General features: G+C 36.9%; 1 protein-coding gene across 20 annotated transcripts; it reads left to right on the forward strand.

Moving 5' to 3' along the window:
- Positions 1 to 4,539: 4,539 nt before the first annotated feature.
- On the forward strand, positions 4,540 to 102,387 carry Pcm1 (pericentriolar material 1). Of its 20 annotated transcripts, none has more exons than XM_090354025.1 (42): positions 4,540 to 4,555; positions 6,619 to 6,688; positions 13,597 to 13,714; positions 15,633 to 15,878; positions 18,378 to 18,647; positions 19,491 to 19,661; positions 19,846 to 19,962; positions 27,184 to 27,361; positions 27,522 to 27,611; positions 31,443 to 31,552; positions 33,902 to 34,118; positions 38,147 to 38,348; positions 39,554 to 39,727; positions 40,387 to 40,544; positions 40,661 to 40,896; positions 45,577 to 45,728; positions 45,857 to 45,986; positions 48,197 to 48,337; positions 49,249 to 49,439; positions 50,769 to 50,963; positions 52,640 to 52,859; positions 53,366 to 53,511; positions 54,682 to 54,872; positions 57,237 to 57,408; positions 61,349 to 61,707; positions 67,766 to 67,930; positions 70,637 to 70,693; positions 74,155 to 74,327; positions 74,680 to 74,811; positions 77,808 to 77,928; positions 79,070 to 79,228; positions 80,104 to 80,243; positions 82,980 to 83,114; positions 86,837 to 87,034; positions 88,109 to 88,171; positions 88,659 to 88,794; positions 89,462 to 89,622; positions 94,510 to 94,582; positions 95,334 to 95,593; positions 98,635 to 98,727; positions 98,816 to 98,930; positions 102,053 to 102,387. In XM_090354025.1, the coding sequence occupies exons 3-42, from the start codon at positions 13,619 to 13,621 to the stop codon at positions 102,076 to 102,078; spliced, it is 6,369 nt and encodes a 2,122-aa protein (XP_090210151.1). In that variant the 5' UTR covers positions 4,540 to 4,555; positions 6,619 to 6,688; positions 13,597 to 13,618; the 3' UTR covers positions 102,079 to 102,387. The 20 variants fall into 20 exon arrangements, with proteins under 20 accessions (XP_090210151.1, XP_090210149.1, XP_090210154.1 ...); XM_090354023.1 differs by lacking the exon at positions 4,540 to 4,555 and adding an exon at positions 4,701 to 4,936; XM_090354028.1 differs by lacking the exon at positions 4,540 to 4,555 and adding an exon at positions 4,701 to 4,936 and having other exon boundaries at positions 95,337 to 95,593.
- The last annotated feature ends 12,672 nt before the right edge of the window (positions 102,388 to 115,059 follow it).

Consider the following 115,059-nt stretch of genomic DNA (forward strand, 5'->3'; position numbering starts at 1 on the left):
TCAGGAAACATGTAATATCCATAGGCATTTGACACATCCTGGAAAATATTAGTTCCACCTTCCTTAAAACCTGTCTGCTCCCAGATATTGGTTAAAGTAAAATAAAATGTCTATGTATTTTCTTATTTTTCAGAAGTTTCTCACCTGTCTGGATTTGTTTTTTCCTCAGATAATTTAACCAAGCCAATCTCAGTTCCCTAAAAGGAATTAAAAAAAAAACGTTTCTCTCATATTTTTTGAGTGAAGAATTGCAAAAAGTTTGGAGCAATTAATATATTCACTTTATTTTCTGTATACCCTCTTCTCCAGAAGCCTGCAGGCCCATGAAAGTAAGCTCTGATCCTCCTTGGCACTGTTAGCCACTTTCCAGACACTAGTTTTGTTTTATGTTTAAATTGTCATTGATTTTTATGTATCTCTGTGTTGACATTTAACGAATGCTAGAACATTTTCTTGCATCAGTCTGGCTCCTGGCAAGCCCCATAGCAAAGTAAAATACTCAAAGGCCTTCAGCACAGACAATGGCTACATAGACCCTTCATGGTTTTTGTTGTTATTTGTTTTGTCAGTCCTGGGGCTTGAACTCAGGGATTGGCCTCTGTCCCTGAATTTCTTTTGCTGAACGTAAGTACTCTACTACTTGAACCACAGTACTACTTCCAGCCTTTCCTCTTTATGTGGTACTGAGGACTCAAACCCAGAGCTTCATGCATATTAGGCAAACACTCTACCAGTAAGCCACATTCCCAGCCTCAAGGATTTTCAGTTTTAAGAACTGTCACCCTAATGTTACTGGAATCAAGGAGGCTCCAAGGAGGTCTTCCAAATGGAAGAAGACTCCATCTACTCCTTGGTTACTGAATTAGTGATGTCACAAAAAAGAATTTTAGGAAATATACTCATTACTTAACATAAGATAATGACTCCTCTGTACAACACCTTAATAACAATGAAATTATATTTAAAAAGAACATTAGGGGGCCGGGAGTTTGGCCTACTGGTAGAGTGCTTGCCTAGCATGCACGAAGACCCGGGTTCGATTCCTTGGTACCACATACTTAGAAAAAGCCAGAAGTGGTGCTGAAGCTCAAGTGGTAGAGTTCTAGCCTTGAGAAAAATCCAAAGACAATGCTCAGGCCCTGAGCTTAAGCCTAGGATTGGCAAAAAACAAAAAGCAAAAAACAAAAGAACATTTGTGCATATGGAGGTAGTGAGCAAGAAAATGGATTAGTTAACTGCAAAGCAAAGGAATAACAGGACACAGCATAGACATGGGTGATAAAATTTGCAATGCATGCTCTACATGCATGCAATGATATTTATGGTGAAAAAAATGGGGTTGGATTTTGGTTCATATTTACCCTAGGACAAGTACTCCCCTTGGTCCTGAAATCCTAGTATAATTTTATCAGTCTTGCTATTATAGTGCTCTACCTATTGGACCTAGAGATATCAAGATTTATCCATTCATTAAATTTGGGCTATTATGACATAGATGTTTATGCATCCCTTTAAACAAAGGACGGGTTCTGCCAGATGCTTCTCTTTAAGACAGCTGTCCAGTGTCCAGGAATGAGTCTTAGTGGTTAAGTGCTTGCCTAGCCTGCATGAACCCTTAGGATCAATTCCTCAGTACCACATACACAGAAAAAGCTAAAGAAAAAAAAAAAAGCTAAAGAGATATAGAGGCCTAGCCTTGAGAGAGCTAGCTCAAGGACATGTTTCCAGGCCCCGAGTTCAAATCCTAGGACTGGCAAGAAAGACAGTTGTCTATCTTTAAGATAAATATTCTCCTTTAAAAATACATTTGTGGGGCTGGGATGTAGCTCAGTGGCAAAGTGCTTGCCTAGCAAGTGCAACGTCCTGGGTTCAATCTCCAGTGCCAAAAAAAAAAAAAAAAAAAAAAAAAAAAAGAAAGAAAGAAAGAAAAGAAAAGACAAAAAAATACATTTGTGCTCAGAAGTGTCTTTTTCCCAACTCGTGACAAGTACTTCATTCACCTCCCTCTGCCAGGATAAGTGACTTCAACATATTCTTGCTTAGTTCCCAGAGCACAGTAATTATTCAGGCAAGATCAAAGGGACAGAACTTTTTCCTTTTAACTCTATATTTTTTCCTTTCTGCTAAATATTTTAGCTTATTGAGTGCACCTTAAGCTTAAAGCAAAGAAAGTATTTTTGTGTGCTAATAATTAATCTATCAATTAATAGAATGTTATCTCTAGATTCCCGGCTGCTGTTTCCATACTTTACATTCCTTGATCTATCCTGCCTCCGTAAAATTCCTTATAAGGTCATTTATTGCTCTTGCTATGGTGCCTTTCTTATTGTCATAGATTCCATCCTATCTCTGGCTATACCAGCAAAGGTGAGGGAGAAAGACTGGCACCTTCATCACTGGCGTTCTATTATCTCTGCCAGGGTTTTACCACGTGCACATTGCCCACTCTTCATGCAAATGCTGTCTGATTATTCCCAGGACGATATCTCACAATTAGCACCCAGTTTAGCCCTAAAAAAGAATCACAGTGGAACAAAACCATATTGAACAGAAACCATAGCTCAAGGGTGATGGATTCTATACACATTTCCCCAAAACAATGACCAGATTTTATGGATCCATTGCAAAAAAAAAAAATTCACTGAACTTACAGTTAGTTAAGTAGGACAATTAGCTAATTATCTTCTGGCCTGGAAAAATAGAGTACATTTTCCATATAATATGTATCTTGTGAGAAGAGTATTTATAATTGTCTGGGAAAGCAGGTTATTCTGCAGTGGAAAGTGCTACCACCCTCTTCAGAGATGAATATTCTTTATTGCCAATTTGCTCTTGCAGCAAACAAGAGAATTTCATGTCTAATTTCTTATTACTAAGTGAATTATTCTTAAAATATCTAAGTATCTTAAGTCCTATACTCATCTTTACCAAGTATCAGTGTAAAAAATATATATATATGCTAGTGCCTGGCAAAGATTTTTCCTTTAAGTTCTATCACCATCTACAGGCTAAAACTAGGTATTACATAATTTTAAAAATATCTAGTATCAAGAAAAATGGACTCTGCAAGATGTTGGTAACATAAAGTACAAAAGATAGGGTTTTTACTATTAGCTATGCTCATAATCCATATGTAGACAAAGAACATACAAAATAGAGTTAAAAGCTAAAGAATGAAATACAATATACTGTTGTATTACCTGAACACTATCTTGATAAATACAAAGAAACATACATATCTCAGAAACTTAATTCATTAATCAAAATTCAAGTACCTTTATTTTATTCATTATGGTACTACCTAATGCTATACCAGTTAAAACTTGTGCTCTTTGTTGATTTTTTCTTCTGACCTGTAACTAAACATTGCCATTAATTTTAAAATAACCATTTCAGCTACAGTAGGACATTCTAAACTACAATAAACAGGAAATTGGTTAGTGGCTCTGTGTCATGAGCATCTACAGCACTTGTGTGTGTGTGTGTGTGTGTGTGTGTGTTGTCACACACACCGAGGCTTGAACTCAGGGTCTGGGTGTCAACTCTTAGCCTTTTCAGTCCAAGGCCCTTTTGCTTACAATACAGAATTTACATCACATCCTATTTCAATAAACATGAGCTCTTCAAAGCAGAGGCTATCTTTTTCTTAGCTTTGTAACTTACCAATATTAGAAATATTCTATAAAGTATAATGAATGTATAATATCAATGAGCATTATAACACCAAACCTGAATGCAATACGAAATTGCTGCACAAGGTTTATGTATTCAAACGATGTTCTGAGCTACAGCTGTTCTACTTTGTTTTAAAGTTTCTGTTGATGATTGAGGGGAGCTATTTGATGTTGTTGGAACCCAGAAGTCCACTCTCCAATTCGTAGCCTTATTTTGAATTAAAACAAATTCTTATCCCACAATGATAAGCTGCCTAAACATGGTGTACAACTGCACACAACGGAAACCGACAGGTGCTTGGCAGACTGTAGGCCTTGTCACTTGAATCCTCCATGGTTTATAAAAAGCGATGACCTCAGTTTGCTAACCTTTAGAAGACTACGTAAAAGGGGAAATCAGAGACTACAAGTTGTGAGGAGAAAATTTCCTCGAGATCAAGTTCTGATTAAAATCATGTGTTTCTCGTAAGGAAAAAATTGGGACATCAGATCCAAGGTGGCACTAATTAGTAGCAATACTTATAAATTCATACTAGCTATACATGTGTGGATTTATCTCCTGCGTTAACTTCAGAAGGCCCAACTAGATTGCACAGGCCCTTTTGTTTCCTTCCAAGAGTGGCAGGAACGTGGGTGCGGAGGGACTAAAAATGCTGTGTGACCCTTCCCCATTCCTTCCGGCACCTTCCGGAGTTGGCTCCCCCAGGGACCCAGAGGGTCAACCCACTTCCGCTCAGGCCTAGAGTGGCCCGGGGCGCGCAGCACTGTGGGATTTGTAGTCCCGGCCTTCTGCACGAGATGGTGGGGGGGGGTGGGTGAGAGCGTCGACTAAATCGGGTGGAGCGGGCATTCTGGGATACAGTCTCGGGTTGTTGGATGAAGTAAGTCGGCTCCCTCAGACAGCCGCGGGTCACGTGATTGCAGCCTAGCGCGCAATGCGGCTCGAGCCGCCGGGACGGGTTCTCTGCCGCGCGCAGGCCGTTGTCAAGGAAACGGCGCACGTCCCGCCGCGCGTTGCCCCCCTCTGCGGTTCCCCCTCCCCTCTTCTCCCACCACGATGAGGTCCTAAGATGGCGCTGGCTGCGGCGGTTGGCGCCGAGCAGCCGAGGTAGGGAAGGCGGCCATTGGGCTCCAGGCCGTCAGCAGGGAAGTTGTGGGCCTCCCTGCTGCGCCGTCTGAGGAAGAACTGCCGCCGGTGGCGGGTTCTGGGGGCCTGCCCACCACTGCTTGGGCCTCGGCCGGGGGAGCTGCTTCGTTTACAGGTAAAGCCTGCGCGTCGCCGGTCCCTGGCAACCGAGGACAGCGCGTCCTGGGCGGATGGGCGGCCAGACGACAGGCCCGGGACGCGCGATCCCCACCGGGCTTGGCCGGGGCCCACGCCCCCTCCGAGGCTCCTGGGTCTTCGTGCTGCCAGCCTTTGGCCCCCAGGGCTGACCGGGCCGACGGACGCCATCTCCGGGGCGAGCACCCGGGCCGCGTCGGCGACTGCGGAAGCCCCCCGTGGCCTCCCCGCCTCCCGAGGGGAGGGCGGGGAAGACGCCCCGCCATTGCCCCTGCCGCGCGGTGGAAGCCGAGCCCCCCCTGCTGTGAGGTGGGGCCCACGGTCGAGTTCCTAAAGACATAGGCCTGGGCGGCCGGTGGCCCCGTGACCGCGCTCCGTCCCACCCCACCCTCCACATTCCACTCCGCTCCACACCGGGTGCCGGAGGCCGGGGCGGAGGGGAGGCCGGGCCGCGCGCCGTGCTGAGGGCGCCGGCCTCTGCCGCCTCCCCGGCCCGGCGGTGGGCGTTCCTGGCGGGGTGTGTGCCTCGGAAAGACTTAACTTCAGAGGTCTCCCCACGCCCCCTCCCGCCATCCGCTCTCCGGGCCTCACTGCACGTCCCGTCCGATCGCACCGAGCCCCCAGAAGCCGACGGGGATTTGCTGCTTATTTTGCAAGCCCTGGTGCTGGGGATTTTGCGGGAGATGGTCTTGCGCCTTAGGCCCTGCCGGGACGCTAAGTAGAGCGAACTTTTCATTCCCGGGTCCACCCTTCTGGAGCTCGCCTTATCCACATACATACCTATGTGCGTGCAATATATGTTCATATACATATATATTTAATATACGTACATACATACACACATACTTATGTACGCATGGATTCGTATGTGCATCTCCATGTGTATGCATATGTACAGGTGTGTGTACATGTATGTGTGTACATATATCTGTATATATCGATATACATACAGTTATATGTACACACATTTTTATCCATCCATCCAATCCGTCCATCTGTTCATCTGTCTGTCCTGTCTGGTTTTGAAGTACGTGTAGTTATGAGTAGTTATGAGCTACCGGTAGCAGACCGTGTTTTGGCGCTGAAAGAAGCGGGCTTTCTGGCCGCCCCTACCACCTCCACCCCTTAACCGTCGATCAGACTCCGCCTTCTGGTCTTCTCTGGTTACCCCAGTGGGTGTTGTAGAGCGTCGGTTGCACCTGCTCCGTTTCTTTCTTTCCCTATCACCTTCCTGGTGAGAGCTACTGGATGCCATTAATATAGACTTTTTAAACTAAAGGTACACTTTTTAAACGTGTCAAGATTATTTTATTAAGAGGCAACTAGCATTTAAATAGGCACCTTTTTTTTTTAAAAAAATGAGTTTTTGAATAGTTTGTGTGACAGGAAGTTAAAAAGACTTGATCAGTTTCGAGAATAAATTTGCCCACAGTCTTTAATGATAATGATAATTAGATGCTAAATGATTATTTTAGTGTTTGGTGGGATCTTAGAAGAGTTGGTTTCCAAAATAAGGTAATTTGAACTGAAAATGTTGATACATTTTTTTTTCTTTTATTGACATCCTAACATTTCAAGCCACAAATGTGGTTTGTTGTTCTATAATTCCTAATGTAAAAATTTGCCCGAGTTGTTTATTGTTGTGTTTTATTTTTTAATAAGCAGACAACAGCTTTGAAGAGTGGACAGGAAAGGTGCTGTTTCTGAGCTACAAAAACTAGCATCTGAAGAGGTAATTTGATGTGGTTATATATTCCTTTGCATTATACTTGAAGAACTGTAATATTTTATGGTGGACAACACTTATTCAAAAATAAGTATATGATGGAGTGTTCACTTAGTAAAGTTTCTGGGTTTGCTGCTGCCTTTTCTCTGCTGCTCTGCTTTTCAGCATGCCATTTGTGTCTCACTGAAAGAGCCAATGCTATTGCTAGTAGTTACTAGAATGGTGTATGTGGTATCTTTTGAAATTTGTCTTCAGAGTTTTTTCAGTGTGGTGTGTGAATTTGTCATGTGATAATTGTTCATATAACCTATCATTCTAAATCCATTTAATCTCAAGTTATCTCCTTACAATTCTGTTAGTTAACTTTACCTTTTATTTATAAACTTACTTGATTTTTAAGTTATGCCTATTTCCTTCCTTCCTTCCTTCCTTCCTTCCTTCCTTCCTTCCTTCCTTCCTTCTTTCTTTCTCCAGTATCAGGCTTGCGCTCAGGGCCTGAGCACCGTCCTTGTGCTTTCTCAAAGCTAGAGCTCCACTTGAGCCACAGCACCACTTCCTGCTTTTTCTGTGTATATGGTACTGAGGAATTGAACCTGGGTCATCGTGCATGCTAGGCAAGCACTCTACCATAGGCCAAACTCCCGACCCCTTGACATTCTTTTAATTGTCTAAAATTACTGTGAACATTAAGATTTGTGCATTGCCAAGGGTTAAGTTATTAAGTCAGTACTGAAGAATTTTAACTCACTGAGACAAAGTAATTGGTATGGGCAATTTACAAAGTGAATGGCTAAAGAATAGGAATTAAAAGTTTTGTTTAAAACTGTTTTAGAGGTGGGCACACGGTGGCTCATGCCTGTAATCCTTTCTACTCAGGAGGTTGAGATCTGAGGATCACATTCAAAGCCAGCTCGGGCAATACAAAGCCAAAACTGAGAGATTCTTATCTCCAATAAATTTCTAGAAAATGGGAAGTAGGGCTGTGGCTCAAGGGTAGGGCAGTAGCCTTGAGCTGAAGAGCTCAGGGACAGCTCCTAGGCCCAGAGTTCAAGCCCCATGACCTTCCCCCCTTAAAAAAAAAAAAAGTGTTTTAGAAATTTTCAATCTTTTTTCTAAAGAAAAAAATTCTGGAGTATATCCCTATAGTACAGGCATTTGGGAACATAAGGCCAGCATGGGCTACCAAGCAAGTTTGGCTACCTGGCAAGATTCTGTTTCAACAAGAACAAATGGGGAGGGAGAACACGTGAGGAAGGAAAAAGAGAAGGAAGGAGAAAAAAAGTTTAAATTCCATTTTCAAAACTCAATATATTCTTGTTTTGTATTTTATTTTATTTATTTTTTATTGTAATTAGTAAAAGGGTTACATGATATTTGCCAGATGGAAGGTGCATTAATTCACATACATTGATACCCTTTCACATGTCTTGGTACCCATTACCCTCCCCCTCTTGTTTTGTATTTTAAAAAACAACACAGAAACTGGTAGCATTGCTAAATGGTAGAGCAGCAGCTGTAATTGAAAAAGTGATTTAAAAATACTCAAGTGAAAGCTTGAAGTCTTGAGTTACAAGCCCTAGCACCAACCAGAAAAAGAAAGACAAAACAAAAATGACAAAAAAAATGCTAATGGTTCAAGTCTGTGATCCTTGCTACACAGGAAGCTGAAGTCTGAGGATTAAATTGCAAAGTCAGCTTGGGCAGAAAAGTCAGAGAGACTCTCAAATTAACCAGTAAAATGATGAACTAGGTATGTGGCTTAAGTGATAGAATGCCATCTCTGAGAGGGGAAAAGCCAAGAGTTGCCTTTACTTTAAAAACTAGTGTTAATACCTCCCCCTTCCTCTCAAAACAGCAACAACAAAAACCCCCAGATTTATAAACTTTTATGCAGAATGACTGAAATGAAACTATAATGGAAAATACAAATGGTAGTTCCCAATTCTAGTGCATTTTGTTTATGATTTTCTGGAAAACTAAAAATAAGAAAAATAAGGTGGCATTGTCCAGAAAGAAATGTATTCTACTTGACTTATGTAACTGTAACTCTAGAGCTTGAGTGGTGTTGGGATCAAACACAGGACCTCAGTTATATTAGGCTAGACGTTTACAACCTTTACAAGTGAGCTATATCCCAGCCCTGAATACTTTCGTTTGTTTCTTTGTTTTTTGCCAGTCCTGGGCTTGAGCTCAGGGCCTGAGCACTGTCCTTGGATTTTCTTAAGGTTAGAGCTCTACCACTTGAGTCTGAGCACCACTTCCAGATATTTTTCTTTGTACGTGGTACCAAGGAATCGAACCTAGGTCTTGCATTCCAGGCAACACTTTACCACTAGGCCAAACTACAGGCCCCTTAAGGAAATTCTTTTTATAGCCACTGCAAATAGCTTAAAATTGCTATACTTATATTTTCATTTTGTATTTCTAGAGTTAATGTAATGAACTGCTGTTAGTGGCTCATAGGTAATCAAGAGTATGAGATGAGGATCACAATTTGAAGCCAGCCCCAGCAAAAAAATCTTCTAAGACTCCAATCTCCAATTAAACACCAAAAAACTGAAAATTGAGCTCTAGTTCAAAGAGTAGAGCACTAGCTTTGAGTGAAAAAGCTCAGAGACAACTCCCAGGGCATGAGTTCATGCCCCAGGACTGACAGTAAAAAAATAAAAATAAAGGATAAGGAAGCCTGTTGAAAATAGCTAATGAAAATCATAGCGTATGTTTGAATATCGTAGAGTGTACATAAGAATGTTTAAAGTGCAAAATATGTATTTTGTCCCTTTTCAGTTACCCTTTACTGTCATGTACCACACCAATTCTCTTATTAGCTCCAACTTAATTTCATTGTCTCTGCTTTTATCCAAGTCCGCAGAGCTATCCTTAGTCATTCTGTACTCTATATTATCTCAGTGTCATATCAACCTTTTTTATTTGTCCATGATGGGGCTTGAACTCAGGGCCTGGGTGCTGTCACTGAACTCTTTTTGCTCAAAGCCAGGACTCTGCCACTGTGAGTCACCGTGCCTTTTCTGGTTTTTGAATTGTTAATTGGAAATAAAGAGTCTCACAGGGACATTTCTGCACAGGCTAGCTTTGACCCTCAATCCTCAGATCTCACCCTTGTGAATAGTTAGGATTACAGGTGTGAGCCACCGTTGCTCAGGGCATCTCAGCCTTTTAAAAAGAATTTTTGTTAGTAAGATTGAGTGTACCCTAAGTACTTCTGACCCAACATTTCTAAAACTGAATTCATCATCTTCTTCTTTCAGTGACTGAACTTGTCCTTTTAAAAGTACTTTGATCGAGAAGTAATGCACCCACTACCAGACAAATGTAACTGTAACTGCTCTATACATTGTCCCAGTAATAAAATACAATAAAAAAATAAAAATAAAAACTTTGAGTGTACCATATACCCAGTTGTTCAAGGTAGAAACTTTTAGGACTCATCTTTTCACTCGTTCATCTCCTAAATTATAATAGCCACAAAGAGCTATCATCTCTGTCCCAAATGTTTTACTTAAATTGATTAATTGATTTTTTTCTGTGTATACATTCTTAATCTTTGCATTATTGGAAGTCCTTCTGTACATCTAAATACTAGTTATTAGTTATATACAATTAGACAGATATTATATTCATTCATTAGTTATATACAATTTACAGAGATACTATATTCATTCATTAGTTATATACAATTTACAGAGATACTACATTCATTCATTAGTTATATACAATTTACAGAGATACTACATTCATTCATTACTAGGACTTGAACTCAGCCTGGTGTATATTTGGTTTCTTGCTCACAGGTATGGCACTCTACCTCTTGACCACATCTATAGCCTAGCTTTTTAATGATTATTTTTAGAGCTGAAGTCTTAAGGACTTTTCTTCTGGGTTGAAACTTTGATCCTCTGATTCTTTGCCTACTTGGTAGCTAGGATTACAGGCATGAGCCCAGTGTGGGAACCTACATTTTTTTCCCTGAAAACTTTATTTTGCTAGCCTCAGTTATACAAGAGGGTTTCATTTTAACATCCATTTATGTGTACAGTTCATCTTGATCAGTCACATCCTTTTGTTGTCTCCTTCCTCCTCTTTCTCAAAACGGTCTCAACTTTCCTTGTTCCATTTTCAGGTTTGTATATAAAGAGTTTAGGCTATTTTTAACTCTCTTTTCCTCTCTCCCACTAGTCTGCTGTCCTCCTCCTAGTACTTGTACTCCAGACAAGACATGTTTGAACTTCTTAATGTTTATTTTTGTTAATATACAGGTTAATTGTAAAAGGAATCTTCATCATGATGCTGAGATCCAATGTTTTTGGATTGTGTGTGTGTGTGTGTGTGTGTGTGTGTGTGCATGTGCACTAAATTTATTAAGATGTTTTTAAATGTATTAAGATGTATTTAAATGTTCTATTTACTTTTTTTTTTTTTTTTTTTTTGCCAGTCCTGGGCTTGAGCTCCACCACTTGAGCCTCAGCACCACTTCTGGCTTTTTTTTTCCTATGTGTGTGGTACCGAGGACTCTACCAGTAGGCCAAACTCCCAGCCCCTGTTCATTTATTTACTTATTTATTTACTTTTATTTTTTATTTTTTTCCCTATTTACTTTTAACCTTATTTTGGTGTTGGGCAAGTCAACTTTTCTCTATTTGAAGAGAATTAATTTATGAACATCATGAATAAACTAGGGCATTTATTTTCAGGCACTGGTGGCTCATGCCTATAATCCTAGCTACTCAGGGGGCTGTGATCTGAGGATCACGGTTCAAAGCCAGCCCAAGCACTAAAGTCTGTGAGACTTTATCTTCAATTAAACAACAGAAAACTGTAAGTGGAGGTATTGCTCAAGTGGTAGAGTGCTAGCTTTGAGCTGAAGAGCTCAGGGACAGTGCCCAGGCCCAGAGTTCAAGCCTCACAATTGACCAAAAAAAAAATAAACTAGGGCATTTATTGTTTACTAATTAACTCATATGTTACAAATGTTGTGAATATAACTATGTGATGTAATCTATACAGAATTGGGATGCTCTTGTACTATGAAACAAACAGCTATTAAAGTTATTTTTCTGTGGTTGATAAATGAGTTGAATCTCAATTGAGCATGTGGTTGTAATTCTAGCTACTGGGAAGGCAGCAATAGGGAAAATTGTGGTTTGAGGCAAGCCTGTACAGTTTTGTGAGACCCTGTTTCATTAGGTTAAAAGGGCCACATTGTTTATGCTTTTCATCCCAGCTTTGGCTTTGTAGAATGTGTCTGGTAGTGCTCCCTCTTACCCTGCTATTTCATGAAGAAGTTAGGGGAGCACTATTAGTGTTTGTTCCGTTTGTGCCATTACTGGGGCAGATTGAACTCAGGGTGTGGGTGCTGTCCCTTAGATTTTTTTTTTTTTGCTCAAAGCTGGCACTCTAATACTTGACCCGTTATTACACTTGGCTCTACTTGGAGATGTGAGGCTCATACTTACCCTGTTGGGCTGGCTTCAAACTGATCTTTTCTTTTGGTTAATTAGACTTAAAGGTTTGTCAGTCTTATTTGTAAATTTTTTTCTGTAAAGTATTTTTAACCTCATTTATAAAATATTTTTTAACTATTGCAGTCTTAGATTTTATTGGATTTATTTTATTGGAGTGGATTGGGGGGAGTTGCCAGTCCTGGGTCTTGAATATCAAAACCCGGCGCTGTCCCTGATCTATTTTGGTCAAGGCTCACTACCACTTGAGGCACAGCTCTGCTTCTTTCTTTTAGGTGGTTAATGGGAGATAAGAGACTTAAGAACTTTTCCTGCAGGACTGGCTTCAACCCACTGTCCTCAGATCTCAGCCTTCTAGGATTTACAGGCAAGAGCCACCAGCACCTGGCTCACTTTACCCATCTTAATGTTTTTTGTTTTTTGATCACTTTACTTACTATTCTGATGGTAGTCTTTTTTTTTTTTCTTTTTGCCAGTCCTGGGACTTGAACTCAGGTGGACTTCGGCATTGTCCTTGAGCTTTCTCAAGGCTAGTCCACTACCACTTGAGCCACAGCACCATTTCTTTCTTTTTCTGTAAATGTGCTACCGAGGAATCAAACCTAGGGTTTTGTGCATGCTAGGCCATGCTCCTGGCCTGATGGTATTTTTTTTTTTTTTTAAGCCAAACTCTTTTGTTTGGTGTAGAACAATTCTAACCTTTTCAGATTTAGATTGTTGGCACAAAAGAAATGTTCATTATCTTGAGGTATCACTTTTTTTCTAAAGTTTACAATCAAAGACACTTTGTTTTCTAAGAGAAATTTTTGGTCTATTAGTAATGTTGTTTTCCTACCTCATTACCTTTTAGGTTTGCATTATGTTAACTTAAATAACATAATCTTTTTTTAGTGGGTCATGGGGCTTGAACTTGGCCTGGGTGCTGTCCTTGAGCTCTTCAGCTCAAGGATATCACCCTACCCTTGAGACAAGCCCCACTTCCCATTTTCTAATGGTTAATTGGAGATAAGAGTCTCAGGTTCTTTTGTGCTCTGGGTGGCTTTGAACCTTGATCCTCAGATATCAGCCTCCTGAGTAGCTAGGATTACAGGTGTGAGCCACCGTGCCTGGCAGTAACATAATCTTAACAGTATATAGACTTGTATACATTGTGGATAGAGATTTTCTTTTCAGTTATTCTAGCTATATAATATATCTTTAGCAAGTAAACCAATTGTGATGTGTTCTTGACAATAGCTCTTTTTATTTCTTAAAATTAGTGTTTCATAAAGTTTTTTTTTTATGTATTAAACTAAGTTTGGATTCTGTGAACATAGCTCAGCAGAGGATGTTTGCCTAGCATGTGTAGGGCCTTGCATTAATCATCAGTGTCTACATAAGTAAATAAATCATTTTTTAAATCAGGAAAAAAGTTAAGTCTTTATCATTTTTCAGATAATTATTTTTGAGAGCCAGTATGGCCACAGGAGGAGGTCCTTTTGAAGAAAGTATGAATGATCAAGATTTACCCAGCTGGAGCAGTGAGTGTGTTGATGATCGACTTAACAACATGGTATGCTATCTTACTGTAGATGGTGTGTTGTTGACCAGTAATGTTAAAATGCACCTTTAATCAAGTTTAACTCACTGAAACAATGTAAATATTACTGGAACTATATTAAAAATTCTGGAGTATTTATTACTAATTACTATTATTTGGTTATAGATAATTAGATCAACTTGAATTTGCTTAGGTGAAAAAGAATGTAAGGTTTTTTTATGGAGTCTGTTGTAAAGGAAGGAAGAAGAAAGTTGTCAGAATTATTTTTTCATTATTGTGTTTCTATTACCCTTGTGTTTCCTTCACTTTTGTCTTCACAAACCATCTTCTAGTTCATGTGGTATACTCTGGCTGTGTTCTAAATTAGAATACAGATTTAGAATGTGTTTAGGATGTATTCTAAATTCTAAAAATTTTAGTTATAGTTAAAATTATCTACTGATTTGCCTTTTAATTCCAAGTTGAAAATTTTAAATATGGTTATCCCAATTTAGATATGTATTTTCCAGACATCTATGGCCTACAAAGGATGGGGTAAGCAGTATTAAAAGTTAGTAGAAACATGACTTGGGATAAAATGACAGTAAAAAGTCAGGTATTATTATAGGAAAGATAATCATAATGATTTTTTTTTTTTGGTCATGGGGCTTGAACTCTGGCCTGGGCACTGTCACTGAGCTGTTCAGCTCAAGGCTACTGCCCTACCCCTGGGCCTGGGTGCTGTCCCTGAGCTCTTCAGCTCAGGCCTACTGCCCTACCCTTGAATCACAGCCCCACTTCCTGTTTTCTAGTGATTAATTTGGAGATAAGAGTTTCTGGGCTTTGTATTGCCTGGACTGGCTTTGAACTGTAGTGTGCAGATCTCAGCCTCCTGAGTAGCTAAGGTTATAGGCATGAGCCCAGTATGGTTTTTATTTTAGCACTAACTAAATGTCTTCCAATGTGAATATGTTAGAACTTAATCTAAAGCCAGCCCTAGACAGAAACTCAGTCTTACCTGATGATTAGAGCAGTATCCTGTCTAATTCCTCTATAATCGGTGAAGTAGCAATAAAAATATTACAATATGTCTAAATTGATCATTGGTTGCAATTTTGGGATTTATTTTGGCCAATGACCTATAATAAGTATTTTTTTTTTTGGCTAGTCCTGTGCTTAAACTCAGGGCCTGAGCATTGTCCTTGGGGTTTCTCAAGACCTAGTGTTCAACCACTTGAGCCATAGCATCATTTCCAGCTTTTTCTATGTACGTGGTACTGAGGAGTCAAGCCTGGGTCATTGTGCATGCTAGGCACGCACTCTACCACGAAGCCACACTCTATCCCAGTAATTAGGTTTTTGAAGGATAAAGTGAGATACAGTAATAACATGAGATAAACCTTAAGGGGAAGAAAAGAAAAAAAAATAGCTTCACAGTACATTAAAAACAGCAGTCACAAATCTGATTTTGGTGCCTAGTTTATTGTATATATATGGTTATTTGTGTACTTGAAAATGGGAAGGCAAGGGAAAAACAAGATGAGTGGGAGGGGTGAAAACATGGAAAGAAGTAACAGTGTTACTTCATCCCAACAATAAAATAAAATTAAAAAAAAAAAAGAATCTGGAGGAGGAAAAAGAAGCATACTATAATAAAATATTGTACTGTCAAAATATATCCATAATGCACTCAGTAATTGATTTATATAATTTTAACCCTTCTGTACATTATGTTTACAATTAATTTCTTAAAAATAAAAAAAGGATAAAGTTAGAATGGACACGAGAGGAAAATAAGTTGGTAGAAATAAATGTCTTGGGGAAAGAATGTCTATATCAAAAAGTGTAATTCAATTTTAAGGCTTATCAAATTTTTTTAAGTGTACAAAATTTTTTTCCTGATTTGATAGAGGCCAGATTAACTTTTGCTTTTGCCTTTCCTTTTTTAAAGGATTGGGGTTGCCAACAGAAGAAGGCAAATAGATCATCAGAAAAGAATAAGAAAAAGTTTGGTGTAGAAAGTGATAAAAGGGTAACTAATGATATTTCTCCGGAGTCATCACCAGGAGTTGGAAGGCGAAGAACAAAGACTCCACATACGTTTCCACACAGTAGATATATGACTCAGATGTCTGTCCCAGAGCAGGCAGAATTAGAGAAACTTAAACAGCGGATAAATTTCAGTGATTTAGATCAGGTTTGTGAATTATTTTCTTTCTTTTTTTTTGGCCAGTCATGGGGTTTGAATTCAGGGACTGGGCACTGTTCCTGAGCTTCTTTTGTGTAAGGGTAGTACTACCACTTGAACCACAGCACCACTTCCAGCTTTTTCTGTTTATATGGCACTGAGTAATCAAACCCAGGCCTTCATGCATGCTAGGCAAACACTAAGCCACATTCCTAGCCCTGGTTTGTGAATTATTTTAAAAATAAAGTTATGACTGTGGGGAAATACTTGAAATGGGTTATTTTGTTTTAAGAATATGAGAATGAGTCTGTAATCCTAGCTACTTAGGAAGCTGAAATCTGAGGATCATGGTTCAAAGCCAGCCTTGGTAGAAAAGTTGGTGAGACTCTTATTTCCAGTTAACCACCAGAAAAACAGCAGTGGCACTGTGGCTCAAAGTGATAGAATGCTAGTCTTGAATGAAAGAGCTCAGGTTCAGTATCCAGGCCCTGAGTTCAAGGCCTACTACCGAGAAAAAGAAAAGGTGGAGGTGGGGAAATGTCAGTGGAGGAGAAAAAAATCAATGGGAAGAGTAGAGAAAAAAGGTTCAAGGGATTTTATATACATATGTATACCCCAACTGCATACCACACAATTAAACTCACCAAACACTGTTTGAAACGGGAGAGAGGAAGAAAAGAAAATACAGAAGTGAATTTGTTTTAAGAGTATTGTGTGTATAATTCTCTTATACTGCAAATGTATGTTAACTTTAAAAGTAAAAGAATAAAAGACAAAAATTAAATGACATCTTGTACAAACTATTCAGAGCTAATTTTTTTTTTTTTTTTTTTGCCAGAGTAGGGGCTTGAACTCAGGTCCTGGGCACTGTCAGACACTTTTTGTTCAAGGCTAGCGCTCTACCACTTGAGCCACAGCACCACATCTGACTTTTGTGTATATGTGGTACCAAGGAATCGAACCCTGGGCTTTGTGCATGCTAGGCGAGCATTCTACCACTAGGCTATGCTCCTGGCCCCAGAGCTAATTTTTAAATGAGCTCTGAATATAAACTTTATTAAGTATCATCAGTTTTGGTAAAAAACCTTGCTTTTGAATTTGATTTTTAAATGTTTCCTGTAAAAGTGAATCTTGGGGTTTTCTTTCCTTCCCTTCTCCTTTATCAAGCAGTGTTTGGTGGGTTTAATCTATATTTGTGTGTGGTGTGTAGTCTAGGTATACATATGTATATAACATCCTTTGAACCTTTTTACACTTCAGTGTTTCCTTTCTCTTCTCCTTTTCCCATTTCGGGGGCTCAGTTAGTAGAGCACTAGCCAGTGAGCAAAACCATCAGTCCCAGTTTGAATCAGACCAAAAGATAAAAAGCCCGTCTTACGGAAAGTGGTTACTAGGAAAGGATGTGGGAGAAATGACAAAGTCAGGACAAAAAGGACACTAAATCATGGTCAGAATGGTGTAATTTTCAAGAGGTTGTTAAGCATCGTGATTTTACAAGATGTGTTGAAACAGAGTATGGAAGTGCTAAAGCAAAGAAACGATCAATGTTTGAGGGAATGCAATCATTCATTACCCTAATTTGATCATTAGGCTTTCTGCATGTGTATTTAATTATATTGTGACCCATAAAGAAGTACAAACATGTTTTAGTAAAAGGAAATTTTAATACATGTGGAAAGAGTTTTAATCAGTGATCGTACTGTGTCTTGAAGAGTCGTTTGTAGTGTACAACTTTCTGGATTTGGTATTGCTAATTAACAAATTAGTTTATTATAAAAGTAAATATTGCATGCTATTAACTGAATAAAATTAAGCTTACTATAAATATTGGTAAGTGTAGTATATGTTGGATTATCTAAATTTAGAATAAAACATTTGTATTTATAACCACTGAAAGCAAATAGAAGTAATAGTGAACTCTTGGTCAGTAATTTACTGATGCATCTCTAGTTTGCAGAAGCAAATAGGTTCCCAAACATGGTAGATTTAAGTCTGATGATGTAAATGACTATTCTAATTATGGAATACTTTACTAGTTTATAAAACTGATAGTTTTATTCCCTAAATTTATAGGGCTTGTGATTGATGCCAGGGCCTTAAACTTGCTAAGCAAACTATCTATGAGCCTTATCCCCATCCTTAAAGTACCTTTTCAAATAGTGCTTCATATAGTAGACAACTCTGTGTTCATGAGCATATTAGCATTAATTTCTTGAGCTTAGAGCCTGTGAGAATTCTGTAAGCAAATAACAGCAGTATCAGTTGCAGATTTGATTAGTCTTAGTATGTAACTTGTTCATAGTCATCAAATGAATTGTTTTAGCAAAATGTAGTGATTAAAGAATGCTGATTGTTTTCATTCTTTTAGTAAAACACTTCTATAAATCTGAAGCTCTGAAATATTTTTGAATATACCTCAGTATATCTGATAGTGCAACTAAGAACATTGAGTTTTTTCACATTTGTTAAAAGATTAATGTTAGATTTGCTTTTTTTGTGTGTGTGTAGAGAAGCATTGGAAGTGATTCTCAAGGTAGAGCAACAGCTGCCAACAACAAACGTCAGCTTAGTGAAAACCGAAAGCCCTTCAACTTTTTACCTATGCAGATTAATACTAACAAGAGCAAAGATACTACTGCAGGTCTTCAAAAAAGAGATATGGTTGGATCAGCTCAATGTAAAAAGTTGTTTGCATCTGCTCTAAGTAATGACCTTTTACAAAATTGTCATGTATCAGAAGAAGATGGGAGAGGTGAGCCTGCAATGGAAAGCAGTCAGGTAATGTGTTTTTTTGTTGTTGTTGTTGTTGTTTTTTTTTGCTTATTTTTACAAATTTCAAATGTTAAAGCTTTAAAATGTATGTTTTTACTTACCAAATACTGCATTGTTAATTTCTAGTGAAAAGTTTTTGGTAGTACTGGAGTTTGATTGCAGGGCTTCAAATTTATTTGAGGTGCCTGTTCACTTGGTGCTTTTTAGGCTCCCAGCTCTGCCTTTTAAGATTGTTATAAGTTAAAAAAATTTAAGTAATTGTACAAGGGAGCTTCTATTAGATATTTTTGTATATTAGAAACATTTTTTTCTTGGGGCCGGGAGTTTGGCCTAGGGGTAGAATGCTTGCCTAGCATGCACGAAGACCTGGGTTCGATTCCTAGGTTAACATACATAGAAAAAGCCAGAAGTGATGCTGTGCCTCAAGTGGCAGAGTGCTACCCTTTTGGAAAAAGCCCAAGGACAGTGCTCAGGCCCTGAGTTCAAGCCCCAGGATTGGCACAAAAACAAAGAAAACATTTTTTCATATTTTTTATTAGCATCAATTGTACAAGTGGGTTTCATTTGACATATCCATTTATGTATACATAGTGTAGTGTAATTAGATTAGATTCACCACTTCCATCACTTTCTCTCAGCTCCACAGTCTTTCCAAATAAATTTCAGTAAGTTTTATTGTTCCATTTTCACATAAATAATAATTACTAAATTAATTTTTAAGTTGGTGGTGATTGAAATTTTTAGTGTTGTTCTGTTCTGGTTAAAGTTTGTTTTGCTTGTGCATCTTGTATATATACATTTATATGATGAAGCTACTTGTTTTTATTCTTTTTAACACTTGCCTTATAGATTGTAAGTAGGCTTGTTCAAATTCGTGACTATATTACTAAGGCTAGTTCTATGCGAGAAGACCTTGTGGAAAAAAATGAAAGATCTGCTAATGTTGAGCGCCTTACTCATCTAATAAATCACCTTAAAGAACAAGAAAAGTCATACATGAAATTTCTCCAAAAAATCCTTGTAAGTTTTGGACCTTTTAAGTAATATATCAAGTTATGTTTAAAATATATCAGTATATATACATTAATGATATTCTGATGCTACTCCCGAGGAATTAATATATTTTAAAAGCTTGTGACATCCATTATAACATTTTATTGCCCTTTTTAATAGTTGTATGATTTGTACCACTAAAATATTTCAGGCTAGAGAAAATGAGGAGGAGGATGTTCGGACTATAGACTCAGCTGTGGGATCTGGTTCTGTAGCTGAGAGCACATCGCTAAACATAGATGTGCAGTCTGAGGCTTCAGATACCACGGTAAGCGGCATTTTGGTAACTAAAGCACTGGAAATGAAGTTTTAAACGTTCCTCCATTTTTCAAGATGATATCTTAATAGACATTCTTTAATAAAAAATGTATTCTGGGGAAGAAACCCTCAAGTTGTTAATGCTGTATACATTTCTTAAACATGGAGGTTTAAAACTTTAATATACTAGAATTAAAAATACAGTGATTGCATTGAATATTTAGTCATTTCAGAACTTTTATCTTTTAGAAACTTTGTCTAGTTTCATTTAGCACAATTGTCCTAATTTTAAAAAACATTAGGAAAGGTAAAATTTATTGTGGCTATAAGGGCTGTTAGTAATCAGTAATAATACTAATGACTACTAAACATGTAGTCAACTCGAGAGCTCCATGTTCATTTGCCACAGAGGACAAATTTTATTATATTACAATTTTTCCTTTTTTAGATTGTAATAACAAATATCAAAAAGTTGAAATAATGACAAGTAAATAGGTCTGGGATAGCATTTTTACATTGTTATTTTCTTTTTTTTTTTTTTTTTGCCAGTCCTGGGCTTGAGCCCAGGGCCTGAGCACTGTCCTTGGACTTTCTCAAGGCTAGAGCTCTACCACTTGAGCCTCAGCACCACTTCCAGCTTTTTTTCTATGTATGTGGTACCAAGGAATCGAACCTGGGTCTTCATGCATGCTAGGCAAGCACTTTAACCACTAGGCCAAACTCCCGGCCCCATTGTTATTTTCTTTAAGAAAAATAAGAAATGTGTAATTTCTGACTGACATGAAATTTATAAAAGTACGTCCTTTGGCAAAAGTAATTTTTAAAGCTTTTAGTGGAGGTTTGTAGATTAGACTTTGTTAATACATGTTAGTGTTTCAAAAATTACTGTTTTTAATCATTTATTTTAACAGATATGCCTATAATCATGCCTTAGTAAGCTTTAGATGACTTTTCTTTTGAAAGGATAACCATATATATCTCTTCATTGTTGAGGTATGTTCCAAAATGCTACTCAGCATTAGGAAACTGAGGGTTTGTTTCCTTTATTATTGACCTGAATAGTTTCTTATCTGTCTCTTTTGTCTTCGCTGCCCTTTCTAATTTAAGTAGGAAATTTCAAAATTTTTTTTTACCTTATTATACCAGGAAACACTCAGAAGGGATTAATCAAAACAGTTGTTGAAAATGGGATTCTGCTGTAGAGACATAGGTTCTGTTTACAGTGGTATTGGGAATACTTTTTTTTTTTTTAACCTATTAGTAAAATTGGAAAGGGCAGTGTGGGTAAAGGAATTTGTTGGGAAGGTGTAGGAAATGATATAATGGAATTGTAATTTATCTGTAAGTCTAAAGTATATACCATGATGAGAATTACTTTCATAGTAACAAAATAGTGTTGTTATGAAAATTTATTAATATGTATCAGAATTAATGTTTAAAGTATGTTTTAGCAGTTTTATATATCTTAGAAGTTGTTGATTTAATTACAATAAGCAAAAGATTGGTATAATAAAACATAGTCTTACTAAATTTATTACCACTTGGGAATGGGGTAGAAAGATGGGCCAAGAATTTTTTGTATTTACAAGGCTGGCTTAGTGTTAAGCAGGATGTGGCCTAGTGGTATCGTACTTGCCTAGCACAAAGCCCTGGGTTTTATTCCTTGGTGCCATATACATAAAAAAGCCGAAGTGCTGTGGCTCAAGTGGCAGAGCACTAGATAGCCTTGAGCAAAAAGTGTCTAAGGATGATGCCCAGGCCCTGAGTTCAGGACTGGAAAAAAAATAAAAAGAAAAGAAATACATGTAATACATATATATTAGCATATATAATATATAATATATGTTAATATATGTGTGTGTGTATATATATGTATGTACATGTATATAATTTATATATAATACAAGAGACATCTTATAGCCATGCATTGAGGACAAACTAGGGAATTCAGCTTCACAAGAACAGGTTTCAGACGTTGAAGTTACTACAAGTCCAAAATTGAAAAGTTACAGACCTCCTCAGAATGACAGGGGATTAAAACCGAATAGGAATATAACCAAAAAAGTGGATTTCTCTTAAAGGTATACTTCACAATATTAATTTTGGAAGTGTCTAAATGAGTACCTCTTTTTTTCATATTCTTTATTGCTTTTCTATTTTAGCTATTAGCCTTAAGTATAACTTAGTAGTATTAACCTCATTAATCACACTAATTTATATTAATAAATTGCTGTCTCTTCATATTTCTATTTCTTTCTGCTGTTATATTTACCTTTCCATAGATTATTATATATGGTATCTGATTTTAATTAATAAAGAATTTTAAATGTAAATACCATTTTTACTATTAAAACCTCAAAATATACATCACACTCGAACTTATTAGTTATTTTGGCCTTTTATATCAGATGCTTGTGCTTGCTCATTACTTTGATACTTGAATTTTTGCCTTCCTGTGTCATCCATGAAACAAAAGGAAAGCAGAATAAACTATTAGCTTTCCTTTATAAAAGAAATGCTGGTCCAGGAGCTTAGCCTAGTGGTATAGTGCTTGCATAGCATGCATGAAGCCATGGGCTCAATTCCTCGGTACCACATACTTAGAAAAAGCTGGCTGTAACCTTGAGCAAAAAAGTGTCCAAGGACAGTGTCCAGGCCCAGAGTTCAATCCCCAGGACCTGCCAAAAAAAAAAAAAAAAAAAAAAGAAAAAGAAAGAAATGCTTTTGTTTTTTAAGTAGTTGTACAAAAGAGTTGCCATGTAACAAAGCAGTTTATGAATGTATGTCTTCATCAGTGTTACCTTTTCAATATTCTCACCCATATATCTTTCAACCCACCTTATTTTTTTTTATTTGTGTCTGTGTTACTGTTGGAACTCATTTCCATTGTTTAGAGAAATACTTATTATACTTTTTTTTTTTTTTTGTCCTGGGGCTTGAATTTAGGGCCTGAGTACCGTCCTTGAGCTTTCTCAAGGCTAGAGCTCTGCCATTTGAGCTACAGCACCACTTCTGGCTTTTTCTATGTATGTGATACCGAGGAATCAAACTCTGGTCTTCCTGCATTCTGTAGGCAAGCACTTTACCAACTAGGCCAAACTCCTAACCCCTATATTTTCTTTTTATGACAAATATTTACCTCTAGATATTTTGACTGTTGTTTGCTTTGTTTTGTCTTTCTGGACAAGAATTTGAAGACAAGGTTTAATAATCTGCTGCATACATATTTAATTAAACGTTAAGTGAAAGTTTTCCTAGTAAAGTAACTTGATTATTTTTAAAGCTAGTGACATTTGAAAGGAAGAAAATTCTAGGTTACTAATGATATCCTTTAGAATTTTTTTGTCCTCTTTTAAATTTTGTTTCTAGTTAACAGCTTGTATATCGTAGTTTCTACCACTTTTCTTCCTCCCTCCTTAAAGAGTTAAATTTTTGCTTTTTTGCTTTTAAGTTTTTTTGGAGAAGTATTATTATTTTTTTCCCTATTGGTCATCGGGCTTGAACTCTGGGCCTGGGTGCTGTCCCTGAGCTCTTCAGCTCAAGGTTACCACCCTACCCCTTGAGCCACAGTGGTTTTCTAGTGGTTAATTGGAGATAAGAGTTTCATGTTCTTTAGTGCCTGGGCTGGCTTTGAACCACAGATCTGTGGCTGGATCCACAGATCTCAGCCTCCTGAGTTGCTAGGATTACAGGCGTGAGCCACTGCACCTGACAAGAAGAATTGTTACTAATGAGTATTATTCTTTCTTGAACTTTTTGGAGTTTATTACATTCTGACTTATTGTACTTTTGAGTTTTAAGATTATCCTGGTTTATAGTTTTAGGACTCAGTTCATAAAATGATTTTCTCAGGAAAAAATGTTTTTCAACAACTTGATTTTATTTTGTCTGCCATAACGGGTCTGCCATTCTCATGAAATGATTGATATCTAGCTTTACCTACAAAGATACATTCTATCTTAGTGACTTTTTTTTTTTTGCCAGTCCTGGGGCTTGAACTCAGAGCCTGGGCACTGTCCTTGGGCCTTCTCAAGGCTAATGCACTTACCACTTGAGCCACAGCACCACTTCCAGTTTTTTTCTGTGTGTGTAGTACTGAGGAATCAAACCAGAGTTCCATGCATGGTAGGCATGAACTCTTTTTCAAGGCTAGCTCTAGCATTTGAGCCATAGCATCACTTTCGTTTTTTTCTGTGTATGTCGTACTGAGGAATCAAACCAGGGCTTCATGCATGGTAGGCATGCACTCTACCTCTAGGCCACATTCCTGGCCCCTTAGTGAATATTTTATGGACAAACATTATATGATTTTACCAAAGAGAAAAAAATAATTTTACCAAAGAGGCCTTAGAGAAATACCATAGTTGTATTATTTTTGGTATTATTTATTTATTTTTTGCCAGTCCTGGGGCATGAACTTAGTGCCTGAGCACTGTCCTTGGGTTTTTTCCTGAGTCTAGTACCACTTGAGCCACAGCACCACTTCTGGCTTTTTTTCTATGTATGTGGTATCGAGGAATCGAACCTGGGTCTTCGTTCATGCTAGGCAAGTACTCTACCGCTTGACCAAACTCCTGGCCCTTTTCGTATTATTTTAATCTTTTCTATTTTTTACCTTTTTTTTTTTTTTTTTTTTTTGCCAGTCCTGGGCTTGGGCTCAGGGCCTGAGCACTGTCCCTAGATTTTCTCAAGGCTAGGGCTCTACCACATGAGCCACAGCACCACTAGGCCAAACTCCCGGCCCTAATCTTTTCTATTTTATGTGAGTTAATTGTGCTTCTTCAGAGATTATATGTTGCATTTCGTATTTGGAACCTAAGCACTTAATTTTGAGGCAGACAGTATGATGATAAGAACGCTAGAGATTTAGAATCCTGACTTTGTCTAATTAGGACACTGGCTAAAATAAAACTTTATTTTCTGTGGGCTTTCAGTTTCTACATGAAAAGAAAATTGGAATATATATATTGTCAGAAGCTGTAAACATAAATTTGTATCTGAAAAATTACTAGAGAAGCTCCATTTTAGAGGAGGAAATGAAGACATTTCCTGAGATTTTAGTTTTATATATGTACAGCTTAGGATTTCATGCCTGAGTATGTTTGAAGGATATTTGTAGTCTAGACTTTCCAATCACTGTCTTTTTGTTATATTCCTATACTTTTTTTTTTTTGAACTTTCAATGTGGGATGTGTTTGTGCATACATGCATGCCTATGCATGGGGGGGGCTGTACATTCTTGTTTCTTTTTTAAATTTAAGGCTGGCACTCTACCATGTAAACCATACTTGCACTTCCAGCTCTTTTACTAGTTAATTGGAGAGTAGCATCTTGGGACTTTTCTTCCCAGGCTGGCTTTGATTTTGGATCTTCAGATCTCAGCCTTGTAGCAGTTAGGATTACAGGTGGGAAGCACTGGTGCTTGACTCTAATTACTGTCATTTTTAGTTGTTTCATTTTCCCTTTCTATTGGGTCACAGTCTACCTTCTCCTTAGCTCAGCTTTTCCAGATAGATCAGGCTAGAATGTTTATATGGATGTAGAAATAACAATAAAACTTCCACTAAACTTCCTATTTCATCCTAACTTTTTCTCTAAATATCTGTGATGTGTTTTTTGTTGCTGTTGTCTTACTAATTTTTTTTCTTTAATTCCAAATCAGAATGTAAAATGTTGTCATGGTTACTTTACCTTATTCACAGTATGGGTGAGTTCTTGGGGAACTTGGGAAATTAAGAGGCTTTACTTTTCCATAGTAAAGGATGTCCCCCAGAAAGAAACTTCTTTAGATCCATCTGTTTTCTCCATAATATCTAGAAATCAAATGTTCATAGGGAATGCAAATATGTACACTTTTACTTTCAAGTGAAATTATTGAACTTTTTATACCCAAATTAATTTTAGGGGAAAATCATTTAACTCAACTCCAAATAGTTGTTAACAATGCAAAACTTAAAATTGACAAGAAAGAGAAAGTTTTATGTAAACAGGTAAAAATTATAGGATGTTTAAATTTTTAATGGTAGTGATGAAAAATGCCATTATGGTAAATATTTCATGGATAATTGGGCTTAGAATTTATTGAATTCATGTTGTATTTAAATTACTATTTTTGTTTGGCCTTTTTTCTTCTTGAACTTCATTTTAAATAAATTAAAAATAATTATTCAGAATACAATCTTTTTGTTTGATTTTTTTTGTTGTTATTGTTGAACTCATGGCCCTCTTGCATACTATGGAAGTACTATATCTTTGAGGATCCCCTTAACTCTGCCCACTTATTGGTAATTTCTTATAGTGGTGTTTTATGCCTGTGTAGTGTTACTTTTATACAGAATGATAGTAGCATCCTAGGGGAATTTGGAAGTACTTCTGTGTCCTTACAGATAGTTGAGTAAGCACAATTTAAGAAAAGCAGTGACATATAATTCAAAATGTAAAATTTTCTACTTATATACCTAGTAATGGGAGGCAAACAAAAAGCCTTTTTATGTAAACTTATCAAACAAAATGCATGTCTAAAATTCATTTCCTTTGTTAGATGTTAGTGGGTTTGTTTATATTCTGAGATTCTTTTTTGTAATTTTCCTTTGTTTATATTCTGAGATTCCTTTTTGTAGTTTTCCTCATTTTGAAAGTTTTCTTAGTCGATTTTTTTTTTTTTTTTTTTTTTGGGTGGGCTTGAACTCACCCTGGGCGCTGTCCCTGAGCTCTTCAGCTCAAGGCTATCACCTTACCCTTGAGCCAAGCACCACTTCCTGTTTTCTAATTAGTAGAGATAAGAGTCACAGGTCCTTTTGTGCCCAGGTTAGCTTTGAACCTTGATCCTCAGATCTCAGCCTCTTGAGTAGCTAGGATTACAGGTATGAGCTTCCATGCCAACTTTAATTGATCTTTTTTTTAAAGCATAGCTCAGTATAATTTACTTCTATTGTTCTATGGGACATGAATCTCATTCTTTTGTATGTGCTGTAGATAGCTTTTTTTGCTTTGATTTTCAGTCTTCTGAGATTCTTTTTATCTTCATAATAAGTCATTGCTTATGATCTTTTACTGTGAAATTACCAAACTAACGTGGTAGGTTGTCTTTGTCATTATTCTATACTTTTTTTTGTCTACTAAAACTGTATCTCCAGTTTTATATATAATAATACATATATGTGTATACCTCGCTATTGGCAAGTAAAATAGGATTTTGATAGATATAAATATTATTGGTTTTATTTTCCAGGCTAGAGATCCCCAACAGGAGCCTATTGAAGAGATAGAAAATTTGAAGAAACAACATGATTTATTAAAAAGAATGTTACAACAACAAGAACAACTTCGAGCTCTGCAGGGGCGACAAGCTGCTCTTCTAGCTCTGCAACATAAAGCAGAGCAAGCTATAGCGGTGATGGATGATTCTGGTATGTTACAGCCTTAGGATATTGTTTTTATACGAAGGCTCCATAAATAATAATACTGCAGATTTGAATGCTGTTATTATATAATCAGATCATGATTGTTTGCTAGTTTAGAAAACTATGTGAGGCTTACTCTGTCCTGTGCTTTTCTCTGGTTATGCAGAAAAAGTTGCAGGGACATCTGCTGGCCTTCATACTGTACCGTGCAGACAGACAGCTCGCTCTCCTTTTCTTCAGAGAGTACCCTTGAGAGGTAAAAAGGAGGCTGTAGTTCTGATTTTGTACCTTGTAATGATAGGGTTCTTGATGCTTTTTTTTCCTTCCTTCTCTTACCTCTTCCTTCCCTCCATCCACTCCTCCCTCCCTCCCTCACTTCTTTTCTTCCCTTCCCTCCCTCCCTCCTCCCCCACTCTCTCTTTCTTTCTATATTTAGCTAGTATTATCATTTTTTGTTTCCTTCCAAAGAAACTTTTAAGGAAGTTTGGTTTGATGGTATACACATGTAACCCTAGGATTCAGGAGCCTTAGGCTTAAGGAAGAGAATTGAGAATTAGAAGCATCTTGGGATACGTGACAGGTTCCTGTCTCCAAAAGGAGCATAGAGAACTTTTAGTGATTTAGTTTAGTCATAGAGTAGTACTTTTGTAAGGCTTTGGGTTCATTCCAAGCACCAAGAAAAGTAAAAATTAAAAAACAAAAGAAAAACGTCTTTAAGTGAGGAAATGATTAAATGTGTAGAGCATCTATTAATATTTATTTGTATCCAATTTTTATACTAATGATTTTGACCTGTAATTGTATTTCATTTTATTTTCCTGAAACTCAGAAATGTTCATCCCTTCTTTTTTAAGGCCGTGTATCATTTATGTGAAAATTACGTTGAATTCTTTAGTATTGAGTCTAATTATAATTTGTCTTACTGCCTCCAAATTTTAAGTGTTTTAATTTTTCATTAATTTAAAATAAGATTTTTATTAAAACTCAGAGCTAAGAATTCTTTTTTTTCCCCTTAGTCCTGGTTCTTAAACTCAGAACCTGGGCACTGTCCTTGAGCTTTCTCCATTTGAGCCACAGCACTACTTCCAGCTTTTTCTGTGTATGTGGTACCAAGAAATCCAACCCAGGTCTTCGTGCAAGCTAGGCAAGCACTCTACCACTAGGCCACACTCCCAGCCCCTTTTTAATTGACATACTTTTTGTCCGTTTATGGAGCACAAAGTGAGAGCAGTTTAAGACCCATTCTTCCTAAAGCTAAGCTATGTTTTTAACAGTCTATCATCATTTTTTTTTCTTTTTGGGAATACTGGGGATTAAACAAGGACCTCATGCTTGATCTTTACTCCTGGTTCCTCTGTCATTGTATTCTAATAGTGATTTATCTTCTATGAGCATTATTATTATTAGCCAGGGTTTAGGTTCTCAGTGAATGTGATTATTTAATTTATCCTGGTGTGTTTGTTGGGTATTTAACCTGGCATACTGGCTCAACTGTTTTTTTCACTATTGTGATTTACTTAATTTTATCTTTTCATTTTATGAGTTTCAGTTAACTTTGTTTTAAATTGAATGTGGTGAAACATTCTTATAACTCTATGACTATACATAGAAAAAAGCTACAGATTTCCCCTGTATTTGGATATTTGAAATTTGATAGGGAAGGGGGGAAAACCAAGACGGGTGGGGGGGTGTGGGGGGGGAGGGAAACGGGTACCAAGACATGTGAAAGGGTATCAATGTATGTGAATTAATGCACCTTCTATCTGGCAAATATCATGTAACCCTTTTACTAATTACAATAAAAAAAATAAATAAAAAAAATTACAAAGTCCAAAATGTTACCGTCTTTTAAATTTCTATTTAGGAAAACTTAAGGGTTTTTTGTTTTTTTGGTGCCAGACCTGGCTTGTGCACTATTTCTGAGCTGTTTTATTCAAGGCTTAGTGTACTACCATTTGAGCTATAGCTCCACTTCTTGGTGATAAAAGAGTCTTGGAGATAAGAGTCTTAAGGACTTTCCTTCCTGGGCTGGCTTTAAACCATGGTCCTCAGATTTCAGCCTCTCGAGGAGCTAGGATTACAGGTGTGAGCCACTGGTGCCTGTGTAGAGTCACAGTCTCATTTAGCTTTTTCTCATACAGTTGGAGCTCTACCATGGGAGCCATGCCTCCATTCTGGCATTTTGGTGGTTAATTGGATATAATGTCTCTTGGTCTTTTCTGCCTGGGCTAGCTTTGAATCTTAGGATCTTTCAGATATGAGCCTCTTGAGTAGATATTATCATACACTAGGGAACAAGACTAGATTGAACAGGAAATTGAATTTGCATTTATTTAGTATTTATTTACTTACTTATTTGCTTATTTTGGGGTTTGAACTCAGCTGCTGTCCTTGAACCTCTCCTGTGCTCAGAGCTAGTACTCTACTACTTGAGCCACAGTGCCACTTCCAGTCTTTTCTGGGTAATTTATTGGAGATAATAATCTTACAGACTTTCCTGCCAGGGCTGGCCTTTGAATACAATTTTCAGATCTCATCCTCCTGAGAAGCTAGAATTACAGGTGTCAGTCACCAGCACCCAGCTTTATATACAATTTTTAAACAATTTTTGCTTAGTAATGTTATAACAGGTGTGCTGTTGTGTTTGTGAAATTGTCAAGATAAATACTAGAATCATAATGAAAAGCCAGATTTGAGGTATTTAATCTTCTGAGAAACTATGATGAGTTACTTAGACTATAATTTATCTTTTCTATAAAGTGTTTATACCATATACATGGATTTCAGTTAGCCCTGGAGTTCTAACTTTACAGCTGACAATAATGTTATATTTTTTTAAGATTGAAGCTATATTATAGCCAGTATCTCCCTTTGAGCGGGAAGGTTTAGAGTTGTATAAGCATGAAGTAGTTGAATAGTATAATAGTAACTATTAGAATTGTCTTCAGAAAATTGCTTTTCTGGAAGAAGACAAAGTCCAGGGACTTTTATTATGAGTTACTTCACAACCTACTACAATGAAGTATCTATTTTACTATAGGCTTTTATGACTAGTACAATTTGGCTGGCTTTTTGAAACGCTTTATGGAACACAGACAATGTTGATACTTAGCAATGGTTACATGTTACATATTTGTCAGTGGTTGCTTTTGTACTATTAATCAGATTAGAAGTTAAGAAAAAGCCTGCATTTCTTAGAAAATGTAATCAGTGTGCTATTTTTAACTTTTAAAAAGATTACCTACCAGCCCAATGTAACAAAGCATTAATTTTTCTTGTTGTTCAGGGGCGGTCAGTTCTGGGGCTTGAACTCAGAGCCTGGGCAGTGTCCTTGGACACTTTTTGCCTAAGGCTAGCCTTCTGCCATTTGAGCCACAGTGCCACTTCTGGCCTTTTCTGTGTATGTGGCACCGAGAAATCACACCCAGGGCCTTGTGCCTGCTAGGCAAGCATTCTACTACTAGCCTACACTCCTGACTCCTTAAACATTAATTTTATTGGAATAGATGGCGATTGAAACTTGTCAAACCATTTGTACCTGTTCAGGCAGCACAGCACACATTATTCCCACTACTTAAAAAAATCTGATAGCCCTGCTATACCACCCTTTGTGGTTGAGTCACTGCTGTATATTGAAGTGTAATATACCATACCTTCTTTTATGTTGAAACAGAAACAACTACTCTGACAGAGTTTGCACCTATCTTTTCATTTTCTTTGGTTAGATAAAAACTTTTATCAAGGGCTGGGAATTTGGCCTAGTGGTAGAGTGCTTGCCTAGAATGCACGAAGACCCGGGTTCTATTCCTTGATACCACATACTTAGAAAAAGCCGGAAGTGGTGCTGAGGCTCAAGTGGTAGAGCTCTAGCCTTGAGAAAAATCCAAGGACAGTGCTCAGGCCCTGAGCTTAAGCCCAGGACTGGCAAAAAAAACAAAAAAACAAACTTCCAATAAAATGATTTATTGACAAGAGCATTAGCTAATTGGTAACTATTAGTTTGCTTTTTATTTTTTCTCAAAATTTATATTCATGTCCCAAACATTGTCTTACATTAATCCATGGTTCTTAATTTTCTTTTCTTCAGTTGCTACAGAAACTTCAGGTAGCTTATCTGGAGTCAGCATCACATCTGAACTAAATGAAGAATTGAATGATTTAATTCAGCATTTTCATAACCAGCTTCGTGATTCTCAGGTAACTTAATTTAGTTTGATAAGAGTTTATAATTGCATCAGTTTACGACAATGATTCTCCAACTTTAGTAAGTAATAAATATTACCTGACATAATTGTTAAAAAATTAATTTGTGGGATCTTTTTACTTTCAAAATTACGCTTATAGGATTTGAGTGGCCTACAACCCTTCCTGGTATTCCATTGCTGTTTTTTATAGGTACTATATTTTGAAATACTCATTTTGTTTGTTCCTAGAACTCATTCTTCTCTGGAAGACTGGATGGTCATAAGTGTTGAGACTTGACTTAGGTTTGTCTTCCTCCTTGCAGTTTAATTATTTTTTTATTTATTTTTATTTACAGTTCCAAGAAAGTACCTTTTTTTTCTTGCCACGGTCTCATTGTGTAACCCCAGGCAGACCTTGAACTGTAGATAGTCCTGCCTTAGTCTCCAGAGTGTTGGAGTTCTAGTGATTATAGGCATATGCCATAACATATAAAAGTTAACTTTAATTTGAGAGTTAATAAGCATTAATTTGATGAACTTTGAAAATAATACAAATGCTGGGCTGGGAGTTTGGCCTAGTGGTAGTGTGCTTGCCTAGTATGCATGAAGTTCTGGGTTCAATTCCTTGCCACCACATACACAGAAAGAGCCAGAAGTGTGCTGTGGTTCAAGGGGTAGAGTGCTAGCCTTAAGCTGAAGAGCTCAGGGACAGCACCCAGGCCTAGAGTCCAAACCCCACTACTAACCACCCCCTCCCCCCACAAAAAAAATGCAAGTGCAGATTTTAAAATGGGAGATTTTATTTTTTTCTTTATCTTTATTTTTATTATTTTTTTGCCAGTCCTGAGCCTTGAACACAGAGCCTGAGCACTGTCATTGGGCTTGCTCAAGGCTAGAGCTCTACCACTTGAGTCATAGCACCACTTCCAGCTTTTTTTTTTCTATGTATGTGGTACTGAGGAATTGAACCCCGGTCTTCGTGCATGCTAGGCAGACACTGTACCACTAGGCCAAACTCCCAGCCCCCATTTTATTTTATTTTTTATTTTTTGTCAGTCCTGGGCTTAAGCTCAGGGCCTGAGCACTGTCCTTGGACTTTCTCAAGGCTAGAGCTCTACCACTTGAGCCTCAGCACCACTTCCGGCTTTTTTCTATGTATGTGGTACCAAGGAATCGAATCTGGATCTTCGTGCATGCTAGGCAAGCACTTTAACCACTAGGCCAAACTCCCGGCCCCCCGATTTTATTTATTTATTTTTTTCCGATTTTATTTTTAAAAAGGTAAATTAATACATCTTCACTGAAAAACAAATATGATTGAAGATGTGTTATTTTCTTTCTTTTTGCTAACCAACTGAAATTAATCATTTCAGATAGTTTTTTGGCAGTATTTAATAAATTTTTATTTACTGACTCCTGTTATAGCATAGGCTAAATAAACTATGTTACAAGGAGAGGAACAACATTATCACGACTTTGTATTAATAGCAAAACAAATGTACATGAACAGTAAAATGAATTAATTGAATTAATTCACAGGGTAAAAGCCTATATAGCTATTCCAGTAGTTAGTTAATGAGTGAAACATTTAAAAAAGAAGATATTGCTTACTTTATTAATCAGTACACCTATAGATGTCTAAATAAAAGTATATGTGAAAAAGGTATATAACCTAATTTCAGTGCATTCTTGAAACCATTCATTCTATAAAAAACAATTCTTTTTTGACATTACTTGGGATTACTTTAGTACTTGGGAATACTAAAAGGCTACAAGTGTACAATTTGGTTTATTACCCTAGTCTTTCAATTTTTAGTTTGTTTTTCAGAGATAGTATTTTGTGATTTTACCCAGGCTAGCCTCTCAAGTAGCTGGGGTTACAAACATACATACCCTACAACTTCAGGTTTTGCCTTGGCTGGCCTTGAACCAGAATCTTCAAAATATGCTATTTCTGGAAATCTCTCTCTTTTTTTTTTTTTTTTTTGTGACCCTGGGTGTTGAACTCAGGGCCTCCAATCTTCCATTAGTTTTCTAAAAAAGAACACAGAAGAGGAAGTTTGATAGGTTAAGAAACTTTAGAGTGATTCTATATAACTTGTCATTGTTATTACTTAATTTGGGTCCAGACTGTACTATGTCCAGTGAATCCAAGATCAGTATACCTTTGTGCATATAAAGCCTTATATAGGATAATGACACAGCAGTGATAGTAACTTAATTTGGGAATAGGAATGGCATCTGCTTATACAACAGTGTGACCTGGGTAACACATCTCTCTTTCAAATAGTATTTAAACTGGAAATATAACTTTTAATTCATTTTGTGTTAACCTTTCTCTCTCTTGTTTTCTTTTTTTAAGCCTCCGTCTGTCCCAGATAATAGAAGACAAGCAGAAAGTCTTTCATTAACTAGAGAGGTTTCCCAGAGCCGAAATCCATCTAGTTCAGAACACTCACCTGATGAGAAAGTTCAGCTTTTTAGCAAAATGAGAGTCCTACAGGAGAAGAAACAAAAAATGGACAAATTGCTGGGAGAACTTCATACCCTTCGAGATCAGCATCTGAACAATTCAACATGTAAGTAAATCTGGTTCATTAGTATTACATAAGCGATTTCTTATGTTATTTGACCCACAATAGAGTTTAATAAGTACTTGATGAGTGACTGTAGTTCCTCAGAGAATTTACAATTTTTAGAAAGGTGACTTGAATGTAGAGAGTAATTTACATAATATGCTGGTATAAGATATGGCATATGATCTGATAAGTGTTCAGAAAAGGGAAAAATAAAGTTGGATTTGAAAAGTTGGTACGAGTTGGATAAGTGAAAGGTAAAAGAAAATATACTTATGTGGCAGTGGACATAATACTTTCTTTTTTGTGTCAGCTTTGGGATCTCAGCTGGGGGTTGGGTGCTGTCCCTGAAATTTTTTTCTCAGTGCTTGCACTTTACCACTTGAGCCACAGCTCTACTTCTGGCTTCTTGGTGGTTATTTGGAGATAAGAGTTTTACCCTAACTTTCTGGCTGGGTTGGCTTCAAACCATGATTGTCACATCTCTGTTTTCTGAGTAACTACAATTATAGATATGAGCCACCAGCATCCCAGCTTAATACTGCATTTTTAAAATATTAAAATTTTTTAGCCAAAGCTGGGCACCAGTGGCTCAGGCCTATAATCCTAGCTACTCAGGAGGCTTAGATCTGAGGATCCTGGTTCAAAGCCAGCCCAGACACAAAAGTCTGTGAGACTCTTATCTCCAATTAGCCACCAGAAAACTGGAAGTGGCACCGTGGCTCAAGTGGCAGAGCTCTAGCCTTGAGCTGAAGAGCTTAGGGGTAGTGCTCAGGCCCAGAGTTCAAGTGCCACAATGGATCCAAAAAGAAAAAAAAATCAGCCAGGTTTTTGGCTTCTGTACCTTTTGTCTTATATGTAAACTTACCTGATTTGGGGATGGGAAAGGGTAGCACAGAAATGGTGGACTGAAGGGTGACTAATTCAGTAATGATATTCATTAGACACTATGAGGAATATGAGCTATACAACTTGTGGGGGAGGGTCAGGAGGGAAAAATACGTGATAAAATTAGGAAAGAGGTGATACTGTTGAAAAAGAAATATACTCAATACCTGACATATATAACTGTAACCCAGGTACTAGTGGCTCATACCTGTAATCTTAGCTACTCAGGAGGCTGTAAAGGAATAAAGTGAAGAGACCAGTTGAAAATAGTTAAGATAGAAGTGAACAGTGGCAGTCCCTTGGATAAAAAAGTAAATGGGTAGAGTCTTCTCTGAAAAAGTCAGAGTGGCTAATAAACACATGAGAAAAAATCTTTACATTCCTAGCCTTAAAGAAAATGCAAATCAAAACAACACTGAGTCTGTCTTATCCCAGTAAAATTGGCCAGCATTGAGAATATGAACAATAACAAATGCTGGTGGGGATGTAGGGGTAAAGGAACCCTATTATATTGTTACTACAACTACCCTGGAAGGAATTTGGAGATTGCTCAAAAAACTAAACATAAAACTACACTAATTTAGTGATACCACTCTTAGACAACTATCCAGTGTATTATTATAAGTCAGGATACACTAAGGATACTTGTATACCTGTATTTATTGCCACACTACAACAGCCAAGTTATGGAAACAACTTAGATTCCTTAATGGATAAGTGAGTCAAGAAAATGTGGTACATATACACAGTGTAAATTTATCAGAAAGAATGTGTCATTTTTAAGGAAATGAAAGCATCAAACAGCACATGTTTTTTTCATGTGAAAGCTGGGTCTAAAATACAAACATGCATGATGACATGCATTTACACACAGACTAAAGGATGGTATAATTAGGGGACAAATCCAACAGTGTAATTCATCTGAACAAATAATGCACTGTTTATCAAAATGAATACGAGGAAGCAGAAACATGTCTTTTAGGGGAGGGTACTTGGAAAAACATTAGTGGAAGGAAGAAGGGTGAGGAAATAGAGTCATTATATTCTCGATGAACATTATGTATAAATGAGCTATAGACCTTAGGGGTAAGAGTGTGTATGGGGAATGGGGAGGGATTGAAGGGAGGGGTGAACACTGATCAAGAAACATTGTACTTATAAGCTGGCCTAAGGAATTGTATCCTCTTTCTACAACTTCTTTTTTCAAATGATAAAAGATAAAAAGGATAGTTTTGACGTAGTCATTGGTAGGGAAGTACGGATTCTAAGTCATTAATTTCGCTTGAAGATGTCAAGTATCTTCTATATACATGGACAGAACTGTAATAAAATTCTAGTTTAAGGACTATAGAGGATTAGCTGTTACCTAATTGGGAAATTGTATTGTTGAGCAGTATTTCATGGTATTGATGCATGACATTAGATTACATGTTTGCTTTGTGTCCTGAAATAATAAATTTTCCATTTTGAAAGCTCTATTTAACGTTTCCTTTTTTTTTTTTTTTTTTTTTTTTTTTTTTTTTTTTTTTGCCAGTCTTGGGCTTGAGCACTGTCCTTGGGCTTTCTCACAGCTAGTCTACCACTTGAGCCACAGTACCACTTCTGGCTTTTTCCATGTATGTGGTACCAAGGAATTGAACCCCGGTTTTTGTGCATGCTAGGCAAGCACTCTCATCACTAGGCCAAATTCCCAGCCCCCAATTTTTAAAAATTGGTACTATTGTGGAGTTATACAAAGAAGTTAGAATTTCAAGTCAGGTAATAAATACAGTGCTTTTTAGACAGTATTACCCCTTCCTTTGCTTTCCCCCAGTTTCTACTTTCCAGTCCTGCCTACAAGTTTTTTACCTCATGTATATTGAATACAATGACTGCATTTACTCACATTCCTCCATTCCTGTGATTCCCACCATTTCCCCCTCTCTTCTCCCCATACAAAAAGAAACAAAAGCAACAACAAAACATGTTTTCATTTTCTAGAATTTGTTTTGACAAATAATACTTGGATGTTCAGAGGAGTAACACCTTTAGATTCTTCTTAAGTTATCCTACTCTAGTTAATTTGTGTGTAAATGCATGTATGTTAACAGCTGCATGTAATTCTTATAGACTGTAGATTTGAGAAACTCAGACCTAAATCTCTAGGGCTGCCTTGCAAAGTTGGACAAAGGGGCATTGTGCGTTGCACTTCAAACTTAGTGGCCTTATTTAACTTATCCTAGAAATAGGCTTATCCTACTGCTCTTCTGTTTATAAACAGTTTGTGTCAATTTGTTATGTTCCCACCTTCACTCTGTTTTAATCTAGTAACAATAATGTAAAATGACCATCAGTCTGCAGAGCAAGGAAATAAGAATGTTTTTCTCTACATTTTTTGATGAGTTTTAGTTACAGTGTACAGTTAAATATCTTGATATCCTTAAGTTTTTAACGTTTAAATTTTCAGAATTTAAAATGATAATTTTTTTTTTATATTTTATTGTTGGGGTAATGTATAGAGGGGTTACAGCTACATTTGTCAGGTAGTGGGTATGTTCTCATGTTGATACCTCTCCTGATGTTTTTGTCTCCCTTTCCTCCACCCCTCCCAATCATCTTGTTTTTCCCCTACCCTTCCCTATTTCAAATAAACAAATAAAAGTATATATAGTATATCAGGTAATGAAGTCAGATACATTAATCACATGAGATTAACCATAAGGGGGGGAAAAAAAAGAAATAGCTTCATATAGTTCATTAAGAACAATAATCACAAAGGTAAACATCTTGTTTCCATATCCTAGAGTTCATTTCATTTAGTCACATCCTATATGGTCATATGTACATAGCTTTTAAGCTATTGTGATCCTCTGCTAGGAGAATCCTAGATGTATACTAATTATTACAAATGAGGGAAACCATGGAGCCTATGTTCCTTTGGGTCTGTCTTCACTTTAATATGATTTTTTCCATTTCCATATGAATGGGACAATGTCATTCTTTCTGATGGCAGCATAGAATTCCATTGTGTTTATATACCACATCTTCTTGATCCATTCATAAGATGAAAGTGACTTTTGTTTTATATTTGTATCAGCAAGGGGTGTGTTGCTTGTGCCCATGTTTATTTATGTTCACTGATCATATTTTTTCTCCTTTTACAGTTGTACCTACTTCTGCCTCTCCACAAAGGACTGGGGATCAGAGAAGTACAACTTCAGCACCTTCTGCTTCTGTAGGCTTGGCACCAGTTGTCAATGGAGAGTCCAATAGCCTTACATCAGCTGTTCCTTATCCTGCAACTTCTCTAGTTTCTCAGAATGAGAGTGAAAATGAAGGCCATCTAAATCCAACTGAAAAACTCCAGTAAAACATTTTTTTACTATCATTGTCAACATAGATTAGAATTAGATAATAAGGATAAACTTTTTCTTTTTTATGCATTTAAAATGTGGGGGAAATAAAGTTAATATAAATAGTTTCAAATGAAATGGTATGTGTGAGTGCATGTGTGTGTTTTATGTATGCATTTTAAAAGTTTTCAAAGAGAAGTGAGACTTTTCTTTTTTGGCCAGTCCTGGGCCTTGAACTCAGGGCCTGAGTACTGTTGTTGGTCTTTCTCAAGGTTAGAGCTCTACTACTTGAGCCATAGTACCACTCAGGTCTTTTCTATGTATGTGGTACAGAGAAATCGAACCTGAGTCTTCATGCATGCTAGGCAAGTACCCTATCACTAGACCACACTCCTGGCCCTATAAATGGGACAGTTTAACCCAGGTAGTTTGTAACTGGTTACTGTTTTAATTTTCAGCAAAAAGACCAGAAATAGAACTATAAAATATTTTGATATTCAAATGATAAAACCCAGGTTCTAGAGTAATACATAGTCCTAAATTCTTTTCTTTACATATGTAAGACTTTTGTAGTACGGACAAAATTTGATGTGCCTAATGTTTAGTACTTTATGTATTTAACAGGTCTAAACTTAGATTCTTGTTTGTTTCGGTTGGTTGTGGGGCTCGAACTCAAGGTCTGGCCCTATCCCAAGGTTAGTGCTCTGCCACTTTGAGCCACAGCTCCACTTCCAGTTTCCTGATGGCTAATTGAAGATAAATCTCATATACAGTTTGGGCCACAGTTATTAGATCTCAGCCTCCTGAATAGCTAAAATTACTGGCATGAGTCACCAGTGTCTGGCAAACTTCAATGTATTTTGACATTGAATTTTCTGCTGTCAACATTTACAGACAGATCTACTGGGCATTTAAAAATATACAGTACTGAGGCCAGGAGTTTGGCCTAGTGGTAGAGTGCTTGCCTAGCATGCACTAAGGCCTAGGTTCCGTTTCTTTCTACCACATATGTAGAAAAAACTAGAAGTGGTGCTGTGGGTCAAGAGCTCTAGCCTTGAGAAAACACAAGGACAGTGCTCAGGCCCTACGTTTGACCCCCACAACTGGCAAAAAATAATAAATTAAAAAATATGTATAATATTGGTTGCTGTTGTATTTAAATGATGCATGCTTTTATTTTGTTCTAAAATGAATATTAACACAAGATATTTTTATCAGGAAGTTAAATGAAGTTCGTAAGAGATTGAATGAACTAAGAGAATTAGTTCATTATTATGAACAAACATCAGATATGATGATAGATACTGTAAATGAAAACACAAAAGATGAAGAATCTGAAGAATCAGAATATGAATCTGAGCATGAAAATCCTGAGCCTGTTACTAACATTAGGTAAAGATATTATGTTTGTTTTTTCCCAGTGTATGCATATGAACCTAATACTTCTCCATATGGAGGAAAATGCCTCAATGAAGTGTTTACTATTAGCTTTGAAGTTTTTCCCTTGCAAGCTTACTACAAAGTTGGTTAATGTAATTGTTCTGAAGAGAAATGGTAACTACTGTGTAGTAATTTAATAAGGTTGCCTTTACATTATATATAAATAATGTAAGAAGTATCAAATTTAGCACTTGTCTTACAAATATTTTCAGATGTAATTTTGGTTTTTCAGATAGTTTTTCCCCATAAAATTACAGTTGGTACATATATAAAAGTTAATGAAAAGCAAGCAGGGACTTCTTACTAAAATTTGAACTTTAAAATGGATAACCAAGCCAGGTCCTAGTGACCAATACCTCTGATCCTAACTACTCAAAAGGCTGAGATGTGAGGATTGTGTTGAAAGCCAGGCTGGGCAGGAAGTATGTGAGAATCTTATCTCCAGTTAACCACCAGGAAACTGTCAGGGACAGTGTGTACAGGCACTGAGTTCAAGTTCCACAACCAACATAAATTCTCTTTGAACAGTTTTATTGAAGTTCTTAAACCCTTAATTTCTTTCTTTTTTAACCTTAAATAACTATAGGTTTTCTTTTTTCTTTTTTTCCTAGAAATCCACAAGTATCTGCCACCTGGAATGAAGTAAATAGTAATAGTAACACACAGTGTGTTTCTAATAACAGAGATGGGAGATCAGTTAATTCAAATTGTGAAATTAATAACAGATCTGCTGCCAACATTCGAGGTCTAAATATGCCTCCTCCTTTAGGTATGGTGGGCTATATTCAAAGATAATTTTGCCATGATATTCTGGTTAATTGGATTTTCTTTCATTAATTCTCTTAAGGTTATCTAAAAATTATTTGAGTGATACATGTTTTTTAGCAGACTGTCACTACAATAGAGAAGGAGAACAGGGGATGCATGCAGCACAAGGTGAAGATGATGAGGAAGAGGAGGAAGAAGCAGAAGAGGGAGTAAGTGGAGCTTCGTTATCAAGTCATAGAAGTAGTGTGGTTGATGAGGCTCCAGAAGATGCTGAATTTGAACAGAAGATCAGTAGACTTATGGCTGCAAAACAGAAACTTCGACAGTTACAAGATCTTGTTGCTATGGTACAGGTAATTGTTAGTGCAATCCTTATTTTTTTGTATTTGTGTATAATACTGAATATATGTGTACAAATACACACACACAAATATACATCAGGCTTAATATGTAGAAGGTGTGTTCAGTACACTTAGAAAGAAGGAAATCATAGAGACCTTAGTTTTAGTAAGTGTTGCCATTTGCAAAATGAGTATACAGTTTCTATGCTAATGAGAAGCTCCAAAACTAGTGTTGGCCTGAGGCTTTGATCACTGCTGGTTGTATGATGGAGACTTATTTCAGATTTATTGTTCTATCAGAAGTAGTCCTCAATGAAAAGAACTAGGGAAAGTTCCTTAAAACCCAAAGTGTACAAAGAACAGATTATAGGTTAAAATTACTCTCCTCAGACCAGGAACGTCCAAAGTTAATGTGAGAATTAACCAAAAGTCTACAAAAGAGATAATTGGATTACAAAACCGTTAGTAACATTTAGGAAAATATAGGGAAAATGGGATTTGCAAGGAGGGGTCAACAAGACTCAGATGAATCCAATTTGGAGATCTCAGTAATGGAGGGATTCTTTGAAAAACTCTGAAAACATACCTAAAAAAAAAGGCATTTTCGGGAATTGAAAAGTAAACAGTGGGGTTTTTTTTGTTGTTGTTTGTTTTCTTTGGATTTTGGTTTTTCCTCTTTTTTTTTTTTGGTGGGTCATGGTGCTTGAACTTGGCCTGGGTGCTGTCCTTGAGCTCTTCAGTTCAAGGTTACTGCCTTAACTTTGAGTTAAGCCCCACTTCCCATATTCTAATGATTAATTGGAGATAAGAGTCTCACGGTTTTAAAGTGCCTGGCTGGCTTTCAACCTTGATCCTTGGATCTCAGCCTCCTGAGTAGCTAGGATTACAGGCATGAGCCACAGTGCTCAGCCTCCTTTTTATTTTAATTGAGGGTAATGTATAGAGGGGTTACAGTTATATTTGTCATGTAGTGGATGCATTACTTCTCACACATTGATAACCCCTTTTCATATTTTTGTCTTCCTTTCCCTCCCTCCACCCCTCTTAATCATCTTGTTTTTCTCTTTTCCTTATTTGAAATAAACATATATGCAATATGCCAGTTAACAAAGTCAGATACATTAACCACATGAGATTAACCATAGGGAAAAAAAGAGAAAAGAAATAACTTTATATAGTATATTAAGAACAACAATCACAAAGGTAAACCTTTTGTTTCCATATCATAAAGTTCATTTCACTTAGTCTCATCCTATATGGCTGTATGTACATAGCTTTTAAGCTATTGTGATCTTCTGCTAGGAGAATCCTAGATGTGTACTAATTATTATAAATGAGTGAAACCATGGAGCCTATGTTCCTTTGGGCCTGGCTTACTTAATATGTAGAGCATTTCTTCTTATTTATTTATTTATTTATGCATGCCAGTCCTGGGGATGGAACTCAGGGCCTGAGTACTGTCCTTGAGCTTTCTCAAGGCTAGTGTTCTACCACTTTAGCCACAGCACCATTTCTGGCTTTTTTCTATGTTTATGGTACCGAAGAATTGAACCAAGGTCTTTGTGCATGCTACAAAAGCACTCTTCCACTAAGCCAAACTCCCGGCCCTCTACAGGCCGTTTTTATTTCCCTATCAGACAAGTCTCTCTTTAAGTTTTTAGCCCACCTTTTAATGGGATGGTTGTTTCTTTGAAGATTTGTTTTTGAGAGATTCAATTTTTTGAGCTGTAGCTATATTTTAGATTTGAGGCCCTGTTTGTTGTATTGCTAGTGAAGATCTCCCACTCTGTGGGCTATTTAACTTGCTAGCTATGTCTTTTGCCATACAGAAGCTCTACAATTTAATGCAGTCCCAATTGTCCAAACTTTCTTTAATTTGTTGTGTTTCTGGGCCTTTATTAAGAAAGTTTCCACCTGTGCCAAGGGGACCTAGTGTATCTCCTATTCCTTCTTGTAAAGGTTTCAGGGTATCTGCTTTTACCTCAAGGTCTTTGATCCATTTGGAATTAAATCTGTTGTGGGGTGATATATAATGATCCAACTTTAGTTTTCTGCAGGTGCTTAACCAATTCTGCCAGCACCATTTGTTGAAGAGGCTGTCTTTCTTCCATCCTGTTTTTTTGGCTCCCTTATTGAAGATTAGGTAGCCATAGGTCTGCAGGTTGATTTCTGGGTCTTCAGTTCTATCCCATTGGTTCTCAGGCCTAGTCTTGTACCAGTACCAAGCTGTTTTGATTACTGTAGCTCTGAAATAGAGTCTGAGGTTTGGTATTGATACTCTTCCAGCACTGTTTTTTCTGCTAAGGATTGTTTTTGCTATCTAGGGTCTTTTATTATTCCGTATGAATTTTTGGATTGTTTCCTCTATTTCATTAATGACATTGGGATATTGACATTGGGGTATTGCATTGAATTTGTAGATAGCCTTTGGCAGGATTGCCATTTTCACTGTGTTAATTCTTCCAATCCAGGAGCATGGGAGGTTTTTCTACTTCCTTAGTTCTGCTTTTCATTTTTTCAAATATATATTTAAAGGATACTATAATGACTTCATAATGATTGTTATCTAAGCATTTATGTATGAGCATTTACTCTGACCTTTGATGACAATTATTTATTTGCTTATTTATTGTTGGTCATGGGGTTTGGACTCTCTGTGCCTGGGCTCTGTCCCTATATAAAGTCTAGGGCTCTACCACTTTGAGCCACAGTGCCACTTCCTGTTTTCTGGAGGTTAATTGGAGTCTCACCAACATTTGTGCTCAGGCTGGCTTTGAACTGCGATCCTCAGATCTCAGCCTCCTGAGTAGGGAGGATTACAGGCACCTGACTGATGACATTTTATTATATTAATATACTGTATCTTCATTAACCATTAGTAGACTTAAAACTGTTGAGGAAAGAAGGTGCTTAAATATGTATATAAAAATAATCGAATGTGTAAATCAATGTGAACAACAGGTAGAAATGTGTTGTGTGTTATTTTTCCTTACATATTCAATGTGTATCTAAAGGGTATTCATTGCTTATGTAGAATGACATTGCTTAGAAGGTAGGAATGGAAGGAATCATTTCTGAATGTCCTGTTTACTTTTGAACTTTCAATTACACAATTATCATTTGTTTTTGTTGTTCTGTTTTTTGTGTTTTTTTGAGTGGTTTGTTTGACTTTTAGTCAATCTTGGGACTTGCAGTCTTCCTGAGCGCAGACCTTGGACTTCTTTTGCTCAAGGCTAGTACTATACTACTTGAGCCACAGCTTCACTTCCAGCTTTTTTTGGGGGGGCAGTTTATTGGAGATAGGGGGCAGGGGGACTAAAGTAAATGACACTATTTGTACTACATTGAATTTATTTATTTATTGCCAATCCTGGGTACTGTCCTTGGGCTTTTTCAAGTTGTACCCTTGAGTCATAGCACAACTTCCAGCTTTTTCTGTGTTTGTGGTTTCTAGGAATCAAACCCAGGCCTTTGTGCATGCTAGAAGAGTACTCTAGCCATGCCCTCGGCCCACTTTCTCATCTTTTAAAACAATACATTATTAGTATTTCAGTTGTATAGCTCTTTTTATGTTACCAGTTGAAATTTGCTTTGCTTTGCTTTCTTTCTCTTTCCCCCCCTCTTCCTCCCTACTCTCCCCCTCCCTCTCCCTGTCCCCCGCCTCTCTCTCCCTCCCTCCCTCCCTCCCTCCCTCCCTCTCTCTCTCTCTCTCTCTCTCTCCCTCCCTCCTTTCCCCCCGCCCCTTTCTTGGCCAGTTCTGTCTGGCTTGAACTCAGCATCTGAGCACTGTCCTTGGGCTTTTCCTCAAGGCTAGCACTACCACTTGAACCACAGCACCACTTCCGGCTTTTCTATACATATCCTGAGAAATTGAACCTCTGTCATCGTGCATGCTAGGCAAGCACTCTACCCCTAGGCCAAACTCCTGGCTACCACTTGAAATTTTAATCAGCTTTTATTCCTTTTGTTTATTTTTTCCATTTTTGTTTGTGAAAATGCTTTGTGAACCAGCTTCTCATTTCTTTTGTTACAGTAGTTTTTCTTAGCCTCTCTATTCATATCAGTAATGGGTTAGGTAAGTTTTTAAGTTGTTCTGTAGAACACTATTTTTGATGGCTCACCTATCATGAAAAGGTAACCAAATTTTTGTTATTACTGTTGTCTTAATCTGTTCTGCATCATTGTCATGAAATACCTGAGGGTTGGTAACTTTATAAATAAAATAGATTAATTTAGCTTACACGTGTGAAGGTTAATAGTCTACATATGGTGATGACAAAACGTGGAGGTAGTTTAGGACATTAAATGATCTCTCTTCTTTCTTACAAAGCCACTTGAATCCAATTATGGGAGCTTAATCTGGTGATAATGTCTGAGCCTCGCCACTTTCTAAGTGGCTACTTCTAATTAACATTAATAGGATTAAGTTTCTACCCTTCTAATACCTAACAATAGGGATTAAGTTTCAACACCTGCATCATAGCACTGAGAAGTTGATGACTCAGGTTTAAAATTTACTCATTGGTAAATGGTTTTAGTAACTCATTATCAGCTACTGATAGAAAATAATCCTTTTTTTTTTGTAAAATTTAATGTGGCTTCTGTATGAACTATGTAACTTGTTAGCATATTTACTAGGTATAAATTAGATGATATATGGGTATCAAGATGGTTTTCATTATGCTGTTTTAGGATGATGATGCAGCTCATGGAGTTACCTCTGCCAATACATCAAATTTGGATGATTTTTACCCAGCAGAAGAAGACACCAAACAAAATTCAAATAACGCAAGAGGAAATGCTAGTAAAACACAGAAAGATACTGGAGTAAATGAAAAGGCAAGGTATGATAAGCTTTGGGCTTCCAAAAGGTAATGGCTGTTAAAACAAAGCTACTTGGCTACTGTATTGTTTTAATACTGTTAATTGTATTTTGTTGGAGTCCATAAATACAATGTCAATACAATTACAGAGAGAAATTTTATGAGGCTAAACTACAGCAGCAACAGAGAGAACTAAAACAGTTGCAGGAAGAAAGAAAGAAACTGATTGAGATTCAAGAGAAAATTCAAGCTTTGCAAAAGGCATGTCCTGATCTACAGGTGATTATAAAATTTTATTTTGACTGAGTAAGACGTTTAACATTTAATAGCAGCTGAAAGTAAGTTTTATCTTGGATGACAGATTTATACCTACTTTTGTGGCTCATTAAATGGATTAGGCATGTATATTTATACTTCGATAAAATGTGGCACATAGGAATTAGCTGATTAGTTGTTTCCATACTTAAACTTATTATCTAGAAAAGTCTGAGACTCTTAATCTCCAACTAACCACTCAGTAATAATGATAATAATAATAATAAAAAAAAAACAGGGCGGGCTGGCTCACACCTGTAATCTTAGCTATTCAGGAGACTGAGATCTGAGGATCATGGTTAAAAGCCAGCCTGGGCACTAAAGTCTAAGAGATTCTTATGTTCATTTAACCCTAGTAAACCGGAAGAGCTCAGGGACAATGCCCAGGCCGAGTTCAAGTCCCATGACTGACAAAAAATAATAATAATAATAAAAAAAGCCCAGCACTAGTGGCTCACATATGTAATTCTAGATACTCAGGAGACTGCAATCTGAAGATTGAGTTTCTAAGCCATTCTGGAAGAAATGTCTAGGAAACTCTTATCTATAATTGATCACCAGAATACCAGAATTGAAGTTATGGCTCAAAGTGCTGGACTTTGAACATAACAGCTCAGGGACAGTGCCTAGGCCCTGAATTCAAGCCCCACAAGTGACAAAAATAACAGAAGTAGAGCTGTGGCTTAAATGTAGAGTGCTAGCCCTGAGCACAAAAGCTCAGGGTCAGAACCCAAGCCCTGAGTTTAAGCACCAGGAACAACACAAAAAGCAAAAAAAAAAAAAGACCCCCAAAACAAAAACATAACTCATGAGTAATTATTATATTAGAATTATGTGTGTGTGTCTATGTGTATGCATATGCATACACATGCTGAACTCTTACCGTCTTACTATTTTCACCATAGTCACCATAGGTTGGTGTTCTACCACTGGAGCCACAGCTCTGCTTCCAGCTTTTTTCTGATTAGCTAGAGATTCATGTACTTTTTTGCCTATGGCTTTTAACTGCAATTCTCAAATCTCAAGATCCTGAATATTTAGGAGAATTAGGTGTAAGCCACTTGTGCTCAACTATTACACTGCTTTAAACTTTGCACTCATGGGCTAACAACATTTCCATTTTTTATTGAAGAATTTATTAACATTGATTTTTACATCATGTTACAAATGACGTGTTTAACGAACAACATTTCCATTTTTGTTAGTCTAGAAATACAAAGCCTTATACCATTACAACTTACCTATGAAAATAATTATGCAGGAAATGGTAATGGTGGCTTAAGTGATAGAGTGCTGGCTTTGAGTTGAAAAGCTCAGGGACAGCACCCAGGCCCAGAGTTCAAGCCCCACTACCCCCCCAAAAAAATTATGTATTGTTTTCAGCGTTAAATATATACATTTGCTTATTAAACACTACTTTTGAGATTGAACAGGAATAAACTTTTGAGATTGAACAGGAATAAACGTTATCTGTGTCAAGTAGTCAGGTGTCAAGAGTATGGTGAAAATAAAACCTTTTTGAGTTTTTCCTAAAAGTTATTGGTTAGGTTACTCTTTAGCTATGCTTGATTTTTGAAGAAAGAGAAACATGTGCCAGACACAGTGGCTCACACCTGTAATCCTAACTACTCAGGGGGCTAAGATCTGAGGATTGCAGTTCAAAGTCAGCCCGGGTACTAATTGAAGAATCTTATCTCCAGTTAACCTCTAGAAAACTGGAAGTGATGCTGTGGCTCCAGGGATAGGGTGGTAGCCTTGAGCTGAAGAGGTAGGAGACACCATGCAGGCCCAGAGTTCAAGCCCCATGGACCCCCCCACCCCCCCCAAAAAAAGAGAGAAAGAACCTTGCTGAATAATACATTTCTAATCAAACCGTATTTGCTAAACTCTAAAATTTTCTATTTTATTTAATCCTTTTGCCCTTGGTTGCCAATCTAAGTAATAGCCAGAGGAATATGTGGGAAAATTTTTCCTACTAGTGTTACTCTCTGGTGTTCCTGTTAGTACTCAACATCTTCAATTTTTGTTTTTATATGTTATCTTTGAGTGATGATTACAAATGAAGTCTGGTAGTAACATTAAATATGGCCCTAGAGCTCTGGAGAAGTAAAGTTTTACACAATTAATGTAATTGCTCTAATACTTCATAATCATTTTTGTCGATTCTTTTTTAGCTGTCAGCTGTTAGTATGGGCAATTGTCCCACAAAAAAATATCTGCCAGCTGTTACTTCAACCCCAACTGTTAAAGAAAATGAGGCTGGGACAAGCAAAACTGTTTTTGAGCCTGAAGATTCTTCAGTAGTAGATAATGAGGTATGGTATTAATGTATTGTTGTTTCTGAGTTGGTCTTCAATCACATGTGAAGAAGGAAAACCGAGCTGGGCAATGGTGGCTCACACCTATAATCCTAACTACTCAGAGTACTGAGATCTGAGGATCACAATTCAAAGCTAGCAAGGCAGGAAAATCTGTGAGACTGTTATCTCCAATTAATCAGCAAAAAGGAAAAAAAAAGTCAGCCAGTAGAGCTATATGAATCAAGTGATAGAGCCTTGAGCAAAAGATCTCAGGGAACAGTGTCTAGGCCCTGAGTTCAAGGCTCAGGTCCAGCACACACAAAAAAGGGGAAACTCAAAATGCATGAAGCTTTTTTTCCCTGGTATTGTTGATAGTATCTTGGCTTCACACATAGAAGGCAAATGTACTTTGTGAAATGTACATTTAAGTGGCAGGATGTTTTTATTTTGTTGGGGTTTTTTAAATAAAAATATTTAATGATGCCAAAAGTATTGTAGGAATGGCAGTCCAGTGCAAAATATTCTCTTCTGATTGATTTATTTTACATCTTTCTACATTTCATACATGCATTAAAAAACAGTACATAAACAGGGTGTTTTCTCAGTTCGATGAGGAAACTAATTTTTTTCAAAAAATGACACAAACACTGGGATTGTTATATTAACTCTTTATTAGCAAATAAAAGGCTGTTATAATAAAAGAAACTAATTTCATTTAGGCCTGTGTGACAATGTTTTATTTACATATAATTTATATAAAGTAATTCTTTCCTAAAATATATGGTTCAGGTACTGCTTGTTTTCATTAAGAATTATTACTTTTTTAAGTCACTAAAACATTGACTTTCATGGATATCTTAGTGTGAAAATAAAAAGCTTTGTAAAGCTGCAATAATAAATATTTATTCCAACTTTTAAAACAATAGCTTTGGTCAGATATGCGAAGACATGAAATTTTAAGGGAAGAGCTAAGACAGAGAAGAAAGCAGCTGGAAGCTCTGATGGCTGAGCATCAGAGGAGACAAGGCCTAGCCGAAACAGCCTCTCCAGTGGCTGTGTCCTTGAGAAGTGATGGATCTGAGAACTTGTGTACGCCGCAACAAAGTAGAACAGAAAAGTAAGAAGAGATTGTTTTTCAATATTTTTTAAAAGCCTGACTTACCTAAACCTATAGGCAAGGCAGCCTCATTTTCCCTTTATCTCACGGCATAAATCATTATTTTAGTGAAGTAGTAATGAATTTATGATTCGTTTTTTTTTTTACTGAATCTCACTATATTCTGTTGTAAATTCTTACAGCATCAGTTTCTCTATTCTTAATACAGTATTTGTACATCTATGATGATAGATGTTTTGTCTTTATTTAAATTATAAAATGAAAAAGACTAGGTGTTTTGCGGTTCTTGTCTATCAGAGCAGAAGTAAGCATTTTTTTAACTTAAATTGTGTATTATTTGTAAAGTTCCTAAGGGTATTTATTGTGTAAAAGATAGAATATGAAAAAAAGAGTTGGTCATCTGTATGATCAATTATTTAACTATATAATATTTGAATTTAAAGCTTGAAAATCACAGTTTATTGGGATCTCACCTTTCATAATCTCTAATATATATCCTCTTTCAAGTACTTTTCCAGTTCTTGGAGCTTGGAATCCTAATATACATTTTATTGATCAAACTATACAATCTTTTGTTCTATCTGGTTACTATGCATCTATTCTTTTGTGGGGTTCAGTACTGGGATTTTGAACTCAGGATCTCATGATTGCTTAGTAGGCTCTACCCTTTGAACTTTGCCACCAGCCTGAGCATCTTTTCTTTCATGAAGTTTTTCTGGTAATTTTGATGAGCATCTGGTTTCAAAATCAGAAGTCTAGATTGTATGTTTTAATGTTGTAACCAGTAGTTATATTGGTGGCTATTTAAAATTATTTTCTCAGTCATGTCTATAACATTTAAAGTGTCAAATAGCTACCACGAAGCATCTGCTACATAGGGTCGCACAAATAAAGATCATTGCTGATATTGTAGAAAGTTTTATTGGATGACACTGAAGTAGAGAATCATCATTCATGGGCAAGTTGGAGGAAATTTAATTTAGGAAAAGAGCCCCACGTGGTGTGGTTGTGTTCCTTTCTTTGGTTGTTTTGTGACAGGATAGTGAAACATTTTGCATAAGTAGCTATACAATGAGTGACACTTCACAGTTACTATATTCAAGTGAGATTTTTATGTGTCAAAGTGTTTAATACAATATCTGGCATGTAATAGATTGTAAGTATTGGAAGTGGTGCTGTGGCTCAAAAGATAGGACCCTAGCCTTGAGCTGAAAGCACCCAGGCCCAGAGTTCAAGCCTCACAACTGACCAAAAAAAAAAGAAAAGAAAAAGATTATAAGTGTTTAGCTCATTTCCATATGATGTATGTGTTATGTGTTTTATCACTAGAACAATGGCAACTTGGGGAGGTTCTACTCAGTGTGCATTAGATGAAGAAGGAGACGAAGATGGTTACCTTTCTGAAAGAATTGTTCGGACAGATGAAGAGGAAGAAGAAGAGCAAGATGCTAGTTCCAATGATAATTTTCCTGTGTATCCTAATGATGTAAAGGATCCTTATAATGTAAAGGAAACTAAAAATAGGTTAGTGTCAATGTTTGAATTGTTTGCTTTACTTTAAATATATCTAAACCAGCTAAGTGTCTTAAAATTCAACTCATTTTCAAAATGCCAGGGTAACTATTTCTTGTCTGAAAATTCCCACAGTTTTTCTTTAAGTTTGATAATTTGCTAGAAAAACTCAAAACTCAGAAAAATATTTTCTTTTCTTTTCTTTTTTTTTTTTTTTTTTTTTTTTTTTGCCAGTCCTGGGCTTAAGCTCAGGGCCTGAGCACTGTCCTTGGACTTTGGACTTTCTCAAGGCTAGAGTTCTACCACTTGAGCCTCAGCACCACTTCTGGCTTTTTTCTATGTATGTGGTACCGAGAAATCGAACCCGGGTCTTCATGCATGCTAGGCAAGCACTTTAACCACTAGGCCAAACTCCCGGCCCCCAGAAAAATATTTTCTTAGGAAGTATCTACTTAGGAACAGTAAAGTATAAGAGATACGTGGAACAAGAGCTTCCAAGCTGTTAAAGTCTCTGAACTTAGTTTTTTTTTTTTTTTTGGAGCTTTTATGTGGCGATGATTTATTAAATCATTGGCCATTGGTAATTGGACTCAATCTCTGGTCTTTTTTTTTATTCCCTGAAGTCAGAGTGTTGAGTATGTAACTTTTAGCAAACTGATGTATTTTTTTCTGGACCACTTCAGTAATAAAAACTCTTGATATGGTTAGAAGGGGCTTATTACAAAGAAGATGTAATTTATTATTCAGAAGATTCTAAGGTTTTAGGATCTCTGTTCAGAGAAATGGAAACAAAGACACTGATGTATTTTTTAAATAGAAGTAAAAAGAATATTTAATTCCAGTTAAGCTGAATCAAGATTCATACTTTACCTTTCATCTTTGAAGGGGAACAGTGAAAAGGACAAAGTCATAGACAATGAAAAATACCTTTCAACAAAAATACTAATTGTATTGACAACTGCAGTGATACATGCTATAAGACTTAACTTCTCAGGAGGCTGAGGTGGGGATCTCTTGAAGCCAGGGAATTTAAGACCATCCTGGACAACACTAAGATCCTATCTTGGGGGACAAAAGTTAGAAAAAAATGAATTACAATATTACTTTAAGAGTAAACACGTTTTCCTGAATAAACATGTTTATTGCCAGGTCCCAGCAGCTTATACCTGTAATTTTAACCACTTGGGAGGTTGAGATCTGAGGATGGAGGTTGGAAGCCAGCCCGGGCAGGAAAGTCTGAGACTTTTATCTCTAAAAAAAACTACCAAAAATAAAACAAAGCAACAAAAATCACAGAAGTAGAGCTGTGGTTCAAGTGAAGTGATAGAGTATTAGCCTTGTGCAAAAAAGCTCAGGCCGTGGGTTCAAGCCCATGTATAGTACCAAACAACAACAATAGTGCCACTCAATAATGGACTATTACCTGGCTAAATGTAAAGCAAGAATAATTGAAAAGTACTTGTAATACCAACACTTTGTTCTGCAGAATTCACACTTAGATACTTCTGTGTAAAAAACACAAAGCATGAATGTAGAAGACTTGAAAGCAGTTGAAAATAATTATATGAGATTGGAAAACTGCCATTTTTCCTGTTTGTTTTTTAATTGGTCCATAGATTCAGGCTTACTACAGTTTGAAAAATTAATCATTACATATGCTGACTTTAAGGCTTTAAATCTTGTAATAGGTGGAAGAACAATCGCCCTTTCTCAACAGATGGAAATTATCGTCCACTAGCCAAGACAAGACAACAGAACATTAGCATGCAACGGCAAGAAAACCTTCGATGGGTGTCAGAGCTGTCTTACATAGAGGAGAAAGAACAGTGGCAAGAACAAATTAGTCAGCTGAAGAAACAACTTGATTTCAGTGTCAATATTTGTCAGACTTTGATGCAAGACCAGCAGGTAAAATCCATGCCTATAATCCTAGCTTCTCAGGAGGCTGAGATCTGAGGGTCGAAGTTCAAAGCCATCCTGGGCACAAAAGTCCTTGAAATTTTTATCTCTAATTAATCACCAGAAAACTGGAAGTGGTACTATACCTCAAAAGTGGTAAGGCCCTGGCCTTGAAATGAAAAGCTTAGGGACAGAGCCCAGGCCCAGAGTTCAAGCCCCACACAACCAATGGAAAAGATAATTTGGTCTGGGAGTTTGGCCTAGTAGTAAAGTGCTTGCCTATCATGCATGAAGACCCGGATTCGATTCCTTGGTACCAATACGTAGAAAAAGCCAGAAATGGTTCTGTGGCTCAAATGGTAGAGCTCAAGGACAGTGCTCAGACCCTGAGTTCAAGGCCTGGGACTGGCAAAAAAAAAAAAAAAAAAGAAAAAATTTTAGTTGCATTATTTTGAAGCAATGCATTTTTTCCCCTCAACTCATTAGTAACTATTATCAAAATTTTTCTTTAATAGACTCTATCGTGTCTGCTACAAACTCTTCTCACTGGTCCATATAGTGTTATGCCGAGCAATGTTGCATCTCCTCAAGTACACTTTATAATGCACCAGCTGAACCAGTGCTACACACAGCTAACATGGCAACAGAATAATGTGCAGAGGTAATCTTTTTTGGAAGCATTAAGAGTGTAGTGAATATTAAACTTGAGTGAGAGTTATACAATTACCTGACCGACCTGAGCCAGCTGGGCGAGGTGGCTCATGCCTATAATCCTAGCTACTCAGGAGGCTAAGATCTGAGAATCAAGGTTCGAAGCTCTCCCAGGCACTAAAGAACAGAATGTGAGACTGTTATCTCCAATCACTGTAAAATGGGACGTGGGGCTGTGGCTCAAGGGGGTAGCCTTGAGCCCAAGAGCTCAGGGACAATGCCCAGGGCAAGGGCAGTAGCCTTAAGCTGAAGAGCTCAGAGACAGTACCCAGGCCCAGAGTTCAAGCCCCATGACCCACAAAAAAGAAAGAAAGAAAAGTATGAGCCAAATTGTATCTTCAGGAATTGTCTAACATCTAAAAATTTTATAAATAGTGTGTTTTATATTGTGGACTTTTGTTTATAAAATTTTGTATTTGTGAATCATGAACTTATATGGGACATATGTGTAAATTACACCATAATGACAATCATAAATTTCTTATAAATACCTAGTATCTGATAATGGTACTGTTTGTTTTTTTGTGTGCGTGCGCGCGTGCGTGTGTGTGCGTGTGCGTGTGTGTGTGTGTGTGTGTGTGTGTGTGTGTTTGGCAGTGTTGCTAGATGTTTGAATACAAGACCTAGGCACATGCCTCTGAGTCTAGCTATGAGTTGAGAAGGGATCTTGAACTTTCCTCCTTGGGTTGGCCTCAGATCTTCATCCTCCCATTGTCAGTCTCCCTCCCCACCCCACCCCCAATCCTGGAGCTTGAACTCAGGCCCTGGGTACTATCTTTGGGCTTTCTCAAGGCTAGAGCTCTACTACTTGAGTCACAGCACCAGCACCACTTTAGGTTTTTTCTGTGTTTGTGGTTCCCAGGAATTGAACCCAGGGCTTTGTGCAAGGTAGGCAAGCACTATACTAGTAGGCCATGCTTCCAGCCCCAGCCTCTCCTTTTTATTTTTATTTATTTTTGTTTTGTTATTTTATTTTATTTCTGCTGGTCATAAGGCTTGAACTCTGGGCTTGGGTGCTGTCCTTGAACTCTTTGCTCAAAGCTAGCTATATATATGTATGATTTATTTTATATGGGCAAATATAACTGATTTTTAAATTACTGACTTTAATATTTTGTAGATTGAAACAAATGCTAAATGAGCTTATGCACCAGCAAAATCAACATCCAGAAAAATCTAGAAGCAAAGAAAGAGGTGGCAGCACATCCCACCCTTCTTCTCCCAGTTTATTTTGTCCTTTCAGCTTTCCAACACAGCCTGTAAATCTGTTTAATCTTCCTGGATTTACTAATTTCTCATCATTTGCACCAGGTAAGTGACTGTAAGTCTAAAACTAAAATAAATAAATGTAGAGAGTTTGAGATTTTAATTTGTTGCATGAATTTTTCACTTTTTTTGACTGGAAACTTAGATCCTTTCTACACTGTTTGCTATGATGAAAACCTAATATAATTGGTTTACAAAATTTTAAGTATATTTCATAGGAATGGTTGCATTATTTATCAAATGGCTTATGTTCTGTATACCAGGTATTCTATACTGTGTGCACTGTATACAAGGTTCTATATGAAACAGAAGAGTAATGATGAGGAAGATATTCTTCCAGAGAAACACCCTATCTTGTTGGTGATAGACTTTCATTTATTTATTTTTCTTGGTCTTGTTATATGTTAAGTAGTATATAAGTTATCAGACTGTTACTCTTCTGGGCCATAAACAAAGAATATTAATACATGCTTGTGTTTCTGAATGTCAGCAAATTAGTTTTAATAGAATTTATTTTCTTAAAAGGGAAAGAACATTCTAAGTAATGGAGGGAAATAATGTTATCACTTAGAAAGTTTAGAGGTAATTAATTATAATGTGTTTAGAGCAAAGACTGAGGAGGAGTAATTATTGTTTGCTGAAATGTAGCAGAGACCTGTGATGTACCGAGCAGCTTAGACTATATTGCATCAAAAAGGGATCATTAATGCCCTTTAAATGGGGGTGTGTAAAATAAGATTTATATTTTAAAGAGAGTATAACTGGTTACTAGAATACTTGAGTTTAAGAAGTGGAAGGATAATTTGGCCTAAGCATTGGTATTACTGGCTTAAAAAAGTTGTAAGACAGGAGTGAGTAAGTTACGTGACTGGTTAACTGAAGTGAATCACGAAGGAGTAGAGATACTTGGCGGAAAGTGTAGAAAGATAAAAGACATTGGGAACACTTTTGTGTCCATAAACCACAATTTTTGTTTGTTTGTTTATTTTCCCCAGTCCTGGGACTTGAACTCAAAAATCTGAGCGCTGTTCTTGGGTTTTCTCAAGGCTAGGGCTCTACGACTTGAGCTACAGCACCACTTCTAGCTTTTTCTATGAATGTGGTACTAAGAAATTGGACCTAGGTCTTCATGCATGCTGGACAAGCATTCTACCACTAGGCCAAACTCCAGGCCCCCCCACAATGTATTTCTTTTTTTTTTTTTTTTTTTTTTTTGCCAGTCCTGGGCTTGAGCTCAGAGCGTGAGCACTGTCCTTGGACTCTCTCAAGGCTAGAACTCTACCACTTGAGCCTCAGCACCACTTCCGGCTTTTTCTATATATGTGGTACCAAGGAATCGAACCTGGGTCTTCGTGCATGCTAGGCAAGCACTTTAACCACTAGGCCAAACTCCCAGCCCCCACAATGTATTTCTATGATAGTGGTATTTAAAAATTGAACAAGCTTTTTTAGTCTTCCAGAATAAATATTAGTAGCATACATTATTTGAGTGGGGTTTTGGAAGGAGTACTAAAGTTAAGGCTTTGGCCTTGTTAGGCAGTCCTTTTTTATTGAGGGGCTACCGTCTACCATTGACAGTCTACCAAACCTCTTTACTTTAGAGTCTTGCTTTTTCTTTAATCCTGGTCTGGGACTTTTGCCCTTCTACCCTGGTCTCCTGTGTAGCATATTCCATTTTTGTTGTTGTTGTTATTTGTTTGTTTGTTTTAGAGATAGCGCCAAATTTTTTCCCCAAGCTGGCCTCAAAAATTAACTCCCAAGTTTTGCTTTCTAAGTAAATAGAATTACAGGTATGAGCTACTATGCCTTGCTTCCTTGAGTAGTAGACTTAAAAATAATGAATAAGGTGTTATCATACTCTTTGTTTTCACTGTAACAGTTTTCATACTTATGCTAACTCCGTACAAAGGCTGTTTATCACATAGTTGGTTCCATTTTATGAAGCTTTCCTTACCTATTACTTCCTCCTCAAGTTGTTAATAACCTATATAAACACCTCTAGTGTATTACACTATTTGACCGGTACTTTATCATATTTGTTCCATTAAAATGGAACAAAAATAAGCTTTTACATAGCATTATTGTTAAATTATTTTTATATTTTACTTTTCTAATAAACTAAGTGCCTACAATTAATAAATCTCAAATAAATGAAATAAGTAAATGATAAAGTCTGTAATAAAGGAACATCAAATGATAATATTTATACTCTTGTTCGTAGGGAAGGATCATTAGGTTTGTATCACAGGTATAATAGGCTGAGCTATGTATAGTGTTTGAATAAATGAACTGGTTTTTCAAGTAGATAGTTACTGTTTTGGTGGGTTTGAACGGATGTTTAATTTGAACTCTTCAATATTAAAGGCTAAATCACTTGTGTGTTGTTCCCTTATTAATTTTATTTATTAGGTATGAATTTCAGCCCTTTATTTCCTTCTAATTTTGGAGATTTTTCTCAGAATATTTCTACACCTACTGAACAGCAGCCACCATTAGCGCAGAATCCTTCAGGGAAAACAGAGTATATGGCTTTTCCAAAACCATTTGAAAGCAGTTCCTCTGTTGGAGCAGAAAAGCAAAGGTATTTGATTCACAACATCTTTTACTTGCATTTAAATATTCAATTCTGTGTTTTCATATGACATATGTAATTTGAAAACAATTTAGGTATTTGTGATTAGTTTGAAAATATTGGGAATAATGAAATTTCTGTATCTTAGTTTATACTCAGATATACGCTTTTTTGGGGGGTAGGGGGTCAGTCTTGGAGCTTGAACTCAGGGCCTAGGTGCTGGCCCTGAGACTGTTTGTATTTAAGACTAGCACTCTACCACTTGAGGCACAGCCCCACTCCTAGCTTTTTCTGAGTAATTCATTGGTTTATTAACCTTTGTCTAATATAGCTTCAGAGTTTTGATTAAAAGTATCCTGTGGGATTCAGTTCAGAACTACATCACTCAAAGATTATGTTTTGTCCTTGAGTTCTTAAGATTACTTTATTTGTTCTGCTGTTTGTTTTGTGAGTGAGGGTGCTGTTCTTTAACTTTTTTTGCACAAGACTCTACCACTTAAGTCACAGCTCCACATCTTGGCTCATTGATAGTTCATTAGACATGAGTATCTCACAGACTTTTCTGGCTGGGCTGGCTTCAAACCATGAACTTCATATCTCAGCCTCCTAAGTGGCTAGGATTGTAGTCATGAGCCACCAACACTTGAAAGTCTTCAAGGTTAAAAGAGTTAGGTATTCACTGACTTTAGCTTTAGCACCAGAAACTGATCATAAGTACCAGAAGATAATGGCTCATAATTTTATTCAGAACCTCTTTCTAAAATCAGTTCCTAAAGACTATCGCAGTTATTATATTGACCACCATTGCATTATAAAAATGTTTGTAAATTATTTCACATTATGTTAAATTGCACTAAACTAACAAGAGCTTTATGTTGTCTGATTATTGTTCTTAATGTACTATGTTATTTCTCTTCTCTTTTTGCCCTTTGGTTATTCACATATTCTTATATACTCTTATCTGACTTTGTTACCTGGTACATGGTATATACATTTACTTAATTATTTGAAAGGGAAGGGGGGAAAACAAGATGATTGGGAGGGGGTAGAAGGAGGGAACTAGGGACAAAAAACATGAGAAGGTATCAATGTGCGAGAAATAGTACACCTACTATTTGGCAAATATAACTGTAACCCCTCTATACATTACCCCAACAATAAAAAATAAAATTATATTAAAAAACATCAAAAACAAACAAATTATAGCTATGTTACTGATATTAGAATTTTTTTATTTGGATAGAAGTAATGCATGTTAGTAAATATATAAGGCCTTATCTGTGTGAGTTTGATGGCAGAAATCGTGAAGTATCCCTTTATTAGTTGACTGCCATTACAAAAACTGATTTGATTAGAAAAAAAAATATTTTTCTTGATGTCAGAAGCAGTCACTACCCAAAGTGTTAAGTAAAATAGTGCACTGTATCAGTGTTAAAATGTTAATTTTTATGTTGTTTTGACCACTTGGATCTCAACAAATTCTGTTGTGAAGTATTTTCTAAATAATACAATAATGCACTTTGTTGTCTGCATTTTCAAAAAAAATGCACTAAATTGTTCATAGTTATATAGAGGTTTCTTTCCTCCTTCCCTCTCCTCCTCCTCCTCCTCCTCCTCGTCTCCTCCTCCTCCTGGTCTCCTCCTCTTCTTCTTCCTCCTCCTCCTCCTCCTCCTCCTCCTCCTCCTCCTCCTCCTCCTCCTCCTCCTCCTCCTCCTTGTTGTTGTTCTTGTCGTGGGGTTTGAACTCAGGGCCTGGGCACTGTCCCTGAGCTACTTTTGCTCAAGACTAGCACTCTACCACTTGAACCATAGCTCCACTTCTGGCCTTTTCTGTGTATGTGGTACCTAGGAGTCAAACCCAGGGTTTTGTGCATGCTAGGCGATCACTACCTCTAGACCATGCTCCTGGCCCCATAGAGGTTTCTTAAGCTACATTTCATAGACATACCATGTGATTGGCCTGAAATTTGAGGACACACTTTCTCAATGCATTTTATAGAATTTTAAAATAAACTGATCTTACATGGTGCAAGTCATAGTTAACTTTTCTCACCTATTTTTTTTAATATGGTAGTCTTCCTAAATAAATTTTCTGACACAAATAATATGGAAGAATAGTACGAAAGCAAGTATTGGTAGCTCATGACTGTAATCCCAGCTGCTCAAGAGGCTGGGATCTGAGGATTGTGATTCAAAGCCAGCTCAGTAAGGAAAGTCCATGAGGCTGAAGTGGATCTGTGGCTCCACGTGGCAGAATAGTAATCTTGAGGGGAAAAGCTCAGGGATAGTGCCCAGGTCCTGAGTTCAAGCCCCATGACTGACAAGGAATTAAAAATAAGTATGATAGCCTCAGGCCAGTCATTGACAAGAAGTAGTTTTTCTTTTTTTCTTTTAAGCTATGTAATTTTTTAAATAATTACATTTATTTAGAAAATTATTGTTCGAGCAAGCTCGTAGTGTAATATCCCAGCCATTTTGAGGTCCTTGAACTTCCCAGCAATAGGGTCACCAGCACTCAAGTGATTGGAACTAGGAGTCAGTTTAACAGCAGTGCAGTGGCTACTCTCCACACCTTTGGGCTGATGGAGAGCAGCTCTGACCTTCTGTGGGGCTGAACTTTTAAAGGAGAGCACCACACGCAAGTGGTCCCATTCACCATGGAAATATGATATGCAGTGGTCAACCAGTTTAAGTATTCTTACCAAAAAACAAACACAGAATTAGCTAATCCTAACAGGTTACTACAGAAGCAGTCCGATAGTCCTTTTATTTTATTCTTGAGAAAAAAAAACTCTCCAAGATAAAAAAAAGTAGGTTTCAGTTAAAACTAACATTCTGTCAGTAATAATTTCATGATTTAAAACAAATCTGTACCATTTAGAAATAGCAATTGAGAGCTGATGGCATAGCTCAGTGGTAATGTGTCTGGAAATGTGTGATTCACACACATACACCAAGTACAGTACTAAGTGAACAAGGCTTCCTACTACATGTTTTCTACTTCATTATTCATGGTTTTGTTGTTGTTGGTTGTGGGGCTTGAACTCAGGGACTGTCCCCTGAGCCTCTTTGTGCTCAAGGCTGGCACTCTTACCACTTGAGCCCACTTCCAGGTTTTGAGTTGTTAATTGGAGATGCAAGTCTCTGGGGTCTTTTCTACCCAGGTAGGCACTAAAATTTACATTTCATAAAGTTGAATATTCTTATTTTGATTTTTTTACCAACTATTTAAGAATGTAAATCGTATTCATAGCCCACGAGCCTTATAAAAACAAATGTTAGTTGAATTTGTCCTACAAGTTTAGGTTCTAATCTTTATCTTAAACCCTGTAAGTCAGCGTCTCCTAAACGATTCCTTGGAACACTATTATTACTCTGCTGGGTTGTAAGGAAAAGTTGTGAACTTCTTGTTCATGATCACACTCAAGATTTTGTTGATTCTGTTCCCCCCCCCCCATCCTCTCCCTTTAAATGTAGATCACTAGTAGAGATTAAGGGATGCAATAGTTTGGCAGATAAAATTTGAGGTCTAAAGAATTTTAATCAATTATTGGTTGAGTAGCCAATTATTTCCAAAAATTCTAGTTCTGTTTAAAAACTTTAGATAATAAAGGTTCATGTTTTTTTCTGAAACTTTCTACTACACCTTTCATGGCCCGTTAGCCAACTTTTTTGTCAATATCCTTTCTTCCTTCAATTTTAATTCCCATACTTTCTGTCAATTTTTAAATGCTAAGTGATTTAGAATTTTTTTCTAGTACAAATGGTTTAATAAGAAGAGTCCAAAATTAAAGTATAATTTGTAATTTGTAGTTTTTGAACATTTAATGCATACTTTTGAAAATTTTTATATTTGTTGATTTTATAATTGTTAGTAAATTAAAATTTCAGTTTTGGAGAATTACTAAAAATAATTGATTATGATTTCTGAAATCTTTGTATTGGTAAGGAATCAAAAAGAACCTGAAGAAGAAGTAGAAAATGGCAAGACCCCATGGTTATATGATCAAGAAGGGGAAATAGAAAAACCATTTATCAAGACTGGATTTGCAGTGTCTATAGAAAAAACTACAAATAGTAACCGTAAAAATCAGCTAGATACAAGCAGGAGACGACGCCAATTTGATGAAGAATCATTAGAAAGCTTTAGCAGTATGCCTGATCCGGTAGATCCAACAACAGTGACTAAAACATTTAAGACAAGAAAAGCATCTGCACAGGCAAGCCTCGCTTCTAAAGACAAAACTCCCAAATCAAAGAGTAAGAAGAGGAGTTCCACACAGCCAAAAAGCAGAGTTAAAAATATTGGTAAGTCTTTATATTCATTGAATGCTTATCAGTATAAAGATTGGTAACCTTACTAGATAGGGCATGTTGGCTAGGAATTGATCAGACAGACCTATTTGAGCACAATTTTTTTTTGCCAAACTTGAACTCTAGGCTGGGCTCCTTTTGCAGAAGGCTAGCACCCTACTACTTTGTCCACAGTGCTACTAGTGGCTTTTTTCTGTGATTAATTGGAGATGAGAGTGTCACAGAGTTTCCTGCCCTGGCTGACTTCAAACCCCAATCTTCCGATCTTGGCATTCTGAGTAGCCAGGATTACAGGCATAAGCTAATGGTGCCTGGCCCGGCAGGTTTTTGTTGCTTTTATCTTTTCATGAAGTATTTTTAAAAGGGTTTAAAATACATTTTTAAACATGGTATTTTTTTTTCCCCTCTGTCTGGGGCTTGAACTCAGCCTGGGCGCTATCCCTTAGCTCTTCAGCTCAAAACTACCACCTTACCCCTTGTGCCACAGCACCACTTTCGGTTTCCTAGTAGTTAATTGGAGATAAGTCTCACAATCCTTAGATCTCAGCCTCCTAAGTAGCTAGAATTACAGATGTGAGCAACCTCGCCCAGCTAAAAGGTTCTTTTTCTGTGAACATGATTACTATGAGCTTAGTGGGTGCTCTTCAAATTTTGTTACTCAAAAATTACCGGTGTCCAAGTTTTATTATTTTCTGCTTTTCACTGTTTACATCTATATCTAGTTCTCGGTCTAACTCTTTGTTTAATCATGACTTGTCTCTAAATTCTTAAGTATGTATGTGTATAGGGTATGTATGCACTAGACAGGGTAGGTGTTTGAACCCAGGGTCTTGCTTGGCCTTTTAGCTTTTTGCTCAAGATGAGTTCCACCACTTGAACCACACCTCTGCTTCTGGCCATTTGATAGTTAAATAGAGATAGTCTCTGTAATCTGTCTGCCCTGGGCTGGCTTTTAACTTTGATCCTGAGATCTCAGCCCCTGAGTAATTAAGATAACAAGTGTAAACTATCAGCAACTTCTCCATTAAAGAAATGTAAAGTTGATTTGCTGAAGGTACAAACACACATATACATATATATGGAAAATTATGATGAAACCCTTTGGACAGTATATGCACACTAAGTTTTGTAAGATAGTTGTATTGAAAACCATATATATACATGGATTTTTTTTGTTGTTGTTGTGGTTGTTTTGTGTTTTTTTGTTTTGTTTTTCCTTTCAGTCCTGGGGCTTGAACTCAGGGCCTGAGCACTGTGCTTGGACACTTTTTGCTCAAGACCAGCACTCTACCACTTGAGCCATAGTACCACTTCTGTTTTTTTCTATGTATTTGGTTCTGAGAAATCAAACCCAGGGCTTCTTGCATGTTAGGCAAGCACTTTACCATGAACGAGTACACACTCCTGGCCCAATATATGTTTTTATATGTGTTAATAGTCTTTAATAAGCTGCTAAATACTCAGTTTTTCCCCCAGGATGGTTATTATTTTAATTTTCAAAAGATCTGTTTGCATAAAAATATACATTATATGTGTTACTCCCCAACAAAAATTGATGTGGTATAGATCTAGTGAGACAAGACCTGACAAATCTGGCTGCTAATAAAGGGGAGGTGGGGGCTAGTGCATACACTTAAGATAGACAAAGACAGAAGGAAAGCCAGAGGTTCCAACTCCCTGTTCTTTATCCTATACTTGAAATAAAAGCAGTGAAACAAGAGGCAAGATGACATTAGTAACATGAGTAGTAGGATAGCCTGCTTGCTGCTAAGTACTCAGAGTTATACTGCAGCTAAGCCATTTTCTACTCTACTTATGTTTCTCAGCATTGAGGCAAAAAGGTCTTGGGTTTCATTCAGAGCATAAGAGGAAGTGAGAAACTATCTCCTGACAGCCTCCTAGGGAGAGAAGGGAACAAATAGAAAATGGCCATAGAGCAATTCTATATTCTGGGAAGGAAATAGGGCCTTTAACCAAGACTTAGATCTACCCAGAGGAATAAAATGCTTAAATACAGGCAGAAAAAGCCTGAATTCTAAAGATAAAATAAAAATGCCCTGTTTCTATACAGAACAAATTACTTGGGGAGAGGGGGATCAAACTATCTTTCCAAAAAAAGTTAAAAGAGGTGGCGCTGTGGCTCAAGTGGTAAAGCACTAGCCTTGAGCTGAAGAGCTCAGGCACAGAGTCCAGGCCCAGAGTTCAGGCCTCATGACTGCCCACCAAAAATTCAGAGGTTTTTTTGGGGGAGTGTGGGTCCAGGAGTTTGGCATAGTGATAGAGTGCTTGCCTAGGTTGCAGGAAGAACTGGGTTTGATTCCTTGGTACCACATTACATTAAAAAAGCCAGAGGTGGTGCTGTGGCTCAAGTGGTAGAGCTCTAGCCTTGAGAAAGCCCAAGGACAGTGCCAGCACTGAGTTCAAGTCCTGGGAATGACAAAAAAAAAAAAGGAAAGATGAATAACTTCTATACATTTAAAAAGGGACTACAATGTAGAGTGTGGTACAACAAGATAAAATAATGGCATTTGCAGGGAAGTGGATGAATCTAGAGTGAATCATGTTGAGTGAGACAAGTCAAGACCAAAGGAAAAAAAGGCGCATGGTATCCTTAATATGTGGCTATTAGATCCAAACAGTACAAGATCGAGGACTCAGTATTTGCATACCCAATGCTATGGACATGGTATTGGAAATATAAACACAACTAATAGCCATAAAAATCTATGACTCTATAGACAATGTTTTATTACATAATTAATATGTATCTATGACATACAAACCCTGAGCCTAATTTTAATTATGTTCTAAAAATTTAAGTGCCAGTGATTATATAGAGATTCCCTTCTTGAATACTTGTTTGTTAAACGTGTCATTTGAAATATGATGTAAAAATCAATGTTATTAAATTCTTTTATTAAAAAACAAATGATGGACCTACAACTTAAGAATCCTGTATGCAGCCAAGAGACCTTTTACCTATCAGGATGAGAAGAATATAGTTATATATCTAGAAACAACCTAATACTCATAGAGTTGCTTTTTATATATAAACTGTATAGTTAAGAGAAGTAATATTTTCACAAAACACAAATCTTGTTAACATAAATTCAAGTTAAAATAGCGTATCTACCAATGTATCAAAGGAATAGATAGTTGTCATTAGGATTAATTTCAGAAATGTAGTCAAGATTTGCTACGAGGACATTTTGAACATAATTTATTATATAAAATTAATGTTACAGTAGTAAATTAGATAAAATTTAAAATCATTCCCAATGAACTCTGTAAGAAGTGTTATGTAAATATAATAAAGTGCATAGGCAATACTTATAATAAATGCCATTGTAAATGGAAACATTCTTAAGAGACATCTGTCAGAATTAGGAAGAAAAACTAAATAATTACAATAAATATTTGAAAAAAGAAATAACTTTTATAGTGGTACTTCTGTATATGCGTCAGAAATTACTAAAGTTAACAAAATAAGCAGCATGACTACATACTTATTGAATAAATATGCATGCATTTCTGTAAGGAGCTATTAAGTATTTTTGATGGGCATTGATGGGTCACACTTGTGTAGTCCTAGTTACTCAGGAGATCTGAAGGCCTCTCTGAGCAAGAAAGATAGTAAGACTTCATTTTCAAAGTAACCAGCAAAATGTAGGGCTGAGGTGGTAGAGTTTCTGTGTAATAAACTTTAACCATTCCAGTTCTGCCAAAAATAAAAATAATAATAATTCTCACAGCTCATGCAAAAGGACATGTAAGAATAGTTAGAAACAGAAGAGCTAGATAGGACTTATCTTACCACATGATTAAACATGCTATATAACTACTGTGATTAAAAGAATTAAAATAGCACTGAAATAGATAAGTGGAGCAGGTAACTTCCAAAAGTAAAACCTGGTGAATGAGAATTTAATTTTTAATTAATTAATTAAATTTTTTTTGCCAGTACTAGGGCTTGAATTTAGGGCCTGGACACTGTCCTTGGGCTTTTTCAATGCTAGTGTTCTTCCACTTGAGCTACAGTACTATTTCTGGCTTTTTCTGTGTATGTAGTATTGGGGAATTGAACCCAGGGCTTCATGAATTCTGCTAAGCACATTACCACTGAGCTACATCCCAGCCCAAAACTTTAATATTTTAACCAGTTTTCATTCATTTTAGTTCAGCAGATAGAGGATAGGTATAACCAGCTTTCTATGTAGAACAAAAGACATTGAATTCTTTTTTTTTTTTTTTTGGCCAGTCCTGGGGCTTGAACTCAGGGCCTAGACACTATCCTTGGCTTTCTCGAATAGAGCTCTACCACTTAAGCCACAGCACAACTTCCGACTTTTTCTATGTAGTATCAAGGAATCAAACCCAGGTCTTCATGCATTCTAGGTACTCTTAGCATTAGGCCAAAGTCATGGCCTCTTTTTTTTTTTTTTTTTTTTGGCCTGTCTTGGAGCTTGGACTCAGGGCCTGAGCTCTGTCCTTGGGCTTTCTCAAGGCTAAAGCTCTACCACTTGAGCCACAGCACCACTTCCGGCTTTTTCTTTCTTATGTATGGGGTACTGAGGAACTGAACCCTGGTCTTCATGCATGCTAGGCAAGCACTCTTACCACTAGGCCAAATTCCTGGTCTCCCCCCCCTTTTTTTCATATATATATTTTTAATTGTAATTAATAGAAGGGTTGCATTATATTCTCCAGATAGAAGGTGCATTACTTCACAAACATTGATACCCCTTCTCATACGACCCCTATTTTATAGCTTCCTTTCTTCCCCCCCCCACCCCCAGGACCAAACTCCGGGACCTTGTACTTGCCAGGCAAGGGCTCTTCTGCTGAGCTAAATCCCCAACCCCAAAGACTTTGAATTTGTATCTTGAACCATAGTGTGAAAGGAAAATTTAACATAATATAAGTTATGAGTGAGTGGGTAAAGAACTTTTAGACCAAGTCATTTCACACAAAACATTCGGTAAGAATGGAAAACATTTTTTTAATTGTAATTTGTAGAGGGGTTACAGTTATATTCGCCAGATAGAAGGTGCATTACTTCATGCACATTGATACCCCTTCTCATGTTTTTGTTCCTATTTCCCTCCCCCACCCCTTTCCTCACCTTGATTTTCCCCCCTCCCTTTCCTATTTCAAGTAAACAATTATACATATATACAATAGACCAGATAGTAAGGTCTGGTACTGTAACAATATGAGATTAACCAAAGGGCAACAAAAGATGAGAAATAACATAGTGCATAAAGAACATAGCACACGAAGAACAATCACACACTGAAGTTCTTGTTTCCATATCCTGGAGGTCCTTTCATTTAGCCTCATCCTATATGGCCTTATGGCCTCTGCTTGGAGAGTCCAAGGTTTGTGCTGACTATTACAAATGAGGTAAACCATTGAGCCTATGTTTCTTTGAGTCTGACTTATTTAACTTAATAGGATTTTTTCCAAGTCTTTCCATTTCCATGCAAATGGAGCAATGTCAAAGAATGGAAAACATTTTAATATTACTATTTTTTTTTCCAGTCCTCAGGGCCTGGGTACTGTCTTTGTGCTTTCTCAAGGCTAGTGCTCTACCAATTGAGCCACACCTCTATTTTCAGCTTTTTCTGTCTGTGTGATACTGAGGAATTGAACCCAGGGTTTCATGCATGCTAGGCAAGCACTCAACCACTAGGCCAAACTCTTGGCCCCTAATGCTACTTTTCATCATGAATATTTGTTTAAATTGCATGTGTTTATTTTTTGTATTTCCCAATATTGAAAAAGTATTAATTAGATTTTGGTTTAGAATTTGGGTCCTTTAAGCTACACTTTATAGTGTACATTGTAGGGTACTTAGTAATGTGAATGTTCAAGTGTAGTGAGTTATTAGGATTTATTAGTTATTTATGTTTCCAAATTTATCTCCAAGACAAGTTTATACAAGGCTTTCATAGCATTCTGTACTGTTAATTGTACTGTTTTCACTGTGGAGATCAGTTTCCCTTTACATTAAATTAGTTGCAACTGTCACTTTTTTGTTGTTTAAATCAAGGATATGAAAGTGCCAGTATGTCTAGCACATGTGAACCTTGCAAAAGTCGTAATAGACATACAGCCCAGACTGAAGAACTTGTTCAAGCAAAAGCATTCAGCAGAAAGAATCATGAGCACTTGGAAAAAATAATAAAATATAGTAGGTCTACAGAAATATCTTCAGGTATGTTTTTTCACTCTCAGTTTGCTTTAATTTAAGGTTACATATGAACAGTTCTGTAGTTTTGTTTTTTTTTTTCTAGATTCATTCCTTACCATCCTCTGCCTATACTTTTTCTTTCAGTAACACTGAATCAGAGCATTCATATGGTTGTCAGGTTACTTTGTACCTCATGAGCTGTCTTTTGTACTTCTGTAGTTTTTGCTTGGGTTGGGAGCATAGCTAAGTGGGAGATTGCTTGCCTAGCATGCACGAAGCCCTAAATTCAATCCTCAGTACCACATATGCAGAAAAAGCTGGAAGTGGTGCTGTAGCTTAAGTGGCAGAGCCACAGTGCCAAGGCCTTGAATTCAAGCCTTAGGACAGATCTCCCCCCCCCCCCCCCAAAAAAAAAAGTTTTTGCTCTTTGTAAGCCCTTTTACTATAAGATTGTATCTGAACTCATATGGAATAGTTTTCCCTTTCTCCATTTTTGTAATTGGCGCCTGAGTAAACCTGTATTGTTACCTGTGTCACATTCTGTAGTAGTTACCTGTTTAAGTTTCTGCGTCAACTTTTTGAGACCCTTGGCAACAAGTAGTGTGCATTTGCATACTTTGATTTAAAATGTCAGCTAATATCAAATACACATGGTAGAAATGGCTTGCTAAATGAATATATTTGCCATCATTTTAGTTTAAATAAACACAGGTACCTATTTGATTTTTATTAAAAAAATTTATTAACACTGATTTTTTACATCATATTTCAAATGCCATGTTTAACAAACAAGTATTCAAGTAGGGAATCTATATATAATCACTGGCACATAAATTTTAGAACATAATTAAAATTAAGCTGAGACTTTATGTCATAGGTACATATGATCTATATAACATTATGTCAATAGAGTATATATCCCATCATAGATATTTATGTCTATGTCCTTAACTTTATATCTCCAAGACCATGTCAGTAACCTTGGATACCCGAATATTAAGTCCTCGCTCTTGTACTGTTTGGATCTAATATTCACATATCAAGGAGACCATGTGCCTTTTGTTCCTTTGGTCTTATCTCACTCAACATGATGTGCTCTAGTTTCATCCACTTCCCAGCAAATGCCATTATTTTATCTTGTCTGTTGGCTATGTAGAAATCCATTGTATATATATACCATATTGTTTTGTATCCATCTGCACAGGTACCTTTTTCTAAAGAACAAGTGTTACTAAAGGAATATGGAGAGGAAGTCAGCAAATAAAGACTCATAGTTTCATTTGTGTTAAGATTTTGGTGAAAATTACATCAGCTATCATTTGTGTCAAAATTATTTTAATTTCTTAAATTATTGTTTATGCATGTCTTTTGAGTCTTACAATGCTACATTGGTTTCCATTCTTCAAATGAATCAAGAAATTGAGAATATTTGTTTCCTTCCTTCCCTCCCTCCCTCCCTCTCTCTTCTCTCTCTTTCTTTTTTTGGGGGTCATGGGATTTGAACTCTGAGCTTGGTTGCTTGCTGTCCCTCTGCTCTTCAGCTCAAGGCTGTCATCTACCCTTGGACTTGGGTGTTGTCCCTGGGCTCTACAGCTCAAGGCTACTGCTCTACCCTTGACTTGGGCCCTACTTCCCATTTTCTAGAGGTTAATTGGAGATACATCTCAGGTCCTTTTCTGCCTGGGCTGGCTTTGAACCTTGATCCTCAGATTGCAGCCTGCTGAGTAGCTAGGATTACAGGTGTGAGCAACTGCACCCAGATTTACTTTTTCTTTTTACCCTGGCTGCTAGTATAAATTGTTTTTTCTGAAAAGATTCAAATGTCATAATTATTGTTCTGTACTTGTTGGAATGCATGTTATGGGAACAGAAATAGAAAAAAAATCAGGATTTAGTGATCCCTAAACAGTGTGATTCCAACTATGTAAAGATGTAAATGCATAATGACTTGAAGAAAATTAATGAAAATGTTAATAATGGTTTTATAACTTTTAACCTCATCTATATTTTCTAAAACTTAGGTGAATCCTTGTTAACTTTTGTAATTAGGACAGAAGCATCACATTTGTATTTTGAAGTAATTTCCTCAAAGTTGTATTGCTACGAAATGCTAACATTTCTGTCCTTTTGACAGAAATAACAACTCTTATTATTGCAGACCCAAAATTTTAACAAAATATTACTAATTTGAAATACTGTCAGAAAGTAAACATTCGAGTGGCACTAAATTAAAAGGCTTAGTAAAAAGACTAGCATTTAAATAATTGATATTCATAATATTTCATACCTCTTTACTAAAGAAGTTATTATTAATGACATAAAAATGTTTTGAGTAGTATAAAGATGCACATTCTTATCCTAAAATTATATCTTGGGTTTATTGTTACTCTACCTATTGTATGTCATTATTTAGAGTGAAACATATATCACTGGTGACATTACAGTTCTTTGCTTGCACGAGTTATAGGAAGTTCACCTTGATATGTATGCTTCAAAAAATGAGTTTATTATGATAGTGATCATCACAGTAATATGTTCATAGTAAAGGTTTTAAATGCCCTCTATTGAGGATACTTTAAAACAGAGCATAAACTATAATACCTTGTGATAACATTCCACTCAGGCAAGCAATTTTTTTTTAATTTTGCTTATTTCTTTTGTTTATTCACTTACTCATAAATCTATTCATACACATTTTATGTTCATCCTTATGTCTGCCCTTTCCTACAGCACATGCTAGGAGAATGCTACAGCAGTCTAACAGAAATGCATGCAATGAAGCGCCAGGTAACAATCTGCTTAGTTTTGGTGTCCACTTTTGTTATTTTTTTCCCCATTAATCCTAAAAAGCTGCTGTGATAGCTTTTAGATTTAGCAACTATGTATATATTATGTGCCTTATAAAAATGAAAAAGTTCATATACTGATAAAATTCTGAAACCTTTCATTTATAATATGTGGTTGGTAAGATTGGCTGTTTTTCTTGTTTTGTGTTAGTGTGTAAAACCTGTTATATTTTTAGAAAGTGAAATTTATTTTACATTTCTTAAATTTTTTAAAGTGCTAGTGTTTAAGTATAATATGGGAAGAATATGATAAATTTAGATCATGGAAAATCAGAAATATTCCAAAATGTTAATTTGATCTATTATTTAATATAGTTCTGTGTGATTCAGAATTTATTTTTTTTTAAAAGAAGTCTTTAACTCCTTCTAAAGCTATATAACTAAAAAACACCTGTTGTACTGTTTGAACTGTTGAACTCTAAATAAAAGGGTCCACATCTGACAGTGATGAATAGTAATTTCAAACAAAACAATTCGGAACAATTGTACAAAATTGCATTGGGTTAGCAAAACCTGACTGAGATCAGATTTTTCTGTCAAATGATCACTAATTTAGTCTGGGATGAGAAAATGGTATAAACTTGCTGTCACTTGACTGCAAAAGAGAGATGAAGATTGGGATTGGCAAAAATCATTAAATTTTAATTTTTAATGATGCATAACTTAAGTGCTAATATTATAGAAGTATTAAACTATACTGTAAAATATTTGTTCTTTTAGCTTCAGAACAAACCTTTTAAAAATCAAACAACTATTGTCAATAAATAAATGAAAAGTTTGTATATCAATCATTTTGATTTAGTTTTTTTCCCTATAAGTAATGTTTTTTTACAGAAAGATAAATTGAGTTCCTCTTATAGTAACTCACTTTTGTATATGTCACAACACTTAAACAATGGCAGAATAATTTCAATATAAATATTTAGTAATGAAGTAATATTTAATAAATAATACTTCTTTTTCTTTTCTATTGTTTTTTTTTTTTTTTTTTGGCCAGTCCTGTGGCTTGAACTCAGGGCTGAGCACTGTCTTTGGGCTTTCCTTAAAGTTAGGGCTCTACCACTTGAGCCACAGCACCACTTCTGGCTTTTCTGTCTGTGGTATGGAGGGATCAAACCTGCATCTTCGTGCATGCTAGGCAAGCACTCTTACCACTAGGCCAAACTGCCAACACAATAATAAATACTTCTTTTATACTTACAAACTGTAAAGATAGAGGTTTTTTTTTTTTTTTTTTGCCATTCCTCAGGCTTGAACTCAGGGCCTACGCATTGTCCTTGGGCGTTCTCAAGGCTAGAGCTCTACTACTTAAGCCACAGCACCACTTCTAGCTTTTCTTTTTCTATGTATGTGGTACCGAGGAATCGAACCCAGGTCTTTGTGCATGCTAGGCAAGCACTCTACTGCTAGGCCATGCTACTGGCCCAAGTTACATGGTTTTCATTAGTTTTATTTTTATGTAAAATTTGAGACCCCCAAATATTACATTATTTAGTAGGCATTTTATCTAGTAGAGAATATTTCTTTTTCTTCCATTTTTTGCAGAAATGAATTAAATTTTTATGCTTGCCACACACTTTTTTGGTCAGTTGTGTGGCTTGAACTCAGGAACTAGACACTGTCCAAGGCTACTTTTTTTGTGTTGTTTTTTTAATTTTTTGGTTAATCAAGGGGCTTGAATTCTCAGCCTGGACACTGTCCCAGAGCTTTTCAGCTCATGGCTACTGCCCTACCCCTTGAGTCACAGCTCTACTTGTTTTCTAGTGCCCTGGCTGGCTTTGAACCTTGATCCTCAGCTCTTAGCCTCCTGAGTAGGATTACAGGCATGAGCCACTTCGCACTGCTTCAAGGCTACCATTTTGAGGCACAGCTCCACTTCCAGTTTGCTGGTGGTTAGAGATAAGAGTTCACAAGGACTTTACTACCCAGGCTGGTTTTGAATCACAATCTTCAGATCTCCTGAGTAGCTAGAATTACAGACATGAGCCACTCTCACCTGGATTTACACACACACACACACAATTTTTAAAGTACAATATACTAAAATTTCAACATATTTGTCTTTCTTAGAAACTGATTTTTTCTGAACTTGTATTTAACTGGGTATTTTGACATTATATTGTTGCAAAAAAAAAAATTGTGTGTGTGTGTGTGTGTGTGTGCGTGCGTGTGTGCGTGTGTGCAATCACTTTTTTCCTGGGGCTTGAACCTGGCCTGAGTAATATCCCTAAACTTTTTTGCTCAAGGCTACCACTGGAGCCATTGCCCTACTCGGAATTTTGGTGGCTATTGATGATAAGAGTCTCACAGACTTTCCTCCTATGCTAGTTTTGAGTTTCTGTAGGTAGGATTACAGGCACAAGCTTGAGCTTGCAACCAGCCCCCCTGACTTTTTTTTTTTTTGTCATGGGGCTTGAACTATGGGGCCTGGGTGCTATCTTTGAGTTCTTCAGCTCAAGGCTATTACTGCTCTTACCACTTTGAGCCACAGCTCCACTTCCTGTTTTCTGTTGATTAAAGATAAGAATCTTATGGACTTTTGTTCTGGGGCTGGCTTTGAACTGTGATCCTCAGATCTCAGCCTCCTGAGAAGCTGAATGGGATTACAGGTGTTGGCCATTGGGGCCCAGCTTAGCCCCTGACTTATTTTATAAAATTTATAGCTAGGGCTACTTTGTGATTGCCCTTCCCCCACTCCCAAAAATCCTAATTGGCTCGGAACTAGGAGTGATAGGCAGATTCTGAAAACTTCACACTGAGTACAAATTGTGTGTGTGTGTGTGTGTGTGTGTGTATGTGTGAATGACAATAGTAAATTCACTTGTAAGTCACAATCAAATATTATCAACTTTCCCGAGTTGTAAATAATATATGAGAATTAGTAGCTTTAACTAGATAGAACTTAAAATAGTAGCAATTATCTGGAACCCTTGGTCCTGAAGTCCTTTTTTGTTATGATGTTCATACTAGCAAAAAAAATTCCAAAATTATTTTATTGTAGCTTATTTGATTCAAAAGCTGACACATTTTTACTGGTTAGTGCTATTGAGTATGTAAAAATGGTATTTGTGTGTGTGTTTTGAAAAAGGGACTCAAATTTATGATCTTCTTACCTTGGTCTCCTTTTTACTGAAATTATCTTCATATGCCATCACACCCAGTGAGATATTTAAGAAATAAATATGATCCTAAATAGTGCTTGGTAATGTTATTCATGAACTTAAATATTTCTTTAATATATAATATTTACTTGCTATTTTGATGATTTTTTATTTTAATTTTAAGCATTGTTTCTTTAAAAGTCTGGAAATAGAATTGTGTTCTGATTTTAAATAATTTAAATCTTAGATTAATGACACAGATTATTAGAAATTATCATGAAAGGTACTTTATATCTTCCAGAAACTGGGAGTGATTTTTCCATGTTTGAAGCCTTGCAGGATACTATTTATTCTGAAGTAGCTACATTAATTTCTCAAAATGAGTCTCGTCCACATTTTCTTATTGAACTCTTCCATGAGCTTCAACTACTTAATACAGACTACTTGAGACAGAGGGCTTTATATGCATTGCAGGTATCTGATAGCATTTGTTTTTCTACCTTGTTATTATACTATTTCATGATTATATCTGGCTATTTTCTTAGTCCCATGTATATCGTTGCTCCATAAATATTTTGATTTTTTTGTTATTTTTAAACTTTTTTTGTATATCTTAGTCTTTGTATTTTTTTTATGTCTTATTACATATGTCTTATATGTCTTTTTTATGTCTTATTACATAGTCTTTGTAAGCAGTTTTTCCTGGTTTTTTCTTTGGTATGATTTCCTCACCCTTAGCCTATCAAGTGAGAAGTATTGAATCTTTGTTTTAAAATTTGGAGGATACATTTCATACTAAGCAATAATGTCTTATTTCCTTATATAGGACATAGTATCCAGACATATTTCTGAAAGTGATGAAAAAGATGGAGAAAATGTGAAGTCTGTTAACTCTGGTACTTGGATAGCATCAAACTCAGAACTTACTCCCAGTGAAAGCCTGGCTACTACTGATGATGTAAGATAATAATGATAAGTGAAATGTAGGCATAATGTTAGAACACAATAAATAACAATTTGATTATTGTCAAATTGTGAATATCTTAAAAAAAAAGATGGGTGCAATGCATTACATAATATTCAGGGTAAAGTATAAATTACAATTAAAATATACTGAGGACACCAGAAATTATGTGTACATGGTAGAGTATAAAATCCAAAGTTGTGTGTATTGTATTTACACACAAAATAGTACGTTTATGCACATATATAATATATAGTGTCTACAAGATATTAGCTGAATTTTTAAAATATTATTTTTAAATTTAATAAAGGTGGGACTCATCTTAAAATATATTTAATAAATAGTTATATGTTTTACTTTAAAATATGTAGTGTTTTAATAATTACTTTTAACTAGTACAAGATAAATCAAGTCTCTGAATAAAAAAGCTTGGATACAAGTAAATCATCCTAGTAATTAATATAATTTAATATATTTTTACTTGGGAACATTTTACTTTTTAATAAAACAAAAAGGACTTTGAGAAAAGGTGGTAAGGCGAATGGTAGACAATAATATGTGTCCTCCTATAGTACCCAGTACTTAATTAAATTGAAAGACTGAATGACATACTGATAGGATTCTGAACTGATGCTGGTTATTGGGAGATCACCTGTTTGAAGTTTCAGACCTTCATTCTCTTTTTATTATGTAACTGAAGCACCTAGAGATCTATATGTAAGAATAATTACACTGGGCACTAGTGGCTCATGCCCGTAATCCTAGTTACTCAGGAGGCATGAAAGTCTGTGAGACTCTTACCTCCAATTAACTAACCACCAGAAAACCAGAAGTGGCACTGTGGTTCAAGGGGTAGAGCGGTAACCTTGAGTTGAAGAGCTCAGTGACAGCACTCAGGCCCAGAGTTCAAGCCCCACAACCACCACCAACAATAACAAAAAGTAATACTTGTTTAGCAAGTAATTGCTCATAAGTAGACAGTTGAAATAGTATCATGATGTCTTCCGAAGTGTTTCTCTATAAGATCATTTTGTGAATTTTTGCTATTGAACTCACAGTACTAAGTGCATTAAGGTTTTCTGGGCATTAAAATAAATTGGAGTGTAAAGTCTATTCCTAAATGTCTTTCTGAGCAATTTTATATTATCTCCAGTGTCTCCCTTTTGAATCCATGTCTCATATTACTTAGCATTATTTCCAGATATAGCAGACTGACCTGCACTGTCAATAACTAACCTTTGAAAAGTTGATTAATTTTAGGATAAAAATAATTTGATCCAGTTTTCAGGTGTAAAGATAGTATAGTACTTACTAAATGATGACTTGGCACAAATAACTGTATTATTGTAATTTAAAAAATTATTTTAGCTTTTCTGACAAAGCTGAAACTTAGCATTAAGGTCAACATCTTCATTTTTTCAGTACCATTTGATCAGCAGCAGCAGCACATTATCCATTGTTCACACTCAGATCTGGAGCAACACTTCCTAGTAGTGCTTGCCACCATGATCAATAGCTAGCAATAAAAAGCAAAAACATGAATGCATACATATGAAATGACATGAGCTACTATTAAAACTAAACCTATAAAATCAAAAGAAAATAGCAAAAAAAAATCTTAACACAAGCAATGATTTCTTAGAACACAAAAAGCATTATACATGAAAATATTGTTAGGTTCCATGAAAATGAAAGCTTTGTGCTTTTCAAATAAGTTTCTTAGAAAATAATCCTACTTAAATCTGTGATGAATGGTTTTATAGCTGTATTACATAATGGATTTTTACAACTCTTAAGATAACTGTAAAACAGTGGAAAAGAGATTTGGGCAGATACTTGATGAAGGAACATATGAATGGCCAGTATGCAAATTAAAACTGTGTGAGTTACCACCACTAGCCTATTAGAATGGCTGAAATGATTGACAATAAGTGTTGAAGAGAATGTAGAGCAATTGGTACTTTCACTCTACTTGTGGGAATGTAAATTACATAATTACTTTGGAAAGCAAATTTGGTAGTTTCTTAATATAATCTGGCATGAGACCTAACGAAGTATTCAGCCAAGAAAAATACATATATATTCCAACAAAAATACTTGGACATTAATGTTCATATTGTCTTTTTAGTTATGATACCATTCAAGTTTAGTATATGAACGAACATACTCTACAGCAGATTGCGATACAATTAGTAATAATGCAATATTGAAATCCACAGCATCAGAAGTAGTGCTATGGTTCAAGTGGTAGGGTGCTAACCTTGAGCTGAACAGCTCAGGGGCAATGCCCAGGCCCAGAGTTCAATCCCATGACCTACAAAGAAAAAAAAAATACACAGCATTGGGCCATTAGTTTGGCTTAGTGGTAGAGTGCTTGCCTAGCATGCATAAAGACCCGGGTTTGATTCCTCGGTACCACATACATAGAAAAAAGCCGGAAGTGGTGCTGAGGCTCAAGTGGTAGAGCTCTAGCCTTGAGAAAGCTCAGTGCTTCGGCCCTGACCTCAAGCCCAGGACTGGCAAAAAAGAAAAAAAATACACAGCATCATGGATTAATTTCAGAAACACAGTGAAAAAGGACATGCTGAAGAATATACACTGTTTGCTAGAACTAATAAGGCTGGTCTACAGTGATAGACATATAAGTGGAATGTAGCAGAGATTTAACTGTAAAGTGGTACAAAGGAACTTTCTAGGCTGATAGTCATGGTCTTTAAAGGAGCTGGTTACATAAGTATATACATTTGTTGGAACTCAGCAAAGTACACAAAAATGAATATGATTATGAGAAGAGATGTTCTGCAAGATTACTAAGTATTTAATGTTTCTATGACTACTCGGTATTAATAACTGGTTGTAGTACAGTCCTGTTTCCATGCCATACTCAAGTAACTTAGGAATATGTTTTAGATGTATGGTTGTATGCAAATAGTTTTGTGTTTGATCTTTAATATTTGTAAAATTTTTAAAGAAATTCTTTATTATAACAGGAAACTTTTGAGAAGAACTTTGAAAGAGAAACACATAAAATAAGTGAGCAACACAATGCTGATAATGCTAGTGTCATGTCTGTATCTTCAAATTTTGAACCCTTCGCAACAGATGATCTAGGTAAGCAGAATATGTCTATCATTTTAGCATAACTTTAAGTTGATGTCATACAGTCTGTGAATTGCAACTTAAAAGATAATATATGGCTCATAAAACACAGACATAAAAATACCTATCATATCAAACTCAGGACCCTGAACCTGGGTCAAATCACCTAATGTTTGTGACTGAGATACTAATGAAGTAAATTTCTTACGTACTTTGTTGTGTTCTTGGGGAAAATGTGTATATACCACTGTCAAGCACAAATAAGATCTCAATAAATAAATTTCTTGTATTAAAAAGAAAATCAAAAGTCCAAGCCTTGCTTTATCACTAGGTATCTATTATCAAAACAATAGAAATTTTTCTGATTGTTGAGGCCTACGTCCTTCCTGAGTGAATAGCTATCAAGTCTATACTAAGCTCATCCATTATAAAGAAAAGTTATTCTGGCATGTTTTTTCCTTTTTTTCTGTTACTCTTAATGTTGTTGCATATGCACTACTTATTTTCTTTATTTTACTGAGCTACTTCAGACAATTCTTTACAACTAGCTTTGTCAGAAGAGGACACAGGAGATAGCTGTGCTCTTAGTTAGCTACTTAGATGCATCCAAGAAGATTGCACTTCAGGGCCATCCTAGGCAAAATGTTTATAAGACCCTATCTCAACCCCTAAAAAGCTGAGAATGGTGGTGTTTACCTGTCTTAGAAAAACAACTAAAAGCCAAAAGGTCTGGGAATGTGGTTCATGTGGAATACTGCCTGTCCAGCAAGGCCTTAAGTTGAAACCTCAATACTGCCCTCAAAAAAAGAGATAGCCATTATTGGAAAGTCTCATTAATTTCTTTTTCTTTTTTGTTACCTTTGTGGACTACTTTCCTTAAAGTTTGCTCAATATTTTAGGCATTTGTTTTTACTGAAATAGATGTGGCTAACTACTCAAAAGTAACCGTAAGTCAAATGCCTGCTGCTTTATTTAACTAGTTGTAAATCTTTGGGCAAGTTACTTAAGTGTAAGGCTGTTACCATAGGGTTATTTAAGGATTAGATAAATGTGAGGATAAACATGAAGTTCTTATGTTCACATATTGCTTTTTGAGAAACAGATGAAAAGATTTACTTTTGCATATTTTAGAAATATTTCTATTCAAATGCAGGTAACACTGTGATTCACTTAGATCAAGCATTAGCCAGAATGAGAGAATATGAACGTATGAAGACTGAGGCTGACAGTAATTCAAATATGAGATGTACCTGCAGAGTTCTTGAGGATGAAGATGCTGCTGCTGCCACCTCTGCAGATAATAATATAGATGGTGTGTGTGTGTATATGTGTATTTTTAATTGATTAGAAGTTATAATCATAGCGCCAGGAGTGTAGCCTAGTGGTAGAGTACATTCCTAGCCTGCATGAAGCCCTGAATTTGATTGCTGGATACCACATACACAGAAAAATCCTGAAGTGGCGCTGTGGTTCAAGTGGCAGAGCACTAGCATTGAGCAAAAAGTGTCCAAGGACAGTGCCTAGGCCCTGAGTTCAAGCCCAGGGCTGGCAAAAAAAAAAGACAAAAACATGAGAAGGGGTATCTGCTGCATTCATTACCTGCCAAATGTAACTTGTAACCCCTCTATACATTATCCTGACAATAAATAATAAGTTATAATAAGTGAGGGCTAGGAATGTCACTTAGTGGTAGAATGCCTCGCATTCATGAAGCCACGGTGGGTTTGATTCCTCAGTACTACATAAACAGAAAAGCCAGAAGTGGTGCTGTGACTCAAGTGGTAGAGTGCTAGCCTTGAGCAAAAGAAGTTCAGGGACAGAGCTCAGGCCCTGAGTTCAAACTCTAGGACTGACACACACACACACACAAAATGGAAAGCCAGCCAGGCATTGTGGTGTTTGTGCTTGTACTCAGGAAGCTGGGGCAGGAGAATATTGAGGCCAGCCTGACCTATAGACCAAGATCCTATCTGGAAAAAAAAAATGCCCTACTTAATGTACAGTTGATAACATAGCTTTAATTATTGCGTTCATTTAGTTAATATGACTGCTACAACTACATAGATTTTTTTGCTTTGAATTTTATCTTAAAATGATCACAACTTGATATTCTTTAAAATGTTGTATAAATGCACGTATATAATGACTTAGACTTTGTTTTACTAATACATTATTTTTCTTCAAAAGTAGACACTCCTATTATTGAAAATCGTAGCTCACAACAACCTGTAAGTGAGGTTTCTACTGTCCCATGTCCTAGAATTGATACTCAGCAATTGGATCGGCAAATTAAAGCAATTATGAAGGAAGTCATTCCTTTTTTGAAGGTAAACAATGTTTTGAAATCAGCTTGCTGTGCTTTTTGACTCATAGGAAAAAGTTCCTTGTATTAAATCATATAAAAATTCCTTAAAACAGAAGACAAAAACTACCTTCCATAATTTTTTTATCTTAATGAAATAAGACCTCAGAACTAACAAAAATGATTGAGAGTCACAATCTAAGTGATAGGATTTGGGAGATCTCTAGACATGGTGATTTCTATGTCAGTGAATCTTAAAAGTGCTGCTTAGGAGAGTTAGGTCAGGCTGTCATACCAGAGTTGGTTGGTCCAACAAGGCTTTCAGGTTAACTTTGCGATTCAGATAAGGAAAGAGCAACTGAGAACATCAGCTGATCTGGTCTTACAGTGAAGTATCATCCAACCTCTGGGGTACAAATGCAGACTCATATACAGCCTCTGCGGTCCCCTGTAACCTAGGGACAAGGTATTATGTCCCGAGTGGGATTCTTGCTTTTCAGTGCCATTATAAAGGAAGACTAAGCTTACAGATATTTAAGATAGAAAGGACTTGAACAGAAAAGGGAAATAGAAACACAGGTAAGATAAATAGGTAGCAAGAGCTAGACAGCAGACACAGAGAGCTTCTTGCCAAGAAAAATGCCACAGTGACAGGTAGGATTCCAAGGAGGTCTCTGAGGAAGGAGAATGGAACATCTACTCAGTCTATAAGAGAATGTTTGACTGTAGAAGACAATTCAATATGAGATATACTTTGGTCAAATTCACTCACTCAGCCTCACCAGTGGCTTATGCCTATAATCCTAGCTACTCGTGAGTCAGATTTGAGGATCATAGTTTGAAGCCAGCCCAGGCATGAAAGTTCATGAAATGCTTACCTCCAGTAAATGACCCAGAAGTTGGAACATTGATACCCCTTCCCATGTTTTTCTCCCACTTTACCTCCCCCCAACACCCTCCCAGTCATCTTGTTTTTCCCCTTTCTTCCCTATTTCAAATAAACAAAGGTATATACAATATACCAGTACCAAAGTCAGATACACTAACAACATGAGGTAAACCATAAGGAGGAAAAAAAAGAGAAAAGAAGTAACTTCACATAGTACATTAAGAACAACAATCACAAAGATAAGCCTCTTGTTTCCATATCCTGAAGTTCATTTTGTTTAGCCTCATCCTATATGATGAGGCTATATGGCCTATCTGACTATATGTACATGGCTTTTGAGCTAGTGTGATTCTCTGCTAGGCAAATCCTGGATGTATACTAATTATTACAAATGAGGTAAATTATGGAACCTATGTTTACTTGTGTCTGGCTTACTTAATATGATTTTTTTTCCAAGTCTTTCCATTTCCATACCAGTGGGACAATGTCATTCATTCAGGCAGCCGCATGGGATTCCATTCTTCCTGATCCATTCTTCTACTGAGGGACATCTGGGTTGGTTCCATATCTTAGCTATGGTAAAGAATGACTGCAGAAGCTTTTTAATTCGATAAAGTACCATTTATCAATTTTTTTATTGTCTCTGTCAGCTATTAAGATTCTGTTCAGAAAAGTGTTAACTTATACATTTGAAAGGTTTACCCTGGGCTGGAGTTTGTCCTAATGGTGGTAGAGTGCTTGCCTAGCATGCACAAAGACCTGGGTTCGATTCCTTGGTACCACATACATATAAAAGGCCAGAAGTGGTGCTGTGGCTCCAGTGGCAGAGTACTAGCTTTGAGGAAAAAGCCCAAGGACAGTACTCAGGCCCCAGGACTGCCCCCCTCCCAAAAAAGCAAAAATAAAGAAACATTTATCCTTAGTGTTTTCCAAGTTTCAAATCTTACAATAAGATTTTTATCCATTTTGAATTAAGTTTTTGAGCTTTTAATGACAGTAACTTTTTTGTTGTTTGATTTTTCAGTTACCTGTCTTGGCACAAGAAATTTTAAAAATAAGCCTAAATTAACCTTAGGAATTAATATGTTTGGCCACTTCATGTTACAGATTTTTTCAGCCAGGATAAAAGTCTGACCTCAGGAAACTTACAGGACTTAAGTGACTTTAATAGAAGACAAAGAGCCTTAAGATTACTTGGTATAAAATTTTCTAGACTCACCTCAGAAAATGGCTCAAATTACATTGTAGTTTATGCATGCTTCTAAAGAATAATCAAGGAGAGGGGTAAAGAAAATCAGGGGGTGATGTTGATCAACAAGACATTTAATAATGTATAGAAACATGTTTAGTTGTTGGGATATTGGGGAAGGATTGATAGAGTAACTAGCAGGTAGTAGGGAGAGGACTGGGTGCTCCTATGTCCTATCATGCACAAGATGTTAATAGCTGAAGATCCAGACTAGAGGCATGGCTCATGTAATAAAACATCAGCCATGAGCAAAACTCAACAACAAAAACAACTGTGTAAGAACGGAGGCCTTGAGTTCAAACCTCAACACCAGCTGGGGGATACATATGTAAAGATCTATCTGATAATAGAAAATTATATGCAAGAAAATTGGTTGTAGGAGTAGTTGAAATTAACCTAGTTGCAAACTGGAAGATAGGCAAAGTGAAATTTTGTCCATTGTTCATAATGGACAAAGGTTGACTAAAATTGTGGAGCCTCTAGTGTATATTGTCATGAACAGTTCTTTCCAGTGTACAGCTGAAAATTGAGAAGGATCCATGCCAGAGAAATGACTATTACGTGGCTGGTATTGTCTAAACAATAGGTAAGTTTATATTCTAACTCTCAAGGATTTTTCCTAGGAGCACATGGATGAAGTATGTTCTTCTCAACTTCTCACTTCAGTAAGACGTATGGTTTTAACCCTTACCCAGCAAAATGATGAAAGCAAAGAGTTTGTGAAGTTCTTTCATAAGCAACTTGGAAGTATTTTACAGGTAAGCATTTATACCTTTCCTAATATACATCTACCATCTGTTTTAGAACTCTTTCTCCTCTTCTCTCCTACCTCCTTCCCCTCTTTTTTTTTTTTTTTTTTTTTTTTTTTTTCCTGCTAGTCCTAAGACTTGAACTTAGAGCCTGGGCACTGTCCTTTGAGTTTTTTTGCTCAAGGGTAGTGCTCTACCACTTTCATTTCTGGTTTCTTTTTGGTGGTAGTTAATTGGAGATCTGTCTTTCCTGTCCTGACTAGCTTGGAACTCAGATCACAGCCTCCTGAATAAGATTACAGGCAAGAGCTTAGGACTTTTATTTATTTATTATTGTCATGTTCTGATACTGTATATCTTGTTCAGACATTCAACATTCATTTGGTTTGACCTTTAATACATTCCAAGTTATTTCGTTATTAGAAGATTTTTAGGGCATGCTGTATGTATGTTTATTTTGATCATCTCAAAAACCTCAATTCTAATAACAAACATTTTTGCTGCTGTTTTATATCATTGAGAACAGTTGAAGTCTGAAATGTTTAAAAAGTGTTCTGTGAATGTTCTAAAATACATGTTGACTAATTTGGGAAAGTTGTAAAGCCTCAATCCAGCTACCAGTTGAAGAAACTTTTTAGAATATCACATTATACTATTAACTGCACTTAGTAACAGGTTTACAATGAGCTGCTTCAATATACATATACACTATGTATGGTGTTCGTTGATTATGCTATGGTAGCATTTCCTTCTCATCATTTCTTTATACTTGAAGCCTTGGAGCTCCTTTTTTCTACATATTTAAAAAATAAGTCATTGTGAACTGTAGTCAGCCCATTATTACAGAACACCAGAACTATGCCTTTGCTTTTATACCTCTTGTCTAACCTCTCTATTTCCTTTCCTTTTCATACTGCTAACCTTGGAAAATCAGTGTTTTGCTCTTAGATATAAAAAGTAACTTTAAATTAGGGCAATGTGTTTCACCTAGGGGAGTTTTGTTTTTTTTTTTCCTTCTGGGAGACATCTAACACCGTTTGAAGATAAGTAGTCATAGCAAGTAAGGTAGGGGGGAAGTAGGAAAAGGAAAGAAGAGAGGAGTTACTAGGTAGGTGAGCCAAGTGAGCCAGGTATGCTGCTTAAACATCCTATAATGTCTCTCATAACAGAATTGTGCAGTTTTAGTGTCACTAGTACCTAGGATAAAACACTTTGATTAAATAAGGATACTCTATTTCAAATAAAAACATCTTTACAGCTGAGTACCAGAATCTGTGAGATTCTTTATCTCCAATTAATCAAAAGTGCTGTGGCTCAGAGTGGTTAAAAGTGAGCTGAAGAGTTCAGAGACAGTGCTCAGGCCCAGAGTTTATTTATCTGAATATTTTCCCATTGAGGGTTTTTTTTTTTTTTTTTTTTTTGGTTGTTGTTGTTGTTTTGTTTTTTTTTGTGAGTCCTGGTGCTTTAACTTGGTACCTAGGAGTGGTCCTTGAGCTTTTCCAAGGCTTGACTCTACCATTTGAGCCACAGTACCACTTCCAGTTTTTTCTGTGTATGTGGTACTGAGGAACAGGACCCGGGGCTTCCTCTACAAGATAGGCCACACTCCTGGCCTGAGGTCTGTTGGTAGATATTGTTACTCCAAATTAGACAATACATTAAAACTAAAGTATAAATTCAGGAATGGTCTCAAGAATTGTTGTGGCTCTATTTAGTAATGTCAGTACATAACTTACAAGGACTAAGACATCAGTGATGGTGTACTTGTAGGAATCCTTTAAATAGGATTCCTGCTAGCAGGAAACGGAGATCATGAAGAGAAGATATTCCTGTAGAAATATGTGAAATGTTTCAGACAAATTATTTTTAAAAATATAACTAGATTTCTTTTTCAGAAAGAAATAACTTTTAGAATGTGGTTTAAAGAAATTACTAACAGTTTATATTTTTAAGTTAAGATTCATTCAGCTCTTCTTTACTTTTGCATATTATAGACAGATACCATTAGTTTAGAAGTCTAAAGTTGATATGACTAAGTCTAAGATGATATGACTGGATTTCTTTCATGTCACCCCTCATTTCACTGGGGCAAATATAGGAAGAATGAGAATTTCTATTAATGCCAAGAATATTAAAATTCTATTTATGGGCTAGAATTAAAGTTATTGTCTAAAACTTGTTATAAAATTTCCTTTTACAGGGCACTCAACATATGTACTTTTTTTTTCTTTATGTCAGTAGATTTTATTTTTTTTCATTGTTTTCATATATTTTTATTGTAATTAATAGAAGGGTTACATTATATTCACCAGATAGAAGGTGCATTCACATACATTGATATCCTTTCTCATGTCATGGTCCCCATCCTTCCCCCCCCCATGTACTTTCTTTTATGATTGAAATAGTAATGGTGATGTGACAGACAGTGACCATTATACTTCACCTGTTTTCTAAAAAAGAAAATTCATGGGTTTTTTTGGACAAAATAATAGGAAAACAATTTTAATAAAAAGTGTAGAATATGGGGCTAGGAGTTTGGCCTAGTGGTAGAGTGCTTGTCTAACATGCATGAAGACCTGGCTTCGAGTCCTTAGTACCACATACATAGAAAAAGTTAGTGGTGCTGTGGCTCAAGTGGTAAAGCTCTAGTCTTGAGAAAGCCCAAGGATAGTGTTCAAGCCCTGAGTTCAAGCCCCAGGACTAGCAAAAAAAGTGTAGAATATGACACATTTATTCATTTGATGTTATATTTGAACTTGCATAGAACTAATATTTATTCTTTGCTGTAATTGTATAACATAAAGGGGGGCTAAAATATTCTAATGATACTTGAATGAAGAAAACTGTATTTTCTCTCATAGTACTTGGTGACTTACTATTAGGATATATGACACTGGGAATTTTGGGGGGCTAGAAATCCTCTGATTTGGGGATTAGAAATCCCCAGGAAGTTCAGAAAGTAGGTTGGGTACTAAATATGTGGAAGACTGTTTTCTTCCTCCTCTTGCCATTTATTCATTAAGCATGACTAGCAAGACTTCTCAGTAATATGTATTTTTTTTTTCTTTTGTGGGTCATGGGGCTTGAACTTGGCCTGGGTACTGTCCCTGAGCTCTTCAGCTCAAGGTTACTGCCCTAACCCTGGGCCTGGGTATTGTCCCTGAGCTTACCCTTGAGCCAAGCCCCACTTCTCATATTCTAGAGGTTAATTGGAGATAAGAGTCTCAGGTCTTTTTGTACCCAGGCTATATTTGAACCTTGATCCTCAGATCTCAGCCTCCTGAGTAGCTAGGATTACAGGTATGAGCCACCGCGCCCGGCTCATAATATGTAATCTTTTATGGTCTTTCTTTAGTGATTTTAGCCGTTAGTTCCCATACTTACGATCTGTAATTATTAATTGAAAAAGTTATAAGGTTTGTCAATACTTAAAATCAGTAATCTGGGCTGGGAGCATGGCCTAGTGGTAGCATGCTTGCCAAGCATGCATGAAGCCCTGAGTTTGATTTCCTCAGAACCACATACACAGAAAAAGCCGGAAGTGATGCTGTGGCTCTAGTGGCAGAGTGCTAGCCTTAAACAAAAAGTGTCCAAGGACAGTGCAGTCCCCAGACCCTGAGTTCAAGCCCCAAGACTGGCAGAAAAACAAAACAGTAATCTTGTTTGCTTTTAGATAAATACTTAAAATTTCATATTTTAATCTTAAAATTACTCTATTTGCCATTAAATAGGATTCACTGGCGAAATTTGCTGGCAGAAAATTGAAAGACTGTGGAGAAGACCTTCTTGTGGAAATATCTGAAGTTTTGTTTAATGAGTTGGCTTTCTTTAAGCTGATGCAAGATTTGGATAACAACAGTGTAACTGTTAAACAGAGATGTAAAAGAAAAATAGAAGCAACTGGAGTGATACAGTCTTATGCCAAAGAGGTAACCTAACTTTCATTTTGATTTTAGAAGTACCTATAATTCGGGGCCGGGAGTTTGGCCTAGTGGTTAAAGTGCTTGCCTAGCATGCATGAAGACCCGGGTTCGATTCCTCGGTACCACATATATAGAAAAAAGCCGGAAGTGGTGCTGAGGCTCAAGTGGTAGAGCTCTAACCTTGAGAAAGTCCAAGGACAGTGCTCAGGCCCTGAGCTCAAGCCCAGGACTGGGAAAAAAAAAAGTACCTATAATTCGCCAGTAACTATAGTTTTTGATCATTATCACTTACTACACTTACGTGTGGCTCCAAAGAGGTGAAGAACAATTGGAATTTAGTGTTTAGTCATACCTGTCATAGCTATTGTCAATTTCCGAGAGTCTCCAAGGATATATATCTTCTAGGGTGACTCCCAGCTAATAAGACATGCTTATTTATTGGTTAGGGCTTTAGTTTCACACCCCTGTAGTTTTTGTGATAACAAGTGTGTCTAATGTTCCTCCATAAACTTTCCTAAATAAGGACTCTGAGGCAGAATTGAGCTGTTGGGAGACCAGAGATAAAGCTCTGAGGCAGAAGCACCTTAAGTGGAGTGTTAAAAATGTAGAGTTGTTCTCACATAGATAGGTTAGGCCAAGTTACAGAGCTTTTGAAAATAAGATAAAGACATTTTAAATATGATAAAAAAAAAACCCATAGGGAAATTGGAATAGAGGATCAGTGACATAATATATACAGTTTAAAATAATTGTCTAGATACCACATTAATCAATGACATTTATAGAATAGAAAGAGAAGCAGTGGAACCAGTTGTAATATTTAGCCATTGTCCAGATAGAAAAGTGATGAGTTATTCTCTTAAGGTTGGTATATAGCAAAAGGTACATTTTGATCAATGAATTGCTGAATAAGATATTCTAAGCAATTTAGATATGGTTAATGATTGTAAGCAAAAGGCTAGTTTCTAATTTATTGGTATTGACATCAGATTAAATGAAGTGTCATTTACTTGAGGTTTAGGAAGCTGGAATTACTAACTTTTTTTTTTACTGAATTCTGTTTAATTGATTTGCTTTTAGGCCAAAAGGATTCTTGAAGGAGATCATGGTTCACCTGCTGGAGAGATTGATGATGAAGACAAAGTATGTGCTAATTAATTAATGCCTATTAGTAGTACTTTTTTGGGGTGGGGTCAGTTGTAGGGCTTGAACTCTGGTCCTGGCCACTGTCCCTAAGCTGTTCAGTTCAAAGCTAGTGCTTTACCATATTGAGCCATATCACCATTTCCAGTTTTCTGGTCATTAATTGGAGATAAGAGTCTCATGGACTTTGTGCCTGGACTGACCTCAGATCTCAGCCTCCTGATTAGCTTGGATTACAAGCATGAGCCACTGGCACCTGGCTTAGGTGCCAGTGCATAATAAGATACAGTGCATAATAAATATCAGCTTTTACCTTAATATTTGAGAGCAAGCTATATGATCAAATAGCTATTCTTTATTCTTTTAAAAACCAGAGTGTCAAAAATAATTATACTATTATATATAATAACCATTCATTTTAAGAGACAGACCACATATATATGCCTTTTGCAAAGTACTTTAAATTGCTCATATTATTTGTTGGTAGGACAAAGATGAAACTGAAACAGTTAAGCAGACTCAGACATCAGAGGTGTATGATGTCAAAGGTCCCCAAGCTGTAAGATCTGATGTTTCTGATCAAGAGGAGGATGAAGAAAGTGAAGGCTGTCCAGTGTCTATTAGTAAGTTTAAAGGCTTTGAACCATGTTTGCGTATTAGTTCTTTTATAGATCACTATCAAAACATTCTGAATATGAACGGTAGTAATTAGTAACCTGAGTTGACTACTTGGCCTTGACCAACATGATTACTTATACCTGTGATACCTATACTTAAAGGCAAGAGGATCATAATTTTGAAGAATCATCTTAAGAAATTGTCTCAGAAAAGCAACAAACAAACCTAACAACCTGACCTTTCTAAACCATGGTTTTCAGTACTTGTTTGAAGATTTCAGACATATTATGTAAAGTACCTATATTGCAGTTATACAGTTAAAAATTAGAATTAAATGATGTGGGTGTGAAGATTTTTTTTTTTGGCCAGTTCTGGGGTTGAACTCAGAGGCTGAGCACTGTCCTTGGAGCCACAGCACCACTTCCAGGTTTTTCAATGTGTGTGGTACAAAGGAATCAAACCGGGGTCTTCGTGCATGCTAGGCAAGCACTCTACCACTCTAGGCCAAACTCCTGGCCCCAGTGTGAAGACTTATATCTGTACTTGGGAAGCCAAGGTGGAGGATATGTTTACTCTAAAATTTTTATGCCAGCCTGGTCGGCACAACAAAACTGCATATCTAAAGAACAAAAAAAATGTGACATTTACTAAAAATTGTATTAATCAACACAGATTTATCTAAAGCTGAAACTCAGGCTTTAACTAATTATGGAAGTGGAGAAGATGAAAACGAGGATGAAGAAATAGAAGAATTTGAAGAAAGCCCTGTGGATGTCCAAACTTCACTTCAGGCTAATACTGAAACTATAGAAGAAAATGAGCATGAGAGTCAGGTATGTATATTCCTATCAACATACTTACTGCCAGTCTTATTTCAACTACTGAGAGCAAAGACCTTCTGAAAAACGTCAGATTTTATGGCTTTTCTTACTCTTTACAATTCTTAAGATATTTATTAGAATTTTGTTTTATTTATTTATTTATTTATTTATTTATTTATTTTGGTTAGTCGTGAAGCTTGGACTCTGGGTCTGGGCATTGTCCCTGAGCTCTTCAGCTCAAGGCTACTGCCCTAACTCTTGACCTACAGCGCAGCTTTTGGTTTTCTAGTGGTTCATCGGGGATAAGAGTGTCACAGTCTTTAGTGCCCAAGCTGGCTTTGAACCATGATCCTCAGATCTCAGCCTCCTGAGTAGCTAGGATTATAGGTGTGAGCCACTGTGCATGGCTTATTTATTAGGAGCTTAAACACTTTTTATATTGTACATTGTTTAGAATAGTTTTTTTATTTTTAAGATTTTGTAACAAATCTTAACATTTTATTTATACTTAAGAGATTTTTTTTTTTACACATACAGTTTTTATTTTACATACAGATGGAGGTTTTACCTTTTTTTTTTTTTTTTTTTGCCAGTCCTGGGGCTTGAACTCAGGGCCTGGGCACTGTCCCTGAGCTTTCCCAAGGCTAGCACTCTACCACTTAAGCCACAGCACTACTTCCCACTTTTTCTGTGTATATGGTACCAAGGTATGGAACCCAGGGCTTCATGCATGCTAGGTACCATTAGGCCACACACCTAACCCCTAGAGGGTTTTTTTAGTGTGTCTATGCACAAAAATAAAATCATTTCCTTTCTTCCTTTTACCTCATCTTGCTCAGAGACAGTACTTTGTACATTTCTTCTACTACCTGTCTCCAGATTTCTGAATTGTATGTTTTGGTAAAATCTGTATTTAACCAAATATTTAATCTTAACCAACTATAAATATTACTAAATGCTGAGCCAACAAGTATTATTTATTACCTATTCTTGTATATCTTCCTCCTCAATGTAATAGTTACATCAATTTATATTGATTTTCTTTGAACACATTCCCGAATTTTCTGCTGTGTATTCCAGTATCTTTATAAACCTCCATGTAGAAATCATGCATAAATTAAACTTTTTTCCTTGAGCATTATTCCTTCCTTCACTGTAGATTTATTTATATTTTATATAGTTGGCTACTGTGTTTTTTTTTTTTCTTTTTATACTGATACTTCCAGGGCTTCAAGCTCTCTCGTGGCTTTTATCGCTCAGAACTGGTGCTGTTCCATTTGAGCAAGAAAGAACTCCAGTTGTGCCATTTTGCCAGTAAACTAGAGGGAGAGAAGAGTCTCAGGATGTATTTATCAGGAAGTATACTTCCCATTTATCTCCTTTCTCAGAATTAGTTTTTAGAATTCATTCTCTTTTTTTTTATTGGCCTCATTTTTAGAGGAACATAATAACTTCTAGTGCTCTGAGAAATGAGAGTAAACCTTTTTGAGACATATCCAAGAAAATTCTTAGATAATTGATTCGAATGAGTTTAAAATATTTTTCTGGAGGGCTGGGATGTAGCTCAATGGCAAAGCGCTTGCCTAGCAAGTGCAACGTCCTGGGTTCGTCCCCAGTGCCAAAAAAGAAAAGACAAAAAAAATACAGCTAAAAAAAATATTTTTCTGGGAAGTAGCACTGTGACTCATAGTAGTAGGACACTAGCTTTGAGGGAGGCAGGGAAGCTCAGGGAATTGTCTCTGTGGCTCAAAGTGGTAGAGTGCTAGCCTTGAGCTGGGGTCAGAGCCCAGGCCCAGAGTTCAAGCCCCATGACCACTTAAAAAAAGAAAAAAGAAAAAAAGCTCAGGAACAATACTCAGGTTCTGAGTTCAAGCCCCATGACTGACCAACAAAAAACAAAAAAGTAATGAAAGTCATCCTTCTATGTAGAAAACAGTTTCTTCAGATACTACTTCATTGTTTTGTTGTATCATTTTCTACCCTCCATCCTCCAAAAACATTATCCCCTTGAAATTCTGAAACTTATAATCACTTTGTTCTGAGTCTTTTTTTTTCCATTTATTCTATAGGCATTTTAGTGGCTCTCTTCCATTTATATTTTTCCCTTAGTGATTTGTTTTTTCTACCATATCCTTTTCTTTTTCAGCCATTTCTAGTTCTCAGAGGATAATCATCTTTCTCTTCTCTTGTCCTACCACTTAATTTTTTTTTTACTTTTGCTTTCTGGATTTTTTTTCAGCTTGAACATTTGTACAAAATTATTTTTATTTCCATGGTCATTTTATTTCTGAATAACTTTTTTTTGCTATTACTTTTTTTAAAAGAATTTAACGATTTTTACATCATATTTTAAATGACAAGTTTAACAAACAAGTGTTCAAGAAGGGAATCTCTGTTTACAATCACTGGGACTTAGTATTTAGAACTTAATCAAAATTAGGCTAAGGGTTTGTATGTCATAGAAACATTAATTTATGAAATAAAACATTATGTCTATAGAGTCATAGTTTTTTTAATGTCTATATAGTTATGTTTATATTTCCATTACCATGTCCATAGCATTGAGTATGCAGATATTGAGTCCTCTCTCTTGTACGCTTTGGCTTTAATAGCCACATATTAAGGATACTATGCGCCTTTTGTTCCGTAGGTCCTCACTTGTCTCACTCAACATGGTTCGTTCTAGATTCATCCACTTCCCCGCAAATGCCATTATTTTATCTTGTCTGTTGGCTATGTAGAATTCCGTTGTGTATATATACCACATTTTCTGTATCCATTCATCTGCAGTAGGGCATCTGGGTTGTTTCCATCGCCTGGCTATTGTGAATAGTGCAGAGATGAACATAGCTGAGCAGTTGTCCTTATCATATCTTGGGTTATGATATTCAGGGTAGATGCCCAGGAGTGGTATGGCGGGATTGTAGGGAAGGTCAATTTTCAGTTCTTTAAGAAACCTCCACACTGCGTTCCAGAGTGGCTGAACTAGTTTACAATCCCACCAGCAGTGCAATAGGGATCCTTTTTCTCCACAACCCCACCAGCATCTGTCATTGTCTGAGTTCAAAATCTTGGCCATTCTTGTTGGGATAAGGTGGTATCTTAGGGTTGTTTTTATTTGCATTTCCTTTATGACCATGGATGATGAACATTTTCTCATATGCTTTTCTGCCATTTTAATCTCTTCTTCTGATAAATCTCTCGTTAGTTCCCTTGCCCATTTAGTGAATGGTTTATTGAGTTTGGGGGGCATTAGTTTCTTGAGTTCCCTGTAGATACTGGATATTAAGGATTTGTCAGATGTATTATTGGTGAATATCTTTTCCCAGTTGGTTGGCTGTCTCTCTACTTTCGCGACTATGTTTTTGCTATTACTTTTTTGTACTATCATTAGATCATGGAAGCGGTGTCTTATCCAGCTGTAGACTTTCTTCAGTTAAATACTGATTATAATCAGTTATCTGATTACTATCATTAAGTTGCTGGTTATATTCAGTTATCTGCTGATTAGATATTTAAGAATGATATACAAAAACATTGGCACTGTGGCTCCGTGGGAGAGCACTAACTAGCCTTTAGCTGAAGAGCTCAGGGACAGTGCCAGTCCCAGGGTTCAAGCCCTACAACCGATCCCCAAAAAATTGGTTTGTGTTTTTTTTGGGGGGGGAGTCTTGAACCAGAGCCTAATGTTTGTTAGACAGATGCTCTACCACTTGAGCCATACCTATTGTCTTTTGTGTTGATTATTCTTTTGACATAGGATCTTGTTTGTGCTGGGGTAGACTTGGACTACAGTTATCCTACTTGTGCTTCCTCACATCTCTAGGAATGATAAATACACACCACTGTACTTAGTCATTGTGTTTCCTTAGGTGGCGCTATTGTACCTGACCATTGGTTAAAATAGTATCTCATGAACTTTATGCCTAAGCTGGCTTAGAACTGAGATCTCCCAGTTACTACTTACCATGAAACTAGGATTATAGATTTGAGCTGCTGGTTTGCTTTTTTGTATTTGTTGTTTCTCCATAGGACATGAGGTAAGCAATTAGTTTCCTGATAGAAACTCCTAAATGTCAGTAACTATTGGTCTTTGTTGCACAGTGGTTTATTTTCTTCAAAGATTTTCTATTTTCCTGCCTGGAAGCATGTTAGTTTTGCTGCTGGTGTTCTGGAGCTGAATGTGAAAAATGAGTGAAATACCCCCAACATTACATATACCTGTAAAGTCGATATACTTCTGTTTTCAGTATGGACTTTACTGTTGTACTCCTTGATGACTTGTTTACTCAAGAGTAAAGCTCACTAGTTGTTTCTCTAAATGTAATCTGATGGACAGTTTTAAGCCGAATACTACCACCAGTCTTATTATTAATCACTGGCCCTTACTCTGCTACCATATTCTGATACTTCTAATTATGGGGTGAATCTTAGTTTTTTGTTTTCTACCCTGTATAAGGGTGTTTGGCTTTGCTCACTTTCTTTTCTTTTTCTTTTTTCTTTGCCAGTCCTGGGGCATTGTCCTTGGCCTTTTTCAAGGCTAGAACTCTACCACTTAAGCCACAGCACCACTAGGAATCAAACCTGGGTCTTTAGGCATGCTACACAAGCATTCTACCACTAAGACAAACTCCCAGCCCTTTGCTCATATTTTTTTTTTAAGGTATGGTCTGAGAACATTCATAAAACATAGTAAAAAGTATTTTTTTCTACTTTTCTGTGTTGTCTTGAGTTTGTCTGAGAAGGGAAGTTTAATATGGCCATCTTTTAATTGCAACCAAAACTTCCTTTAAAATAGTTTGCAGCTTTGATGGACAAAAGTCATACAATAATAAGAATTTCCTTTATATTGGTCATATATTTTAAGTCCTTCATATCAAAACATCTTTTTCTTTCTAGGTTCTGCAACATGACCTGGAAAAAACAGAAGAAAGTACTAATTTCCCACCAGACCAAGTGCCCACTGGTAAAAGTAAGAAAGATAACTTTATTTTTAAAATTAAACAACCTTTATGTACATAAAACTTTATTAAACATTTTAAATTCTTAAAACTAGTTTAAGTTTGAAAACATTTTAGACTTGATATCTATATTATGCTTTCTCAGGGACAAGTTAACAAATGTTTACCTACCTATACAGAAAAATTATTTTTTCAGGGTCATGTCTTCACATACAAAAAACAGAAAAAGGTCATTTCTAGGACTCTTGAAAATCTTAATTGTGGAAACCTTTCCTTTCCCTTTCCCTCACTCTTTCTCTTCCTTTCCTTTTTTCCTTTCTCTCTGCCAGTAATTGGGCTTGGAGGGCATTGTCCATTAGCTTTTTTTCTCAATGCTTGTGCTTTATCATTTGAGCCATTCTACTACTACTTCTCTTTCTTTCTGATTTTTATTTTTTTGGGGGAGGGAGGGCTGGTCATTTGGAGATATCCTGTCATGGATTTTTCTGCCCATGCTTGGTTTCAGACTGATCCTCAGATCACTCTTGTGAGTAGCTAGGATTATAGGCAAGAGTTACCATCACCCAGCAAGGAATCTTATTTAAAAGATTTCTAGATGAATCTTTTCTAGATGAATCTAACTAAATTTGAGAGCCATTGGCTTTTCTTGTGGGTCTTCAGTGTTTTGATCATTCCTGTTCACATATATTGTATTTATTTGATGTAAAGGGGTTAAATTGAACATCTTAGATTCCACTGAAATTAAGATATTTGTTTTTATAGCAGATGATCAAGTTGTTTCTCCTCTGAAACCTTGCTACCTTAACATTGTGGAAAATGAGCAACCCATAAATAGTGGTGCCCAGAAGAACTCAGTTACTATTGTTGATTCATCTAAACAGCCTGACCCTTTGCCGATACCTTTAGCTGAAATTGAAACCTTAGTGCCTAAAATCAAAGAAGTTAAATCTACCCAGGAAACTCCTGAGAGCTCTCTGGCTGGAAGTCCTGATACCGAATCTCCAGTGTTAGTGAATGACTATGTAAGTAACACTTGTGTTTCCAAATAGTTTTGTTTTTTTATATCTCTATTTCTCTCTTTTCAGGTTAGCATTTTCAGCATATAAATCAAATTCTACTTGATGTTTAGAGCCTGTCTGAACATTTTTATTTTTTGTTCACACTTCAGGTATTAGCAGAAGAGTGATTATAATTTATGGTGAGCATCTCAAACCTTAAAGCTTTTGATAGTTTTGATAACCAGAGTTTTACAGGTGACAACTTTTAAGAGAGTTCAAGTTCAGTACTCAAATATAATGGACATCAGTTTCTAAACTACACTACACTAATAATGTAGTTCCAGTACTAGAATACTAATTGAGCAAATAAGAATAAAGCTCTAAGTTCAAATCCATAATACCAGTTCTCCCTTTCCCCTCTCCTCCCTCCCCCCCATCCCCGCAAAAAAGGGGGAGGTTCTACTTTGGTACTTGGTAGAAACATGATACTATAGTGTAAGCTTACAAGAGCATAAGCCTAATGGTAGAATGCTTGACTGGCTTATACAAAACCCTGGATTCAATTCCTCAGTACTATAGAAGAAATCAGAAGTAGTGCTGTGGCTCAAGTGATAGAGTACTAGCCCTTGAGAAAGTCCACGGACAGTGTCCAGAACAAAGTTCATGCCCCAGAACTGGCACACACACGCACATATATGTTTGCATTTGGAGATCTAGAGATGAAAATCCAATCCAAGTTTAAAGGAAACACAGTTTGAGATGGTTACATACACCCTGTGTATGTAAATAGCTCTGATCCATTCTGTAAACATGTTAAATAAGTACTGAGGATATAGTTCAGTAATAGAGCTTTTGCCCAGAAAGGTGTGGTTGGGGAAAAGTAGGATTTTTTTTGGTTGTTGTTGCTTGTTCATGGGGTTTGAACTCAGTTCCTGGACACTGTCCCGGAGCTCTTTTGCTCAAGGCTAGCACTCTACCACTTAGAGCCACAGCTTTACTTCCAGTTTTTTTTTTGAGTGGTTAATTGGAGATAAGATTCTGACAGACTTTTCTCTGCCCAGGCTAGCTTTGAACCACGATCCTCAGATCTCAGTCTCCTGAGTAGCTAGAATTGCAGGCATGAACTACCAGTGTCCAGCTGAAAGTAGGATTTTTTTTTAAGAATTTGTTTTAAAAGTATTTTAAAACTAAATGTAAGTATTGATCTTCCTTTATCTGTGTAAATTGGCTCTCTTGGAAATGGAAGTAAAAATTTGACAGTATGTTCATAGCTGTACCTATATAGCCCGTCTTTTGAAATATGAGTTTCTGATTTCTTGGGGATTTTTTTTTTTGTTTTTGTTTTGGGGGATTTTTTGTTTTGGTTTGTTTTTTGCAAGGCCCATGACCTGAACATTGTCCTTGGGCTTTTTCAAAGCTAGAGCTCTACCACTTGAGCCACAGCACCACCTCCGGCTTTTTCTGTGTATGCGATACTAATGAATCGAATCCAGATTTTTGTGCATGCTAGGCGAGCACTCTACCACTAGGCCAAACTCCAGGCCGAGTTTCTGATTTATTTGTATAAACATAAATATTAGAAGAAAAAACCCTGGGGCCAGAAATGTAGGCCAGAAGCCCTGGGTTCGATTCCTTGGTACCACATACACAGAAAAAGCCAGTTGTGGGCGGGGGGGGGGGGAACCCTCAAGAACTAAAGAATTATTGATACATCACATATATAAGAATCTTCTTTATTCTTTTTTTGGTAGGGTTATTTGTCTAGGCCTTGAACTCAAGGCCTGGATGCTGTTGCTTTTTTGCTCTAGGCTAGCACTCTATCTTTTGAGCCTCAGATCCACTTTTGGCTTTATGATAGTTACTGGAGATGAGAATCTTACAGACTTTTCTCCTTGGGCTAGCTTTGGCCACATCCTCAGATCACAGTCTTCTAAGTAGCTAGTATTATAGGCATGAGCCACCATTACCCTGTTTTTTATTTATTTTATTTCTTGTCACAGATGACTTAGATTTTGATCCAAAAGTAGAATGCAATTTTTAAAAAGAATTTATTAACATTGATTTTTTACATCATATTTCAAATGACATGTTTAACAAACAAGTATTCAAGAAGGGAATCTCTATGTACAATCACTGGCACTTAGATGTTAGAACATAATCAAAATTAGGTTAAGGGTTTGTATATCATAGATATATATTAATCTATGTAATAAACATTATGTCTATAGAGTCATAAGTTTTTATGTGTATGTAGTTGTGTTTATATTTCTAGTACCATGTCCATAGCATTTAGTATGCAAATATTGAGTCCTTGTTCTTGTACTGTTTGGATCTTATAGCCACATATTAAGGATACCATGCGCCTATTGTTCTTTGGTCTTGACTTGTCTCACTCAATATGATTCGTTCTAGATTCATCCACTTCCCCGCAAATGCCATTATTTTATCTTGTCTGTTGGCTATGTAGAATTCCATTGTGTATGTATACCATATTTTCTGTATCCATTCATCTGCAGTAGGGCATCTGGATTGTTTCCATCGCCTGGCTATTGTGAATAGTGCAGAGATAAACATAGCTGAGCAGGAGTTCTTATCATATCTTGGGTTATGGTGTTCAGGACAGATGCCCAGGAGTGGTATGGCAGGATTGTAGGGAAGGTCAATTTTCAGTTCTTTAAGAAACCTCCACACTGCGTTCCAGAGTGGCTGAACTAGTTTACAATCCCACCAGCAGTGCAATAGGGATCCTTTTTCTCCACAACCCCACCAGCATCTGTCATTGTCTGAGTTCAAAATCTTGGCCATTCTTGTTGGGATAAGGTGGTATCTTAGGGTTGTTTTTATTTGCATTTCCTTTATGACCACGGATGATGAACATTTTCTCATATGCTTTTCTGCCATTTTAACCTCTTCTTTTGATAAATCTCTCTTTAGTTCCCTTACCCATTTAGTGATTGGTTTGTTGGGTTTGGGGGGGGATTAGTTTCTTGAGTTTCCTGTAGATACTGGATATTAAGCATTTGTCAGAGTGCAATTTTTTATTAAAATATAATTTCATCTTATAGGAAGCAGAATCTGGTAACATTAGTCAGAAGTCTGATGAAGAAGATTTTGTGAAAGTTGAAGATTTACCACTCAAACTGACAATATATTCAGAGGTATTTGCCTCTCTTTAATCAACTTGCTTTAATATAACAAGTATATCGAGGTAAAAAATAATTGATATTTTTATATTTCATTTCAAAGGCAGATCTAAGGAAGAAAATGGTAGAAGAAGAACAGAGAAACCATTTATCTGGTGAGATATGTGAAATGCAGACTGAAGAATTAGCTGGAAACTCTCAGAAACTGAAAGAACCTGGTAAAGCTATCCATTTTAATCTTACACTTAAAAATTACTGAATCATGATCCTACCTTTTTGGTTTGGTTTTTAAATGTGCTTAGGAAATTGTAAGCCTGCTGTTAGAAAGGAAGTATTCTATTTTTACTTATTTTTTTTTTCTATTTCTGGGGCTTGAACTCAGGGTCTAAACACTGGCCTTGGGCTTTCTCAAGTTAGAACTCTATTGCTTGAACTATAGCATCACTTCTGGCATTTTCTATGTATGTGTTACCAAGGACTCAAACTTGGGTCTTGGTACATGCTATGCAAGCACCCTGCCACTAGGCCAAACTTGTGGCAGAAAGGAATCATTCTATTAAAAAATAATAATAATTTAGCTCTTTGAGTTTCAAAACATTATCAGAATTTTTGTTTTTTAAATAATTGTGCCGATTGTAGGGCTTCAGCTGAGGGCCTGGGCACTGTCCTTGCGCTTTTGTGCTTCAAGGTTTTATTCTACCAACTTCTAGTTTTGTTTTTGTTTTTGTTTTCTTGGAGTTTAGTTGAAGATTAATTAATTGGAGTCTAACTACAGTCCTCAGATCTCAGCTTTCTGAGGTGCTAGTCAGTTAAATATATTTTTAAATACTTTGTTATTGCAAATAAATGTGTTAATATATAGTTTAAGGAAGGCATATGAGAGTCAATGGTCAATATCAAAAACCTGTTTAATTACTGGATTTTATTTCTTTTTTCCTTTTTATCCCCCCAATCCTGGGGCTTGAACTCAGTGCCTGAGCACTATTCTTAGGCTTTCTCAAGGCTAGCACTTGAACCACAGCACTGGCTTTTTCTATGTATATGGTACTGAGGTCTTTGTGCTTCCTACGCAAGTACTCTACCACGAGGCCAAATTCCGAGTCCCTTGGATTTTATTTTATTTTTTGTGGGTCATGGGGCTTGAATTCAGTCTGGGAACTATCCCTGAGCCCCACTTGTCCCAAATATGGACAAAGCTATTCTCTTTCCATGGTTAATGGAGATGAGATATAGCAAAATTCATCCTTACTGTTTCAGAACTGTGGCTTTAGAAGTCAAGTTATGTCAAACATCTGGATAGTGTGATAAATCAGTGGAAGTTATTATATGGTATGAAATGAGATTACTTTTTGGGGACAGTTTAGTTTAATGGAATGTTTAATGCTTTGGATAGCACAGTGAGTAAAACTGCTGAAATGAAAACTGCTATGCAAAGCAGATCACTCACAGAGAAAAATCAGACTGACTGGATTTTATTTCTTTAGAGAAGTTTTTTGTACTGTTTTATAAGTTTTGTTGATGTTTTAAATACCTCTCATTTTCCAGTAATAAGTATGAATTAAGTTCATATTGATTTTAATTTCTCTTTTTTACTTTTTTTATATTTGAATTAGTGCACATTTTCTGTAAACTACTAAGGTTATTGACCATACATTTTTTTGTTTTTTAATTGTTTTTTGTTGTTGTTGGCTGTGGGTCTTGAACTCTGGGCCTAGGTACTGTCCCTGAGCCCTTCAGCTCAAGCCTAGCACTCTGCCACTCTGAGCTACAATGCCACTTCCATTTTTCTGGTGGTTAATTGGAGATCAGAGTCTCATGAACTTTCCTGCCCTGGCTGGCTTTGAGCCATGATCCTCAGATCTCAGCCTCCTTGGTAGCTAGAATTACAGGTGTGAGGCACAGACACCCAGTTATATGCTGTTTTTTGTGTGCAATACTTAAATCTTAAATTCCTTGTTGTTTTTTGTTTGTTTGTTTTTTATATAAACACCATTTGTTGTAATGCCAGCTGGCATTCCCAGATTTCCTTCTTATAGATCTAACAGTACAACCTCATACACACACAGAATGTTTTTCTTATTTTCTATCAGTTTATCAGTTGGTTAGTGACACATGATTTAAAGCCAGTTTAGACAAAATGTTCTGTAATGCCCTAGTTTTCAGCTAACCTGCTGCCTGTTTTAGAATGGGGTTCAGGGCCTAGGTCCTGCCCCTTTTTTACTCAAGGTTGGTGTTTTACCATAGCTCCATTTCTGGCTTTTTGCTATAGGTAAGAGTCTAATGGACTTTATTGCCTGGGCTAGCTTCTAACTGTTAACCTCAGATCTCAGCTTACTGCAATTACAGGCATGAACCACCACCAATTCCTGCCCAATTTTTCTTTTGTGTTCATTTAATCATATCTCTCTCTCTCTCTCTCTCTCTCTCTCTCTCTCTCTCTCTCTCTCTCTCTCTCTCTCTCTCTCTCTCATCTGTCTGTTATCTATCTAATCTGTCTGTCTGTCTATCTGTCTATCTTATTCCCAGTCCTGGGGCTTGAATTCAGGGCTTGACTACTGTCCTTGAGCATTTTCAAGGCTAGCACTGTACCACTTGAGCCATAGCGCCACTTCTGGCCTTTTCTGTGTATGTGGTACCAAGGAATTGAACCCAAGGCTTTGTGCTAGGCAAGCACTGTTATCATTAGGCCACATTCCTAGGCTCCCCCCCTCCTTTTTCTTTGAATTCTGGGCCTCTGTGCTGTCCCTGAGCTCTTCAGTTCAAGGCTACCACCCTACCCTTGGAGCCACAGCCTCGTTTCCCAGTTTCCCCCCTTTTTTTTTTAAATTAAAGAATTTATTAACATTGATTTTTACATCATATTTTAAATGAGTTGTTTAACAAGCAAGTATTCAAGAAGGGAATCTCTATATACAATCACTGGCACTTCCAGTTTCCCTTTTTTAAATTACTATCTTTAAGTAGTTATACAAAGGAGTTGCTATTTAACAAAGTAGTTTATGAATACAATTTGCAGCCAGAAGTGGAGCTGTATTTCACATGATTTGAGCACTAGCCTCGAGCAGAAAAGCCCAGGCCTAGGTTCAAGACTAGAACTTCTAGAATTTGCGCACCAAAAAAAAAAAAAAACAAAAAAACTAAAGATCTGCTCAGTCTGCCATCATGAAGTAGACATATGCTTACCTATTCTCTCTCACTGGATGTTATGTAAGTTAGGCTTTCCTTTAAACAGCCTTATGTAATATGGCTAATTTGAAATAAAGATAAAAATAGACTCTAAAAATAGACTGTAAAGTCTTAACTCACTAAATAATTTGCGCCTTGTTATTCTGTTTTTCAGAAACAGTGGGAACCCAGAACGTATAAAATGTCATCAGAGATTCTTCTAACTCTCTATTTACGTAGTTCAGTACATACATGAAAAATGACACTAAATAAACATCAGTTTTGATCTGTATAAAAATGTAAATTAGTTTGACACTGCATTTTTGATAGGTGTGCTAATTTCTGCCCATGGCAGTTTAAGACATCAGAAACTGAATCCTGGACCGATTCAAGCGTTGATACACTGTGTTTGGTTTTTTTCTTTTGTGGTCTTGATTTTTCTCATTGTGATGTTTGGTAACATTAACTTTAAAATGTAGTTTTAATAAAGTTTGACTTATCTGTAAAGTATCTTTTTTGGAAATGATGTTGAATTCTATACTACAAACTGATGTCATATATATGGTTTTGAGCTATCTAGAGAGAGCAAAAGTTAAGAATTAGAGAAATATTTATTCCAGAGTCAAATCATTCTAATAATGCCAGTGTTGATTCTCTTGGGTCAAATGTTTTTCCAACTACCTGTTGAATCTCTGTACAAATAGGGCAAGTTATAATGGTAACTAGGGATATCTGTGAAGTTATCAGTTATATGTTCATAATCCAGATAAATTGCTTAAAATATGTCCTTGGCACATAGAGCTTACTTTATTACCTATATGAGTATTTTTCAGAATTTCAAATCCTGTGTGTGTTGTCACAGTCTAAAAATTTTTAAATAAACTTTATATAGTTAGCAGTTGTTATTTCTACATAAATAATATTCCGATCAGTATTAAAGAATTTACTTTCACATAGAGATAAATAGAACTGAATTTATGTTAACAGAAAATGTGTATGTCTTTGGGCAAGTTTAAAACCAAAGCCTAGTAGCTGATTATGTATGTAGTGAAAGAGCAGCATATTCACAGATGATGTGTTAAGTACTAAGAAAGTATTAAGTAAAAGGTGATGTGCGTTTTTAGCCCATGCCTTCTGTAAGCCCCAGTAGCATAGTGCCAGTTAATGAAGAAGTCAGTCTTACAGTTCTTCTTGACTAAAACTAGAATACATGAATAGTTCTTAGCATCAAGTTGTCTTATCAGTTTGTTAGGTTGCCTAAAATACTTCACATTACAGAACTTACTTGGTAGTCCTTGAGACATTATTTGAAAGTATACAGGTCCAGTCCAGAATAGTGAATGAAGATTGCCCTATGAGGACAATAGTTATATTGGTACCTAATTTTAAAATATGTAAAGCATTTATCTCCAATTTTCATAAAGTCTATTTGGAAAGTTATAAATCCAGAGCCAGAATTCTTGCCCAGTTGGAATGACTTCAGGGACATGGGAATGATTGTTATTGTATATACACCCAACTTCTAGATTTTCTAGATTTTAAGCAAAAAAAGAGGGCATAATTAATTTTAGTGTTCAAGCCATATCTTTACATAATCCATCCCTCTTCCATGTATATTAAAGATACAAGGTTGGGAGTTTCGGTAAATACCAGTAATCCCAGCATTCAGGCAGGTGGCTGAGGGAGAAAGATGGTAAGTTCGAGGCCACTCTGGGCTGCTTACTGCCTTTCAGGCCAGTAGGTATAAAGTGAGACTTGTCCCAGAAACAAAACAAAAGACAGATGCAGAAGAAGAGTTTTGTTCAGTACATTATTACAGTAGGCAATAACTATGATCCTTATCACAGTAGCTTATTTGACTTTTGACTTGTATTCAGCTGTTCTCTAGTGTTTCTCTCTTTCTCTTTTTTTCCTTTTCTTTTCTTTTTTTTTCTGGTCTGGGGGCTTGAACGCAAGGTACTGCACCATTTTTGGCTTTTTCTGAGTAGTTTCTTGGAGATAAGAGTCTCATAGACTTTTCTGTTTGGGCTGGCTTCTAACCATGATCATATATCATCCTCCTGCTCCTGAGTAGCTAGGAGTAAGGCCATGAGCCAACAGTGCCTAGCCTAATCTGCTGTTTTTCTTTTTAGTGGGAAATTTTGTTTTAACATTGAGAACTGATAGTTGAACATGTTTTAGTAACTATTGCTAAAAGATAAAACATAAATTATTTCTATTTTAAATTTGTTCAGTAAAATTTTGGTTAAGATAGGAGCAAGAGAAAATATGAATGAGCTAAAACTCATTTGCAGATTGAGATAATCTATCCAAGTTGTAGAGGAACTCTGTATTTTGTAATATTTCCTTTGGGTAAATGCCTTTTCATTGTTAATAAATGTGTATCCTACGTATAACCATGAATTGCATTTTTATTTAAGTTTACACTGCAGAACCATTTGACAGTTTTTAATGTAAGAAAAAATAGGGACATATTTTATTCTGAAGCTGTAATTAAATAGGATTTACTAAACAGTGTGGGTAGAGTAGGAAAATGAGACTTGGAAAAAAGCCTCTGATGCTCATAGGTCTCAGGAAATGTGTCAGTGCATGGCACCTGGGATGATAGGGGACCCCAGATGGTTGGTTAGAGAAAGCCTAGCTTAGAGAGCCTTCATTGCTGTTTCCTGGAATGATCAAAACCAAAGAAAATGCTGAGGGGCTAGGATAAGATAATTGGGCCTGTAGACTAGAAATTGATTGGTTTGCATGTGTAAGACCTGCTCTGGCCTAGCCTTTGCTATCTCTAAGAATGCTAGAAGTTTGTGCAGGAATGGGCTTTTTCTAACCAGTAAGCTTTTTACAGTGTCAGAACTTGGTATAAGTAATACATATGTAAAACAGATGACATTCTTTTATTTCCTCAAAAATAAGTGCTTTGTGTCCAACCTACTTTGGTATATAAGCAGCTTACCTGTCAAAAGGGTATTGGCTCTGGATTTCACTTACTTTACAAATAGGAGTGATTGTCTGGTCTCCTTCACTGGGAGAACCCGCATGACCTGTTTTTGGTGGGTGTGCAACACTGATTGTTACTCTAATATTCCCTGTCTTTACATGTCTGATTCTGCTATCCAGCTTGTGAAAATTCATAAATACAGTGAAGCTCTATGCCTGTGAGTGCCTATGATGTTCACAGGCTGGACCAGCAACTCCCTTAGTTCTTAATTTACTTTTTTTTTTTTATTGTAATTAGTAAAAGGGTTACATGATATTTGCCAGATAGAAGGTGCATTAATTCACATACATTGATACCCTTTCACATGTTAATTTACTTTTTTTTTGGCTTGGGTACTAGCCCTGTGCTCTTCAGCTCAATGCTAGCCCTCTGCCACTTGAGCCACATTGCCACTGCTGGTTTTCTGGTCATTAATTGAAAATAAGAGTCTCACAGATTTACTTTTGTGTCTGGGCTGGCTTTGAACTGCATTCCTCAGATCTCAGCCTCCTGAGTAGCTAGGATTGCAGTCGTGAGGCTTGACTGGTGCCCGGCCAAGCTTGGTTTTTAAAGAGAAATTTGCTAACTTTTTGTTTGACCTGGCTTCAAGTCAGAATTTTTCTATATCTACTTTCCACATACTTACAATTATAAGCCACCCATTCTTTCTGAATGATGAAAATATAGGCACATTAAAGTCAAGAAAAGAATTACCTAACAGAAGGCAAATATTTTCTCACCTCAGGCTTTCTGATTGCTGTACTGATGGCTCCTTTTGCTGTGCAGAAGGTTTTTAATTTGCTAGTATTCTATTACTGATTTTTTGTGTTTTTTTGTTGTTGTTGTTTGGGGTGGGGGAGTTGGTATATTTTGGGATTTGAACTCAGGGCCTGGCACTGTCCCTGAGCTTAAGTCTTGCTTAAGACTATTGCTATACTATGTTAACCACAGCATCACTTCTGTTGTTTGTGGATAATTGAAGTTCTCTTCAGAAAGTTATTCCTTCTGTTTACATCGTGAAGTGTTTGTCCTGTGTTTCCTCTAGTAGTTTTGAGTTTGTGGTCTTACATTGAGATCTTTAAACCACTATTTGTAGTGTGATCTAAACTCTTTAAGAGTTGCAGATAGGAGGATTGTGATTTGACCAGCCTGAGCAAAAATATTGAGACCCCATCTGAAAACAACTTGACTGCAGTAATTCATACCTGTAATCCAAGCTACTTAGGCAGAGATAGAAAAAGGGTCACGATATAAGTCTAGCTTAGAAAATAGAAAAGGACTGACTGTGTGAAAAAAGTAGTAGAGGTCTTAGCACAAGGACCGACCTGAGTTCAAATGTAAGGATCACATACACCAGAAACCATAAAAACTTGGATGCAGTTGATTCCGCGAGTCTTCACTGTAGAGAGCTTGCTTTATTTATTTGTTTGTTTGTTTTTGCCAGTCCTGGGCTTGAGCTTAGGGCCTGAACATGGTCCTTGGACTTTTTCAAGGCTAGAGCTCAGAACTACTTCTGGATTTTTTTTTTTTTTCTGTGTACTGAGGAAACTAACCTGGGTCTTCGTGCATGCTAGGCAAGCACTCTACTACTAGGCCAAACTCCTGGCCCTGTACAGAGCTTTTATCACAAGAGGATGTTGAATTTTTTCAGGGTCTTTTCTCTGTCTTTTGAGCTGATGGGTTTTTGTCATTGATTTTATGTGCTGTGTGCACAGATTGGTTTGCTTGTGTTGAACTGTTACTAGATCCAGACCAGTGATACTCCAGGGAGGAGACCTTCAGAATGGAGGGAGCCTTTCCCGGTCCTTGGCTACTGCGTTTTTAATGTCACAAGAAAGAATTTGAGGACTCATCAAAGTGGAGACCAAGAAAGTAAAGCAAACAAAGGAAAGCTAGCCGGTACCCAACCCAAATGTGGTTGCAAACACATTGATAACAACTATAACGAATGTTTCAACATCACAAGTATGTATGGTGAGGGTTGGTTTTAGCTCAGTTTTGCCTTAGGGTAAGTGTTCTCTTTTGCACCCACACCTGGTCTGTTTTAGGTGTGAGGATACCTTGTACCCTGTGGAACACTGCATAGTATACTCTAGTTATACTTTTATCTATTGGGCTCAGTTGCTTTCTAAACTTGGTCATTGATATTTCAACATCCTTTCAAAGATTGGATTTTTGCCACATAATCTCTTCAAAACAGGTGTCCATTCTTGACATAAACAATAATTTTAAGTGCATTTTTTGCCAAGTAGAGTCAAGTGTTTGTTTTTCAAAGAAGAGTGTCTTTCTTAAGAGATCTTGGCTCAGTTTCCATATCACATTAGTTGTTTTAGGCAAACAGAAAAGGTCATAGAGCCTATCTTGTCCCCCACCCCCATTTTTTTTCTCTGCTTAGTGTAAGGCTTAAGGTAAAGAAGATAGTGTTTCTGATAGAGCAACTCATTAATAGTGATTCCGAATTTCTTACTGCCTTTTACCATTCCTCCATTCTCCTGATCTAGTTTGCCTCCAAACAATATTATATTCCTGGTATGAAACTAATTTGATCTTTGGGTATGTAATTTTTAAAGGTTTGATTTGTCAAATTCGAAAGAAATTTATTGAGAATTTTTGCCACTGTATTCACTGAAGTAACTGGACTATAGTGTGTGTGGGGATAGTGTATGTGGGGTGTAAGTGAGTGGGTGTTTGGTTTGTTTTCCTTTCCAGTTTTAGTATCAAAACAATAGTAGCTTTGTAGAATGAGTTTGGAAGTGTCCATTTTCTTTCTATTTGATGGAATAATTTGAGGAGCATTGATGTTCTTTCAAGTCTGATAGAACTCAGCAGTGAATCCATTGAGTTCTGGGCTTTTCTTTGTTGAGAAACTATTTCTGCTTCAGTGTTGTGCTTGTTAAAGATCTCTATATTTTATTGTATCTTCTAGATTCAGTTTTGGTAGATCATATGTGTCTAGAACTTATCCCTTCTATCTATTTATTTATTGAATTTATTTATTGCTTACCAGTCCTGAGGCTTGAATTCAGGGCCTGAGCACTGTCCTTTGGCTTTTTCATGGCTAGAGCTCTCCCATTTGAGCCATAGTACCACTACAGCCTTTTATTGTGTATGTGGTGCCCAGGTCTTTATACATACTAGGCAAGCACCTCTACCGCTAGGCCAAACCCCCAGCTCTTTATCCCTTCTGTATTTCCTAACTTACTGGAAGATCTCAGAATGTTCTGTATCCATTGAATTTCAGTGCTTTCAATCTCAACTTCTTTATTTGAGCTTTCTTATTCTTAATTCTGTCTAGTCTGTACCCCCCCCCCCCCCAGTCCTGGGCACTGTCCTTTGACTCTCACGTCTGGAGCTCTACCACTTGAGCCACAGCAACACTTTCGCCTTTCTCTATTTATTTGGTACTGAGGAATTGCTAGGCAAGCACTCTTAACATGAGGCCAAACTTCCAGCTTCTCTTTTTTTAGTGTTTTAATCTTTTCATGAACTTGTGCTTGTAGGTATCTCAAGTGAAGATTAGATAAATGTAGAATCCAAAATGTTATTGGATGCTGTTCACCCTGTACAGAAAAGTCTATGAGAATCTTATCTCCCATTAATCATCAAAATGCTAGAAGTGGCTCAAGTGTTAAGTACCAACCAAAAGCAAGCCAGAGTATGAAGCCTAGAGTTCAACCTGCAGAGCTAGCACACACAGAAAAAAGTGTATCTTTGTGCTTTGGGAAGACCTTAGTTAACCAAGATGGTAATCAAGAAAAGATAGATTAACACTGGAATAATACTAGGTACATAGTTATATAGGAACTGAAAGGATGAGGCTAACAGGAGAGGTTTCTGAGGGCATAAAGTAGAAAAAAGTCTAGTTAATGTTTTGGGGTAAGAAAAGCAAGCGAAATAAAAATGAAATAAAATTAAACAAAACAGATAATGCCTCAAAACAACTAACATGATAAAAGAAAAAGAAAAACTCCTAGAACTAATGAAGTGGCAGGATACAGAATCAACCCACAAAAAAATAACCTTTCTAGTAGGCCAAAAATACACAAGGAGATATCAAAAAAAATGGATCCTATTTCCAGGAGCCCCCAAAAAAATAAGATATTTAGGAATTAACCAAAGATGTAAAGGAATTATTTAATGAAAACCTAAAGAAACAAAGAAGAATGTAGGAAATGGAAAGACTTCCCACGCTCTTGGATAGGTAGAGTCAACATCATGAAAATGATCATAGTGCCAAAACTGATCTACAGTTTCAATGCAATTTCCATCAAGATCCCAAGGATATTTTTCACTAAAATAAAGGAAATAATCCAAAGATTCATATGGAATAATGAAAGACCTAGAATAGCCCAAACAATTCTAGGCAAAAAAGCAATTTGGTATCACAATACCAAATTTCAAACTCTAGAGCCATACTAACAAAGATAATATAGTAACTGGCACAAAAATAGACCTGAAGATCAGTGGAACAGAATAGAAGGCCCAGAAATAAAGCCATACACATACAGTTGGCTGATAATCAAAGGAGCTAAAGATATACAGTGGGAGAAACAAAGCTGGGAAAACTGGGTGGCCACATGCAGAAAACAAAAAATGGATCCCAGCTTGTCACCATGCACGAACATCAATTCGAAGTATTAAAAATGGATCAAAGACCTGAACGTCAGACCTGAAACTCTGAAACCACTACAAGACAGAATAGGAGAGACATTAGAACTTCCTGAACAGACCCCAGGGGCACAACAGATTGAGAGAGTCTTGACAAATGGGACTACTTAAAAGTTTCTGCACAGCTAAAGACTTAGCTATAAGAACAGCCAACGAATTGGGAAAAGATATATATATATATATATATATATATATATATATATATATATCTGCCAAAAAAAAAACCCCAAAACAAAAATAAAACCTCCCTCCACACCTAACAACCCAATCATTAAATGGACAAGGGAGCTAAAGAAAGACTTTTCAGAAGAAAAGAGAAAAATGACAAACGAGAAAATGCTTATCACCATTGCCATAAAGGAAATGCAAATAAAAACAACCCTGAGATTGTTACCCCAATCAGAATGGCCAATATTCTGAATTCAAACAACAAATGCTGTGGAGGAATAACCCTACTGCACTGCTTGCTTGTGGGAATGTAAACTAACACAACCACTCTGGAAGGCAGTTTGGAGGTTCCTTAAAAAACTAAACATAAAGCAGGGTGGGGTGGCTCAGGCCTATAATCCTAACTACTCAGCAGGCTGAGACTTGAGGATCGATTGTGGTTCAAAATCCAGTGTGGGCACTAAAGTCCATGGCTTTTTTTTTTTTTTTTTTTTTTTTTTTGCCAGTCCTGGGCTTGAGCTCAGGGACTGAGCACTGTCCTTGGGCTTTCACAAGGTTAGAGCTCTACCACTTGAGCCTCAGTACTTCTGGCTTTTTTTAATGTATGTGGTACTGAGGAATCAAACCCAGGTCTCTGTGCATGCAAGGCAAGCACTCTACCACTAGGCCAAACTCCCAGCCCCAAAACAATCTTATCTCCACTTAACCACTAGAAAACCAGAAGTGGTGCTGTGGCTCAAGGAGTAGGGCGGTAGACTAGGGCTGAAGAGCTAAGGGACAGTGCCCAGGCCAGAGTCCAAGCCCCATGACTGACCAAAAGAAAAAGAACCCATAAACTTATGCTACGACCTAGACATACCACTCCTAGGCATCTACCCTGAGCAACATAACCCAGGATATGATAAGGGCACCTGTACAGCCACATTCATTACTGCACTGTTTGCAATAGCCAAGAGATAGATAAAACCCAGAACAGTTTTTTTTTTTTTAACGTGGTACCTAAATAGAATGGAATGTTACATAGCCACCAGGCAAGATAAGATGTCATTTGCAGGAAAATGGATGGAACTAGAGGACATCATGTTGAGTGAGCTAAGCCAAGACCAAAGATAAATGGTGCATGGTCTCTCTGATATATGGGTGTTAGATCTAAAACTGGACAAGAGACAAACTAAACAGAACTTAAGATACTTATACCCCCCAAAAAAAACAAAGGAAGAGGGAACACCTGATACCCTAGCAAAGGGAAGAAAGATACATAACACCCGATTTGGAAGAAATAGTTTTACTGTCAGTGTTCAAAGAGTTAAACTTTTTGTTGGTAAGCCTACTTAACATATACAAATCTGTAGACTAGATCAGCGATGTTTAGTATTACGAAAGTAAATATATATATATATATATATATATATATATATATATATATATATATATATATAGTGACATTAGCTAAGTATAACTTCCACAATGCTGTAAACTTTCTTCTATTGTGTTTCATTGTTAGGGTGAGGTTACAGTTACATTCATCAGGTACTTCTTGAACATTGATACTCCTTCCCATGTTTTTCTCCTAGTTCCTCCCCACCCCATGTCCCTTCCAATATTATAAACTTTATGTAACTATTTAACCTCAAAAAAAGAGAAGTTACCAGCTAGTATAAATAAGGAAGAATTAGAGATGAAGAAATTATGAAAAAGAGGACAAGTTCTATGCAGAGGTGCAAATCCTCTGTGTCTCTGATCACATAAAATATCTAATGAAATGAACTGCAGGGTTGGAAACGAATAGTTTTTTAAAATCTGTTTTTGTTTAATTTTTAGGCTTGTTCGTATATCTGTCCTTGAGAGGGCAAGGGGCACAGAAATGGAGGGACAAAGGATAAAAAAATGCAGCAGTGGTACTTACTAGAAAATATGTTGAATATGAACCATACAACTTGTGGATGAGGATGGGAGGAAAAAACTGGGAGAGGGAAGGGGCAACACTTTCTAAAAAGAAATGTACTCATTACCTGACTTAGGTACCTGTAAGTCCTTTGTACCTCATCTTAATAATAAGTAAAAAAAAGTTAAGAGAACAAGTTCTATATGCAGAAGGAAAGTATTGATGAAAGGCTATAGAAAGAAAATAAAAATATGATTTAAAATTAAATACTGGCTACTGCTGGTGGCTCACAGGCTCAGAGTCCTACTATTTGGGAGTCTTAGACCTGAGGTTTGTAGTTTGAAACCTGGGTAGGAAACTCTGTAAGACTTTTATTTTTATTTATTTATTTATTTATTTATTTATTTTACCAGTCCTGGGTTTGAGCTCAGGGCCTGAGCACTGTCCTTGGACTTTCTCAAGGCTAGAGCTCTACCACTTGAGCCTCAGCACCACTTCCGGCTTTTTTCTATGTATGTGGTACCGAGGAATCGAACCCGGGTCTTCATGCATGCTAGGCAAGCACTTTAACCACTAGGCCAAATTCCCGGCCCCAAGACTTTTATTTTTAATTAACCAACAAAGAGCCAGAATTGGCTCTTAAGTAGGTGAGCACTAATCTTGAGAAAAAATTCTGAATGACAGGGTTCAAGTCTGAGTTCAAGCACCAGCTGCAAGAATAGCAAAAAATAAAGAGAAAATGCGAAGGCCAAGTGTCAGATATGGCTCGGAGGAAAAGAAAAGAGGCAGGAGATGCAGAACTAAAAACGAAATGGGAGAGAGTGGCCCGCATTAATTAAAAACTAAAAATAAATGACATAGAATACAGAAATAATTAAACAAATACAAAATGTAAACAAGCAAATGAGAGCAACAGACATCTAAAACATATCTTCTGTTGGTGTGGGTGTAGCAGGCCCTGGAGGTCACATGATTTAGCTCAATGCATGAAGGCTGGGTCTTCCTTGTCATTGATAGAGCTTGGTTCGGATCTTGGACAGTAAGTGTTCCCATAAAGGCCTAACAGTGTGTTGCCACTCTGGCCTCAGGTGATGCCTTCTATCCCAGTCTGGCAGGGTGAGCTAGGGACACCTACTTTGTCTTCAGGGTGCCAGCTGCTTCTGCCAGGTGTCTAGAGCAGATGCCTTTGAAGTCTTAGCTGCCTCTAATAGTGGCCTCTGGTGTTGGTGACTTGCAAGTCCCTAAACCACTGTTTTCTGGCCACTAATCCTTCATCCAGGTGTGGCTCAGTCCCTAAACCCGTGTGGCCTCTGGCTGTTTGTAATCAGCATAAGCTGTCTACTTGTGAAGGCCAATCTTGGGTTCTGAAATTGCTCCTACAGTTGAGGTTACTGCATGGCCCAACCTAAGCACCTTTTCTTTCTACTACAGAGGCCTCCAAGGGTTTCTTTATCCAGCTCTGGTGGCTGTGTGCCACCTGGAACCTGGCTGCATATCTCAACCCCCTCCGTCACAAAGGATTCCTTCATTTTAGGGTTTGCCCAAGTTCTGGCTCAGTCCCAAGGTTTTTCTGTTCACAAGCTACTTGCAGCAATCAAGGCAAACTGATCATTCAGAAATGAGTTTTCTGCCAGCCCAGCTGGACCTTTTGTGTTCAAAAGAATGATAAGCCTTGAGCTAGGAAACTGCTTTCTCTCTAAATCCACCTGGTTCTGTGGAATGAGGTTTTTTTCTCTCACAGCTAGCTAGTACTCTACCATTTGAGCCACAGTACCACTTCTGGCTTTTGTTGTTGTTTTTCTTTGGTTGTAGAGCTTTAATTCTGGGTCTAGGCAATGTCCCTGAGCTCTTCAGCTCTAGGCTACCAGCCTACCCTGAGCCTGGGTGCTGTCCTTGAGCTCTTCAGCACAAGGCTACCACCCTACCCCTAGAGCCACAGCACCACTTCTGGTTTTCTAATGGTTAACTGGAGATAAGAGTGTCACAGTCTTTGGTGTCCAGGATGACTTTGAACCTCAGTCTTCAGATGTCAGCCTCCTGAGCAGCTAGGATTACAAGCATGAGCCACTGCGCCTTGAGATTTCTGTTTTTTTCTAAGTAGTTTATGCAGAAAAGAGTCTCACCTGGCTAGGCTGGGTTTCAATTGTGATCTCAGCCTCCTGAATAGCTGGGATTACTATCAATTTTATGATATTTAAAAAATCCATTGTAGGGGCTGGGAGTTTGGCCTAGTGGTAGAGTGCTTGCCTAGCATGCACAAAGGGCCGGGTTCGATTCCTTGGTACCACATACATACAAAAAAAAAAAAAAAAAAGGCGGAGTGGTGCTGAGGCTCCAGTGGTAGAGCTCTAGCCGTGAGAAAGTCCAAGGACAGTGCTCAGGCTCTGGGCTCAAGCCCAGGAATGGCAAAAAACAAAAAAAACAACAACAAAAAACACATTTTCGGTGACTTTCTTCAGATTTTAAATGTAGAAGTAGATGGCAGAGCCTATGCTAATTCAAGTCTCTTAACTTTCTGTATGAGATCTTGTCACTCACTACCAATGAATCATCTCACTTAAAAATTATTGTGTGGCAGGGTGCCAGTGGCTCATGCTTGTAATCCCAGGAGGCTGAGATCTGATTATTGCCAATTAAAATCAGACTGGTCAGGAAAGATTGAGATTCTTATCTCCAAATTGGAAGTGGAACTTGAGTTCATGTGGTAGAACAGTGCACTTGTGCATGGCAGCACCAAACAAAGACGGCTATGCACATACAACACTCATTCTGTGTGTGTGTGTGTGTGTCTGTCTCTGTGTCTCTCTGTCTCTGTCTCTCTCTCTCTGTTGGTTGTGGGGCTTGGACTCTGGGCCTGGGCATTGTCCCACTCTACCCCTTAAGCCACAACGCCACTTCGGGTTTTCTAGGGGTTAGGTGGAGATAAGAGTCTCACAGACTTCAGTGCCTGGGCTGGCATTGAACTGCAATCCTCAGATCTCAGCCTCCAGAGTAGTTAGGATTACAGGCATAAGCCACCTAGCCCAGCTTCTCTCTCATCTTTGTGTGAATATGCAAAGTATGCAGTTGGTACCCATGGCTCATGCTGAAATCTAAGGCAATTCAAAGCCAGCCTGGCAATTCCTCAAAAGACTAAACAGAGCTCCCCTGTGACCCAGCAATTCCACTCCTTGGCATTTTCCCAAGTGAGAAACAAGGACATACTAAAGCCATTAGCACAATGATGTTCATTGCAGCACTATTTACCATAGCAAAGATATGGAATCAACCCAGATGCCCCTCAGTAGATGTTTGGATCAAGAAGATGTGGTATTTATACACAATGGAATTCTATGCTGCCATCAGAAAGAATGACATCATCCCATTTGTAAGGAAATGGAAAGACTTGGAAAAAAATCATATTAAGTAAGCTAGACCCAAAGGAACATAGGCTCAATGGTTTCCCTCATTGGTAATGATTAGTACACAGAGGCCTCTCCTAACA

The sequence above is a fragment of the Megascapheus bottae genome, chromosome 20 (genome assembly GCF_031878675.1).
Source record: "Megascapheus bottae isolate mThoBot1 chromosome 20, mThoBot2.hap1, whole genome shotgun sequence".
Lineage (NCBI taxonomy): Eukaryota > Metazoa > Chordata > Mammalia > Rodentia > Geomyidae > Megascapheus > Megascapheus bottae.

Bases quoted from the DNA above. Each gene is read 5' to 3' on its own strand.
- Pcm1 (XM_090354025.1), top strand. From the start codon at position 13,619: ATGGCCACAGGAGGAGGTCCTTTTGAAGAAAGTATGAATGATCAAGAT. The intron at 79,229-80,103 runs GTGTGTGTGTGT...TTTCTTCAAAAG, and splicing joins TGCAGATAATAATATAGATG to TAGACACTCCTATTATTGAA. The intron at 95,594-98,634 runs GTAAGTAACACT...TTCATCTTATAG, and splicing joins CAGTGTTAGTGAATGACTAT to GAAGCAGAATCTGGTAACAT.